Below are 144179 nucleotides of genomic sequence, written 5' to 3' on the forward strand. Positions count from 1 at the left end.
TTTACCCTTGAGATGGTTGTATGGGAGAAGGAAGTAAACACTTTGATGTTGTATGAAAAGTGTCTCTCATTCTGCTAATCAAAATCACGCTGAAATAATAAACAACCACGCTAGTGCGGCTCCAATAATTGGTAGTTATATTTCAGATTGGAATGTGGATTATTTTCTCAGGTCTCGAAGACAAAAATCATGCGAGGAATGAATGTCACTTAAAGCTTAATATATAATTGATATTCTTCAGAACCACAAAAGCAGGGAATAAGGAGTTCCACATGCCTGGAGTATAAACCGTGCAGAATCCTTTATATATGGTGTCTCTGTTAATCCTTAAACAGCTGGATAGGTTGGTGTTATCATCTACATTTTACGGATGAAAGAATTCTAAGGTTTAAAGACATTTGTCAGGGTCGAATCAGTGCTCGCCCAAGTCTGGTTTCTTTTCCCTATGTAAACGATAAACTTCATATAATCTGGATTTTCAATAAATCAACAGCTAAGCCACTAGTCGTGACCGTGAAGGGTCTTGATCTTCAGGACAAAGACAAGTCAATATGGCCCATAAACTAATGGGAAATCCAGAATTTGAAGAAACAAAAATAGTCGCATCATGTAAAGGAAGGCAATACAGTTTATATTAAATGGAAATGGGGCATCCGTCAATCACTCATGAGTTTGACTCGTCAGCAAGATGCAGAGCAGGCAATCCAAATTGTCATTTGAACATTTTACTAAGTACCTGTGCATGCTGGAAGCCAAGCTCTAGATCTGTATTCTAGAACTCTAAGATCTTATGCTCCCTGCTCACAATAAATATCTTGTAATGTTTTTCTGATTCCATAAAATGAAGTTCAGGGATAATAGAACTTTCAAAAACCGCTACCACACCCTTCTGGAACACAGGGAGAAAAATTTAAAAGAAGATAATGCATAACCAAACAACGTATTCAGTATATAAACCTCTAGGGAAGTCTAGTCTAAAAAACAAAAACACCGCCCTACACATCCATGGACACTGGAAGTAGCACCTCCTGTAGTCACTGAGTTCAACAGGTATAGACAATTAGGATAGATTTCCTTCTTCATTAGATCTGCTCTGACCTAATGAGAATACACATTAATTATCTAGTCACACCCTTCTGTCCGTCTTGTCTTTATCTCTCCAAGTAGGTCATAGGTATGGTTTGCAGTGAGAATCCTTCAGAAGTGCGACTTTTAAGGTGTGTGTCTCCCACAGAAGAGATATTCAGCTGAGAAATTCCTAGGAAAGGGATTAACTGACCCAAAGATACATTTCTACCTCCGATCAAGATATATATATATATATATATATATATATATATATATATATATATATATACAGTTTATATTTTGGGGTCATTGTCCTCATTTGCTGTACATCTGATTAAAAATTGTTCAATCTGGGCTGGAGAGATGGCTCAGAGGTTAAGAGCATTGTGGGCTCTTCCAAAGGTCCTGAGTTCAATTCCCAGCAACCACATGGTGGCTCACAACCATCTGTAATGAGGTCTGGTGCCCTCTTCTGGCCTCCAGGCAGAATATTGTATATATGATAAATAAATAAATAAATAAATAAATACTTTAAAAAATTTGTTCAATCTTAGAATGCGAAGCCTCGGTCTTTAATCTATATAGGTATTAAGAATTACAGGTCAATAGTCAGTCATGTTTGTCATACCTATATTTAGACAAATCAGGTTCTCTAGATGCACAGATATTGTATTTTGTATATATAATATAGGTAATCTTCAAACACTTCAAAGAGCTGTAGAATATTGCATTTAAATAACTCAGGATTCTGTTGATGCAAAACACAATTGCTCCTGGAAGCACCAATCTATTCCTCGGGGAATGCTGAACACTGAAGACATGCCACTTGGAGCTTGTTTTCTTCTTGGCAAAACTGGCCTTTGGGAAAACTGCTGTTGTCTTGACCACTGACAAAATGCACAGTGTCCAATCTGGACAAACAGGATAAAAGCAAAAACAGCTACCAAACCTTGTCAAAGCAGGGTAGGACAGTCTTTAGAAATTTACTGCCTCTGAAAATGGTCTCTTAGGTACTCTAGGCCTTAGCCAATGTTGGTTGCCCCAATGTTACCAATGAAACTTTGGATGATTGCCCATGTAGCTGGTTGTCTCTGTCATTTCTTGCACCTTTTGGAGTTTACTTGATTGCCCGACTTGCTTACTCAGGTAATATTATTTCCCTTCTCAAGTCTTTTATGGGGTTATAAACTAGATAGTCATAGCTACTTTCCTCTCATGACTTAGCCAAGACATTTTTATTATAAAATTTAGACTTTTTAGCATAGGATCAGTATTGAAATAATCTTTGCTATTTCCTAATTACTTTAGACCTAACATTTCACATGTTTCTTGCTTGATGTTGTTCATGCTGGTTGTAGTTCTAATTTTTATGTATGTTTTTGCTTTTCTTTTTTTCATGGAAAATACTTGATATCTGTTCTTACTGTGTATAGTTTTATATTAGACTTAGAACCCTTTTATTTAGACAAAAGGGGGAAGTGTTGTGGGGATTCCTTCAGCCAACAGCCTTTTAGATACTGGCTCACTATGGGTGTAGTCTACAGTACTATAAGTACATACTAAAAGTGTGTACAACCCCATTTTTTTATTCTTGGATTCAGTTCCCACCTTCCAGGATGCATAGAGGCATACATGAACCACAAGAAGGAGTCCAGGAGCGCTCAGCTACACATTTAATTTTGCTAAGTCAGTTTGCACAGCATTTCAGGATTAATGGGGGGAAGGCGGTCCATAAATGTCAGTTATAACTTTAATGTTCACCCTGTGTTGTAATTTAATTTCATGAAGCTAAAGGCTAGTAAATTTAGAACCAATAAAAAGAAATACTCCCTTCCATTGTATATTTCACCCCACTGAGACCACTGCCAAGAGGTCATTGACGCAGGGCCAGCTTTGAGGGGGAATTTGACAGTCCTCGGATATGTGTATATATATATATATATATCTGGCTAGTCAAAATTGAGGTGATTTAAGAGTGACACAATCTTGTGCTAAAGGTATTACTGCAGCTTGAACAGGGGTCAGGGAGGTCCTCTATCCTGTCTGCTACTTACAGTTCAAAGTGGATGAAGCACCACAGCTTTTTATAGGAAAGGAAGCAGGATTTGTCTCACCTGAGAAGAGGTGTGTGCCCATTAAAGAGTTCCACAATAGCCTGGAATGGGGTATAATGAAGGTTTATTATTTTAGGGACCAAGCACAGGAAGGATGAGGATGGGACTCCTATTTGTGTCCAGATATGTACACAAACAGGCTAGCTGTAGAGCTCTGCTTAGGATGGGACCATCACTGAATGCGAGGGCCAGGTCAGAGGGAGGAAGGGCAAGCGTTTGTCTTAAGATGGACACAGCATTGTTAAAAAAGCAAGTCATTTTTGCGATTGCTCTGGTGTAGGGCTGATTAACATTGCCATGGATACTTATTAAATACACAGAAGACATTAAAAACTTGAAAGCAAACAAGGCAGAAGATAGGTCCTGATGCCATTGCCTTGGGCTCAAGGACGAGGTGCACCATGGCTCAGGGTGAAACACTGGCAATCGGATGGTACTGCCATATTTACCAGAGGAGATACAGGTTGTCAAGGTCAAAACCTTTATTCTATTTCTTCTAGAGGTCATCTGTCCCATGCTTAGACCCAGATCACGAGAGGAACTTGAAGAGAGGCCATCTCTAAAGACTGACTTTTTAAGTGAAAAGCTGATCTCTCACTGGACGATCGAGAGCCTTCGCAGCCAACAAAACTTTAAGCCATATTTGAAGAGGCTTTTTTTTACTTTTTTCCCCCCCTGTTCATCAATGTGTAAGAATTTGGAAGGGGGGAGGGTTTGTTTGGCGGAGGACAACGAGATTAAATTTAGACAGAATTAGGCACTTCTTTCCTTCTTCAAATCCAAACCGAAGAGCGAGTTAAATTTTGTGATTCCATTAAAAATAAGTGGGAGAAGGGAAGATAATCCGAGGATAGTGATCTCATGGAACATTCTCAGATGTCAGAAAAGGGAAAAAAAGAGAACGGAGACAGAATTTTGGTGGGTGGAAATGTGCAAATACACCATTAATTTTAGTGTAGGCTGAGTCCTAAGATCTAGAATAACAACAATTATTATTTAAATTAATTCATTCATTTGGTTAATACAGTTTTTAATGGCTACCGTGTGCCAGGCACCAGGGTAGGCCCTGGGGATGCGATCATAAACAAAAGGGCATGCTCCTTGCCTTCATGCAAATTAGTTTTGTGGAGACACAGACCGTAGTCAATGATCACATAAATGAATTATTTCAACATTGATACGGTGCTTCAAAGAAACTGAGCAATGAGAATTTATAATGCAGGATGGCAATACTCAAATGCCAAGGGCTGAACTCTAAGACAAGGCCAGAAGCCAGAGGTGTAAGGTTGAGGCCAGGAAAGAATAGTACATGGGAAGTGTCTTAGCTGGAGAGTGACCACATGGCAGAGGTACGACATGCTCAGCAAATCAATGAAATCCGGCAGATGAGGGACACAGACTCTCGAGCCTGGCCCTGAACAGAGAAATCTGCCATTTAGAAGAGAACACAAACCTGACCAGTATAACCTGAAGAGAAGGCCCAGTATAACCTGAAGAGAAGGCCCCGTATAACCTGAAGAGAAGGCCCAGTATAACCTGAAGAGAAGGCCCCGTATAACCTGAAGAGAAGGCCCAGTATAACCTGAAGAGAAGGCCCAGTATAACCTGAAGAGAAGGCCCCATATAATATGAGATAAAAACATTACAAATTATACAAGCAAAATCTCAGGGACCTGGAACCATTTTCCCGTCTCGGGGTTACCAAATGAGATTTTCTAAGTGATTAATAGGTGTAAGCATGAAATTCCTAGTTAATTTTAAAATGTAACATAGCCGATAGCAAAAAGCCAAGTGTGTGTGTGTGTGTGTGTGTGTGAGAGAGAGAGAGAGAGAGAGAGAGAGAGAGAGAGAGAGTTTTAGAGCAGAAATTCTCTCTTTCTCTCTCTCTGTCAGTGGCCATTTAGAATGTACAGTAGAGTTATTATTATTATTATTCATGAAGATTTGTAATCTTAAAATCTTTTATTAAGTCTAATTCTTAACAATGATCTCAAAGAAAAAGAAGTTGTAGTAAAAACTAAAATTTCTCAGACTCTCCTATACAGCGTAAAGAGTTTGTGGGAAGCCACATGTTCTTCCTTTCCCAGCATGCTTTTCTAGGCAACAGCTCCCTGACATAAACGTTAGTCATGTTTGCCATAGCAACATGGATGGCAAAGTAATTAGCATACTCAGGACAAACCCCAGAAAAAATGGCCACACCGCAGCACGTCTTTCACACACTCAGATGACAGCCCCTCACAGCCTGTTTTCTGTTCACGTCGGAACGTTCTCTGTTCTCTTGCATGTATTGGGTACTCACAGAGAAATGCTGAGGTGGCCGTGATTGAATCTGCTTCATCATCTGTTCGTATCTAACTTAGTGACTGAAGACTAACAAATGCCATGGTTGCTTCTCTGTCCTTCAGGCTATACAGACCAAGTTGACCAAATCACTCATGATACAGATTTCTGCTGGAGGCCTAAGCAGACAGAATTGCTAATCCCCTTACTAACCAAAAAGAAATAAATACCTATCTAAAAATATACATACCATAAAAAGAAGTCCACACTGTGGTGACTGAATTGTTTTAAGGCAACACACACACAAAAAAAATCTGAAGGTATTATGAGAAAACTGGGGAAATTAAGATTTTGTGATGGAACTCAGGGTCATCCTCACGTTTGCAAGACTCCGAGTTCTCATCTCTCTTTGGTTCTGTGCTCCGTTCCAGAAGGCTAGAGAGGAGAATCTAAGCTCATTACATGAGTCTGCAAATTGCTTACATGCAAGCATGGGAATCTGATTATGGTCCCCAGAACCCACATAAAAATTTTTTAAAAAAAGCTGTGTGTGCTGACTCATGCCTTTAATCCAGTCACCAGGGAGATGGGAGACAAGCAGAACCCTAGGGCTTCTTGGCCAACTGGTCCAGCGTCATTGGTGAAGCCGGGGCTTGGTGAGAGAACTCTGTCTCAGAAAGAAAAGATGGATGATACTCTTGGAGAACAAGAGCCAAGTTGACCTCTGGTCTCCAGGCCCATTCATAAACACTCACTTAGAAGTGCACACACACACACACACACACACACACACACACACACACACAGGAACAAGCTCCAGTGAATCCTTCCCTCAAGCTCTTATAAGCATGGTGCTGTCACTCTTTCCCTCAAAGAGTAAAAGTTTCTACTTACGTTCTCTCTTGAGTCTAAACTGGCCTTGTGATATTGCTCTAAGCAACAGGAGTTAAGACATGCTAATGTCTTCCCTTTAATGCATTTTTCTTGAAACCCCACCGATGGCCATCTCCCATTTTCTCAGATGGAATTAAGTTACAGATGCTTAGAGCTGCCAGACCGGAGATGCCAAATATTTCAGAGCTGAAGAAAAGGAATGGGGAGGTGAGGATGGTTTTCCTGCTGATCAGGTCCAAGTTTCTTCCACGTGCTCAGTATTAGTGAAACTCTGTGATCAGCTGGAGCTAGGGCAGTGGGTCCCCGTGGCATAACCGTCCGGCAATCACTAGCAGGAGGGCCACTTGAAGACCTAAGGAGCTGGGCTGGTTAGTGTGTGGTCAACTTGACCCAAGTTAGAGTCATCTAGAAAGATGGAACCCCTACCAAGAAAACACCTCACCAGTGTAAAGATGTCTGTGAGGCCGTTTCTTGATTGATGATTGATATGAGAGGACCCACGGGGGGGCAGTGCCAACCCTAGGCATGTGGGCCAGGTTCCATAAGAAAGCAGGTTAAGCAAGCCAGTAGTAAACCATGTTCTTCTTGGGCAGTGATTCTCAACCTTCCTCATTCACTTCCTTGTGTTGTGGTGACCCCCACTCATGAAGTTATTTTTGCTGCAACTTCATAACTGTAATTTTGCGACTGTTGTGAGTCATAGTGTAAATATCTGTGCTTTCCGATGGTCACAGGCTACCCCTGGGAATGAGTTGTTCGACCTCCAAATGGGTCGACCCACAGGTTGAGAACCCCTGTTCCATGGCCCTGGTTTCAGCTTCTGCTTCCAGCTTCCAGCTTTGAGCTCCTTCCCTGATATACCTAAGTGATGGAGTGCGGATCACTTTCTGAAACTCTGCCTCATGGATTGCCTTTAGTCACGGTGTTGGGCACAAGGCTGGAAAGAGCCCTCCGACAGCTAACCACAGGGAGCTTGATCTCTACCCTAGCAGTTCCTCAGAACCGTCTCTCCAGACGCCGAACTCTAAAGCAACTTTGATTTCAGAGGGGTCCGAAAAATCCTTGGTGGCTCCCAAGACAGTGTGTCACTCACTCAAACTGAACTCAACATACCTTGCCAAGGGAAAAGCTGTGCATGAGCCCTTCTACTAAAGTTGAGTGTAGAGGGCACCATCAAAGAAGGATCTGATACCTTTTTCCTTATCAATGCTTTCTGAGTTTTAAAAACCCTGAGCCAGGTGTCTTTCTTACCAAGGGAGGAAAAAGAAAAAGAGGGTGAAGAGTTTGAGAAAGGCAGAGGCAGTGAAGACTCAACACAGATCTTCGGGGCTGGACTTTGAGTCAAACATGAGATTACAAGAGCCAAGGTCTAAATTTGCTAGGAATGAGTTTGTAACATGTGTAGACATGAGCGAGTCTGATACACCAAACAGGTGTTACTCTGTGTCCCAGTGCCTTTAAAGCTTTGGAATGGGTTCAAAGGAACTGCCACAGGTTAAGGGGAAATAATTATGGAAAATGTCAAATTGATTCATGCCAATATGGAAGTTGCACTGTGAGTTCATTCTTGGGACCATGATGGCCAGGGCAGATTGCTTGGATTCTGAGGCACCCCTGTACATTTTGAGTCTTTCCAGCTGGCTTCGTTACCAGCGCTGCAGTTTGAATGGGTTCTCTTTCCTTAAAGGTTTTGTTTCTCTTCGCATATGTTTTTATGAAGACCGAGGGGATGACATCACTGTTCTGACGCAGCAGCCGTCATGGACGGAGTGACCTGGGATGTGCTGTCATATCATGTCTTGCATTTCCACTGCCGTTATTAACTGTAGACTTCAACCTGTAGGCCTTCCAAGAGGAAGCAAGTTTGTCAACAACCGCCTTATTGTTCACTCTTAAACGAAGCACCAAGAAGACAAGGTTCAATGCTCAATTTGTAGTGAGTGGGTCTCACCGGCTGGGCAATTTCCTTAGCTATTTCAGTTCAGATCAAAATCTGACTGATTAGTATAGTTACTTTTATGCTCTTATTGTTATTCATGGGGCTGAAGATTGGGCCTTGTGCGTGCCTGCCAGGCAGGTACATACATTTCTAGCCTTCTGTTATGTTTGGTTTTGTCTTCTTAAGTTGTACAAATTCTAATCTTAGTTTTACACAATTATTAACTGATTTTTTTTAAAAATTAAATTGCATACTTTTTTGCCTCACCGAAAGAAAAATCTCTTGGAGGAAATGATAACCACCAGGTCCCTAACTCCTTCTCAAACCTTTCGAGAGAGGGAAAAGCAGCACAGAGGGAGCAAATGACTTTCAGCTTTGCGTTCAAACAAGAGTCTTGTCAAGAATTACCACCCGACACTGGAGCACCTCTTTATCATGGACTTTTCCCCTGCAACGCACGCATCACCAGGCCAGCCAGCAAAAGAGGCCTCATACTAGGAGCAGAGCCTGTGACATGCCGAGTCTAATTCTGTGTTGTTTTAAAGAGCCTTTCACTGGAATGATTGAATCACGTTTTCTGGGAAATGACAGGACGCCTCGTCTGTCATGGAAGGAAGCGTGTTTTGATTCCCACTTGGGAACTTCTGTTAAGACCATCCAAGGCATGTGTTCTGAGAGGAAGATGCTCTTCCTAGGTCACCCAGCATTTGCTGCTCAGCATATGCTCCTCCACAATGGCATACATCCACAGCCTTCTTCGTGGGGAGCTGAATATTTTATGAGTCTTCTGAATGGAGAGATAATTGATGATGGAGCACGGGAGAAGAGTGCCATTGGCTTTAGCATCTTTTTTTTTCTCGGTAGCATTTATCAGATTGTCAATTAAATGCTTGTCATGGGGTAAAGGAAAAATATTTATCGCTGCGGCAGATATCAAGACAGAACTGGAACCGTGAGCTTGGCGTGTGTGCAGAGGTGCAGAGACGTTCGGCCCTTGAGGTGATGGTCCTGCTCTTTGTTAGCTGAAAGGGCGGTCGCATTAGACAGAGAAGCAGAGACCCCGGCTCTCTTAACTTGTTTAGAGTTTGATTTGAAAGACAAACAGAGCATTAGTGTTTGTTTTGCAGATATGCAAGATTCACTTGCTAGCTGACATAATAGCTGTCTCGGATCACTGTGGAGAGAACGACAGCTTAAAGCCTCGAAACATTTTCCCGAAGAAAACTCTGCCCTAATCCAGCAATGCCGGTTCTAAGATGCTTCTCGCACACAGGGATGTGCTGGAAACCGGCCAATCCCCTTCCCGTGTAGGCTTGTGGGGCTTGGAACTCAACCTTTTTCTGAGTTTCTCAGCTTTCCTCTAACGGCTTATACTTTGTATGCCCTCTTAATAAACTGGGCTCCACGGAGAAGAAAGCCTGGCTGCTTCTGGCTCCGGTTTACAACGCCAGCCAGTAATGACACGGAGTGGGCGTCCGCAAATGTTGGATGATTTATTAATAGGAGCCTCGAAGGGACTTTTCCAAGATACAAAGGACGAAATGAGGAGCGGATACCTGCTGCTCACTTTTGCTCAAAGTCTTTTTCAAAGCCTTTCAACGGTGGAGGGAAATTATACGACTCGTGCAGTGTGTGCTGGGGGAGCTGATAGATTTTTGACTTTGGGTGCCGCCCTCCACCACCCTCCACTTCAATTTTCGAGGCAGGGTTTCTCACTGAACCTCTAGTTCACCACTAGCGAGATGGCTATACTAGCTAGCCACTAAACTCCGGGGTCCACCCGCTTCAACCTACCAAATACTGGGGTTTTAGATGGCCTGCTACATGTCTCGCTTTCTCAGCATCAGATCAATGAAAAGAGCTTAAAAATGACGTTTTGCTTGATGACCGCTGGGGGCGCTCTAGAAGAAAGCAACCTGACAAGAAAATGCTGACAACCACTACATAAGATAGCACAGACATTACAAGAAGGGAGTTCATTTTCTCTCATGTTACATACAGCAAAACCCTGAGTTTCATGAAGTAATATATTGAAATCTCAATACCTTGTACATATGAGATATCATAGCAAATAGATCTCACAAAACCATGAAGACACAAGATGGAAATTTAAGGACAGGATTATTTAAAATATCCATAAAGATATTTATCGATACCATCAAAATTCCTACTTAGTCCCTCACATGAGTCTATATGACCATATAGACACCAAAACTACTTAGTATAAGTATAAAAAGGAATTTCAGGATTAAAATATCAATATTACAAAAAAAAGGAGGAGTATCAAGAAATTTCAAGTTTAAAATATCAATATTACAAAAAAGGAAGAGTATCAAGAAATTTCAAGTTTAAAATATCAATATTACAAAAAAGGAAGAGTATCAAGAAATTTCAAGTTTAAAATATTAATATTACAAAAAAGGAAGACTATCGTTGGTGGGTGTTGAGGGTCCGGAGATAAAGAAAGCCATTCTCTAAGCCAATTAATGTGAAGTAATTATATTTGAAACATCCAAGTAAAGAAAGTTGCAATGGCTTGGATATGACGTGAGTGCCCCTCGGAATTTCATGTGTGAACATTGGATCCCCATGGTGAGGTATTAAGAAAGCAGAAACTTTAATTCGACCATGATGTTGAGAGGTAGGATCTTTACAAAGCAGATTAGAGTTAGATAAGGCATTCGGAATGAGAACTCAAAACAGAATCCTGGTGGTTATATGAGAAGAATATAGACCAGAGAGCTATCCCCTGCTATTTATCCTGCGATGCTCTGTAATGCTTTGGGACACTCAATAAGACAATCTCTGGATGAGGCCCGTAGACCTTGCACCTACAGACTTGTGAAATGAAGCAAACTCCCTTTCTTTACGAAACAGGCTGTCTCTGCTGTTTTGCTGTCATGCAAGAGATTCCACTCCCTGCTCTGCGTGAGCCTTCATTCTCTGCTCCGTTCCCTTCTGCAGTTATAACATCATCTTCTCTTCTACACTATTTTCCTTCCCCTTGCAGGACGTGTGAAAATGGGTGTTTCAGTCGCAGGCTCTCCTTGACTCTTGAGTGGCTGCTTCTTCATATGCCCCCACGTAGCAGGAATTTTTCCCACACACCACCCGTGTAAGACCGTGTAATGAGAGTATTGTCATGATCGCACGGAAGTTTCTAGTCAATGGACATTTCATTAGAATTAATGATGTTATATTTCTATGTTTCACATAACTTTCAACTGATTTGCCCATCCAGCCTCCACATGGCTTCTGGCCTATCCACTGGCTGCACCTAAAATCCTAGAGCCCACCACCATTAGTTGCTGCATTGTTTAATTGTTTTATTTTAACCGTTCATTACGTTGTTTATAATGTATGAACTAGAATTCCCTAGAGGACCTAGATGTAGCTGGTAACTACTGCCCTAGTTAGCCCCAGTTGCCCACCTTGGTGACTCCCTAGATATGAAAGGTGCCATCATTTTGCAGAGTTTCCGCAACACCGTTCATCATCACCTCCTGATCTTGCGTTCAGACCCGAAGAAAGGAAAGTCATAGAACCCCCGAGAACCATGTCCATGGGGCAATCCCACGCAGAGGCCACTAGTATGAGTGCAGCTTACCAAGACTGTCAGTTGGATCTCTTCTGATGACATTCTCCTGACAGCTTTATGATCCTTTCATTTCTCATTGACCTCTCTGATCATCATCCATCTATTTAGCAAACGGTTATTAAAGGCTTACATGATCAAACTCAGAGCTAAGACGGGCTGATAAAGAAATAAAGGCAGGACGCAAAGCTAGAACAATAGAAGAGGGTGGTGGGGCTCAGGATGTGAAAGAGAGGGATCCCTGATGTATCACAGACATGCTGGGGATGCTTAAATATGACTTCCCTCAGGCAGGGGGGTGCAGCGCCCTGCACCCCCGGCTGCGCTCTATGCGCTACAACTACAGTTCACGAGCTTCGGGCAAGGGGCTGGAGGCTGAAATACACAAACACACACAGAGACAGACAGACACACGGATGTCTAATCACTGGTAAGAAGCCCTTTATTCAATAGCACCATGGAGGCTTATATACCCAACAGTCAAGTGGGCCAACAGGTGAAAACCTTATCCTCTGATCCTCAAGGCAAGGCACAGCTTTTAGTAACTCTAATCAGAAGGCTCTAGCAGGGAAGAGCAGCTGAAGGCCAGGACTCCAAATGCTCCCAACAAAGGGGAAAAGGGATGATAGGTTATAGGCTTGGGCTAGGAGGGGCCAGCACTCCAGCACGGCCAGCATGAGGGCTGGCTGGGTGTCAGTCACAAGACACGGAGCTGGCAGGAGATGCAAGCAGAGCATTCTGTGGCAGTCTATAAAAGCTGGAAATTATCCTGACGCTATAAAGGGGTTTTTGGCCAGTCGAGTTGACACGATCGGTTTCGTGGCTCAGAAATATTACCCTGGCTTCCATATGAAGAATAAATTGGAGGAAGATGAGACTCCACTTAACTTCCTCCTTCTCAAAACCTAGTTCTCTATAAAGTTATTTTTCACTTTTCCCTGTATGAATGTATCTCCGTTTCTTCATCAATTATCCTAGTGTCTGGATGGCTCTCGACATTAAATCTTACATCTGCCTTTGCTCCTAAATAAGGTGAATCCTACCTGCTGTTGAGACATTTCCCCTCTGACACATCATTGGGCTTCCTAGCGTGGAGACAACGTACGGAGCCTCCCTTCTCCTATATCTGTTACTAAGGAGCCAGTAAGTTGGATTGATGCATATTTTATTTATGTTTTCTAGACTCTCCAGTCCCTTTCTTGTCAAACCTGGATCATTTGTCTTGATTAATTTTAAAGAATCTTAATTAAGTCTATGTGTTTTTATTTTCATTCAGGTGTTCATTTCATTACAAATTTTATCTAACAGTATTTTATAATAAAAATCAATGGATCACACCATATAAAGCATTTTGCAATTTAAAACTCAAAGTATGAGGGGCTAGGGAGATGGCTCAGTGGGCAGAAGCTCTTGTAGCACAAACACGAGGTCCTAAGTTTTAACCCTCAGAACCTATGTAAAATCTGGGTATGGTAGAAGGCGCCTGTAATTGCCGTGCTTCTAAGGGTAGAGCAGAAATAGAGACAAACTCCCCAGCAAGGCAGCGAGGCCGGCATGTGCAGCAGAGGACCAACGACAAAGAGATGTTCTGCCTCGTATGGGTACAAAGAGAAGACTGACAGGTGATGTCATCCTCTAACCTCCATACATGTTCCATAGCACACCCTACACACCCTACACACACACACACACACACACGCACACACACACGCACACGCACACACGGATGGGCACTCATGTATATACCGCTATTGTTAATATTTACAACACTATCAGCACATAAGGGATCTTCGGGATCTTCTTTGCACGTTTTCCAATCTCATCTTCACCGTCCATCACCCTTCTAGAAGTTTACCAGTATCCTAGATTTTGTATTCATCGATTCCTTCTGCTTCTCCACATTTTTAATCACCAATGCATATATATTGTTTGTTTGCCTGTTTCTTCATTTTTTTAAAAGATGAATCATACTATATATATATTCACTGTGATACTATACATATTCATTGGACTATATATAGACATTCTATACATATTCAGGCCATATATATATCAGATATATTCATTCACATATGAATATATTCATTCATACTATATATATTTATCATGTGTATGAATCATGTTATATATAATGAGTCATACCTCACTTATTTTTGCGTCTTGAGACTCATCTAAATGGATGTATATAGCTGCATCTTATTAATCTTCAGCTAGTAATATTCCATTATATGACTCTACATCAGGTTGTTCATTCTGTCTTTGCTCTTCCTCTTCCAATATCACAAGCAATTCTCTTCTGGAATTTTCCATACCTGCTTTCTAATGTACACATGGGCATGGCTTTGAGAAGTATGAAACGCTAGATTGTACACTATGTGTGTGTTCAATTTTACTGATTAATACCAGTTTTCATTGAGTATACTTGACAACTTACATATTGTGGTGCGTGCGTGTGTGTGTGTGTGTGTGTGTGTGTTAATAAGGTACATGTGAAATGAATTCTCATTGTTGTGATTTCTGTTTCTCTGATTACTGAATTGAGCACCCACATTTATCGGCCTTTTCACCATCTCTATCTTTTTGTCTGCTGTGTATCATTATATTTTTGTTTCTATAGGCTTCAGAACATTTTTACTTTTAAGCACACATTTACGACTGAGTTTATTCAAAGACAATACAATAATATACAGTATCCAGACTCTTTGTGTATTTTTCACCTTTATGTGGCTTTATTTTAAATTCTATTTTTTTATTTTTAATTTTTTTGAGACTAGGTTTCTCTGTGCATCTTTGGCTGTCCTGGTACTCACTATGTAGAGCAGCTTGTCCTTGAATTCAGAGATCCACCTGACTCTGCCTCCCAAGTGTTGGGATTAAAGGTGTGTGCCACCACACCCAACTATTCTCTTTCTTTTTTGTTTTAAGGACTTTATCCTTTTTCTTTTCTCTCCCAAGCACACTGTAAACCATTTAGAAGTTTTTTTTTAATGTGACTCTATCTTTACTGTATATCTCTCTTTTTTTTCTGACCACATGATTCTTTAATTTGCTAAGTGATATGGTTAGAATTAAAGCCGTGACTTTGACGGCTGGATTTACCCCATTCCTTAGCTTTCTGAGAGTCTAGCTTCATGGCGGAGGTACTGACCAGAGCCATGTTTATTACTACACTCTATGGAGTTTTGAGGCCCCTGCTGCTAACAAGAACCATGCTGTTGGCTATTCATAAATGCCATTTTTAGTGCCTGGAAAACAAATTAAAAATAATTTTTCAAATAGTGAGCTTATGCATCAGGAACAGATCCTGGTCCCACTGCTAGGAGATCCACAAAAGACCATGCTACACAATTGTCGCCCAGATGCACAGGGCCTAGGTCTGTCCATGTCAGCTTCCTAGCTGTCTGTATAGAGTCCTTGAGCTCCCACAAGCTCAGGTCAGTTTTCTCTGTGGGTTTCCCCATCTCGATCTTGACCCCTGCTCCTTGCTCATACAATCCTTTTATCCTTTCTTCAACTCTACTTCCAGCAGTTGGCCCGGTGCTTGGCTATGGATCTCTGCGTCTGCTTCCATCCGGTACAGGATGAAGACAACTAGGGAAGCTGTAACGGCATAAATGAATGCAGACAGATTGTAAAAATATATACAGATTTAATGGGGAAATAGACTTACAGAACCACCATTCCCGCAGAGACCAGGAAAGCAGAAGCGAGCAGAAGTGAGCGCTGTGAGCAAGCTCCCCGGATTTATAGGTAAACATTACCCAGAGGTGAACACGCCCCCTAAGGGGCGGGACTTATCCCTACAGGAAGCCACCAATCTGATTACAGAGGAAGACCAGTTCGGGTACCTTCTTCTCTATTGCTAAGAGTCTTAGCTGGGGTCATCCTTGTAGGTTCCAGGGAGCCTTCCTGATACCAGGTTTTTCCCTAACCCCACAATGGTCCCGTCTATCAAGATTTCTCCCCCGTCACTCTACTGCTCCGTCCTGTCCACAACTCTACCATCCTGATCCCTCATGTCCCCACCCCCTATCCCTTGCCTCTACTTCCTCCTGCCCCCATTTACCCAGGACATTCCATCTACTTCCTCTTCCCTGGGAAATCCATGCATCCCTCTTAAGGTCCTCCTCGTCACCTAGCTTCTCTGGGGCTGAGGATTGTAGCCTGCTTATCCTTTGCTTTACATCTTATATCCACGTATGAGTGAATACATACCGTGTTTGTCTTTCTGGGTCTGGGTTACCTCACTCAGAATGATTTTTTTCTAGTTTCATTCATTTGCCTGAAGATTTCATGGTGTCATTGTCAACCCCCCTGCGGACTAATACTCCATAGTGTAGGTACACTGCATTTTCTTTATATATTCCTCATTTTAGAGGCATCTAGGTTGTTTCCAGGTTCTGACTATTACAAATATTGCTTCTATAAACATAGTTGAGCAGATGTCCATGGAGTATGGCTAAGCATCCTTTGGGTATATGCCCATGAATGACATCACTGGGTCTTGGGATAGATTGATTCCCAGTTTTCTGAGAAACCACCATACTGATTTCCAAAGCAGCTGTACAAGTTTGTATTCCCACCGGCCGTGGAGGAGTGTTCCCCTTACTCCACATCCTCTCCAACATAGGCTGTCCTTAGCACTTTTGATCTTGGCCATTCTGACAGATGTAATATGGTATCTCAGAGTCATTTTGATTTTTTATTTCCTTGATAGACAAGGATGTTGAACACTTCTTTAGATGTATCTCAGTCATTTGAAATTCTTCTGTTGAGAATGCTCTGTTTAAATATGCACCCCATTTTAAAATGAGATTATTTGATATTTTTACATCTAGTTTTTTTTAAAGTTCTTTATGTATTTTGAAGATCAGTCCTCTGTCGGATATGGGGTTGGTGAAGATTGTTAGCCAAGATGCATCAGTAATAACAACTAACCAACGATAGCCCTGGTGCTGCTTTAAGCATTTAAAAGGCATTAACATATTTGATCTTCAAACAATCCCCCTTGGAGGAAGCTTGTTTGCAGATAAGGAAGCTGAAATGTGGGTGTCCTGTTCAAGGTCACACTGCTAAGTGGCAGAGTCTGGAACCAAGTCCAGGAGCCAAAAGTCTTAAATACGTTTCTCTAAAGAGATGGAGAGATGAGCCAAATGAACTAAAGCCTGACTCTTTATATTTAACATTTTATTTTTAACTGACAAAAGATATACATATCTATGTATGTATGTATGTATTATGCAATGCAATGCTTTAAAATATGTATATGTTGTAGAATGGCAAAATCAAGTAAACTAACACATATTCTTTCATCTGCTTGTTATTTTATATGTGGGAGTGAGGACATTAAAAATCTACCCAAAAAGAAAAAAATTCTACTTAAATTTACATTTTATATAAAAGACTTTGCATTTTTATAAACACATTTGCATTTATTTGTTTGAATAGAGCGTGTAAACATGTGTGGAGGTCACAAGACAAGTTGGAGGAGTCAGATAGTTTTTCCTTGTTCGAATTCTAAGACTGATCTCTTGACTGTCAACTCTTTTTTGGTCAGTTGATCTATTTTTGGAGGCACATTTGCCTGCTACTCAGTTCTTTGGCCCTAGAGAAATAATTTTAAAGGCAAATATTGAATATATTTCCAACACAATCTCAAATTTCTTAGCCATTACTTTATCGCATATATGTTTTTAAAGAATTATATTTCAAGATGTCTGAAATTCTTTTCCAGGCTGTTCTGTGCTTACTAGACTTCTCTTTGTGCAATGCACTGCCTGCCACGGATTCTATGTTCAGCAGTGCCTGAAATCAGCCATGAGAGAAGCGTTTGCACTATGGAAATTAAAAAAGTGGAATTTTTTTTTAATCATACTTTACATTCTCAATTCCCGCATCTTTTAAATCTTTCCTCATTTGGGTTCCAAGACTTTTCTCTTTGTTGTCAACTCTTGCTTTATGAATTAGATATTTAAGTGCGGTCTTCAAAACTCTTCCCTTTCCTGCTTATGCATATGCACTCGGCGATTTCACCCAGGACCATGTCTTAAAAAATATCTCCTATATTGATCACTATCAATTCCCCTCCTTTTACATCCAACTAGCTGGACATCTTTGCTGGCTGACAGGTTGACCTTTCCTCATGCAGGTGTGAAAGACAGCTCCAGGTTCAGTTAGAAAATGTTCAAATCTTTCTATTTCCCTCAAATGCTGTTTGTTGTCTTTCTTATCTGTGTATAACGCAATAGTATTTTGTCTCTTACTGTAAGAGAACTTTGGAGTCACTTTAAAAATGTATATGTATGGTTTGCATGCATGTGTATATGTGTGTGTGCACATGGGTGAAGGTCCAAGATTAGCATCAGAAGCCTTCCATGATCACTCTGCATCCTTATCATTGAAGCAGAGTCTCTTAGGGGAACATGGAACTCACTGGTACAGGCCTGTCCAGCAGGCCCACTGGTTCTGGGGACCCCACTTGTCTTCTGAGTGCCTGAGTCACAAGTGGCACCCCCATACCCACCGGCTTTTATCTGGGGTCTGAGGATCCAAACTCTGGCCTCATGCTTTATGGCAAGTCCTTTATCCGCTGCGTCCTCTCTTTAGCCCCCACAAGGCTTGTTATTTTTTGACTCCCTTCTCTCTGTTTTTCACCTGGATCCAATCCAAGTCCTGGGTCAGTGTCTCCTGTCACCCACACCCGTGCTAGAGTCTCTTCTCCACATGGTAGACAAAGAAACCCCTTCAAATCCCAGGTCAGATTCTCACACTGCTGCTAATTGCTTGCATCTGCCTCTGGTAATACCAAAGCCTCTCTTGCGACTGTAGCTGCCCACTGCGGGCTAAACATCATCCTCTCCACCTGGCCACCAGCTATGAACGTATAGCATCTCCTATACATCTCTTAGGTCACACTTCACACTTCAGTGACATGGGAACTTTTCACTGAAGCTGGCCTGAGCCCATTCCAGGCACAGGGTACTTGTCTGGCCAGACTCCACATACCAGAACATTCTTCCCTCCTGAAACTACAAAACTCATCCCCTCACATAACAACTGACCAGGAGGTTGTGCTGTTGTCTACTGATGTCTGCATACTTGCTTCTCAGGGCACACTCGCCGCTGGAAACATGGTTTTCCTCCTCCTCCTCCTCCTCCTCCTCCTCCTCCTCCTCCTCCTTCTCCTCCTCCTCCTCTTGCCTGTTCATTAGCATCTAAATATGCAAATACATAGATTTTTCTCTGTGCTTTATCAAAACGGCCAATGAAAATATTTGTGTCGTAGTAGGGCAATTGGTAAATATTGGTTACATTAAAAAAGTTCAAGTATATTAGTCTTTATATTTAGAGAGAGGTTGACTATCATGCCCTTTGGGGGACTCTTGAGTCTACTTCCTAAAGAATATATCTAGTAGGAGAAGGCAATTTTTGTGAAGTAAGTCATCATCTATCCAGCAAAGGAAATCAGTGTGAAGAGCACTGATGAATCCCAGATGAATCCCAAAGTATATCTGTAGCCTTCAACATGAGAACAGTACTAGCTAGCCAATTTTTAGCAGCACAGAAGAGCAGTCCGTGAGGCACTTGCTGGCTTTGATCTTTCTATTCATTCCGGCTACACACGCTTGCTCCTCACCAGAGAAAGTATTATACAGACATTCGCTCAATTCTGGGAATATATTTTTTTTTTCTGAAATCTTCTTGCTATCTTCCTGCCAATTTCCCGCTGGCTGCAAATGAGCACAAAATGTCAGCTTTTGTTATTTGAAGCGCTAATGATGGATTTGAAATATTATTCTAACTTTTGATTCCAGAATCCACTGTTCTGATCTAGCTGATGCAGTTCCCCAAGCCTTTCTATTAGCAGAAGAATTGGGCGACGGCCTGAAGCATAATCAAATCCAAATAGATCAAACTTGGGGGACTTTTTTGAGACTTATATTTTTCAGATTCTAATCAAAATGTCTACCCCAAATATGCTGAATTTCTAGGGGAACAAGAAGTGCTATTGCTGCAAAATAGTCTAATTTTTTTCTCATTCCTGGTTTGAATTTCGCAAACTCACTTGATCATAATCAAATATTTAATGACACAACACTTGAAGAGTTAAATTTTAGAATTTAAGAAAATCATTAATTATTCTTACTCTTTGGCAAAGGCTTTTGGTACTCATCAGAAAAAAACATAACCAGTAAAGCAGAACGGAAAATTCTAGGCTTTCCTCAAACCACTGTCTCTCTGTTACCCCAAACTAGGTTTTAAACTCATCAAGAGTTTGTGTCTTGTTAAATTACATGATGAATCGATATGAAAAACAAAGAAAACCGAACTGAGACACAAAGTGATGTCCCTGATATCAAAACAGCTGCCTCTTCTCTCCTTTGCCCCAGCCCAGTTTTGAGCATACCAAAATGTTCTTCTTGGAAGCCTTGAATAATCTGATATCATTTCCCAAAAGACAAGAGAAGACTGACAATCTGTGTAGTCCCTTTGCGGAAGGCAGTTGGACTGCGGTGACTATTACCTTCACTCTTAAGGCAATTATCCACTGAGTCAGTTGTCAGACAACTTTTTATCCTCCTAATATTGGCTAATTATTTCGGAAAATACTTCTGCTGGATTTTTAGACCAGTAACAGGAATGTTTTAAGTTGAAGGGGGTAGAAAAGATTCTCCGGGTCTCTCTGGTGAAAATCCACAGCAGAAAACTAAGGAGTCGTTTAAGCTGCAGTTCCAAGGGCAGCAGAAGGATTCCAGGCATCCAGGCTGAGGCAGTGTAAACATTTCACTTCATCACAATGAAAAAAGAAAAAGGAAATGTGTCCATTGTCTTTAAAATAGGTAGATTCTAAATTCTAGGAGGGGATGTTTTGATGTAGGTGTTAAAATGGAGGCTGAGAGGCAGGAAAACTGAACCCTGGTTACTGGGAACTATGACTCATATAACCCACAAGTTGACAGCTGTCCAGCAGATAGCAGTTGGCACTCCCAATTTCTTGCTGATGTCCTGTTTTTGCAGGTTATGGGCATGCTAGAACAAAAACATAAAGGGACGTGTCTGTGTCCTTCTACCGTATCAGCCAAATCCCAATTTATTGAATAACAATAAATTTACAAAGTACATAGTTCTTACTGGGTGCAATTTAACAAATTGTCCCGATTATTCTTGATAGTTGCCAATTGGCAAACACAAGTCTGTCTGTCTCCATCTCTGTCTTTATCTTTGTCTCTCTCTCTCTGTGCATGTGTGTGTGTGTGTGTGTGTGTGTGTGTGTATGCGCGCGCGCGCGCGTATGTGTGTTCTATGTATATAAGAAATCTAAGGGCACCTGAAGAAGAGGTAATTTACTTACTTAATAATTTGATAGGGCTGTGCCCTTTCTAATTTCTGTAATTGTTTATTTAGCATTCTGCGACTCATGGCTGGTGTCTGACAGAGGCAGTGGTATTCACACATACAATAAAGTGCAGAGCCTTCTGGCCTCCACATTTTCACCCAAAGAGGAGTCAAAAAAAAAAAAATACTTCTAAAACGGAGTCTCTTAGGCGAGTCCTAGGCTGGAAGCCAAAATTTTGCACAATAGAGAGCAACATAAGGCAGGGTACAACTTGATCTCAAGCAATTATATGTAAACTGATTTGCATAAGCACTACGATAACATCCCAAGTTCATGTGGTATTCTGAATGAGAATAGGCTCAGGAATCTGAGCATTTCATCTCCAGATACTGTTTGGGAAGGTTGGGGGGTGTGGTTTTGCCGAAGAAAGTGTGTCCCTGGGAGTAGACTTGGCGGGTATGCAACCTTAGCCTATTTCCAGTTTGCCCTATCTGTGTCCTGGCTGTAATTTGAATTCAAATTAAGAGCTCCCAGATTCCCACTTCACCCATTTGGCTGACTGTTGCTATGCATCTCTATATCCACAAAAGTCTCTAATCCCTTTGGAACCATGAGTCAAAATGAACCTTTCCTTCCATGGCTTTTGGTCCTCATGTTTCATCCCAGAAACTGTAAAGTAACGGATACGCCATGTACTCTCCATTGGGAGATTTCAGACAAGATAGGGATGCATAGCACATGGGATAGGAAGGGTTGTCCCAGGGCACAACAAAGTAGTCTGAAGGGGGAGACAGACCCTTGTGTCCACGTACTCTTAATGAGTCTTTATGCTGTTCATAAAACGTCCAGGACAGGGCCCCAGCCAAATATTTTGACTCAGATATTGGTCTTTTGAGAGACAATCACCACCACATTGCAATTTAGGCTCCTGGTTTCACAAGTTCCCGATGTTGAAGGAGGAGTTACCTCAATGACCTCCAAGCTGTTGCTAATCTAACAAGCTCTCTATCAGGTCCGGGTGTGGTGGGAGGTAACGACTAAACAGTAGCCATTTCCTAGGTCATGTTTGATCTAGAAACAACCATGACTCGCACTGTTTGGACTACGGCTCTACTTGACCCAAAGCCCTTTACCTCAGGGACTCCAAGTAAAGGATACCAGACCGAAAGCTTAGAGCGGTGTGGCCTTCTTACATGAATATGCCCATGGTTCTTAGGTGTCTGCACAGGATTGGCAGATAAAGCATAAGCTGTTTAGCTAAATGTAAATTTTGTATCAGTGAATATCAAGCCTAAGTATGTCTTATGCAATGTGTGGAGGATACGCTTTTACTTAAAATGCGATTTATCTGAAATTTAAGTGGTTCTATATGATAAGCACGGGGAGCATGGTTCAAGCTTCTCTTACCTCAGACCGAGTTCAGAAATCGAGACATGATAATCAGCCACCAAATATTACCGATTCTCAGATCAGAAGAAGCTACACCATGGCAAAATAAGAATGATCACAAAACAGGAGAACGAGGCGGGCATAGTTATAACCTGTTCGGCTGCTGAGAGGAGAAGAATCAGTGAACTGGGATGGAAGAAAATCAGTGGGGTGACAGGACTCTGACCCCAGCAAAGCAGCTCCAAAACACACGTCTGAAAACATACCTGTGTCTCTAGTGGCAAGAGGTAGCAGAGGGTGTTTAAGGGGCACATGGACCAGCTAGAGAAAGACTGAGCACAGGCTAGGTATTAGAGCCTCTTCCATGGCTGTCTTGCTAAAGACGTGGGGCTTCACCTTGGAGAGAAAAGGAAGTCATTAAAATTTCTGAGAGCAACGTGACTCCCTCAGAAACAGTGTGTTTCCAGGATATAGGTTGTGTGTCCATAAGAAAGTTGAATTCGGGAGGTGGGCGTGCGGGGCGAGGAGAGGGAGGTCGGGAGGAAGAACCCAGCGCAAAAGTGCCTGGGGAGGGCTGGGAGGGTGATGCCGCGGGTAAAGGTACTTATCGCCAAACTCAGAAACTTGAGTTCAGTCTCAGGAACCCAAATGGTAGGAGAAAACCAGCTCCAGTGTGCTGCCCTCTGACCTGTAAGCACACACCGTTGCATGCGTGTACGCCCCCCCTCCCACACACACACACACACACACACACACACACACACACACACTGCACGCATGCGCATGCCCTGAATAAACGTGAAAGAGTTGGAAGAGCGCATTGGGTAAACCGCTGCTATGGAGAGCTAGGGCGGGACTGAGCGGGAATCTCCAAATAATGAGTGATGGGTCAGATCCTTCGGAGGCATAGAACTAGAGTGTTGGTCAAACAGCTCCTGTTCCTGATTGGTTGATCAGGCAGAGAGGGTGTATAAATAAACCCATGGACCTCTCATTTTAGAATATAAACAACAAATCCCTGATGGGCATTAGTGACATTTCGGGGTTGGCTGGCAGGGAATTTGAGCTAGGGTATTGCCTCAGTTACATCAATTACGGCTACAATCGTAAATTATCTGAAGGATGAGATTCTGAACACTGATAATGTCCTCAACAACCAGAGACTCATCTACCATTCGTACAAGAAGTGTGATTCGCCAAATTATAATCTCGATCTCAGTCAGTAAGAAGGAATCTCTCTTAACCCCATCACCCAGAAGGCTCTATAAAGTGAGTTCGAGGACAGGCACCAAAGCTATACAGAGAAACTCTGTCTCAAAAAAAACAAAAAGAAAAAAAGAAAGAGAAAAAAGAATCACTCATGGAAAACAAAATGATGATAATATCAATTGACTTATAAATATGAATTATTCTGATATTTATACTTACAGTTTCTTACCTACTAGGGACTTATTATTTAAAGACATAAAACTTCTCTTCTTTTCAGAAGTGAGAAGAGTAACATGTTCTTTAGTATGGCTTATGTGTAGTGAAAATTGTGAATTAATTTTTTTGTTTTTTTGGGGGGGGGTTTGAGACAGGGTTTTTCAGTGTAGCTTTGGTACCTGCCCTGGAACTAGATCTTGTAGACCAGGCTGGTCTCGAACTCACGGAGATCCGCTTTGAGCTGGGGGGGGGGGGGGGGGAGTAGTACAGTAACAGTGAGTGTGTGCTCTGTGAGCGTCTTAATATGTGCTGATTCTGTGTGTTGCGTAACCACTCCGGGAAGTGGGTACCATTGTTCACAATAATGTAGAGAAGCTGGAGCTCAAGCCGCTGAAAGGGATGGCTGGAAGATGCACACAGAGGAGGGGCTAACATCAAGACTCAAGCCAGTCTCTCCTGGACTCCTCTTCCTGCCTCAGTTTACTGCCTTAGTGCTAATTGTTTTCCAGGTAAATAAATGCAATATTCTAAAATTCCTTTACAATGTCCCTGCATGCTAAAGCGTATACAGCAACATCATTTGCTTCTAAATGTTTACTTGGAAGGTCTGGAGAGATGGTTCAGCATTTAAATATGTCCTATTCTTGCAGAGAACACGAGTTCTGTTCCCAGCACCCATGACACAGTTAGAGCTTACAACTCTCAATATCTCCAGCTTCAGGGGACCCCATGCCAGTGTTCATGCCAGTGTTCTGGCCTCTAGAAACACTGTTATTAGGTGTTCAAACCCACACTCACTTATACACATATACATATAATTTTAAATAAATAAAATGCTAAAAACTTTGTACTTAGATGTTTTCATGACAATAATAGTCATCAAAGAATATATTCTGGTTATGTGACAGGGATCTCCATGAAGAAGGGCAAGAGTTTACAGAAAATAAAGTTCACCCATGTATCTAGAAAAGAAGATGGAAAAATGTTTTCTGTCATCGTGTATTCCAACTTGAAGTATATTTGCTTATCATTTTAATATAAACAGGGTGTATTTATATAGCCTAAAGCAATAGGAACCAGATTCCTTGTTTTTAAGATGCCAAAAAATACATCTTCAAGGATGATAAGAAATAGCAGAATAACAGAGAGGAGTAAATCAAAAATACCAAGTTTCAATTTGATTCCTGACCAAGATTTCTGACCAAGATTTCAATTTTAGTGCCTGGCATGCCATGCCGAAAGATCCTCACCATGGCACTGCCCAACCCTGATATGAAAAACAGCCTGTCAATATTCGTGGTGCCATCAAATTCTTTTAAGGCAAATAAGGTCGGCATTTAGGTATTCACAAAGAATTGTTTTTGTTAAAGACAGTAACAATGTTTTTATAGGCGGATCTAAATTGTATCATTTGGCTTCCGTTGGAAGGCGCACAGCCTGTGAATTCTGATGAGACGTTAGGACTCACGGTACAGATGGGCTCGTGGTACGGATGGACTCACGGTATGGATGGAGGGACGCACTCGTCTCTGTGGCGCTGAAGAGCACACAGAAGATAATGGCCAAGATGATTTTTCTTCGCAGCATCCAAAGTCTTCAGAAATGTCACATGTAGTAAATAATGACTGTGTGCTAACCGAACTCAGGTGCTGTTACTTTTACAAAGGGGAAGCATCATTAGTGAGACAGGATAGCATGAGGAACAGAGACCCTGAAGTGAGCTGCCTGCTGGCTGTGCAGCCGTGAACAAGGTACATCATCTCCTCAAGCTTCCACCGCCCTTTCTGCAAATGCAGAAAACAATCGTACCTAGTTCACAGTTTTGAGTAGTAACTGAATTAGCTCCATAGCTTACATAAACACCACACCCCAAGTGTTCACTGAGTGTTGAAAACTAAGCAACAACGAACCCTCTGGAAAGACAAATGGACTTTCACAGACTGTGTGAGGAAGAGCAGAATGTGATGTCTATGTGTATACGTGCAGAACGTGTCCTATGAAAAGTGACCTAACTGTGAATTAAATTATATTTACGAAGATAAATAACACATATAGTCTGTGGACCTTTTAATATTATAGTGACAGAAATTTGGAGCTAGCCAAGTTATTAGGCACATCCCTCTGTCTAGCAGTGTTGCCTGGTAGAAACAGAAAGGAAGTTACACATCGAATTCTTCTTAAACTTTTTGTCACACTATCTTAGGGTCCTTAATTTCTTGGTGAATAAAAAATAGTCATGAACACATGTATCCCAGATTGTTGTTATTGTGAAAAACCATCAAAAATTCTTAACAACGTTTACATTGTTGTTTACGTGTTTCATTATTAAAAACTATCTTAATTTTATTTATTACTATTAAATGCATATTCTTTAAAAGAAAGAGCATCCCGGTCATTTTTAAGACACACAGTCATGTAGCAGACTCCTGTTCCTCTGGTTCTTATGGTCTTTCCTCCCTGTCTTCTACAATGTTCCTGCAGGGTCTCTAGGGGTTTTAAAGTGCGGTTTGCTCTGTTTGCAAAGAATGTATCATGCGTGTTGAAATATCTTAAACTACATACGTTTACCTATTTTCTAAAGACACTTCAATATTTTTGTTAGCTTCAAGTCTGCCTGGTGAGTAATGATTATCAGTTGAACTTAAATAGAACTTCTTTTAAGAACTTTAACACTGAACATAAACTTAATAGGATTAAATTGAAAATCTTAAGTTTATATCAAATATTCTAGTACTTATTTCACACCAGACTGAATATAAAAAAAAAACTAACTTTACATGTGATAACTTGAAAGATTTCAAATGCATACATTATTTCTTAACAGTCCTGTTTTTCATCCCTTTAAAAGAGATATTTTGTTGCTATACGCAAGTCCTTAAAGAGTTTGTCTGTACTTGGTATAAGAAAACAGACTTCTCCTTCCCTTCATTGGAGTATTGAATATGCTGTAGCCGTATTCAATATTTTCATGAGATCCACAGAACTCTTTGTGGAAATGATCATACTGTGGTCCCAGAAACCACAAAAGACACAACCCTGTTACAACTACCTTGGCTTCAAATAGAACATGTCCCCTCTTTCTTCCATCAACTCAACCTTGAAGTGCTTACCCTGTGTGATCATTGCTTCGGGATAGTATTTTGAATCTTCATCTAGGCAAATTAATTTTCCTTTTCCTTTTATCTTTCACGAATACTCAAATAATTTGAATTTTGAGCTTAAAATAGTTCCCCACCAAAAAATGCCCTTGGGACTCTATCACTAATATGAATGTGGGGACATCTGATAAAATTTTAATTTAATAGCTTTACCTTGATGGTGATCACTGAACAGCTTATGGCTTACTTTAATGAATGACTCATCAGTCACAAATTTCTCAGTCAAAGCAGACTTGGCAGGCTCCAGTTTCTGTGTTGTGCACTGATAAACTGGGTGAGTCAAAAATCCCAACACGATTAATTAGGAAGATTCAGCAAGGATGTGCTTTATTCTTTTTCCCCCCTAAATCATAGTTTAAATGAGGTTTTCTCTCTTCATCCAACACTGCAATCCTACGATTTTCCAACCAACCAGGATTAGTACGATTTTCCTGCTTATGTTGTAGCAGGTTTTGCTGGGGGAACCCCTTTAAGGTTGGCGCGTGTGCCTGCTTGATCCAGCCCCAGTAATCTTTGGAAAATATTCTCCGTTCTTGTGCCGTTTTTATTTTTTCTCAGCGTAGTTTGTTCCTGTTCCAGACGTGAAGTTAGCCACTCCTTCAGATTAAGTCCACATTTCAGAAGAGAAAAAAAAATACCATCAGAGATGATAGTTAATGATAAAAGCATTAAGAGAAAGCTTGGTATGACATCACTTCTGGTCCATATTGCTAGGCCAACCACGGGTTTCGCATCCATCCATTTTGAAGTCTCCCAATTTGTTCTAGCAATGGCGCATTTCTAGGCTTTTGATTCTAAAGTTAAATAACCACTCTTCCCAAAGAAAACGTTAATTTCCCAGTGATGGAACAAAGATGTTTGTTCACCTGAAAATATTTAACAAAAATTCAACAATTCGGCAAAAGGTAACCGTCCTGAGAGAAGTTCAAGCTCCTCCAGGTGTCCCGCTAGCCAGCGCGGTGCGCGGTCTGGCCAATGGGCAGAAGGGGCGGTGAGAAGCATTTTCATCACACTTGTTAGAGCGCTGTGCACAGCAATGCCAGAGTGGGCCAGGACTTAGTGGTGTTGTTGTTGCTGCTGCTGCTGCTGGTGGTGTGTGTGCATGTCACACTCGCTTGCCTGAACCAACGTCATGTTCCGAAGCTCCTCCCGTTACCGTGTCCGGGACTACCACCAGGGATATAGCCGAGCCTCTGGAGTTACTCCAATTTTCTTTTATAGTTTGTGATCTACAGGCTTCTCTGGGTAGCTGTTTCAACGTAAAGCCTTAGCATCCTGCAGTGTTTCAAAGGTAAACTTTGAGCTGCTGAGGAGCTCACCTCATGACAGCGGGTGAAATCTCTTTCTCCTTCCACCTTGAGAGTATGGGGGGCAGGGGGGGGGCACAAGCGGTTTCGTCTCCAAAATTCGGTCTATGAGCCTCATTTCATGGCCATCTGGTTCAGCTACAATGAGATAATGTATATTTATAAGAGCAGGATTTATGTATTTCAGTTCTGGCTGGCACACAAAAGATGAAAATCTGCTTCCCACTATTTAATTTCTAGTGATATTAGAGCTGTCATATCTTCATGGATTCTAATACAAAGCAACATCTAAAAATCATATCCTGATAATAAAACTTTTAAATCTATATCTGTATCCCTTTCAAAAGCCTCCGAAGTTTTTTTTAATGGCATAGAATAAACTCTTATTGGCATAATATTTAAAGATATATTGCTATACATGCATGATGTATATGTGTGTATTATCTCTATGTGTATATGTGTGTACTCATGTAGTCTTCATGTACATATAGAACACACATGTATGCGTATATCCTCATGGTACATAAATATAATCCTAGGAGGAAGAGATCTCAGTGGATTTCCTGTCCTGGGTTTCTTCATTTGTACTTCTGAAATCTCATTGGTAAAGCGAGGCTCTGTGAAGATAAGGAAGCAAAGCCACGTATTAGCAGAACAGATCACTGCAGGAGAAGCTTCTGTCAGTGCTAATTAATAAGAAACGCGGCTCTCCGCTCATAAACACTGTGATCGCATGCACATCAATGTTTTGTAAAACTTCAGATATTCAGTTTTAAAATAGCAATTCAATTTTTTCCATGAAATCAAAATATGACATTTATAACACTCTCACTTCTGTTTTTCTGTAGTAATTGCCTTAAAGTCTGCGGAGAAAAACACAAAACAATATTCTTTAATTTAGAGAAAACCAACGTCTTTTTTTTTTTTTATCAATTCTAGCATACAATCGAGTCCTGACATTTAAACGGCACACGTGATTCACTGGGCCAGCCTAGAATGCTAAGCGAACGGACTTTGAGCTTTTGTGGATCGCGGTGTTGCTTGTCTGATGCCTCAGTTTCCTGTTTATCCCACAGCTTGAAGCCTGCTCTTTACATTGCAGAGTTACCTCCCCCTCCCTCCTCTTCTTCCGTAACTACTGAGGTCAGCCATGCACAGGGCGCAGGCACAGTGTCATCCTGTTTCCCTGGCTGGTGCACATGAGCAGCTGCTATCGAATGATCAGCAGAAACTCCCAACGCTAGGTAGCGTCAGCTGCGGGACTTCCTGGATCGTGATGCGGCGTTTTCAATTGCTTCATACAGGCGTTCTTAGGGAACCGCTTTAATTCCAGTGAAATTGTACTATCAGACTCAATTTTCCAAACTCTCTTATTTTCTCTTTCTGGTTTTTCAAGACAGGGTTTCTCTGTAGCTTCTGAGCCTGTCCTGGAAGTAGCCCTTATAGACCAGGCTGGCCTCTAACTCACAGAGATCGGCCTGTCTCTGCCTCCTGAGTGCTGGATTAAAGGCGTGAGCCACCACCACCTGGCCTATTTTTTTTTTCCTTCGGCCAAACTCTTTTTGGAGTTGTCTTTCATGTGCATATCTGAATTTTAATATATACCCAAGCCTTCTGGAATAAGAGCCCTCCCCAACCAGGATGGGTGTTCACACTTCTGTCCTTCAAAGCTAGGCTTAAGGCTTATTTATTCTCAGGGAGGGATCCTTCTGTTTTCGAACGATCTCATAATTATTAAAAATGTTAAGTTCAGTTTAGGGATAGAGATAAAGACAGTGAGGTGGGGTGGGGCACTCACACTGGGGTTATCTTGATGAGGGTCCTTAGCTTTTAAGTTCTTTAAGGAGATACTTTTCCTTAAAGTAGTAGGCTTGAAGTTTTGGTAGCTGCAACAAAAGGACTCGATTCCCCTGGGCTTTATCTGCACAGACTTTTTCTCTGAGGGTCGAAAGAAGTTCATATTCCTTCCCTTTTCTCTCTGGTGCCTTCATCCTTCCTCCCATCTCCCTCTTCTTTTCGCCCCCAAGTCCTTGACACACCTTTACTAACTTGGCCATGTCTTTCATAAGCTTCCGGTAGACACAGACAGTTCCAGAATTGAGGCTCTTAGGTCTCCAACAGAGTCAGTGTCTATGGCTGGGAATTCTGACTCCCCTCATGTTGCACTCCCAGGTGCTAGCGATGAGGAGCCACAAAAGCCAAGCAGATTTTAACTAGATAACGTGTCCCTGCTTGAATCCTGAACTGAGGGCAGCCCGTGACAATGACATCTAGACTAAGGAATAAAGCAAACCTCCAAGTTGTCACGGAATAGTAGGAAAACTTAAACTGTAAATATGGGCGGGACCGTGGCTAAACGCTATACATACAAGCAAAATGTTCCGATATTTTCCTAACTAGAATCTTGAAAACGTGTCTCTAAAATTACAACATGAATAAATCCTATTCACCGTTGAAAAGATATAAGAAATGGTGTCCTTACAAGGGTGAAGGATATAAGGGGGAAAATAAGACAGCAAAAACAAATCTTGCTTATGTATTCCATAAAAAAAAACAAACAAAAAACAAAAAAAAACATAGACTTCTTTGTTATAAAGGAGAGGGCTTAACACACCAAACAGACACACACAAGAGAGAGGGACCCGTCAAGCACAAAATTGAAAATATAACCCAAAATAACATTGCTAAAGTGTTATTAGATCCATCTCCCTGTAACACTTCTGATTCTAATTGTCCTTTTCCAGAATTAGAGAACAATCGCACCCATTAGCCTGTGGATCAAAGTTCACGTGACAAGAAACCTCCCAAGAATAGTGAACGCATTGCCGGCCTGCAGCTAGGTGCTAGATATGTCACAGAGGGTTCTGTGGAAGGAAATGGTGATGGGCACAGAGAGAAGGGCTTCTTGGGCGGTTGGACGCTAGTGCGCAGCCGTGGACTTAGTCGTTCAGGCGCATCCGGGAAAGGACCGCTTCTAAATGAGAAAGAGGCTTCCAAGATTGCTCTAAATGTGTGGCTTACACAGTCTTATTTCTTGGCCTCTGCCTGAACATCAACCATGATGGGGGATCTTCCTCGTAAGCTCCAGATTCTACACCAATCTGGCAACTGGCGATGATCTACGGTAAGGACATCCGGGTCGGAGCAAAGCCACGTGGAGGCCCAGAGCTAACAGCCCAACCCATCTTAAGCATGAAGGCGCCACAATTTCCGTCTTTAGGAAAAGCAGCCCTGCCTTTACCAGCCCTGAAGGTCTAAGGGTATCTGCGATGGCCAGGGTGCTCCACCCTCCCGCCATCTACCGCTGGGAGTCACCAGGACCAAAGACATGGGGCTGCCCTCAGCGAAGAAGAACGGCTGGGCTGTGTCTGCCCGCAGCAGCCCAGCGCCTCAGGAGGTATGCAGCTGGCGAAAGGCATGGATATCACTAAAGAGACGTTCAAGGAATTCTAGAATACTTCCGGTGAGAACCTAGACATCATGGGACTTCTGCCAGCTTGCATGTAAACCTGAAACCGTGAAACATGACCTGTTCCACCCGTGGATACACGTCTGTGGCATTGCAGTGTGAGCAAAAATTTTAGTGACCTCTTATTAGCGAGTTATAACTTAGTAACTTTGCTGCCCTCATTTGTAAGTATTAAAAAGTGATTTTGACTACAGTGTGGCAGTCTATCACAGGAACACACAGCACAGTTATTTCACCCACTGTTTTAGAACTGACACCGTTTCTACCATTATTACTGTTTTGAGAAAGTGCCCCATTGATGTATTTGCAAGTGTATACTTGTGAGTGTTCTTTTTTATAAATCGCCAGTGATCTAATAGTTGGAGTTTCTACACCATTTTTATCACTGCAGCAAATTGCTACAGCTCAGACATCACCACGTAGCGGTCGATTCTTTGTACGTATCATATCTAAAAATATGCTTTTGGTTCGTGGGTAGTGTGTTTTTAAAGACGTTCTTTAAAAAAGAAAAAGAAAAACAAGACAGTCTTTTCTTTCCCGACGCTGTCTTTACCCCATTCATACCGTACATATGGCACAAACATCAATTTTTGCGTAAGCGCTTGACACTGATAATTAAGCCAATTTTAACAAACATGAGGAATATTTTTTTTCCTTACAATCTCCTCATTTTCACTTGTGAAAGCATGCCATTCTCCAGAGATAGGTAAATATCAAATTGAATCACAAATGTCTCAACGCATTAACAGAGAACTGGGGCTGTCTTTTGATGACGGCGGACCGTCGGGACAGTTGAGATTTACATTCTGACTTCAGTCGATAGGGACAAACTTACTGTGTGACTTAGCAGTCGATACCCCAATAGGAATACAATTTTTCTTCCCTAAAAGTTGTTTTTTTTTTCTAAAGCATTTTTGGAGGTAAGTTAAATATTAAAATTCATAGCCAGATTTTTTTTTCCCCATAAAGCTGTCAAGTAAAGTTACCTTAAAAGTAAAGTTGGAGACAAAAAGAAAAAAAGAAAGAAAAAACCTATACAAAGAACTGCTGAGCAAGGAATTATGGACAGGAAGAAGGGTTCTTAGTTGTTTTCTATACCTGCAAATGTCTGATTGATAAGAACAGTACCAACTACAACATCAAGTTTTATACCTTAGTCATACGATAAATTAATTTTCATGAATACCTCGGGAGACAGGTTGTTATAATTACTTCAGGGAGGCAGAAGCTGAGTCTTGGGAATTCTCAGACCTTTGTCTGACGCCAGGCATTAAGTCCCCAGTGTGTCTGTAAGACACTGTGAGTTAAACAGTCATCAGCTCCCAGGAGCTTGGTACTTACAAGTTTGACCTGGGTAAGAACACTTACCCTTGGCTTGCCAGAGGACACCTTCTGAATATCCACAGCATTGCCTAAGCTTCAGAAAAGGTCTAGGAGGCTAGAGAAGAAAGTGTAAGGTCAATATCACAACTACTAAGAAACTTCTGAAAATGTGTACATCTAGTTTCTTTGTTTCCTCTGAAGAAAACTAATGCAACATAAGAAAGCTTCTTTTGGGAAAGGTCTTTTCTTCCCCGCCCACATGGGAGGGTGTCCTTTGTTTTACTCTCAGTTCCCAGACCCCCAGACCCCACCTTTCTGTCCAGCCAAAATCAGGACCTGCTTACCTCACCTCATGTGGTTATGGAGGATGGATGTCTAGTCTGAGAGTCTGAAATAAAATGAGAATTTAAAAGAACTGCGTAATGGTGGTGGTGCACCCTTTTAATCCCAGCACTCGGGATGCAGAGGCAGGTGGATCTCTGTGAGTTTGAGGCCAGCCTGGTCTACAAGAGCTAGTTCCAGGACAGGTTCCAGAACTGCAGAGAAACCCTGTCTTGAAAAAACAAACAAACAAATAAAAATTCAAAATCAGAACTTAGTGATTAATTTTGTTACTTTGTTTTGGGGCAGGTTTGCCTGGAGTTCCAATACTGCTGCCATAGCTAGCAGGTTTTACCTAGCTTACAAAGGAGCAACAGTGGTGTAGAGATGCTGTAATACAGACACGGCCAGATGTCTTCCCACAAAGACCTCAATCTTGTTCCTATAAACCTGTATTTATTATGAAATCAGTTTCCCCCTGAAACTGATCAAGCCTCTCCTTCTCCTGTATCAACCTGATTGACTTCCTGACTCACTGACCTTTATTAGATAAGGATCTAGGGATAGAGATAGGAGCGGGCTATTAGAAGAACACAGATGTATACAATATTAAAAATATTAATTAATCAATTATTCTAAAATGTTTAAAATTTACCAGATTAATAAATAAAATTGGTAAATATTGCTGTTTTGTTCCTCATTACTTGTAGTGGCTCCTCCATATACCTAATTTTGACATATTTGCTCCTTAGCTTCAGTCTAAAGGAAACAACTTATATTGGAAACAGAACGCACTACCTTTGCAAATATGATAGATCTGGCATTAGCTGGAAGACACAAATGGAATTAATTAAAGTATTAATATCAACAGAGTAAGGCAGGGTGTTAATATGTAATCCAATATGACTTCCCTGTCAATAAAATCCAGTGGTTTTCTTATTATAAGAAGATATAACTTTTTATTTCTTGGTACAGTATACTTCATAATGAAACTTATCTGTATCAAACAGCAGTGATTTATTTTATTTGTCATATTTGAGATTATAATATATTACATCTCTTTCTTCTGTTTCTTTCCTTCAAACCTTCCCAAATACCCCAATCACCTTCAAATTTAAGGCCTCCTTTTTCATTTATTGTTATTGCATGCATATATATATATATATACACACACACACACACAATACACACACACTTATATATTCCTAATCTACCTACTCTGTCCATATAATGTTACTTGTTTATGTGTATGTGTGTGTGTGTGTGTGTGTGTGTATATGCATGATAGTGTGAACATATCTCATCATGCAGTCAGAACGCAGGTATCCTAGGTCAGAAGACCAGAAGCTGGGGGTCTATATAGGCTACAGACTTGGAGCAATATTTTGTTTGGCCCATAGTGCTTCAGACACGGGTATATTTCAGTCAAATGTCTCTATTTCTTATTTTGTTTTGGAAAATCAGGCAAGAGTGGGCATTCCCACGTAGCAAGAGTTGGTTAGCTCTGAAGAGGAGCTCTCCTTTCCACACAGGACAATATACACATTTCTAGCCTTGTCACTCACCTGCTTGACCTGCTAGGACCCCACCTTTGGAGGTCCTTGAGTTTTCCGCCTTTCTTCTGTACATTCAAAGCACCTCACAGGGGACGAATGAATGGATGAAGGTCACGAGGACTGCAGGATTGAAAGGAGGTTTTACGTTTCAAGGCTTTAATCTGAAATTTTAAAGGTTGACTTATGTAAACGTTGTATATTAAAACAGGCAAAAATGTAAGGAATAAATGGGATTAAGGAAGACATCAAGGCATGATTGACCATGGTACCTAAGCATCGAGGATTTGGGTAAACACACAAGACCAACATGCCACGGGAAGGGGATAGAATGTGCTTGATTTTAGTTCAACTTGACAACTAAGGAGGCTCCATCATAGAGAAATAACGGAAAATTAGAACTGCTAAATAGTAACACGTAATGGATGCATTAAGAGATGCTGGGCTCAGAGAGTCAGGGCACAGCAGCGTATTGGGTAGGGGTAAACAAGGAGGAGCCCTGCCTGAAGGTTTATAGCAATGGGTTATGGAGGGTGCATGAAACATTTTGAACGACAAAGCAACTGGCCTTGAAGAACATGTTCCCACAATATATTTGTCCCAAGGTAAATGATTTTCCAGAGTCTGGAACAGTAGCTGGTATCGCGCCACAAATTAGACAGTATTTAGACGACTTAGAAATTAAATTAATTTTCCATTCTTCTAATTTTCATTCCGTTAAAACTTCATCTTCAGAAGATGCCTAGACCTTATTCAATCTCCTTCCCCAAACATTCAAAACATTTTTGTATGTGGGGTCCCTTAACAGCCCAGTCTTATCTCTGTACTGGCCACCTGTAATAGCTTCCTTCTGGTTCTAGAAGGTTGAGGAAATTGTCACCAGCCTGGTGTTCTGATGCTCTCCTTGCTCACGCATATAATAACTCCGCCATGGAAAGCTCACAGCTGGCGAAGTTACCACTCCTTTAGTCACAAGAACACAGGACCATCCCCAGAGAAGGGCGCAGGGCATCTTTATGTGCAGAGTAGCAGGGCTTGAGGCCAAAACTCTGGAGCCATTCTGGAAGCCACCCAACATTTTGGTATATTAGATGTCGTGGTACAAAGTCTCGATTCATGTATGGCCACACCATGCTAAGCACACCCAATGTCATCTACAGTTTTGGCTCCATGTATTAAATCGTATTTCACCTTGCTCAGGCTACTTTCCTGAAGGCCAGAAGCTAAGTTTAGCAAGCCTACGCTTCTGAGCAAATCCCAGGTAAATACTGCTCCTGACTCACAGTCTGGTTCAAGGACTGACTCCATTTACGTATGATTCAGACGCATCTAGCTAAGGAGGGATTGTATTTTCTTTAAGATTTATAGCTATTTTAACCTACATATTAATTAAAATGCCTCCCTCCTGAATTGAAATATTGCAGTATCAACACATTATCTAATAAAACAATTTATACACAAAGAAGGTTTTATTCTCTCATCTCAGAAGATCCGCCTCTAAATTTTAATGACTTGACTGGATATTGGCCAGTGTGACTCTCATTGCATGGATACCATAAATCCAAATCTTTGAAGGATGATTCACTCGATGTAGATGGTAGCTATCCCTACAGGCTTGGCTAAAGATGATGTTTCTGGGAGTGAAAACAATTCTTTATGGAAAGTATAACCATACAATGTGTGTGTGTGTGTGTGTGTGTGTGTGTGTGTGTGTGTAATCAACCATCCAATTAAAATTGAAATTATGATGAATTCTAGTTTTATTCTCTGTAGAAAGGTGCTGTGTTTCTCAATCAAAAGAGGCAACAGAGGGAGTAAGAGTGACACACAAAACTACATTTTTTTTTTGCCCTTTGTTTTGTTTTGTTTGTTTTTCGAGACAGGGTTTCTCTGTAGCTTTGGAACCTATCCTGGAACTAGCTCTTGTAGACCAGGCTGGCCTCGAACTCACAGAGATCCGCCTGCCTCTACAAAGCTACATCTTTAAACCAATACCAATAATCGTGTCATTAGACAAATATCTATTACTGATGACTTCTAGAAATAAAGATGAATTGTATAGTTCTGAGTGTTCTTCTGAAAACATCTTCAAAGTGAGTTGTCTTATTTTAAAATCTGATGCTCATTTTGAGAAACTGAGAGTATTTGCATTTCCATATGACCATGGAAGTTTTCTGGTGGAAAGGGGAGACCCTGGGGTGGATGTTCAGAGAGACGGCTGTAGGATGATGTGCTTCTTCCCACCGACAAAGACAGCCCTTGGTTTTCTGAGACAACATTCAAAATTCAGAATGAGGACTCCTTTAGATGCAGCATCTTAGTTCTGTGTTTGGAATTGCTTTTCTGGTACCCTTGTTTCTTATTTTTGCATTTTTGCTAAAATGCAAAAGAAAAAAAAACCCAGAATCTATGTGAGAACAAAGCTGGATGGTTTGCAGTCACATTCATATTAGAACTTTGGAGGGAGTTAGAGAGGAGAGTGACAAAATCAATGTACATGATTCAATTTAAATTACATGCCCCCAAAGCAAATTATACGCATAAGAGATAAGCTAATGGTTTCTTGGGGTTCGGGAGGTTGGGAAATGGGGAGTAATTACTAATAGGCATAGATTCCTTTCTGAAGTGATGGAAACATAAATCTGGTTAGGGTGATGGTTGCATCATTCTGTGATTGCACTAGAAACCGTAATAGAGGAGGCATTCCCTATATTATGATAAATATGAATTAGATCTCGATATAAGTGCTGTGTTAGAAATGAAACTCTTTAGAGTTTCTAATGGAATAAAACTTTACTTCCTCAGAAAGCATTCTTCTCACTTCCTTCACCTGATTAGTGTTGCAAATTAAATACCTCACCTCGCCATGTTGGAGACACCGAGAATCTTCTCTTACATCAGAGAGTGCTTGCCCTGACCTAACCTTGGCTTCAGCTAGTTAAGAAGCTGGTGTCTTTGACCAAACTGCAGGAGACGGCATTCTCCCCATTCATCCGTTCTCTTGGCACTGGTATTCTCTGAACATCAAGATAGCAGGAGCTGCCGGCATCTTCTGAATACATTTGCACTATCGTTTGGCTCATCAGTGCCTCGACTTGCAGGCACATTGAGCAAGGACCGGGTTGTGTTTGTTGGATCCCTAGTGACCACAGTGACTGGGACACAGTGCGCGCTAAATTAATGGACTTGCTTGATGGATTTCTGGTGTAAAACAATTGAGATTTACCTTTACATCTTCTCCCACATGAAGGAGTAGCGTGTATGTGGAAATAAAAAACTCAAACATTCTGCAAAACCATCTATCACATCATCCCCTTAGATTTATACTACTGAGTAGAGAGTTCTCCTGACAGGAGCTGAAGAGGATGCAGGGACAGAAGTCAATGTAGCTATAAAAAGATGAGACCAACTAACTCAAAGCATGAGGAATCATAATAACGGCCATAAATCACTTATGATATATTCAAACAACATTTACTTGTGGCAGATAACTTTGTGCCAAGAATTGATCTTGCATTCCCTTTATTTACGGTAAAACGAAAGTGACATTTTACTTTGTCATGAACGAGTGTCCTAAGTGATGCTCTAGAGAATGTATTCGCCGCTCACCGAACAGCTCCTTTCTGATTTATGTTTGTAAATGCCGCTATGAGCACGCGTGGGGGCAGATACATCAGAGTTGTGACCAGCAGCCGTGTGAGTTAGGATTAATTTATTCCTCATTAGATTCGAAATCTTAATAATGTTGTTCATCTTGTTTTCTCAATCAATACTATGATCTTATTTTTGGAAATGTCTGTGCTGACCGGATTGGAATAAAATCCAGGTGACTCGGGCTATGGGAGACAGGATCTGGAACACAACATATTGTATTTGCCCATCTTGTTCTGAGGCGACCCTGAAGAGTTGCTTTCAGGATCATATTGCTATTCAATACTTTAAAACCACATAATTTTAGGCTAACAATATCTTGACTTCAGTTTTATTACTCTCTTTTTTTGGCAAACATAAAAAGTCCACCATCACTACATGCACAGGACCAATGTGTGTGTGTGTGTGTGTGTGTGTGTGTGTGTGATAAGCTTTAGGTGATATTAAATTCATAGTAACTCCAGCTACAAATGAGTGTTATCGCTGCTGAAATGGCCTTATAGACCAGACCTCCCCAGTAGCTCGTGCACTGTGTCCCCACAACTGTGGATTTTGTATGAAGGTTGTGAGAAGAGTGGATGTAGTTTGCTGTCTTCAGGTCACATCTTGCACGAGACCAGCAAGATGCAGAAGGCCCCACGCTTTCGAGCTCTGAGCAGCCTTGATTCCATTTCTGTGGTACAGTCCATGCCCCAGTTTTGTCAATGACTGGTCTCCTGTACCATGTGTTCCGTGAGTGGGGCTTCCGCTATATTTCCAACCTTCAGGGGATACTTGATTCATATATATATATATATATATATTCATCTGTGTTTCCTTGAGTATCTATGGCAACGCTGTAAATAAATGTTGTCGCCTTTTAACAGAGTACGTGGTCTAAAGGTGACCTTCCTGTTCTTTCAGAAAACTGGAGAGCAAAGAAGGGAATCTGCGAACAGATAAGCTTGGGCCTCTGTCTCCCTAGGAAGACCCTTTTGGAGCTCCTACATAAATTGAGTTTTTGGTAAATAAAGTAATCTCAAAATTTATCCAGGCTTGGAACTCGGATGAGGTTGTTGAGGCTCTATCTGCTTCAGGACTTCTCATGATGAGTTGAGGCATGTTTCATCTGTAGACACAAACAGAAGAGAAAGAAAAAAAAGAGCTCTGGCTGGTAAGATTGCACAAGAGATTTATTGGTTCCCTTGTTTCAAAAAGAAAGAATTAAAATTAATAAACACATTTAACAGCTGTTAAGTAACTATGAGCTTTAAAAAATTTTGTCTTGAAACACAGATACTTGTGCATATATAGGAAATAGATAGAGGAAGGATAATAAAGAAAAGCAGGAAAATAGTACATAGGGAAAAGTCAATATAATTATGGATTTTTTCGAAGCACGAGATTTTAAACAATTTACGATTATAATATGAGTTATACTATATTTGCTATTAATGAAGCCAGTCCTCACTTATATTTGATTCAGGGGTTTTGTATTCTTATAAATTATTTAGTGTATGTATTTTATATTTTTTTAAATACTTACATTAAACACTAATATTTTAAAGACCAATTCATTTTTAGTGGTTGATCTTCAAAAACTGAATAAAGGAAATAATTCTATTTGGAATTAACTAATAAGTGAGAATTTTTATATACAGTTGAAATTTTTCTACGATTTATCAAGGAACACATCTCCTTAGTCCAGCCCAGCCCTGAAGGCACAGCAAGGAGTGCCCTTTTCACTGTGTGCTCAAGCTGAGCCCGCGTCTCAAAACCGTCTGATATGCCATGCTCTCAAGTGATTCGGGCTTTTGAAGTAATCTATTCAAGCTCCGATGAGCAGTGGAGCCAAAAAGCATTGTTTTCGTTTTTGCTGCTTTTAAAACCAGTTTGTTTTCCTGGAACCAGTCTGCCAAAGTCTTTTTGCAGTTCAGTAGTTAAGTGAGAAACAGATTTGCCATTAAAATGCACAGTCGTGCCGTCTGCATAAAGATGTATAGAGCAGGAATGACATTTCCGTATTAAATCATTAATAAAAGGAGAAAGGAGGAGCGGGCCTATGACTGACACCGTTGCCTAATAACCGCGAGGAGGAGGAGAGGAGGAGACAGCCTTGTGAACAGGAACAGACTGATGTCTGTCGGAGCCGTTTCTCATCTTTTGACAGCGTTTGGGCTGGAGCCCGTGTTCTCCACCTTCTGTAGTCAGCGCCACGGTTCACTAGGCCAAAGCGGTTTGAGAAATTAATAGTAAAAATAACGCCATCGCTTAATCCAGAAGTCTCCCTCAACGATGCCTTCATTCATTTGGGGTTGTCATAAAGCGACATGTGGAGCCTTGGCTAATTCCTTCAAGGCTTTTCTGATGTGGAATTCACACGTTTTCTCTACGTGGCATTTTTGAACCTACTAAAGACACACTCATACTCACAGATACAAACAGGCTGTACTGTCCAGCTTCTTATTTAATCTTGCGTTTCAGAGGTAGAGTTTCCAGGAAATGCTAAAGCAAGGCACAAACTAAATAATTGGGATGTAATATAACTTTCAAATTTCTGAAGCCTCCTTGAAAAGGAAATAGAATTCACACGTGTGAATTCTGCTCCTGAGGAAGGTCGTTCTGCTTATGGTCTCTTTGCTGGTTGTCAGTACCGTCGAGCAATATTTATTTCTGCATAGCGTTTGAATGCCAGATTGGATTGCAGATAGTAGCTTCTCAACCTGTGAACACTGACAGGTTAAAGGGAACGCTGAGCCTGATGGGAAAAGATGCAACTCTGGCACCAAATATATAGAAGGAAGTTGATGCATAATTTTTACCAAATCTCACTGGAAGTGGAAAGAGATGCAAATGAATAAATAAAGAAGAGTGATAGGAAGTGGATAATAAACAGACTCAAGTGGCATTGGTCTATAAAATTTTTAAAAAGACATACATTTTAAGGATTGCTAACATTTCATTTGGACAGTCTAAACTCACCCGTTTATTACAGTTAGCCACTCTCGGTCATTGGTGAGAAGTTCAACACCCGCTGAACACCAAAGCTGTATAAAATCATGTACTTTTGAGAATAAGGTGGGGAGTCTTCGTTTGGTCATTGCACGCGCTTTGGGGATGCTTGCCCATCTGTCCCAAAATAGCTCAAAGCTCACTGGGGGGGTCAGAGTGAACAGCCAGGCTTTCTGTCCCCAGTGGCTTACTCAGAGCAATCCCGTCATGCGCTTGCCCCTGGAGGCAGAGGGGATTGAAACAAGCCTCCTTCCTCCATCCCAACAAGCTTCCAGTAGAAACATTAAACTAGGGAGAACAAAATACAAGAGTGAGAACTACATGAAGTTAAGTGAAAAAATATAATGCATGAGGCTAAGAGCAATGTATTATGAGTTAGAGCTTCCTGAAAGCGCACTGCGAAAACTGATGTTTGAGACGAGATGCATGTTGGAAGCAGAAGTGAATGAACTGCGTGTTGAAATTCAGAGTCAGTCATGCCCAAAGGACCGCCTAAGAGAAACTGAAAAGGCCCTGCGCATCCGGAGTTGAATAAAATCACTTTCCTGGGGGAAATGCAGGAGACGTTAGAGCATTACACAAAGGCCACATCTCGAAGAAGCTTGTAGCGGTACTGGGAACACAATTTAGTGTTGTTGGGTTGCATAGAGATAATTCTAAGAAGCATTCCGAGGAATTCTCATAGCATACTTTTCTACCTGCATGATGAAAAGAAGCGGATATGACCTTTGAGATTGTGTTGGGTTCATCCCTTTCAGGAAGCACTCCGTATTGATGACTTCTATGGCTGTGAGGAAATACCAAACAGGAGGCCAGCAAGATATCTCAGTGGCTGAGGGTGCCTGGCAGCAAGCCCGATAATCTGCATTGCATCCCCAGAGCCCAGGGATGGAAGAAAAGGAACCACTTCTTCAGCTTCTCCGGCTTCCGTACAAGCATGCCTACGGATGCAAGGATGCACCCTAAAGAAATATGCACTGAAATTGTTTTAAATGTCTGATAGCATCAATAACGAATACAGTGTGGCCATCACGGTGCCAAAGGCAGGCTGGCAGGAACATAGACAGACTCACAGTAGTGTATCTATAGTCGGAAGGCATTGGCTGACACATGTTGGTACCCACTCACTTCCTCCAGCCCCCAGATGCTGCCCCCAGGTCCAGAGAGAATCGTCCCTCATCAGTTCCACCTCCTGGAAATCGTCCATTTGGTGACACTAAATCCAATCAGTGGACAATGAAGGCTCACCATCATGCCCTCTCATGAAGATGTTGCTGGTCCATAAGAGTCTCCATAGCACTCTGGGAGAGCATTTTCTGGACACTGTGGAGATGGGAAGTGACGAGGGTAACACATGACGGTCCAACCAATGCTTTAAGTCACGGACGAGACGCTGCTATTTCCAGAAGAGAAAAAGAAAACAGCTAAAAAGCCCAAATCTACAAAGTTTTCAAGTAAGGATGGTGCTAAGCTTTGAAATCTCATTTTGGCTATGGTTATTTGAGTTGACTGAAGGCATCATTCCCTTAGGGATTTTGTAAACTATGTGTAGGTTCCATGTTTTGGAAGACAGAGTCTCTGCTCTTCTGAAGGTGGCCTGAGAGCAGCAGGCAGCAGTACTGGGAAGACATAGTGAGGGCAGAAATTTAGGTCTTTCTCCCCTGTTTCAACTGCTTCAGCAGTCTGTCAAGATCTTCAAGGTGGGTTTATGCTCATTAAAGTTTGGGAAGTTCAGTCAGAGTCAGCCTTGCAATGGTGGCGGTGGCGCATACCTTTAATCCCAACACAATAGAGGCAGAGGCAGGGGCATCTGTGTGAGTTTGAGGCCAGCCATGATTTGTTGATAGTCATGGTATCTACTTTTCTAAAGAGAAATGGAGGAGGGGTGGGTGGGAGAGGGCAGGTGGTGGGGGTGGGGCAGAGGGGATATGGGGGCAGGGATTGGGAGAAGAGGCGGGAGGGGAAATTGCAGTCAGGGTGTAAAATAGATAAACAAATCAATCAAATAAAAGTTTGAAAAATGCCACTCCAGGTCCCATGAGAAAATGAATTCAAATAATTTATAAATTAGGCATTTAGACTCAGTTTAAAATTAGCTTTCCTGTAGTCAATTATCATTTTAATGTTAGAATGTCCTTAACACTTTCATAAATTCAAAGTTAATTATTGTTATGGAAAATGTTTCGCTAGGAAACAATTACTCTAGGCACGGCGCCAGAAGTTTCAAGGTTTAAATTTTACTCAAAACACAACAAAATATTTTGAGCATATACATATTTTCTTGTAGGGCAGAAATAACCACGCTAAATATCAATTATTGATTACTGGAATTTTCTGAGCAAACTCTATTCATAATAGTTAAAAGCAAGGCAGTCATTCAGTATTGTATTCTTTGTTCTAAAATTATTGTCAAATAATCATTTAGCCCTCGAGACCCTAGGACTATCTGTGGGACTTGTGCTTACAATACCCGAGAGCATTTAGGCTTCCTTGAAGCTCTTGTTTACGTAATAAAGACACATTCTTAACAATTTATTTAACTAAATTTGGAGTGAGAAGCTCTCAGTGGATGTGTGGACCATGGGAGCTTTACCAGATGTTTTGAAGTGTGGAATTCAGGACTCGTCAGTGTGGCGTGTCACGGGGTTTGATGCAGAACATGGCTTCGTCCTTCCAAATGCCTCGTTCGGTTTTGATTGTAAGTCAGGGACTATGGTGACAGTTCAGGGCCCCAGGGAAACATCTAAGAGCCATAAGTAGTATCTACCAGACAGGGGAATTATGAAGAAATTATCTGCAAAATCGATCCTACGTAAAAGACAGCCCACCCAGACATAGTCAGATAACCAAATCCAAAGTGGATGTTTAACCACAGGCTTCTTTCATTTTTCAGTGCCTGAAGTGTTACAGAAGGTTTTCTGTTCCTTTCTCCATGCCCACCCTCCGCAGGCTCCAAGACAAACATATTTGTCCTTCGTAAGAATAGGATCTATAGGAACGTGTTTGTGACACTTGTCCTGATTTCGCCCCACTTCTTTTGGGGTGCTACTAAGGAGCGTTTACCTTCATTCTCCTATTCTTTTCTTGGGAGTGATTTTCCCCTCCGTCCTCAGTTATCCCCCACGATCTAGCAGTGTCAGATTGGATACACATGGCGGCCCTCCAGAGAATTCCTCGGAGAAACACTCTTCTCCAGCATGGCTAAAAGCAAGCTGTACCTGACCATCTTGTCAGAGCTCCCCCTCCTGTTGAGGGGTGATCAGTCCTTCTTTACTTCTTCCTTTAGAATATTGTGCTTTCAGAAAGAGAAACCAGCTCTCCACAATCTGACTCCATTTCTGCCAGCCCTCCCAATCCATCCTCAGCAATCAGCGATAACATCACTGATTACCTCCTTACTGGGAACTTGTGGGCTCAGTTTTCATTCATCTTATATGATACTCAGCCCCTCTCCTGAATCTCAGTCTTCTGCCTTTGCTATAAAATTCTCTGCATCGTGACTAGGTACCACTCTTCCAAATGTCTCCACAAACCCTGTCTGCTTCCTCTTAAGTTCTAGCCAAATTTTCACAGCTGGACCCCTCCAATCTTTTCTCTGTTCCATGGATTAACTCCATCTCTGATGCGCCCATCTCCTCTTCTGTTTGTTTGTTTGTTTGCGGGGCACTAACTTAAGTATAATAAACCCTTTGCACACAGTTACAAACCGTAGCATCCTAAAGGCCAAGGTATGTTTTTTTAAGGGAGCACTCTGCTTCGCAATCACTTAGCCACAATGCTCCTTCTCTTCCTTCTTTGTCACGGGCCTGATATCCACTGGACTTACGTTGTAAGCTTTATGCTAATTGCTTTAAGTTTTATTCTAACTCTCGTAGTAATTCTGGTGTACGTTTTCACTTTCGCTCTCATTTATGGCCCACCAAACTCAGGGCGATGACTTGCTCGTAGTTACGCGGACTATTCAGCAGACTGAAGAGACGGCATGATATCGGGGTCTGTGCTAGTGAAATTGAGCCTGGTCTTCCTGTATGGTGTGTTTATAATGTCCCCAGTACCTGCCACTGTCAGCAAGATCACCTTTAGACTAAAGGAAGAAAAATCATCCTGGCCTTGATACCAAGCCCTGTTCTGACCCGTCCACCCTCCTCCCAAGGGCAAAGTGTCTATGTTACAAAAGGATCTCTCACACCAAGCACATGCTTTCTCTTCTAAGAACCCTCAGAGCACCCTGGACCGAAACTGACCTCATGAAATACATGCTCAGGACTTCCTAGCCTAGCCTAGGCCTCTCTTCCAGTTCTTTATGTAAGAAGATGGCCCAGTCAGAACCCAAACCTCCCTCTAAGCCAGTGGCTCTCAACCCGTGGGTCAGGACGCCTTCCAGAGTCGAATATCAGTTATTTGCATTACAGTTCACAATGCTAGCAAGATCACAGTTACGAAGTAGCAAAGAAGATGATTTGATGGTTTGAGGTCCCCACAACATGAGGAACCCCATCAGAGGATCACAGCGTTAGGACGGTTGAGAACCACCATCCTCAGCTTGAGTGTTGGCAAAGGGTAAGATGAAGGGCTCGCACCGGGCACTAGAGGCTTCGCGTAAGAGGCAGGACTGCGCTGAACAAGGAAATAAGTCAGGTGCCATCAGGAAAGGGGGCCTGCACCCTACGTTTCCCCCCAAGTCTATGTATAGAACAATACTTTCTAATTAAGGAAAAAAATTAAGTTATATATGAGAATCACACGGGGCAATGAGTTTCAGGCGTTAGTGTATGTGGAAACCGTTGTTAAAATTCAGGCACGGATTTGGAAGTCAGCAGCAGGGGCCGGCAGTCTGCATTTCCCTTCTCCCATTCTCCCTGGCCAGGGGCCACATTTTGAGCATCGAGGACCTTGTTGATGAGGCAGATTCTTGGGCCTCACCCACCGAAATCTTGGTTCTGGAGACTCAAGCAGGAGCCAGATGGTGAGCAAAACAGGGATTTGATGAAGCAGCCCAGGTGGTACTGGTAAGGTGTGCCCGTACCCACATATTGAGGACAAAATGCTCCGAAACGTGGTTCCCCAGCTCCGACGTATGTACGTACGTATGGATTCCTGGGGCTTGCGTTAAAATGCAGGCTGTGATTTTAGCTCCATGCGCTTTGATCATGGTCTCCAGGTGTAGCCGGCTTTGTAGACCTAGCAACACTGTGGGGTTTGAAAAGACTTCGGGGGAGTCCTGTTCCTGTTTGACTGTTCCGCAGTTGACACTGTGACTTGAATTGTTGAGGTACAACGCCTATTCAGGCTGTGGCGGTTTGAATAAAAATGACCCCAATCCCATATGTCAGTCACTTGGGCCCTGGTTAGAGGAACAGCGGAACTGCTTGGAAAGGATTAACAGGTGTGGCTTGTTGGGGAAATGGATTCCTGGGAACTGGCTCTGGGGTCTCAAAAATAAAAAAAACAAAAACCTGGTGCCATTTCTAGTTAGCTGGCTCTTTTCTTTCTGGGTGCAGTTTGAGACACGACCTCTCAGCTGTCCCTTGGACCATGCCTTTGCTCTACCACGGTATCGATAACCCTCTGGGCCATAAGGCTAATTAAATGCTTTCTCTTGTAAGTGCCCTTGGTATTTTATCAAAGTGGTAGAAAGCAACTAATACAAATGCATCCTCGATCCTTGGTGTGGCGAGCCTCCTAGATACAATCAGGGCTTTTGTGTGACCTTAGACTTCCCAGTGATTCCCCCACCCCCCCACCCCACCCCCGTATTTTATTACCCAGAAAGGAGGTAGGACCAGCGAATGACTTTGGGCGGCAAAATGTATTGATTTGAGGGTTTTAGATGGCCCTTCTTTAGACAAAGGAGTGGGTATACATTGCTGGGACAGAGAGGTTAGAGTCTAACCTTGATGGTCCTAACTATAGGGATGTCTTCAGAAGTACAGCACTCCCTGCCTTCACGACAGGGACATCAGTGAACGGAGGTGACCGTGTGGCTTCACAACCTCGAGCTTCTCAGTTGAACTGTCTCACGTTTATTCCTGGCACAATAGTACGCTAGTAGTCAATTGCATAGCACGCGCAGGAAAAGAACATTGGAACGGAATGGATTTCATGCAAGCTCAAAAGTTCAGACTGATTTAGATGTGCATAACGGCATCCGACTCAATGAGGCTTGATGAGGCAGAGCTGAGATAACTCCTCGTCAGGAGCCTGAAATATTATAGGTTGTTTGTTCATCTCTGAAATCCCATACTGTTATTTAAAGTCTTCTAAGTTCATTAATCTTGTTTAATAGCGGCTGATGCGGATCTGCTTGGACTTTAGGGAGGGGGAAGATAACCAGCCATAATGCCTTCATGCCACAGAAAAATAATGCAATTATTTTTTTGCTCTGCAAGAGGTCACAATTGAAGAGTTTGAGATTTGGAACCGCCTGGGTTCCAGTTTTAGCAAAAAGTAGGCATTTAATGACAGAGTTCACTTTGGTGGTTTAGGTTTTATTTTGAACGTTTGTTTTGTCTTAAAAAACACTAATGCTAAAATGTCTCAAATCTTTATTTTCAAATCGCTTATTATATTACCATAAATTATATGGTGCAGTAAAGGCCAGATTTAAAAGAAAGCACAATTTACTGTCTCATTTTTTTTTCTATAAATAACCTGACACTTTATAAAGCAAGAATCCTCATAGAAGTGGCTCTCCCTCTCTGTAACTCCACCCGCAGGGGCTGAGCGAGTGGCTCTTTTCCAAGTAACTTAGTGGACCAGTCCATATAGGCGGATAATGGGTAGAGGTTAACTGTAGGAAGTCTGAGAGAGACTGTAATCTGTAATTTTATCACAATTACAATGTTTTCCCTAAATAATAGTTCGAGGCACAGGGGCGTGCTAGCAAATGCCTTTTGGAGACCCGCTTAGTGCTTTCGTTGCTCTGAGCCTTTGGCGCTCCGCACACAGTAGAAGCAGTAAATGACCCAGGTGGTGACTCGCGGCGGTTAGGAGGTGGCGGGTAATAACCAAGAGGAGGAGGCCCTCAGCCCATCACCCAGGGTGGGAGCGCGTCGTTATCTAGAAGGCAGGGTGGTGCCCCATTTACAGGAAGCCGAGCTAGCCCGGTTAGGAGTCTGTCGAGATTAACCAGGCCTCCATCAAAGCCCCACAGAGGGTGAATAGTGCTTGTGTCAGCTGGGATGACTCAGACAAGACATTCCTTTCTCTCCAATAAAGAGGGCCGAGGACAAACAACGTTCCAACTTAGTGAGTGGAGGTGGAAATCCCGAGGTCTCTGTTTTATGGCCTGCCTTTGCCCAACGAAAATTTACAAATAAGCTCTCTCTTGAGCGTTCAAACGCAGGGGCCTTGTAGACCGCGCTGAGGAGGTGGCGTGGGTGGCGTGGGTGGCGTGGGTTTTAGGCCCCGAGAAATCAGAACCAGTGAAGAACAGTCTGAGTGTCATGAGCCATGAGCTGGCATAGAAAACGTGACGTACACTGCGCTCAAGCTTCTGATTCTCCATGTGTCTAAGAATCGGGGGGCAAAGATGTATGTGACTGAAGGAAACCCCCTCGTGGGATCCGCTGACAGAGGAGAAAGCACGACCCGCCATCCCCAGTAGGCTTACTGGTGTATTTCAAGAGTCCGTCTTCTGTCCCCATGGTCACATGCTGTACTATTGTGGATTGTGATTAGGGATGGGATCGTGCCTCGTGCCAAGTCCAAAACCCACACAAAATTGTAGGGTTAGGGTCTGGAACAAAACCCTGGCTTTTTTTTGGTGTGGAGTTTTTCTACTTATGGCGAAATGTGGCTTCCGGAAGGGTGACTTCAGACGCCTCAGAGGGAAAATATTCTTCCCGGGGAACATTTCGATAATTCTACTGTAAATAAATATAAATCCAGAACACATTTCTGATTAAATGGAAATTGTTTAGAAAAACACATTTCTGTCCGCCGCTCTTTTTCACGTGCTCCCTGCCCACAGCCCCTTCCAGAGAGAGGTCTCCTTTTCTCATGCACGTTGTCCTCTTTGGGGAGCATCTCAGAACCAGGCTCTCGGAGCACGCCTCAGATTTATTAAAGCAAGGCTGGAAGTATTGCACTAAACCGTATTAAATAAGAAAAGAAGGAATTGGGCATAAAGCACACGCTGCTACTTGTCCACTTGGAAAAAACTGGGGCTTCTGCACTTCCTTAACAACACAGGAAGTCATCTTCCCTCCCGGAAGCATCCCGCTTCCAAACAGGCTCTGTACTGAGGCAGACACAGCCTCTTGGGGTCCCACCTGCTCTCTTAGCGTTCCCTCGCACCCAAGTTGCTTGAGCTACTACAGATGAAGGAGGAAAACTTAGTTCAAGCGTTCTTTCTTTCTTTTTTTTTAAAGCTCTCTCTTCATGTGGCTCTTGTAGCATCTTCCAATTGTTTCATGAAATTCTTTCATGGCTGTCTTCTCCATATATAGCTGCATAAAAATGTGTATAATAAGCCGCCATTCAGAGGGAGAGAAGGCAGGGACAATGAGCAGGGGGATGTGAGAAAGGGAATTCAGCTTTCCTCAAACATTTGTAGTCATCCATTTATGGCCTAGTGTATTTTTTTTAAACCTGGCTTCAAAAGGAACCTCGGGGATATAGATACACAATCTCTTAGCGTGCTCTCGTCGGCCACCGGCAAGGACAAGCAAAATTGAATGTTTGTTTCCTTCTTTATATAAAAAGGTTATAGCAAGTTTGCTTTGTAGAAATGAATTCATTAAGAACACGTAAAATTGAACCTTGAGTTGTGTTTCTAAGGAAGATTCCTGCAGCTTGGTGTGACCTCACCGTGTGCGTCTCTTTCTCTCCCGCTCGAGGAAACAGGTGGACCACAACCCTTTCACTCACTGGTACCCACAGCGTGTGACCACCAGTTGATAATCACCTCCAGGATATTATTTTCTACAGTTCCTTTTCAATTCGCAAGGAATATCGCGTGTCTAAGGAAAGGGTGACTTAAGATCTGATTTTTTTTTTTGTCTTAGTCACTAACGGCTTAGGCCAGTAACAACCAATTCCTAAAATGTGCTCAAAACCACTTTCAATGGAGCCTGTATTTTTTAAAAATTATTTTTTTCGCGAAGCATATGCGATCCAAAAGTAAATTAAACAAATGTGTCTTTTTTTCCCCTCTTATCTTGACCTTGATGGCATTATTTTCATTTATAGAGGACTCATAAAAGAAGCCAGTAAAAACGTAGGTGGGGAGCCCCAAAACCGTCTTTACAGCCATTGAAAGAAGCATGAATGAGAAACCCAAGTGTTTGATAGTTCTACTACCATGGACATTTTACACGAGTTCTCCGATTCTACAAGAGCTTTGCAAGTTCTGCCTTCCATCTTCTATCACCTCTGCATCTTACTTGCAGAGAAACCTCCCCTCTGAGGAGCGAGAACTGCCCATCTTCCCTGGATATTTGAGGTTTTCCAGACGCCAACCCACAGGAAAGTTTAGCAAGAACAATGAAGACTTATGATTCCTTTATTCTTTAACGAATCTGCTCATTCCAGGTTAATGGTTAAACGCACTGAATGGCATAATTGGGGAAAAGAGCTTTCCCAGGCCATGAGCGGCTTTCTGTCGGGGGACAAATATATTCCGCACAGATAAGCTACTGTATTTTTAATTGAACAATCGACATATCATTTCACTTCAAAGAAAAAGGAGCAGTAATTGAATGCTTTTACAGATTCCATAATTACGGCTATTTTCTCATTGGGAAATAGAGTTGGACATAGTTTCACATTCGTGTGAACCGAGCAGATTTCTTTTACATGCAGAATTCACACATGAAGAGAGGTGGACAAAAACGAGGTATATCCACATCAGGTTAATGTCAATAAACCATTTAAGCTCAATGCTTAAGGCAGTAGCCTGGGGCAAGTCTAAAGATGCCAAAGAACGAAAGACAACCTATTGTTCAGCAAAAAAGAATTAAATTTGAAGATAATCTACAAATTCAGAACTCTATCATGAAATAAAATACAGCCACATTTGTTATATTGACTATTAAAGGTATCCGGGGGGGAGGTCTAAGGAAGTGACCGAAGCTGTAGTTCTAATCTTGGGAGCAAACCTTAATTCTAGTACCATGAAGGCTCACTGAGTGTGCTTGTGGAATGGTGGGAAGCACACTTTCATTTAGCACGAACTGTGTCTAATCACCCTGCTGTTGTTAGTACCCCACAAGTGCACGGAAGACTAGCGGTGGGAAGCGCGATGAGCAAAACATCAGCTGGTCTCGTTGAATGTCACGTGACTTTGTGGCAAAGGACCGTTCAGTTTCCTAATACTGGGATACACACTAGGTTGATGATTGCTCTTCAGATACAACACATGGGCCCCCTGTTTGCAGTTGCCCCTTGAGATAGGATCAATCAAGCCAGTTCTGCTCCAGGCAAAACTTTGAACAAGCATATATCCCAGGCTGGTCTTCAATGTATGCTTTTAAGAACTCGAGAAATTCCACTGTTGGCAACCTGTTGCTATTAATCCAAGGGATTAAAATTTAGAATTGAGATATTCTGTCTGGCATACAGAAGGCGTGGCCAAAACGTTCTAAGAACTGTAAGAATAGTGAATTCTTACAAACAGTGCGGTCTCTACATGATGGAGAAGATACTATGTGTGTCCCTAAAGACTCTCTGTCTAGTGGTAAACAGAGAGATTCACTGTCGCTTTGCAGGCTGGAAATGCGCCCTGGAGCATCATCAGCATGTTTGAGAGCTCAAAGCGGTGCTTCTAAAAAGGAGAAACGGGACTAAATCAAGCCATAGAAGCGCTGAAGACCGCCGGTTTTCAGGCAACCTGCCAGCACTGTGGCCTAACCAGGGCAAGCATGGTACTGCTACCCACGAGAGGAGTATTGAGGGCCATTCCAGAAGACCTGGCAGTGTGTTTTTGGATTTGAACTGACCGTGTGAAGACTATTTAAAGACTTCCAAATAGATGAGTGCCAAAGTAGGTTTTACTTTTAGAAAATTGTATTGTCGCTGCATAGAGAGGATTTCCCTAGCAGGTTAAAAGACTGGAGGAACGTTTGGTCTTTCCTTACTGTGAGACATCACCATGGTTGACTCTTTCAGGTCTAATTGCTAAGTAAACAAGCCTGTTTAAAAATGCAGGCTCCTTCCTATAGGCATGCTCACTCTCCCAGGAGCTCAACAGGATCCAGCTCCAAAGTACTCCGGGTTGTCTGTAGTGGACAGCCCTACCTCATGCGATTTGGCAAAATCACTTTGCTTCTAAAGTCATCATAAAAGTCATGGTTGCCACTGACTGTTAGTGTTTATTGAATTTATATCCCCTGATGCCATATACTGTCAATAACCATAATCCTTCAATAGTTTCGTTTGGGTAATAATTTATAATATCCATTTTATGCTTATGCCTTGTCACGAACTACAATAATTGTTTTACTGTCTCCAAACTTTTACTACGGCTCTGAGGCTAATATCTTCTTCTAAAGCCCACCCTGTATGGAGAATTCTGAGCCTTAGAAAGCCAAACTAGTCATGTACCTGTCATATCTGGAATCGTATCTATAAAACACCATCTCAGAGATGTCCTCTTCAATTTCTGACTCCTACATTTTTCCACCAGGATCCCTGAGCCCTGAGTGGAATGGGGGTGTTATTTAGATATCCCAGTTAAGGCTGAGTACTCCTTTGTCATGGATTCTCTTTACTTTGATCCACTGTGAGTCTCTGTGTTCACTGAGTTAGAAGCCTCTCTGGTCGACTTGGGGCAACGCTCCAGTAGGTGACCCGAAACTACACACATAGGCAACACCAATTGGAGTAATGGGGCCTGGGGTACAGGAAGTGAGGAGAGAAATATGGTAGGGTTATGGCCAGGGGAGGGGATGGTGAAGGAACAGGGCCGGATTTGATCAAAATACACTTTATACACGCCTAATTCTAAAACTACTCACTTATAATATATAGGCAACACCAAGAAGCATAGGCAGAGGCTGCACACTCAGGGCTGTTTTGCACCAAAGCTACCCAAACCCCACATCTCTAATCCTGACTTTTGGAGCCGCTTTCCACTAAAATCTTCAAATCATTGTTCCTAAAATGTTTCCCTTTAGTAGATGAAACACTGCGCTCCAAACGAAAACATCTCAGAGTGTGCAATAACCTTTTTTAAGTGCGTGCCTTGTCATTTAGTTGGGTTTTGTTTGTGTCAATTGGCCCTTCCAAAGTCTCTCTCTCTCTTGTTCTGTCGCAATTTTGGCTTTCTTGGGATTTCAAATCAACCCATTTATTTTTTTTTTTCTTCCTGTGAAGTCCGCACAGGACACCCTTGGGACATCCTTATGTTGCAGCGGAGGCTAAAAATGGGAAGTTTGCAGCCTTTAACTGGATGCTGGCTTTGTAATTGCTACCGTGGTGCCCTCACCATACGCCTCAGCGTACGAGAGACCAAGCGGATGGGGTGGAGAGAGAAGCGCAGGAAAGGCCACGCAAACTGTTTGCCCAGCAGATGTTAGCACCGTTCCTAAGTTAAAAGTCCCCGTTTTTGTTCAAACCTTAAACAATGACTGTTTTGATTTGTTTCGCTGAAAGCTGCCTATGACTTAAGATCTGAAAGCTTCAAGCCATTCGTGTTTCCCCTCTTTCTTTTTATTTGAATCTCATCATCATTATTAAGTTACACTAGAAAAGAGACAATTGGTTTAAACATGTCTTCTTAGCCGAAGTCGCTACGGAGATTCGTTTAGTCAAAACTGAATAACTTACTATCACAACAGATACCTCGAGAAAATGATGCTCACGGTTACCTTCACATAATTTTGGGCAGAAGAACCGAAATCAACCACAGCCAGTTTGCCACCCTTGGCAGTAACCTTAGTCTCTAGGTAGAATTTACAAGACATTAAAAAGTTAGGGAAACATACAGAATATATAAGTATTACTCCCCCAAGTATGGGGTATTAGTGGAACATTGATAGCTATTTGCAACGAAGAGATGAAAGAATATTTGCATCAACTTTAAAGCTTTATTTGGACAGATTTTTTCCTCTGGCACAGCTGAGTCTAAACATGTGAGCTTCTTCGTCTCTAGCCCCTTACTTAAACCAGAGGACCCGTGCACTGTTTGCTTCCCACATCTTAGGTCCCTCAACCACCCCCTCCACAGGCAGACACAAGCCCCATCAGCAATTCAGCCCAGGGGGCAGAAGTCAGCTGACACAGATAATCACAAGAATGTTGGTAAAGTAAACACGCATCAGAGGAGCAAATTAGAGTCTCATGTTAAAATCGACAGTTCAATAGAGAACAATTTCCAAAGAGAAGGAAGGGGGGAAATAAAAACCCCAAACAGCACAGAAGAGTGTGGTCCAGAATCAGGTGGACTCTCCGGTGAGAGACAGGACATCCCTTTGCAAGTGTGATGGTTTCCACCTGAGTTTCTTACTTTTGCGCTTCTTCTATTTCCTTAGAAGCAGCATCTCGCCTGCTTTTGAAAGGTGGAAACTGCGGGCTTAAGCAGTAACCAGCTTCCTATTTCTCGGAGGACTGGCACCAACTGGAATACTGCGGAGGGGCCGAGGAGCCTCTGTAGAATGATAGGCACGCATACTGAGGGACCAGAGCGAGGTCGTGCGGATGACGCGCTGCGATGGCTGTGACGTAATGATGGCGCATGAGTCATAGGTCTGCAGGCTGGACATCTCCTTGGAGACCGAATCCTCTGTGAACCTCTGTGTGTGTCGTAGATGAAACAGATAGCTGCTTCAGGGATGAGATACTTTAATTGAACGTTCTTACGTATTTCTGGTTTGGATTCTCTGCTCTCCTAATTATGTGAAGTTAAGTATGTTTGCGTTATTGAGGGTGTGTTTAAATAATTAACTCAGGCAGGCAATAAATTTGTTTGCATTAAATTTTAAAATGAAAAATTTTTAAATTTTAAAATTAAAAGTTAAAATTAAAAATTTTTAAATTTTAAAATTGAAAGTTATTTTTGTCTTCTTTTTGGAATAATTATTAAGTTTTAAGTCTGCCTCTTTATGACTATTGAGGATAGTGTATTAAAAGACTGAAAATCTGATGAGCTTTTTGTTACTTTGCTTTTCCTCTCCTTGGTAGATTTTCTTTTGAACTTTATGATATTTTTAAATGACAATGATAAAGAGAAATATAACATAATTCATATGGCACCAGCGGAAAGATGTTCCATACCAAACACTGCCTGTCCTCATCATTGAGATCTGAAGCCAAGAAAAAAAGGAGCTAGTTTGGGAAAAGCTTCTGAATGAGAAACAGGGCACACTACCTGTCCCGACAGAGGAACGACTTAGAAATAAAAATAAAAAAAAAATTTTAAAAAAAACTTTTTATTTTTTTTTTCAGTTTTTCGAGACAGGGTTTCTCGGGAGCTTTGGAGCCTGTCCTGGAACTAGCTCTTGTAGACCAGGCTGGTCTCGAACTCACAGAAATTCACCTGCCTCTGCTTCCCGAGAGCTGGGATAAAAGGCGTGTGCCTCGTTTTTTCTAAGCTGGGTTGCCCCTAAGCAACAGAAAAACTGGGAAGTTCAGAGCCACAAAGTGGCATGCATACTAGGCAAGCCATGCCGCGTGGTAGGGAGCCGGGATGCTAAAGAAAATTAGTTGAAAAAACAACTCTTCAACTGGATAATCGGGCGATGAGGATAAAGCCTGCTCCAGCAGTTCGTTTTTACGCTGCTATTAACTTATCAACTTAGACTTCAGACCACAAGCTCCATGGTCACCAAGAAAGTGAGATAATTACAAACAATCCAAAGGACATTAGCAAGAGCTCCTTTCTCCTTGGTTTGAGAGACAGTGCAGTTCACTAGATCCCCAGCCGCGGACCGACAAGGGGCCAGATGGAGAGCTGGCTCACCCGGCAGTGCCTTGCAGGGAGTCTGTTCCTCTCTGAACTAGATTCCCCGCCCAGGAAGCATTTTCTGCCTCCCCTGGATCTAAAAGCAAGCCATGAAGAAAATGTGGAAAAGTCGAAGTCAAATAAGCATCCTTGAACGCCTATGGGTGTGCACGAGCTGGGTGGCTGTGGAATGCTGCCTTTGGGACTGCCCAGGTAGGGAGCAGAAAGGCAATTGTGACCTCGGTCTCCGTGGCAGTCTTCCCAGAAAGCCAATAAAAGCCACGCTGGAAACGGCATCTCGGGAGAAGGAAAAGCTGTATTTTGAAGTAAGCTGCCATGTACTATTTCTGGCACTAGCCATTGAAGATTATCTTTCCATTTAAAGCTCGGAGTCCTTATGCAGATGCAAAACAATGCCGATCAGAGCTCAATGTGAGGACGAAGGGACCAATCAGAAGACAAAAGACAGGATGCCACCCCTCCTCCAGTCTCTGAGTGACGCTTCCAGGTGGGAACAGAAACTGGGGGAATTCATACTTCTGGATATTAAACCCAAGTTTGTTCCTTCCATTTAAATATATATATATATATATATATATATATATATATATATAGACAATAACACACATATTATATACATACACACACACACACACAGTCACAGAAAGTCATCCTCGGTGCTCATGTCCTGGGCAGTGATTATGTTCCCATTCTTGTTACTCTCTGTCTCCCCTGCCTCTTTACTGGTTGCCTTAATGTCCTCATTCTGCAACAGTGACTCAAGGAAGCTGATTTAAACTTCTGGGGAACGGTTCCTTTATCGTGCAAATCATGTGGAGAGCGAATGAGAAGACAGACAAAGTTATTCTACTCAGGAGGCAAAGCATTTATTATGCCAGTATGTAAGGGCAGGGGTTTGGAGATGCCATCTTGATTTCCCATGGTGCCGCTGGGGTGGCTGGCCAGGGCTGTTGCAGGAACCTGTGATTCAGAGACAGGGTCACTTTCTTCTGCTTTAACACACTCCACCAGCTCTGCAGTGTTGGCCTAAGAGCTGCCTTTTTCTAAAGAATGCCCTCCTCACGTTTTTTGTTTTTAGTTTGGGCTTCTTGCTTTCTCAAAGTGGAGGAGGAGAGAGTTGTTGCCTCTGACCCACCTTGAAGTGTCATTCTTTGAAAGGCTTGCGAGTCACTTCTCTTACTACTCCATCAACTTTATGCTCAAAGTAAAATAAGATAAAAATAGGGGCGATCTCAAGGATCCCAGACAACAGATCTGAGAGAACGGCGTTCATCGCTGTGCTTTCCAGAATCAAGCGGAGAAAGTTTGTTTTGTGTAACGAAAGGAGGGTTTAGTAAAAGAGACATTTAAAACTGAGTGGGGGGAACCGCTTCCTGTATGTGCGGTGTCTTACATCACTCTGGGAAGTGTGCCTCCTCTCCACTCTGCCTCATTTCTTAGCAAAATTGGTCCACTTCAAAGGAGTTGGGGCAATCACCAACACTCCTGTCATGGTCGCTGAGAACTGGGTACCCAGGATGCTTGTTTTTTTTCTGATTTCTCAGTCTCGAGCAAAGTCATCCACATGTTTTAGGGACTCCAAAAAATGGCTCGTTAGGAAGGGAAGGAAGGAAGATGCGCTCTGCTGATGAATTTGTTGGGATTGAAACAAACTCAGGCTAGAGACTGTGGATCATCAACCTTCTGTGCTCGTAATGCAAGATACACAACAATGTTCCCAGCTCTTCCCACCCTGAGCCATTACACACTGTCATTTCTATCCACTGACTTCTAAAAATTTGGTCACACCAACCTTAATAAGCTCCCTCGCTTCAAAATCATGATGACAACCCATTAAAACTAATTTACCGTAGCATTTAACCCAACCAGATACTGGACATGCCCTGGCTATTGGCAAACAGATTCTGATGTTTTCGCCAAAGAGTTGATAAAATATTTAATTGTGTCCTATGTTTAGTCTCCAGAAAATAAGCAGAGTTTGGTAGATGTGCAGCATTTTCTAGACTCACTGGGCTCACCGAGCTGTTGGCTAATTACAGGGAAGGCTTCCGGTTCATAAAACAAATTTCCACTGTGGTTCTCATGAGCTACAACAATGACTGATATCAGGATATGACTTAGGGCTGCCCTCTTGAATAAACACAGGAACAAAGAAACACACCTAAGCAAGCAGAAGATAATTAATGTCCCAGAGACACTTTTGGCAGCCTCTATCCACGTGGAGCGGATTTGGGATGAGCGATCCCAACTAGGCCTTCCGTCTAAACCGACAACATTTTGAGCTTTTGTGCTAGCTCAGTTAGGCGCCTTTTACAAAATACTCCAAAGTTTGATTCGTTCAATCTACTTGACCTTCCTGAGGCATCTTTAGAAGACATACATGCTTTTCTTAAACACCAACTACTATGTATAGTCCAGAGAGTAGCCCCCACTTCCCGCCCAGCTCTAGAAATACTGTTAGGGTTGTGGGACCAAGAAAAGTAGAGAATGCATTCCCTGTGTTGTGAAGAAGTAGCCCACACTGTTCCGTATTTGCCATGGGGGAGAAAAGTAAAGGTTAGAACAATAGTCTTCACCCCTTTCTAGCTTCTGAAGAGCTGTCATTCCAGCATATTTTAAAGGCGTTCCCACAAGCATACCTAGCGATTCGTATGATGGAATTGCAATTTTGTTCACAATAGTAACCCAAGAAGGAATAAAATAGGAGCCATTGCTCTGAGAATTGAGTGAAGAAGAGCATGAAACAAACACACGATGTCTCGAGGCTAGAAAATCAATCCAGGAAAGACGAAGTAAAATGACGACCAGAGAGACTTACTTTACGTTAGATGATACACCATTTCAGCATGTCATCGTGATGTTGTATTTTCTATTTATTGCTCTAGCAACACATATACTATTTATGGCCTGTGTGATCATGGAACGCTCAGTTTCCACTCTTGGAGATCTCAAAGAGAACTCAAGAAATAATACTACTGATTTCTTTCTGTCATTGCTTGCCCCGTTGTTTCTGTGGCTTGTGAGGCAAAACCAGGCAGGCTTTAAGTATGGACATTGTCTTTCGTTGGTATTTTAAAAAAAATCGACAGCTATCCTTCCATAATCTTCATTGTTTGGACAATAGCCATCCTATGCTGCTGCCATTGTGGACCCGAGGCTTCACAAACTGATCAAAGGACCGGCACAAACAGCTCCAGGGGTGGATCAGCAAAGCACGGAACAAAACAGTATGTTCCGTGGAGGACAGAGTTAATTAAACAATTCAGTCTCCACACTGTATCAATGCCTATTATGTGTGTGCAATATGTTGCCTTCATTGAAATGAACTATGCAAATACATTATGGAGATTACCCACTGGGAAGCCATAATTGACTCTTAACTCTCTTCTGCCTTTCTTTCTTTCTTTCTCTCTCTCTCTCTCTCTCTCTCTCTCTCTCTCAAGTGGCAAACTGACACAGCTTCACTTTCAAATGTGAAAGCAAACTCACTACTTAGTCTCTCTCTCTCTCTCTCTCTCTCTCTCTCTCTCTCTCTCAAGCGGCAAACTGACACAGCTTCACTTTCAAATGTGAAAGCAAACTCACTACTTAGTCTCAACATACAGCTTACGTACTAATAGCCTGGAGAGATCCTACAGTAGTTAAGAGCTCATACCGTTCTTGTAAAGAACCTGCGTTTGGTTCCCAGAACCTGTACAGGTAGTTCCCAACTGCGTGGAACAACTGGCTTAGGGTATCTAGCACCATCTTCTGGTATCTCCAAAAACTCAAGCCCTTACATACATGTGGCACACACACACACACATGTACACACAATTTAAAATAAAATTTTAAGAGGGAATATACACTAATCTTATATATAAACTTATAATAGCTATACATATAATTGATTATTGACTGTTAAGTTTTAATTCTAAGGAATTCCCACTCTGATAACATTGATTAAATGACAATTTCCTTAGAATCTTATTCTAATCCTTTGGTTATCTCAAAGCTTCTGTTGCAAATGTAACTATTAAAAATGATTGCTGAGAAGAATACTGGTGACTAGGACCTCATAACCCTCTAAGCACAAATAGAAGTCGGACATGGAGCATCAGGAAGGTTTCTCTACCAAATGCACCAGCAGTTTCCGTGCCTCGGGTATTCCAAAGCACAGATGAAGATGAAGGAACACCGTCAAGGTCCTTTGTAGTTATTTTTAGCCTTGCGATCCCTTTAAGATTCTGGCCTTAGCTTGGAGGACTTCCGCCCCTCCTGATGCTGGGACTATCCTGTTTCTAATCTCTTCCCTATCCGCTTTATTACCTTTCTTAAAAGAAAAGTTGACGATTAAAATTTTATGCACCTTTATTACCAAGTTTCCAGGACGTGGGACATCTTGTAAAATGTATCACTCGGTGCCCCACCTACGGCTCTTTGCCAACTCCAGATTATTCTCAACTATTGTTCTAAAGGCCTGGCCACCTCAGGGTGGACTGACATCCCATTACAGCTTCCTTCAGATGGAGAACGCCATGGCTGTCGCCTTGAAGGGGAAGAGATCCCAAGGGCTTGGTAGGCCACAGAATTCCATATCCATTTTAGTAATGACTTAGGAAAGCATCTCAGATTCTTTGTCATTGAACGAAAACTTCGGTTGGGTGTGTTCGCTGTGTTTCCGTTTCTAATGGTTACACACGCTAATCCCTTTCTCCTCCGATTTTCTACCTATTTAATTAAATGGAAAAGCTTTAGTTACTTCAATAAATTATAGAGAGTTTGTACCTTGGACCTTTTCAAAGTCTGACCTTATCTCCCATAATCTGCTCTCAAGACTTCTAGGGTTGGGGCCACCCACGGAATGTGTCACTCCTAAGAGCATTTGTTTTGTCTTATGAAACTTTATGTCCACACAATTCACTGGGATAGGCCACAGTGTCCTTATCTTGACAAACATTTATAATATAGTCAGATCTATTTAATCTAATTGGAAACAAGTAAAATCATTCTACCATTTACTCCCATACAGTAGATAAAATATTTAAAATATACTGTATTAATTTGATAATTTTACGTTATTAATAAATTTAGCCAATCAACAAACACAGGTTTCTTGAAGGTCAGAATTTGCCTGTCTTACTTTTCGCTGTAAGCTCAGAGCTTCATAATTCTGAGTTCTTATATTAAATGGAGTTTGATGAGTGACGGTCTTCCCAATATATATCAGATATTCTAATACAGTCCTTGGGCCAAGTGCGGAGTAGAGCTATATCCTTTACCATGAGGGTTGGATTGGGCAAACCTTCACTGTAGCTAAGAGAACCTCTCCTCTTAGATTAAGCCAACTTCTTTTGATCTTCATATTGATTTGAAAACATGATCTCACTTGTATCTTCCTTTCTCTTCATCGTTCTCGCTTTCTTTTCTGTAGAGAGAAGGTAATAAAGTTAGTGCCGTCAACCGGAATCATGGCTGAATCTCTTTGTGGGGAGGCGAAGTCTCCAGGGCAGGATCTCAAGAAGCCCATCTTATCAGCATTCCTATTTCAGGACCCAGAGCGGCCAGTCTGGGTTCAATTCCAAGCCACTCAGTGTGGTGGTCTATGACTCAGATCCATCGCTAGAAGATGGAGGCAGGATATTAGAAGTTCAAGGTCCGCAGGGTGGTGATGGCACATGCCTTTAATTCCAGCACTCAGGAGGCAGAGGCAGGTGGATCTCTTTGAGTTCGAGGCCAGCCTGGTCTATAAGAGCTAGTTCCAGGAAAGGCACCAAAGCTACAGAGAAACCCTGTCTCGAAAAAACAAACAAGCAAAAAGAAGTTCATAGTCTTCCTTGACTGCGTAATCTGGCACTCGTGAGATCTGGTGACAGGTGACTGCTTTCTGAAGTGGCTATACCAAGGAAAGGGGAAATATTTGGCAGAGAAGGAGCAATGCCCAGGACAGACCCAATAGTGTGTCACCTGTAGGCCTCATTGCCAACGGTGGAATGTTTGTCTTTCTCCTGGGATTGGGTTCCACATCACAGCAAAGTAAAGTAAGCTGTGGTTCCCAGGGGCTTCTCAGAAGAATCACCCTGGACCTCTGAACTTATTCCCTGTGCCAAAAGCTTCTCCTGAACTCAAAACACTGACTTCTCTGGCTCCTAGGATGAAAGTACCAACAGAACAGGGTGCTTAAGTATACATGATGCGTTCCATCTTTGGACCTATAGAAGGAAGAGGTCCTGTCAACAGCTAGAAGGTCCATTTACAAAGAAGGTGGAGGGTCAAACAGGCCCCTGGGTGACTGAGTGACAAGCCGGAATAGCAACCAAAGTTACAGTCTGCATCAAGTTGGAGGTGCACCCTGGAGGTCAACGGGGCAGGCAGGAGACCAAGCATCTCTATAAAACCTAAGGAGCCATATACAGGCTTGTAAATACCCAAGCTGGGAGCTCGAAGGAAAAAGTCAGAGTACATATTTCATGATAGATGACTCTCCTCCATGAACACGCACTTGGATGGAATATATGGGCATTTTTGGTCCCCTTTCATCATCCTAATACAGACGAGTAGCGATGAGAATTTTTCCTATGCCCCAAACCAAAAGTCTCCTCTAACAGATTGGTGCGGTAAATGCATTTATAGTGTTTTCTATTAAGACAACTTTGGCTTCACAACTATGTTATATCTTAGCTGTCAGAAAATGGGTGTTTTTTCTCTTTTTAATCTTATTTTGGACTATTCTGAAACATATTCCTTCTTTTCCTCTTATTCGCTTAGGAAGCGGAGGCCTCAGGTCAGGCTGAGAAAACTCACATATGGTTGGGCAAGAAGAAGAGAGAAACATTCATCAATGATAAACTATAAGCTATATCTCAGAAGCCACTGTCTTAGGAAAGAGAGACAACCATTTGGGGGAAAGGAAAAAAATTTCAGGGGAAGAAATCACCTATTCATTTTGTTTTGTTGCATATTTATTGCTAGACATGAGGTACCTGCTGAGTGCTGGACAGGTCAATATTAGAGTCCCACCAGCCTGGTTACAGCACTATGTGTTTTTGTGGGTGTCATAGGCTTAAACAAGGGAACATAAAAGAGGCTGTCCCTTTGGACTTACTAGGCACTACAAACTAAGCACGGGAGCAGGTTGAAAGATACACTCGGCCTCTTCGCCAGCCTCGCTTTTGTTTGCTTATGGCTGTTATATTGCCGCTGTTGTATTTTGCTACCGAACCCGTGCTGATGCTTAAGTGTAGCAAAAGCAGACCTACCTGGCTGCCTGTCTCCTAGATAGTCTCACCCCTGACCGTCCCAGGCCCCCATAATTTACGGTTACCCGTTTGGTCCTACAAGATTCTGAGCCAACTGAGGACTCTACCAACGACTCCTTTTCGCGGACTCATTTGGTGACAAATGTTGACGCTCCTTCATTTCCCTGAAAGTCAGCAATCACGACCGTCGCTGAGAACAACCAGAAACTCCCTGACTATGCCGGCGAATATAGAATTTGCTCATGAGAACACTATAGTTTATTCATTTTAGCTGCCTCCCACGGGGTAATCGCCCTCTACTTAAGCAAATCGAGTTGTGACTCAGGAGCTGACTAAAAGGACTGGCGGGCTGTAGAACACTTGCCCCCTGAGTCACCAGTTCAAATGTGACCCCAAATTACAAACATCTGAGCAGCGTTTGCGAGTCTCAGCCTGTTCGGTGCAGGAAGAACAGCCGCCTCGTCTGCCATCAGACACCATCATGATTGGCCCCTGTTTCCAGAGGCAAAACAGAGACAAAGCACACAGCAGGCTTACCTTCTCCCTCTTAGTGCTTCAAGGGCACTGCACTGCCACCACAGACCAAATGTTCCAGATTCATTTTCTGGAGGCATCAAGTGTGTCAGAAAGTGTAGATAGTTTTTAAATGTGTCTCAAGCGGCATTGAAGAGAAATATTTGTGTTTCACCGAAATGTTCTTGGAAATGCTTGGATAAAGCTCAACTTGTAAAGTGTTTGTCCTGCAAACATGAAGACCTGAGTGTTCATTCTCTCTCTCTCTCTCTCTCTCTCTCTCTCTCTCTCTCTTTCTCTGTCTGTCTGTCTCTGTCTGTCTCTCTGTCTCTCTGTCTCTCTGTCTCTTTGTCTCTGTCTTTATTTGTCTCCATCTCTCTCTGTCTCTGTCTCTCACTCTCTCTGTCTCTCTCGTCTCTGTCTCTCTCTATCTCTCTTTCTCTCTATCTCTCTTTCTCTCTCTCTCTCTCCGAAAGATAGCTCTCAGTGGTTAAGAGCACTCATCGCCCTTACAGAAGTCCCAGTATGCACACAGCAGCCCGCAGCTCCCTATATTCCAGTGCTAGGGGCTCCTATGCCCTTTCTCGACCTCCTCTGTCACGCATGAACACGGCGTATGTACACACACTCAGGAACACACACAGATGTAAAGTAAAGCAAATGAAGAGATTTTTTTTAAAAAAAAAAAAACACCCGCCACGATCTTGCAATCACAGTTCTGGAGAAAGACTGGTGGATCCTCGGTGCTCTCTGGCTAGTGGGCCTCACCCACCAAGGAAGTTCAGAAAAGCCAGAGAGTAGTGCCTGTGGAGGGAAGGGCACTAACCAGAGGGTGACCTTTGACCTTGACAGAGCACAGGCCTGTGCAGGCACACACACATGCCTCCTTGCCGTGGGCCACTGAGAGTTGTGTATTATGAATGCTATTTGTCCGATGTCGTGAATATAACTAATAACAATAATCAGCATTTGCTGACTATTCATGATATCAGAATTGGTGACCCTGTCTCCCACCAGTTCCATGACTTCAACAGTAAAGGTATTGGGAAAATTAGCTACTATGATTCTTATCTTGAAGACATAGATGTACAAGAACCTCAGCTCACCCAGGACCCCGCCAGAGCGTCGCTATCCAGTGATGACACAGCACTTCCGCCTCGGTTTTCTTACTGGAAGAACCACTTCCATCTCTGACCTGCCTACAGTTTCCACAGCCCACGCCACTGCCTGTTTCCTGCTTAACTCTTTCCTGTGCTTTTTTGCATGGAGCATGCCTGTCCACAGATTGACTCTCAGAACACATCGGTCAAGTTAACGAGAGTAATATTGTACCCGGAGTTAATTTAATAGGTTGAAATTGCCTCAAAAGCAAGTCCCAAGCTTTACCTGTAACTTATACATTCCAAACATTTTCAAAATTATTCATGGTAAGGATTAATTAGTGGGCTAGCAAAATGGCTCAGAGAGTAAAGGTGCTTGCCGCCAAGCCCCAGATCTTGAGTTTTAGCCCCAGGACCCAGATGTTAGAAGAAGAGAACCAACACCTTCAAGATAATCTGACTTCCAGCTGTGCATTGTGGCACCCCCTCCACACATACACCACGCACACACACACATACACATATACACACACATACACACATCAAATAAAATAAAATAAATGCAATTTTAAAATAGAAAGATTATTTTTATGTGGTAAGTCAGACAAACAGAGCCTGAACTGTGTGTTTAGAAGGACCCATTAGAAAATTAAGATTAGAAACAAGTCTCTTGTCAATCACGCACATTTGTCTGAATGATCAAAGGATAACAATCGCTCCTTCAATCCTTTTCCATTGTTTTTGAGCTTCATCTTACTATGCATCCTTGGCTGTCCTGGAACTTGCTTTGTAGACTCGGCTGGCCTCGAACTCATAGAGTTCACCTAACTCGGGCAACTCTTTCTCAATCCAAGTGGCCTTAACTTGTTCCCTTGTCTGTGAGAATAAATCTCCTTTAACAATATTGAGTATAAATTGTCCTCCTTGGAGGAACAGGTATGTAATGTCAAGCAAAACGCACTTTCTCTGAACTTTATGGAGTCACGGAGGCATGCAAACCAGGGAGCTAGCGTTCCACCAACTCCGTTTCTAACTGATTCCATCAAGAAGCCATTACCTCCTGCCGATGAAAACCTTAGGAGAAGGGGAAAAGAGGGGGATTCAAGAGTTTTCCCATGGGGACCACGTTTTTCTTATGGCTAGAGTCAGGGTCACCAGTGTCTCCGGTGGAGCGACTGTGATTGATTTCGTGGTTGTCGCTAACAAGTCTCAGGAATGAAGACAGCAACTGAAGACGTTAGCTAACGGGTCTCCTGAAGCGAGTGAAGGCTACGTGTCACCGAGATGGAGTCGTTTATGTATTCAACCGCAAAGACCGAAAGCCTTTTAGATTAAACCCTACCCAGGCGCAAGTCGACGCGACCAGTAATGACATTTAGATAGGTGGTCATTTTAACAGCGTGGGGAGGCCAGCGCGCTGTACTGAACACGCACTTAGACCAAAAGCAACAGCCATTGCAGAAAGGCATCACACGGGTTATGAGGCATGGAGCATTAAATTTAATAGGTTATAAAGCAGGATTAAATAACAAACACATTTCATCACCCAGTCACAGGGAAGAGCCATACCTGGCAGGGTTAACTCAAGAGCAACATTTATAACTATGCCGTGGGGTCCATAAGGTCCCCGTGTTGGGGACAACCCAAATACAAGCAGCTTAAGCAGCCTTGACAGGTGAGGCCCAGGGTTCCTACTGGGCCAGCTTTGTTCCATCCTCAGAAGTCTCTAGATACTGCTGCAACCCACAGCAGGTGACCAGCAAGTGCACTTTCCTCTCCTTTCTAGCTGCCTTTGCAAAATCACTCCCTTTTATAATTTAACACAGGGAAACTATCTAATAGATCTTGATGGATGTATCTTCTCAGCCATCTGTATCAGCTAGAACGTGGGGAATTCCGTTTGCAGGGTTAGAACCGAAACCGTACTTGGGTGCTTGCAACCCCGAAGTCTGGATATGACTCACAGTTAAGTTACAGCGTTTTAATAATGTTGTCTTGGTTTCAGCAGAATGTCTTAAGTATACAACGTTGATATGGCAACAATCCCCTTACACCAACTCGCCACTATTAACTGCACGTCGACCAGCAGCTCCCTCCAGTCCCTTTCTGGGGCCTCCTCTCCTGCATGTTTTCTGCCTGGAGACAGATCTTCAGGCTGAATAGCGCAGGTGGTTCACCAAGGAATGCCTAGTCTGTCGTCCAACAACTTTCCATGCACCATCCTCCCAAACTCCTTCTTACAACTCTTGCCACGCTGTCTTCCTCCCCCCACCCCCAAGAATTTGAGCATTCATTAAAGTCATGTGGAATTAACAGCCTGCCAATGTCTCTGGGGAAATGTGAAGTAAGACCTCCATAGACAAAGCGGGAAGAGAGATCCCTTAGATTCAGGGACTTAAAATTACTGTGGAAATATCTTACCAGCAAGCTGGGACTTTTTTTTAAAAAAACACATTTCTGATGCATGATTAGTCAGACTCTTACTAGTGCCAAAGAGTTAGAAAAGAATTCATTTATTACTTAAAATAGTTATATTGAAACAATATTTTGTAATAAAGTAGCCACTTACACGAGGGCCTTATTTGGTTGTGTTGGGAAGGATGTCCCTTCCTGCTATCAAGGGGAGTACCATAATATACTGATTGTGAATCTTCAGACGAAAGACAGTTAGGATTTGTCGGATCTTAGGCATAGATTTCTGTGAGTTTTCATGTGTCTTTTCCTATATATTTAGCTAGCTCAAGCTTTACCTCATTTTTTAAAAATAATTTAAATATTTATTGATTTTAAAATAATCCACCCCCTTTGTAGAATATATATACATAAAAGAATATAAATTCACCTGAAATAGTCCCAGCAAAAATCTATTATTGGCAAGCAGACATCAATATCCTTCTGTTTTTTTCTATAAATACACTCATATGTACCACCGCGTAGTATATACAAACACATAAGCTTTAAATTTTCTCTATTACCTTTTTCACATTTATTTACTTTTAAATATAACAAAACAGATCAACGGAAGGAAAGTAGCCCAAGAAAGGGCATTCTATATCATTTTTAGTGAAAGAAGTGACTGAGATCAAAAGAAGGTAGGGTGTTTTCCCGGGTCCCAAGGTCAATGATGCGCTTAGCTTGTCCCTCAAACTACGTAATTCTTAATAGTTTAATAGCACACTCGGCCTGTCTGTCACCAGGCATTCTCGCCCTCTACCATAATCTCTGTGTTCTTCCAAATGATGAGCCCTGGATCTGAGAAGCCAGTATAGCGTGGTGCATGTTAATTGCTGGCCTACTGCCAGGGCTCTGATAGATCCCAGTAAGTCAAATGCAAGGATAAATGATAACCAGACCTCAGCGTCTGATTGCTTACTCTCAACTCAGTATCAATTTTATCCCAAAAGGTCACATTCCCAGATTCACATTTTCATATTTTTAGGTAGATTTTTGTCAGTGAACTTGATCCAGGTAAGATTTTGAAATGAAGAACAGACTTTATTCTCAAGAGTCTATGGCATATCTCTTGGGTAGACATAAGGTCACTGAGGTTTCCAGAATTCTCCCAAGCATCCACGTGGCCATTTTGACCAAAGTGTTTAGTAGAAGCTTTCAGACTTTTAGAATCTCTAATTGAGAACTACTCAATATGGGTCTTCATGGCAAACCTTCAGGAATTGGTCCCCAGACTTCAGAGGCATGACTCCTGACATTTGATGTGTGTGCCCTTCCCATGTTCTTGCTAGCTTGGATCTTCAGATTAACCCTTTCCTTCTCAAGTAGAGCAGGACAGTCCTCTGTTTCTGTCCCTGACCTCTTATCTCTTGTAGACATGGGGTCTGTTTTATAAGTCTGGAGCAACCAGATTATGAGTCCATTAAGACACATACTGTTCTCAATCTCTTTCACTCTTCTTACTTGATCAAAGAAGTAACTTCCAGTGAAAGAGGTCCCATGTGCTTGATCTCTAGTCAAGGGTGTGTAGGTAGAACTGGCAGTCTGGACAAATTTAGGAATTACCAGTAGAGGAAGGGATGCTCTCTTCTTCATACTTCTTCCTTTATTCTGTCTAGAAAATAACAATTGAGTTTCAATTATTAAAGGCTTAGACATTAGATAGCTGAAGTGGCCAATCCCCTAATGCTGTAAAGCCGGCCTCTAGAGTGAGAGGTCTAGATTTAAGCATTCACTTGAGAAACAATGCAAGTTCCATCCTGCTTGCGTCATTGCAGTTCTGAGATTGCTGGCATAATTAATACCAATCTGACAAGATATTTTTCAGGCTAATAATGATGATGGGGGAAGGGAATAAAAGTTGGAATTTCTTGGGAATGAACCTAGAACCACAAGGGCCAGGGCTATGGCGAGACTATGAATTATTGGTTATTTGTCTACGTGAATAAACGAAGCTACTTAACAACTCATTTCCAATATGTAAGGAAGCCAAAATGATCTTAAAATGCACAGAACAGAACTAAAATGACGGATACGACTTGATTTTCCTCCTGGGGTTGATACTTGTTTCAATGTATGCTGACTTATTGTGCGTCTATGTCCCTGATTTCTAGAAAGTTTTAGGCAACTAGCTGACAGACTCACAATGAAAACTACAACAAAGACCTGACAAATGTGTGCACCAGGCATAGTGGCTGGCGCCTGCCATCCAGGACTTAGGAGGATCAAGTGGGCCAAATGCTACGAGTTCAAGGCTCTCCTAGTACTGCTCTGGCTAGGGCTAAGTAACAAGAGTCTCTGTCAGAAGAAAGAGGGTGCCTGCAAGTGTGAGCTAGGATTTGTTTGCTTACCACGGAGTTTCTAGAACCTACTTGATGAATAAATGCCTGCAATCTGAGAAACTATTTGCTTGTTTTTCTAACCTGGCGTCTTTCTGTTTTCTCCTCTCCTCTCCTGTAGTGGGCACCCTATTTGCCTCGGGTGAATCCCTCAGTACCCAGATTATCACAGCTGGCGTGGAGTTGCTGAGCGGGTGGAGTATAAGCCTGCCTGAGCTGTCTTTTGCTTGATTGTGAAGGTTTTCTTGTTTGCTGCTGCTTCAATACAGGGATTTATCAGTTACCTCAAGCAACCATTTTGCTTCTGAGGGACATTTGGTCTCTTCTGAGCCATCGTCAATAATCACAGTTAAAAGCGAGGTCCTTTTGGCATCTGCTCAGAAGAGTCCCGCTAACACCCGCAGGGCAGCGCTCAGTCTCATTACAAAGAATCGGCAACCCACAATGCCAGTAGTGTTGCAGCTGACAACCTTTCTGCCCCAATCCATCCCCCAGCTGCTTCAACTTGCTTTCAATTCCCTTTTTGTTGCTTGTACCCAACAGTCCTGGCTACCATGGGGTGGAACTAAAATCTTGTTCTCACTTCGTGACAGCCCAAGTAAGCACAAAACAGAATTAGGCAATTTTTCTTTTTTCTTTTTCTTTTTCATTTTTTTTTTTTGAGGAGACTCACAGTCAGCTGTCCTAGCCAGCAATATCCAAAATGAAGGCCACCTATGAATCCTCTTGAGGGAAATAGAAACCTACTTTGAGTAATTCCATTCTGACTCATGATAGTCCCTAAATAAATATACCCTGCCAGCCACCTTATTTAAGTATGTCACAGGCCTCTGTGTGCTGCTGTAGCTCATGCGTGCTGGGCAAAGGTTCAGTGCCAGACATCTCTGCTTTTAGCGTCGGTCCAGAAAAAAACGCCTTGGCAACTTTGCATCAAGAGCCCTGGTAAGCGACTGGTGGCTCTCCATATTCACGGGCAGGGTCCCAAAGAAGCAGAAAGTACTTCTGATCTGCAGTCCTAAGGAGGCTATCCCCACTCTGCTTGTTCAGATGAGCCTCTTGGAATAGGCTCGCTCCATCCCACAAGAGTCACTTCTGTGAGATTAATGAGTGTAGACCTCCATGGTCACATGGTAGCCAGCACAATATGTTGCTCAGAGCAACTGATGACTTTGGGGGATTTTTCCATAACACTCCAAATGCAAATCTTCCTCTGTTTTCTGTTAATATAGTAAATAAGGGCCCTTGTGTACGAGAGTCTTTTCATGTCCAAAGAACTGCCAGTCTCCCGGCAGGGATGTCTCAAGATTCTTCCCTGAGATATCCTGAAGTTGACATAATTATAGAATATGGACTATCACAGGTCAGACGAAGCATGTCGGGTCGAGTCGGGCATACATCCGGCAATTGTCTAAGGATGTGTTGAAGAGGCAAAAATGAGGTCATGCCAAGGTATGCTTACCAGTTCCTTCAGCAAACGCTACATTCTGTCACATAAGGAAGCACGTATGGATCCAAGTGTGGGTTGCAGAACCTGGTCCCAGCGTGCCATTGCTTCAGCTCCTTTAGAAACGCAATCCAGCCTATCACAAAGTCAGTATCGCGTCTCTGTGAATCAAAAAATACCGACTCGTTGATTTTGTAGTACTTTAAGAGTTCAAGGCCAACCTGGTCTTCAACAGCTAGTTCAAGGAAAGGCTCCAAAGCTACAGAGAAAACCTGTCTCAAAAAACCAAAGAAGAAGAAGAAGAAGAAGAAGAAGAAGAAGAAGAAGAAGAAGAAGAGGAAGAGGAAGAGGAAGAGGAAGAGGAAGAGGAAGAAGAAGAAGAAGAGAAGAAGAAGAAGAAGAAGAAGAAGAAGAAGAAGAAGAAGAAGAAGAGGAAGAGGCTTATTATTTCTAAGAATTCTAAGAATTCAGAAATAGACTTCAATTCAGAAATGGACTTCTTAGAAGTACCAGCACATTCTATAGGGTAATAATAAATTAAAAATGTAGAACTAGCCATTTCAGCTTTGTTTCTTCATTTATGTCAATGACATAAATATCTTGCTCCAATTTCATAAATTATTATAAAGAGAAAAGCCAGTTAGTGAAAGGGCACCACTCTCTGTTTCAACTACATTGCTTGCTAGATAAGCAAACATACAGACTACAGAAGGATCCATATTTGTCAGGGATTGGGGGTTGGAATGAAAGACAGGCAAGATGAGTTTTACGGCAGCAGCTTGGCTATGATATAATGATGATGAATATATTCCACTACACATTTTGTCCAAAATAGAGGCTACTTGCAATGGGGGAGGAGCCTTCAGGTAAACAGTACATTGTGTTAGAATAGTTGTCGGGGAGTCCTGTCATGGAGGAGGGCCATAGTGGAAGGGAAGGCTGCGCTCTCAGGAAAAGCATCCTGTATCTCTCTCTGTATCACACATCCGGTGTTGCTGTCAATGTGTAGCGACTCTAAACAATAAGGCATATTTTGTAAATTTATATTTGTTTTCAGGAGGACAAATGGCAAGAAGTCAATCATTTGTAAAATATTTACTTATTTAAACATTATTTAGTATCATTCATTGTTGCTTTATTACAGATTTATGTATGAGCTTATACATGCTTTCATTTTGAAAACAATGTTTATAATAAGACCTACAATGATCACACACACATGATACACACACACACACACACACACACACACACACATGAACTGAAAGCCAAGTTTGGTGTTTTCCTTGACACCAACTATGAGAAATTATGGAATAAGGGATAGCAACTGAAAGCAATCATAAAACTGAAAATGACGGCATGTCACAATCCATATATAAAATATTAATATGAGAAACAGCATGGTCAAGACTACGATGTTAGAGGTGAAATGGACGGCAATCGAATGGGTGATACCACCAAAGTGACATCAGGATCGTTATTGTGATATCAGCCACAAAGATTAGGTGGAAAGTGTTGCGAACCTTAGTTGGTTTCAAATATGCCTCTCCTTCACTCCAGAGCTGTCATTTACTACAGCTACCAGGCAAGCCTAGTGTATTGATATCTTCTTTGTTCCTAAAAGCATATTAATAAGTCTGATAGCATTCAAGCACAGATTAACATGAAACTCTAGCTGTAAATGTTACTATAGAACCAAAAAATGATCCAATATTGGGGAGAAAAGAATACCAGTAGAACCAGTATCTAAATCAAAGAAGAAAGGAATTGGTAATGGTAAAATAAAGATAATGGAACAGAGAGGCAAATATTTTTTTTTGTTGCAGAAGAGGAAGAAGTCATAAAAGCAATGAGACACCCATAAGTTTTGGAAGTAAGGAGAGAAAAAAACTCAAAATAGTATTAACCAAGAAGAGCAGTCAGTGCTCTTGAATGGGACATTAAAATGATCTGTTGAACAAATAGACCTGAAACCACTCCCCACAGCAAAACTGAACATAGGCAAGGAGTCTTTGCGAGTTAAGCTTTGAAGACAAATGGTCTTGACCCAGAAGTCAATCTGCGGTCATGTAAATCCTAGTCGGTTCAGCTTCTCAATGGGAAGCTTAGGTGGGGCTGTACAAAGAGAGGAGGGAAATAAAAGCATGATACATTTACTATTTTGTTTAGGAAAATGATATTTAAGACACAAATTAGAGGTACTGCCAAGAAAAATAAATTTAATTGAAAGTTTTAAACCTTTAATTGTGGGGGGATGGGGAAGAGTCAGTTAATAAAATATGGAATGAGAGAAGACAAGGAGTTACGAAGTTCCAACACTTCATTTTTTGTTTGTTTGTTTTTTAATTTGAATGACATATTTAACTGGCATGTAAAATTGTACAAGCTCATGGGTACACAATGTCTTTCTGTCTCTCTCTCTCCGGTTCTGCGCACTCAGAATGTGGCTTAGCATCTTAAAGCTCCAAGTCCATAGTCTCACCATCTCTGGGTACCATCGCAGCCCTGAAATTCTTCCTCATCCTGCCATTTTTTTTCTGACCCTTCCTGTTCTACTTTTATTCTTTGCCTTGTCTACTTCACAAAGGTAAATCCCAGTTTCCTTTGCCGGAGTCTGGTAGCACAGGCAACTCAGGGAATTTCTGCTTCTATTTCTTCCAATGTTGGTGAATACTAGTATCCCATAATCACTCTTCCTTGAACTTGAATAAAAAGACATCTCTTAAAAGCCACCTGGGGTAATGGCATGTCCTTATTCAGAAGTGACTTACAAATGTTGGTGTTATACGCTTGATAAACTAACTATAAAATCTTATTAAGGTTATCAGGGAAATGACAATAAAATTATATAATTTTAGGCAGCAGTATTTCACAACCCATTAGGAATATAAACGATATAAAGAGCCAAATGCCTTCAGGAAAGGAGTTTAAAGGAAAAGCTAGCTGGTTTCCAGACAGCCCTGATGTCCACTTCTTCACATTGCGCCTCCATCACCTGCTCAGGCAACAGTCACTCTGCTTTGCAGTGAGTGATCTCACTTTTAATTCTTCATTCACAATTTGAATGCGACCGAAAAATTCAGTTTAAATGTGACCAGCCATACGGGGTGCATCGATGAGTCCTGAGCAGTTTCTAGGACCGTATTGGCTTTTCTGAATGGCCTGTGAAGACCATTCTGCATTGCCAGATGTGTGAGAGAGGAAAGCAGTGCTCTGTGTTTTGGGAAAGTTGCACATCTGGTCCCCGCTGTTGGTTCATGTAAACTCCATCCTGAAGTTCTATGCAACTGTCTGCATTACCAAGGAATGGGATGAAAATGATAGTGGAAGCCAACTAGACAGTATGAAGTTCAAAGGAATAATATAAATAAGTTTTAAAACTATCAAATATAAAGGAATGATGTGGGGTATCTATAAAGGACCCAGACCTGCCTAAGATGGGAAATAGAAGGTCTATAAAATTGTTTCGGCATAAGGGTCTTTAGTCTGACAACCTTAGTTGGATTTCTGGAGCCTACATGATGGTAGCAAGAACTAACTCTTGCAGATTGTCCTCTGTCTACCTGGACCACCCAGGTTCCCATTAAAATCTATGTTATTAAGCCTTTTATAGATTAATTATGCTGCTGACAAAAGTCATGGATGTTTCTTATAAATGGTTTTGTCAATAATTGGGGATATACAGATTTGGCTCCTAATTTATTACTGAAACAGGTTTTAAAATTTTAATTGAGCTGGCGTGATAGCTCAGCATATAAAAGCCCTTGCCACGCAGACCTGATGGCAGGGACTCATCGATGAAAGAAGAGAATCGACTCCTTAAAGTCGTCCTCTGATGGCCACCAAATTCTTAGCTTGATGTTGTTTTCTTCCACATAGAAGGACAGAACCATTGGTGTGCTTCATAGAATCAGGAGAAGCTTGTTTAATCCCACAAAACCTGGAGACCCACTTAACTGCCATGCACCGACACCCCCCACCCCACCTCCCTGTCTGTGCTCTATGCACTAGAATCCAGTTTGCAAGCTTCAGGCAAGGGGCTGGAGGTTGAGAATACAGACGCAGAGACAGACCAACACACGGACCTCCAATCACTGGTACAAAAGCCCCTCTTTAATAGTACCTTGGAGGCTTAAATACCCTGCAGTCAATGGCCAACAGGTGAAAATCCCATCCTCTGATCCTCTAGGCAAAACACAGCTTTTAGTAACTTCAATTAGAAGGCTCTAGACAGGGAAGAGCAGCCAAAGGCCAGGACTCAATTGGTCCCAACACTTAACAACCACACACAACCACTTCATCTGCTATAAATCTCATCGTATGTTCATTCTCTGGTCTTATCGTGTGAGCAAATCATCGTACCAAATCATGCAGGTTGGAAATTCTGATGTAGTAACGAAGGATGCGCATAAATCTGGGTCCATTCTAAGACTGCAGTCAGAGAAATAGGTATGAGGGAAGAATATTGTCATATAAAATGACAACAAGTATAATTTGCCAAACTTTATCTTCAAGAAGGCTGTACACATTTTCACCTCTACTCAAAACCCTAAAGCAAAAACTTTTTAAATGCTTTCTAATTTCCAATTTCCATATACACACAATAGATTTTTAGTGTCTGATTTCACCTAGATCTTTGGTATTTCCACTTTCAATATTTCACCATGAAGTGTGTAGCCCACACCCCAGTCTGTGGCTTTTCCCCTTCTTCCTACCTAGCCATTTTGAGTTGGGTGGTTGTAGTCTTGTGAGGGGGCCAAAGAAGGGCACTCCTGCTAATCTCAGAACCAAGTCTTCAACCAAGAGGCTATCAGTTGCGGACTGCCAGACAAGAGGAATGTCTGGTTTGGTGGAAACTGAGGAGAAGGTGGCGCCTACGGACGTTACAGATGAAACATCAAGCAGTATGACGGTCTCAGCAGCATGACTTCAGTAACCTTGCAACATTCTATCATGAGTGCATACACGTGTGTGCATGCGTGTTACATTGTTGCTAGCAGCTCATTGGCCAACTCCAATGTCTCTAATCACTAAACAGGATATCTCACATCTAACTGAAAAGGTCAAGAGCAAACGAAGAGGACCTGCTTTCCTTGACTCTTTCAAGCTGGAAGGGGCTGTGTCATCATGAAAACCCATGATGATTCAGTCGGTTTCTATATTCTGCATCACTGGCATGACAGGAACTCCTCCATTTTTGTTTTCAAGTTTATAAAAGAAAAATCTAGTGTGCTTGGATGTGACCTGATTCCTTCTGTGTCCTCAGAGGAAGCTGAGCAGAATTTGCACAGAACTGAGTAAGAGGAGCATGAAAATCAGATGTTCTTATGATTGTCCCCTTATGCCTCAATTTCTTATTAAACGATACTATTTTTTATTACTACATTTTTTCAATGAGAGAGGAAAAATTATTTATCATAGGGATTATAATGCTCGAATATTTTATTTAATTAGGAAATTGCTAGAATGATAAAATAAAAGATATTTACTTAACTCCCACTAGAGCTGTGAGTATATCTAATTCTCTATGACCTCATTTTGCAGTACATGAACCAGCGGAATAAGTCACCATCTTATAGGACAGCAACTCTGATGAACTTCTCAACACAACATCCTCCTCAAGAATGTGTGTGTGTGTGTGTGTGTGTGTGTATTTCTCACCCTAGACACATTTATACAATAACATTATATTGACTGAAGAGATTGTGCTGATGTATTTATGAGAGAGACAGAAGCAGAGAGAGAGGGGAGAGACAGAGAAAGAGGGGAAGAATAAATAATAAAAAAGAGATTATGAATTTGCAAAGGAGCAAGGAGGGGTATATTGGAGGATTTGGAGGGAAAGTAGAAATGTTGTCATTATATTATAATCTCAAAAAGTAAAAGAAATAATTAAAACCAACTCTCACTATCATCTAATAAAATCATAAACACAAGGAGTTTCGTAGCATGGGGGAGTCATGTGGGACTTTGGCCTTACAGAACACTGACCAGGATGAAAAAGTTGAGTCAACATGAGACATTGCTAAAGCTGCCCAACTGGACCCTTTTTATCTCCTCTGTACAGATATGAAGTCTCCCGGGGAGGGCAGGCTTTCTGATTTCTGTGTCTGCCCTGTAGGTTCAGTTGAATCAAGTGAGTGAACCCCTGGCCTTGCTAACTCCTGTGCCCTTCCCACTTCAGGTACTTTCCTGCCTGTGGCATTTAGCGAAGGTTAACAGCATCACAAACCTCTGGAGAAACAAAACCCCCGTACTACCCCATATTCAGTGAAACCGTTGCTGAGTCTTGTTTGGTGTAAGGGTATTCTCTTTCATGTTTTCCTTTCAGAAGGTAAGTTCTGCTCACAAGAGATTCTGGGTTTTGTCATCTGATAACGCCACAGACAGCTTGCAGAACCTCTGAAAGTGGAATTTTGTTTGTTTTGATAAAAGAAAAAAATCCCGAATGTTCTTCTTACCAAATCAACAGCGATGTCAAGGATGAAACAACAGCTGTGAGTTTGGTGCATAAAATCAGGACTTGAAAGTCGCGCATTCAAAGGCAGAGTCATTATTTAAGTGCCATGGAGATTATATGCCAGGGCTGAAGTAAATAAGCCGTCATCAGTAAGTTGAGGAGTAAAGATTGTTTTCTCTGGGGAGAAAGCTTGCCTGCCGCCTCAGTCCTCCAAGCAGTTTAGAAGAAAAAGTGGTTGAAACAAAAAGGCCACAAAGTGGTGTGCACGGCAGAAATAGATGGGAAATAAAAACAGTGTGGTGTTCACTGCAGAAAGAGATGGGAAATGAAGACAGTGTGGTGTGCACTGCAGAAATAGATGGGAAATGAAGACAGTGTGGTGTTCACTGCATAAATAGATGGAAATGAAGACAGTGTGGTGTGCACTGCAGAAATAGATGGGAAATGAAGACAGTGTGGTGTTCACTGCAGAAATAGATGGGAAATGAAGACAGTGTGGTGTGCACTGCAGAAATAGATGGGAAATGAAGACAGTGTGGTGTGCACTGCAGAAATAGATGGGAAATAAAGACAGTGTGGTGTTCACTGCAGAAATAGATGGGAAATAAAAACAGTGTGGTGTGCATTGCAGAAATAGACGGGAAATAAAGTGATTTTAGCCTTCACTTAGAAACAAGATCTATGTACATATCGTTGTGCTAATGCATATAAAATTATGCTTCTGCTTGGATTACACTTGCCACCCTGTAGAAACTGTCTAAGCCTATAGCTGATCAGATTTCCTGTAAATGGAACAGAGTAGACTCGTACAGACACCTCCTGCTACAATTGAAGTGGCAAAGAGTCTGAGAACTCTGTAAGGCAAACCCCAAGGACTGGACGGGAAGCTATGCTCCTTGAAGGAAGAGTCAAATAACCAATGATAGCCTAATGGACTGAAATATTGATGCAATATTTCCCTTGCTATTGTAGATCCGTTTTGAGTGGGAGGAATCTCTTCCCTTCTCTCCTCCAGGTAGGGACTTTCATCCACAGACTAAATCCAACATTTGGGAGAAAGGCTGTCTGTTAGAATCCCCCGTGTCATCCTGGTGGTCAAGCCTGTTTGAAGTCCGGGAGCTCAGAGACCACTCCACGGTGCTAGGTGACTGCTGTGTACTCACAAACGTGAGTTCTGTGGACCGATGCTGGTCCTCTGCTGCAGGTGGCAATGATCCCGTGGACAGTGACCGTCAGACGTTGTCTGTTAGGGAGCTTTCAGACACATGACAACAGGGGGAAGTGTTCATCACACAGCTGTTTGCTCGGTCGTTTCCTCTTTCCCTTCCCTCCTAGAAGGTATGCTGTAAAAAAAAAAAAAAGTGGCATAGTTTTTAGATCAATTCCTCAGGGAAGAATCATCCTCAGGCAAAGGTGCCTTCCTTTGGGAAAAGGATAACGGAAACATAGCAACCAGGGAAACAAGGGATTTTGAAATTCACCATACAGAAAAATAAAATCTGCACAAGTCAAATGGATCATTGCTGGTACTTTTCTGTTAGTTTTTAGTAAAATAATAATAATTTTTTTAAAAAAGTCCAATTGAGAAAAAGCACACAGTTCTGTAGTGTAGATAACTATCTAGTCCAGATTAACACCCATATTTCAGAGTATCACTGTAATTTCCATTTCAAATGTTGAGAATATATGCATTTTAATTTTTATTTTTTAAAGATATGTTCATTCGTTGTTCTCTTCACATTGTCCAAGGCACGATGTCTCTAAATTCTAAAGCCCAAGCCATTAAAGAAAACTTGAGCATCCGTAAGGCTAATTTAAACATGGGAGAGACGCTAGTAACGGAGGGATCTATCTGAGTGGTTATATTTGATTTATAAATAGGTTGTCCTAGATAAAAAGAAGCCAGGAATCAATGTGCCAGATAAAAGGGACCAGATGCTAAGGAAAGTAGCCTTGTTTTCTAGAAAAACTTCAGTAGAGACACTGTCAGGGAAATAGAGTTGAGCCTTGAGGGCCTATTTCAATTAACTTCCTGAAAACTGGTAAGAAATCAAATGTCCTGCATACCTGCATTGGTGTTGGTCAAGGTTTCCATAATTGAGGCTTAAGATCATTCATGAATAAATATAAACGTTCTCTATGTTTCCAATAATGCTCTAAATTCCTGCATACATTTGGATTGTGTTCTTTCTTTTTTAAGAAAAAGTGGTTCCAAAAAGGTGCAGAAAGGCAAAGCCAGTGAGTCGAAACATTTGCAAGAATGGAGCTCTGTGCATATCTTAGAGAAAATCCCTTCAAAAGTCTAGCTCAAGTTACACCTTACAAATCACTTTGAAAGACTGTTTTCCTTGCCCTTATGGTATTCAGTCTCTTGATTATTAGGGATGATGAGCCCTAGCTTGAAAGCAGAAACTTAAATCAGTGACTCTCTCTTTATTGCCAAGCGGAGATCTGAATTCATATAATAAGAGAGCAGTGGAGATGGGATATGACAGAATTCATTAATGAGCCAAGGATGTGGCCAACTTGTCTACAACTAGTTAAAAGGCAAATACACAGATTGATCATTTTTCTTTCCAGGACTGTACGTCACAATACACATGGCCTGTTTCCTAAAACCTTCTGTCTAATGTTTAATAGATTGATGGAGCTTCAAAAACTGCGCTCGCGACGAGCCTGCTAGACAAGAGGGGCCATGAAGACACATTAGGGTAGAGCAGGGATTGTTTGCAGTCTGAGCTCAGAGGAAGGCAAAGTCTGTTCACATTTACCCCTTTAGACGAAGACTTAACTTCGGGTTCAATAGGAGCTACGACTTGAACCTGAGATTCTATACTTAAAATAAAGACTGACATAAACCATATTTTAAAATGCTTTTTCAGCTTTCTGTGCACTAGAAGTTGCTAGATTTATCAAGCAAAGTGTGCACGACAGCTTTATACACTCCTCTTCTTCAAGAAGCAGCGTGGCTTGGCAGTTAGGAGCAAAGTCCCCACTCTCTAGCATGCTTTGTCTATAGGATTAGTCGGAACGTGCAAGCCTGGGAGTCAGATATTAAAAGAGACAGCCTTCCTTACCAGAAGTCCCCTGCAGAGACAAACAATACCAAACATAGGTGAACTTTGGAAGTAAGAATTATTCTAAAGCATCATGTTGCCTTGCAAGTTCAAATGGGATTTTTTTTTTAGGGACTACATAAAACGCCCCAGGATTCTCCAAAAGAAATATGCCATGTCATTTAAATGGAAAACCGATAGATTGCGTGTTAGCCTGTGATTGTCCCTCTTCTGTTTGGTGTGCGCCTCTCCCCGTTTTTCCTATCCATTCCCAGCCACTTAATTTGACCTGTTCTGTGCTTGTGAGTTTCATTCCTGTTCTCGGGCTTCTCCCCGAGAGAAACAAACGCTTCAGGAGCTCCAGAATAAGACCTGTTTCACTCCCAGCTCATGAACTTCCCCCAATCCCACTTTCCTAAACAAATTCACAGAAATTGATAGAAGAGAGAATCCACACTTTTCTCTACAACGTCAGCTTTTAATCTTATAATATTAAGTAAAAATGAATCTTTCCAACAGGACCGCCTATCCTAACTTCAGGAGATGCCCTGAGCCACCCAGAAAGTAATTCCTTAGCTTCTATTGTGTGGGGACCAAAGTTGACTGGAGTTTACTAGCTAGCTGGTTTTTCTCTGCCCAGGAAAACTGAATGTCGTGTCATCTCTCACATCCCCGAAGGGCGAGCGTCATACAGCTCAACTTCTGGGCTCTGTTGGCTTTGCACAGTGTGTGTCTCCATTCACACTATCCCGGGGTTTAAATCACCTACCGTATATCATGTCCCATCCTTTGCGTGTGTTTACGTGGATGAGCCCATTTGATTTTGCAGCAACTCTGTGTCCGGAAGTTTACTAAGACTTGCGTTTTAAGCATGGAGAATTGGTTTTTCACAATCCAAACAACTCACACCGGTCGTCAAAGACAGAAGAGGGGCCCCTGACCTCCTGACTGCTGACTTGACTCTTGACCAGCTGCGAGCATCCCATCTTGATTTTCCCTCCCACCGTTCATTCACTTATGTAAGCCTGACATCGGCCCAAGGTTATCCAACAACAGCGCAGTGGGAAAAGCCCAGATTCTTGCTCCGGAATGAGTCACAGTAACTTCCCTGCCTCAGTTGCCCTGTGTCTAAATATGGAAGAACTAGATGAGATTTCTCCAAAGTGTAAAAGAAGGAGGCAGATACAAAAACGATACAGATCTTAAGTGTCGACCCTCCTTTCTGGCTGTAGAAATTATGAGTGATTATATAAATGTTAATTTGGGGGTCCTGGGGACTGAACCCAGGACCTGTTTCAGGTGGGCAAGAGATCTGTCTTCAAGGTGTCCCGTCCCCTCTCCCTTTACCTTGTGTTTGAAGATGGCGTCTCCCAGAGTTGTCCCAGCTGTCCCTCAACTCACTCTCCAACTCTGATTGGACTTGAATTTTCAGAATTCCTTCCCCACTCCGAGGGTAGCTGGGCCTGTGGGCCTGGGCCCTGGGCCTGCCCGAATTCCTTAGTCTTTACGGTTACCAGCTTTCTCTTATGTAAAGCCAAAGACGTGAGCATTAATTCTGAAGCAATCTTGTAAAAAGTCGGTAAAAGAATATATGTAAAAACAGTTTGCCAAATGGCAAGCACTCAATAAATGTCAATTATTTCTTTCAGTGTTAACACTTGTCACATTCTAAAGACACTATTTTAATAGTAGTTTTATCATTATATTATCTATAAATGAATTTTAGTGCTACTACTCCTAACGTCAAAGGCAAAGCATTAAATATATTAAGCATGTGAATGCTCAGAGTGGGTCTATGAAACACAGTATTTTATTGTTTATTTGATAGCATTGGTTCGGGCCCTCAGAATTTCACCCAGTAGAAGACTTGAGCTTTTTTTATTTTTCCTCAGTAGTGAAAAAGGGACGCACGCTAAACAGGCCAATCAACCTAAGATGGAGCTTCAACCCCAGCTGGAGCCTGAGTTTGGATATTAAGAAAGTGAGCACGTCTTAATACATTCATCTTCTCTCTCTAATATTAATATGAGAATTAAATAGGAGAATTCTACCACTCGGAGAAGATGGAGCCTTCCCGCACAGGCTTAGCCTTTACTCAGCAAGTAGCAAGTCCATGGAAGAGAGAAACAGCCATGATCTTCAAAGGGGAAGAGTGCAATAGTGGGGTTACAGGCGTCTGTCTGTACAAACATCTCATGAATGTGGGAGAGAAAATGATGTAATTTACTTGTATAATGATTTATTAAACTCTAGCATTTATGGGGGAACTGAACTACAATTCTCATCAAAGAAAGAGGGAAGAAAGCATACAGCTCTAGCCCCACAAACCAAACACGCTGCTCAGAACGTGTGGTGAGCGGTAAGGCTTTAATGGCTTTCTGGCAGGGCTAAGTTGGGTGGCAGAGAGAAATCACTCAGGGAAAGAAAAAAAGAATACATAAAAAGCTTTCCCTTTTCGTCTCCCTTGTTATAAACCAAGAAACATTTGGGGAGCTTTTTTAAATTTTAAATTTTTATTTTTAACATATATTAATTTGAAGCCTCGTTTCAGGTCCAGGTGCCATGTGGAAAATGATTGATGTTCCAGGAATGGGAGAAGGATGAAAACTGGGAACCATCCAAGTCGTAAGCATCCCCAAATTGAGAGAAAATACCTCCTTCCTCTCAGGGTGGGTCCACACCGGGAGTCTAATCCTATTTTTGTTTGTTTGTTGCTTCATACACTCAAAGTAATAATATAAGCAGTTTTCAAGTAAACATAATTAATCTCTGACCCTATCAAAATAACTACCCAATTAGCTTATCTATATTTTGTTTACTGAAGGAATAAAAGCCATGTTTAATGTATGTGGTTCAATACTGTTTATATTTGAAACATGTCCTGATTCAATACAAAAGGAAGTTTGAATGTATTTTTTTATATTTTGCTCTATCTTATGAAAAGTAAAGAAAAATGCTGTACCTTAGAAAATATTACAAACTACGCTTTAAAGCAGGCAATAAATTTTTATACAATTCATTTTCATTCTCAAAAGTCAGTACACGGTTCTGAGTATGGTTATTTAAACATGCATGAATCCAATAAATTAAATTTCCAACCCAATAAATTAAATTGAGTTAAGTAATAAATATAATTGCAGGTATTAAAATAACTATTAAATTTTCACATATTTAAAAAGCCAAAATTTTGATAGCAAATTTGGATGTCCAAATAATTGTCAGATTCATGAGAAAATAAGTTAGCCACAAAATAATTTTAATATCCACCCACTATATTTTTTATACTTAATGTTTGCTCTAGGAAAAGGGAATCAACTTTTTAAAAATCGACTATAAAGTCACACTTGTCAGACACTGCAATTTTCAAAGTTTCTATCTGCCCACTTACCAACAAGCGTCCTTGGTCAGGTTCTACTTTAGTTCAGGACAGAAATGGCCCTGATTTGGATCTAAAGCTGCTACATTATATAACAGTAGTAACAAACTCTTACTTAGCAATGCACAGTCCTTGTGGGCAGTCATGTTCTAGACTCTAGTTCTTCCTGACCAAATTCTTTCAAGAAATAATCTTCCAGAACATGCTGAGATGCATGCTCAGGGTACTGTTTCCAGGCAACTTAAAAATCAGATACTCAAAACACAAATTGCAAGACTCTCAATGAGCTTGAAGGTCTTTACTTAGAATTATTTAAATTGTATCAGCGATAAGGGGAAGCAGGGGAGAAGAGGGTTGTTGGTCTAACCCTTGAGATGGTCCAAGAATAATCTCAACCTTGGTTATGTTCATCCAGATGAACAATATGACCATGTTGCCACTTAGGATAGCATGTGAGCACAAACTTACTGCTCATGCTTATTTCTGTTGAGCACTGATTCAAATCAGGGTCCATGAAGTTTGGTTAATTCAGAAATAGAGTCATTTCAATCTTTGCTGATGCAGATTAGCTGTGTTCTGAGCACTGATGTAGAGCAGGAGAGAGGCACTTTTTGGAGAATTTCTGCAAGGACATGTCATTTGCTTCAGAAAAGAAGCTGAAAGAACCCAAGTCTCTCATTACTAACGGTCAGCACTGGGAAATAATGCCCATGCTTTCAAAGTCATGAGCCGATGGTATCATTTTTGGCATCATTGAATATATACTAGGTCATTTTTAGGAGATGGGCAATTAGATCTAAATTGAAAATAGAGCTATGTATTAAGTTTACATGCCTCTTTGATGGCATGTGTTTTAGGCTTCTATGCATTTTAACAAATTTGACTGGAAAATACACCATTATATGTGAACTGCCCCTTGTCTTCCCACAGTGTCGTATAGAGACATTTTCATTCTTATTGCTCAGTTCAGACTCGGAAGGATTCCATGAAACTCACGGCTTACACTCTCAAATAACTCAAAAGCATGTTAGAAAAGGTTTACTATCCAAATCATTTCCAATTTTGTTCAATCATTTATTGAATGCTTACTATGTGCCTGGAATTTTCTATTTGTTTCTAAAAAGGCTGTATTCATACCAGGGAAATGTATATCTATCCCTACCTGCCTTAAACACATGCAGTGCTATTTGATTCTGCATGAGAAAGGAAAGGAAAGTTTCCTTGAGTCCAACTGTCTCTAGGAACCTACATCATATTCTTTGGAGACGGAGACTGAACCTTACTCACCGCACTCCCGAGCTGACAATGGCTGTTAAGAAGAAAAAGTCTCCAGTTACCCAGCTCTGGCTCCTGTTCGTTTTGTGATTGTTATTATAAGTCAAAAGTCTATAGCCATAAAAATGACATCAACAGGAACAACAATAACCATAACGCACACCAAATATTGTCTGCAACCACATTAACAGCGCATATTCATCGTAGCAGGCTGGGTGGGAAGACATGGGGAAGAGCTGACTCAATAAAAGACCAATGAGGAACAAATCATGCTAGGTGTCCGACGTCCATGAGGTCACATGGCCTATAGAAGAGGAATTCAAATCTGCTTTATGGCCTAAGTATACAAGCTCGAAGTCATGTCTAAGAAGATTAGTCAACATCACGTTGTTGGAAAATTAAAAAATAAAATAAAATAAAAGGACTTGGGTCATAAGGAGATCATGGTATTTTACAATCCGAACAACAAAAGAAGTATTTTTGTTCAGCTAGTCAGCAGGTTAGGCCAATAAAGGAACGGGACAAGATAAGGAGTGTCTCTGAGCAATGAACACTCTGTTGTCTTCGGGGGGGGGGGGAGGGAGGAGGAAATGACACCCAAAGAAAAATAGCAACATGGAAATTTGAATGCTGTTTATGAAAAAAATCTTTAGTTTACCTTTACAGCTATGAGCTTCCTGTGGAAGCATCAAATATCACTAAACACATGATTTTCTTGTTTTATCTGCTACCATTAAAACTTTCTAAACAGCTGTAAAAAGGCTAAGCTTGAACATCACAGTACTTTTATGATACATACATCTACTCCACCCATCTTCAAAGTCACAGTTATTATATTACACATCAACATATATATATATATGAAACATGAATATATAATAGTATATATAATATCATAAGCATATAATGAATATCTTATTGTTTTGGCATTCTTTAAAGCTCTGGCAGTTGAACATAAGTATCTACATAAAGTAATACTCTTCCTTTTCTGGGAGAGGTGATGTTTCTCTTGCCCTGGATTCTAGACACCTCACTTCAGAAGCCATTTTGCAGAATAGCAATTGGCTGAAAACAAAGCCATGGTCAAAAGGAAGAGCAAATATTGGTCTGAAGAAGACTGGATTAATGTGCTTGAAAACAATAAATGGAAGGCATTGTTGCAAATAGATAAGTGGAAAGAACCCAGTGTGTTTGTCCATCCATGCTAACATTGTTGATAAAATGCAGCATGAAGAACAAGAAAGGCTTCACATCTGCGCTCAAGCAATAGTGAATGATAGGTTGGCAATGCAAGATATCGGAAGGTAGATTCCTTGGCACTCGTGTGTCATCTCTCGTTAAGGACAGTAGAACCTTGCGGTATAAATTCTTAAAATTCTTAGAATTAGGAATCGGGTCCATCCACATTCACCTTCCTTGTGCTGCGTTGTTAGACAACATAGATATAAGTATTCAGAAGGCTGTGCTCAAAAATCAAGTAAACACCTATCAATAGATTTCAGAAATACTTGGTCACCTAGCAAGCATGTGTAGCTGAAGCAGTGGTTTCTAGGGATGAAAACAAAAGCTCATCTTTTCTAGATGAGTTAGATCTATTATGTTCTCTGACAGAAGACATGCAGTGATTTAATTGATTCCTGATTACCAACTAAATCCTTGCTTCATACTTTTTTTTGAGTTCGTGGCATGTCCCCTGTTAAAGTACTGTCAACATGTGTATCAAGATGACTCTGCATGTTTCAACCACTGATGATCTATTTCACAAAGTCTTTGGTTTACGAGCACAACAGGGTAAAAGGATTCAAAGGCACGTTTTAAATATCGACCCATTATTGGCAATGAAGTATCACCTAGAGTCCGTCCCCCCAAAACAAATGGCTTTTTCTTCTCAGGATTCCGCCAAGAGATGAAACGAAAGCAAGATTATCACGTCTCTCACGACACTAAGTCCACTTGAAGTTAGACGAAACTCTGTGGAAGAAATGCATGAGAGAGAAATTGTACATCCTATAATGACAAGTATTTGATCTTTAAAAACACACACACACACACACACCCAATTGTCGTATGGCCTGAGATTAATGCAAAAATATTATGGACTGAGATTTTAAACCAAATTGGTTGTGTATGCATTTACTTATCACCCAGTAGGCATGGCAGAGCTCCATCTTATTATGTTTTAAAGTATAAATCTCAAATTTGTACGTCATATGGATGGAACATAGCCAGCAATAAATATGCAGTTGAGAGGAACCTTTGCGATGCCGGAGAACAATTTGGACAGCTGGTGTTATTGGTTGATCTACAAGGTTTTTGGTGTTCTTATCAATCTGCTCTTTTACACTTAATTTAAATTTAGTATAAATATTCACTGTCAAAAACATTAAATTGGGGGAGAATAAGCCCAGATTTTTAGAGTCAGGATACAAAGCCAGACTATTAGTAGGTGCACATGAAGGTGCGTTTCCCTGGCTGCCATCTGCACAGAGACAAAGAGAGTGGTCAGTCGCTTCTGTTTCAACAGACCTAGGTGACAATCTGGAACGATAAAGGGGAACCTTCCAGTTCTCAGTGCTGCGGCGCCCGTGCTCATATTATTAGACAAGCATTAAATTACTAATAACATATAACATTTGTTGGGTGTGCTCGACTTTCCAAGGCATTTACATATCTGTTATCTCATAACAGCTTTGGGAGATTAGAAATAAATGCAGCAAGAGGCAATTATGGCAGATGATTCGGCGCGTGACAAACTGGCCCTGGATGGCGGAGAGGTACCAGAGAGAATCTTTCATCCTTATCGCTCGCGTTCTCCTGCACAGGCACACCGTGGCGGGGTAACATATGCACTTAGAGAACGAACGAGAGGAGAATGGCTCCTCTTTGTGTTCCCCTGGAGTTTATAGTCGCCACAGTGGTGTGGTTTCTGAAGATCAGAGGGACTGTTTTCATGAGGATGAATCAAGCCAATTCTCTTTGTTCTGCCCCTCGAAGCAGTGCCCATTGGCATGACTCTAAACATTTCAGATTTAACCTCCATCCCTAACTTAACTGCACTGAGACAGAAAATCTAAAGCCCTCATCAAGGGGCCAGGCATCTACATTCCGATGAGAACAAAGGATCAAGGCAGAAGCATTTTGCATTCTCTCCTTCTGTGGAGGTCAGAGAAGTATCACATTTGACCACTCGGAACACAGAAACAACTACATCAATGTGTCAAGTGGACAGCTCACACGGAGCACCCCACCTGAGGCAGGTGGAAGCCGGGAGGTCAGTTCCTGTCCCAGGTCGCCAGGTAGTAATGTCAAAAATGTTAAGCTTTCTTCAAAGATAATATAAATTTTGTATTGACTTTCAAATCTAAAATAGGTAAAAAAAAAAAAAAATCCCCTTCAGTCACGAGACTGTAGAAAGAGAATACTAGGATCTGCTCATCCTCTGGCACAAATATCTTGGTCGTTCTCTCCCAAACTTTGATAATGCCAGTCACGAGCACAGAGGTTTAATGGGAATGAAAATTCCCCTGGGGTATGGAGGACGGCATGCACGGTTTGTGCAGAGGAGTCATGAGGCCAACACACGACAGATGACTCAAACAGGAGCTGAAAAGTTGAGTGTTGACAAAAGGATACTCAAGAACATGAAAGCTCCAAGAAACAACAGGATGGCAGCTTAGTCTTGTTCAAGCATACAGAGCTGATGTTTTCTATATAATTTTTTTTAAAGGTGTTTACATTTGGAGTTGCTTCTGTTTTCAATTCTCATGAAATTAAGCGACACCGATCTGAACTGCAAGTGATGAAGATTGGAAAAGGAATTGAAGCAAGGCCATGGCGTGGAAGGCTTGGCACAGGAAAGTGTGCAATATAACCTTGCAGGGCATCTCAGTGGGTGACGGCACCTACTGCCAAGCTTGGTGACCTGACTCCAATCCCCAGAACATAATAAATAAATAGATGATAGATAGATAGATACATAGATAGATAGATAGATAGATAGATAGATAGATAGATAGATAGATGATAGACAGAAAGATGATAGATAGATGATAGATAGATAGATAGATAGATAGATAGATAGATAGATAGATAGAGGATAGATAGATGATAGATAGAGATAGATGATAGATAGATAGATAGATAGATAATAAAAAAATTAAATAGCAAATAATCCATAGTACCATTACGAAGGAATTAGGCATTCTGGGAAAGGAAAATTATTTGAAGCATAATTAACTGTTCAACGTTCTGCTGGGAAACACTATTTATATTTTACATAAATATAGCAAAAGGCATCTTAATATACACCTCCACTGGTATAACTCTGTTTTAGCTTGTTTTTAATTTAAAGACCTTCCTTTATGTAACATTTTTCTCCCATCATCTAATTCTCCTCGATTTTAACTCCGTATAATGTGTCTCTTGCCTGACCAGATGGCAGTGAATCAGGCAATACTCATGGAAGGCACATCGTAATACATTAACATCCTAATGACTTATTGCGGATCTGGTTCCAAAAATTACAGTCAATAATCTGGAAGCAAGATTGCAAGACCAGGGAAGTACCGATAAGGCGTCCTCGCTGCCCATCTCTAGGGGCCACTCTACCTCTCTACCTCTCAGTGCGCATGCCTCTCTTATATATCTCCAGAAGAACTTCAGATGGTCTTCAAAGATCAGCTCTCTACTGTAGGGCACAAGTGTCCTGAAGGAAGCTGCTTCAGCCTCCACTGGAGACCTATGTTGAGACCAAATGAGTCCTGGCCTTCAGCTGCTCTTCCCTGTCTAGAGCCTTCTAATTGAAGTTACTAGAAGCTGTGCCTAGCCTAGAGGATCAGAGGATGGGATTTTCACCTGTTGGCCATTGACTGCAGGGTATTTAAGCCTCCATGGTGCTATAAAAAAAGGCTTTTGTAGCAGCAATTGGAGGTCTGTGTGTTGGTCTGTCTCTGTGTGGGTTTCCTCAACCTCCAGCCTCTTGCCTGAAGCTTGTGAACTGGATTCTAGCGCATAAAGCACAGATGGGGGGGGGGGGGTCGGTACGCTGCAGACGTATGGCTGCTTTCTGTAAAGGCAGTCACCTAGACAGCAATGGGTACAGGAAAGGTCAGATAACCCAGTATGATCACCAAGACTACTGACTGGTTCAGGAAGAGTCGCGTCTTCCACACACCCTCTGTGTGTGTGTGTGTGTGTGTGTGTGTGTGTGTGTGTGCCTGTGTGTTTCCCTTCCTCCTCTCTATCCTTCCTTCACTACCTCTTTCTTCTCTTTTCCTCGACCCTGAATCCAGAGTAAACAATCCTGAAGAGACTGTGGTTGTTCTTGGTAGCTATCTAGTCTCTAGGATCTTAGGATGAAGACAAAGTCAGGAACACAGATAGAACTGTGGTGTGCAGGGGTAGAGATAGTTGTCATGAGGTGCATGTGTTTGTGTGTGTGTGTGTGCACATGTGTGTGTAAACAGATGAACTGACTTACAGCCTTCCCACAACCTGAACATCCCTTTCCATGTGTGTATGTGTTGGTGATTTCTTCTAAGACACTCTTAATGGAATTTTCTGATATGATCAGAATTAAATTCTACTTCCACCTCCTCGAACAATGAAAGCTTCCAAGTTCAAAATAATAGCAAGAAACAGCTCTTGATGGCTGTGTAGTAGCCATGCTTGTATTGGCCTGTCTCATTTACCATGCAATGAGAACAGTGAACAGCAGCCTCCCCGTTCTTAAACTCTTGCCCACGTGGGCAAACCTATTAGACAACTCTATGATTTTAGAAATGTTCCTTCCCTCACCCCATGTCCTGCTTGCTTCCTGTGCCTGGCACCCCACTTCCCTGAGATTCCCTGCACCCGATCCTGGGAAGTGGCTTTCCCGTCTGGGCCTGAAGTTTCTCTGGATCCTAGGATGTTCATCTGCTCCTTTGTCCTGGTGGAGCACCTCCTCCGGCAGTCAGCAAGGAAGAGCGCAAGGGTCCCGCAGCCTATCTGGCAACTATCTTTATCCTGCTGGAACTTGCCGAAGTGATTCTGTAACCACCGTTTGGGGACGTCCTTTGCAAGGTCACAGGTCCTGAGTCATTCCGTACTGGCTTTCAGCGTGCGTGTGGAAAAGTACAAAGACGTATTGACTGCTGTTGTTGGCATGGGATATACTTTTCCTTTCCTGGAAACTGTAAGGGTTTGGGAAAATGTTTGTATCTTGAAAATTAGAATGCATTCGAAGAGTCATACCAATAATTTTTTCTAAGAATTTCACAAATATTCCAGTATGGTTTGTGAATAAATAGCATGAGATAATATGTGCCCAATAAAAACTATGGCCACCTCACTGTATACCCAAAAGTGTGTGTGTGTGTGTATATATATATCTATATCTATATAGATATATAGATATAGATATAGATATAAATATACATTGTGGTAGGAAAAATCAGAAACCCTCAGAGGAGCTGACAAGAGTGTTTTTAGTTGTTTTTATTCAGCGATAAGAGGGAAGGATTAAAGAAATAACCACAGCCATCTGAAATTTGCAAAGGGCAAGCAATGTTTTTGCTTGACTGCAAGAAACACGAATAGCTTAAAAGCAATGGGAATGGGTTCCTATCAGAGAAAAGCAAAACTACCTATATTCCTACATTTGGTAATACATTCATATTTAAATTTTACCGAAAATAAAGTAATATTAAAGTAACATATGGCCGGCAGCAGACAGTCCAAGTGGTCACAGTGCTATTGTGAAACCCACATTCTTCGCTAATGGGCTTTCCTATGACTCACAGACTGTAATTTATATCCTAGAAGGTTAATAGTATATTAAAATATTTAAAAATTAGCAGTGTTAGAAAGGCATAATGAGATTCTGCTCCTTGTTTTGATAAACAATACAATCTGCATTCGTTCCTACAGGGCCTCCTCATTCTCCAGAATTGCAGCCTGGCACTCCACTGCATTAACCCCGGATTAGCAAACGATGCTTAGAGGGATATCGAAGGCACTGCTGATTCTCATGCATTAGAGCTGTTGTTAAAAATCACTGAGAAAATGAAAAGCAAACTGAGGTTTGTGTAACATAAGAAACAGGCAAAAGTCAGGTCTCAAAGCTGAGGATGTAGCTCCATGGGAAAGAGGCTGTTGGCTTCGCCCTCAGCACTGAGCAAAATCTAATTTCAGTCTTCCTACCCAGGGTCTTCTTAGAGCACGGTCAGGTGCTTTCTTTTGTGTGATGGCTACCACTGCTCTTGCCCTAAGTGAGCAGGAAGAGATGGGCCAGAAGTGTATGACCTGCAAAGCCTACGTACATACGAAATGGTCTGTTCGACCAACTTTTGATACAGGCTATATAATAAAGTTACGTTGAAATCAGAAGACAGTGACTTTTCAGTTTGTTATAAGTGGTGGATGATGCAATGTGATCTTGGTTAGGAGAATGGGAAGAAGATTCCCTGCAAGAGAGACAGGCTGTAGCCATGTGGGCCACCATCTGCAAACAGGCGAGCATTCAGCCTTCAGGCTGGAAGGAGACCGGGAATTGCTGAGGGCTATGACCCCAGGACAGAGGCATTCCCATGGCGGCTGGTCTGTTTGTTCAGCATGGAATCATTGCTAACCAATAGGGAAACAGTGGGAGATAATTTTAGTAACCTCTAAGATGGACTATGGGTTCCGGTGAAGATGCACATGCCATACGATAAACACAACGTTGAAGTAGTAGCTACAGTTCTAACGCTCAAAGAAAGGCTGTGACGTGTTGCTTAAATCTTTTAGAGTTGCTTGTTTTTATACACTATTATAAAAGGGCTACCTTATCTATGCTATCATGGAATGATTGGCTTACTTCTAGTCCACCCCACAACTACCAAGATGTAAGAAACAACGGAAGACACTGACCGTCTCATCCACTAGCCACTGAGTTCTGCCGGGATACCATCGGGTCACTTGGTCATGTCTTAATGTCCGACTTGTAAACTTAAGGTTCAAGATGCTCCAATGGAAGATGTGCAGGGTTGTCTGTTATTTCAAAGGAACAATGGGAAGCGCTCATCATAATCCGGTTAAAAATCCTAAATAACAAGAATGCTGGTGTCCCAGACGGAGTAATTCTAATTAACCTTATAAAAATGAGATTTGTACCGTATGTAGAAAATTAAGGACAAAACAACCATTAAAAGAAAAGCCTAATCGCATTATAATAATTACGTTCAAGGCGCACAATAGGCCACAGTCACATCACAGCGCCATATTTTAAATGACATCATAAATAATAGGAAATGGAAATGTTTATACCCTGCTATTATTTCAAATAATATTTTAAATGGCCTCTTTGCATGGTCCAGCAAGTTGTTCTATTAATATGGGGATCCGGTGTGAATTCTGTAGATGCAGAAGGAAAAGGACAGCTTGGACATTAAGTCAAGTTGTATTCAGATATGAAGATATAAAGTAAAAATAAGTGAACATTTGGAGAGGGGTTTTGCATAAATATCAATACATCTTAGATTTGGAGTAAGGACAGGAACAAGAAAGATTTTCAGTTCAGTTCCGCACAGCAGAAGTTTCCCTTCCCTTCCCCCGCCCCCTCCTGCTCCTCTTCACAGTTCATAACTGGCCGTTCCGGTGCGGAAGCATGTGGGGTGTATAGAATTTAGGCCCTGGAGACAGAAAGATTTGTGCTCCTGTGTGGCTCCCCTCCTTTCTGTCTCACACCCATCAGACGGTAAAATGGTACTCCCTACTTGGAACTCAAAGGTCTCTTGATAGTGGATTGAGTGAGCAAAATACAATTGTTGGCATTGTAAGTATTACTGCCTGTCTTAAGCTATATCCTCAGATATATCACGTGGTTACTGAAGAATAAGAATGATGGAAGAGAAATAATTGAAGATGAAAAGTAAAATTACGGAATTAGCAGTTCATGTCCCTTCCCACATACATACTCCAAGGTTGCTTAGAACAATACTAACACGTGCCACTGTGGGCCCTGGACTCTAATGGACACATAGCAAGTGTTTGCAGGGCGTTGCTGGGATACAAACCGAAAACTGTCAGAAGCCCCATGCCTACGATACTCTTACGAGCACCCATAGAAATCTGGCTTTGGCATCCCAAAGAAAGCCTTCTGCTCACTAAAATCCTCTCCGAGGGTGGCATCTTCAGACGTGTCTAGCATCACGTCCTTCTGTCCGGCTGTGCTGCTACACAAAGAGGCCTGTTGATAAGCACAAGGAGTCAGTTTCCAAAACACCGTGGTTCCCTACATACAAAATGAGAACCGAAGCAATTCTGCACACCTGAGACATGGTCTTGACAACACTAGCCCTAACTTCCTAGTTTCAAATGATTGCTTTCCCCGGATATAATTTTAAAATCATATTATGGCATTATGGGAATTGTACTCGTATATGTTTTAATCTCACCTGGAAAGGGAGTGGTTGCTAAAAAATGTTACAAGTCATAGTTATCCAAGACAAATGAATGCATGAAATTTAAAATGAACGCCTCGGTTCTTGACATATTTGTTGTGTGGTCTCAGAACTATACACTTCATCTTCTTTGCCCTGAGTGATGTTAAGCGTGTTGCACAGACTTGTAGACCACGTTGTGTCTCTAACTACTGAGCGAACCTACCCCTGCCCAGCTGCCTGTACTCTTACCTCAACATGGCTCTTATGTCTCTGCTCTGACATAAAGTGTGGTAGAAATTGTCATCCTCTGATTTTAAAAAAAAAGCCATATATCCCTTTAAATAAGTTAACTGATTTCTCAAGTCAAGTTTTGCTAGAGATATAAGTAAAGAGAAAGTTAAAAATTATCATATAAATTAGTCAGAGTAGATTGTTAAATTCCATGAAAAACTTTCTATTCGTCTATATAATGCGCAAACAAAAAGAAAAAATTTGAATGAAGAATTGACTTTAATTGGCACAAATGCACTGTCAAACATGGGAGAGTAATTTAGGTAGGAGAAACTTCGTTGAATGTGGCTTGCATATGTGCACGGAATAACTACAGCCCTGCATGAGTACGTGATAGAAAGAAGAAATCAGGGTCCTGGTGAGATGGCTCTGTTGATGAAGCACTTAACATATAAGTTTGATGACCGTATAGACCCATAGGGCTTACATTTAGAAACTGAAAACAAAAAGCCAGCAACGTGACCATTATGAGCATGAGGAAGGCAAAGGCAGAAGGTCTCTCAAGTCTGCTGGCCAGCCAGTCGTGCTAAATCTATGAGTTCCAGACTGAGTGAGAAACCTTGTCTCGAAAATACAGCGGGCTGCAACTGAGGAGGACGGCTGACATCAACTGCTGGCCTCTGCACATGCAGGCATGGGTAGGTGAGGCCTCCTGCACACACTACACACACGGTGCACGGGGATGAGGTGCCTATAAAGTAAAGCATGAGAAATCAACCTAATACTTTTCAAATTAATCTTTACCACAAGGGAAGGACGCATAGGAACACTCTGAGCACACGATGGAATTCGTCTGTAGTTTTTTGAACAAATGTGATGTTGATTGTAGCTGGTCCAGTAGTTGTTCCTATTGTTCTAGAAAGATCTCTGCCAGAAGCTAAAACTTGGGGAAAGGTAACATATCTCAACTGCAGATGAAGATGGACTAAAACACCAAAACGCATTCAAGAATGTTCACAGGTGACAACGAGAAGCCTAGGTCCCATTCAGGTAATCCTGAGGACATCACTAGGACCTTGACAACAGCATAACAAACTTTCAGATCAAGTTGTATATATTCTGTTGTAAGAATTTCAGAACACTGAGGTACAAGGAAATATTTCATTGGTTCTGTAGAATCAAAAAGATACAAGCAGGATGGGGGCAAGGGATGCTCCATTGCTTTGAATGAAGTTGGTGCCTGACCGTATTCAGAAATTCCCTGTACGTCGAAGCCACAACCTATAGGCTTTGCCAAAGTCAAGAGTCTCTTGTGTTTGCCTTCCCATGTATTTGCCGTAGTTCACTGAAATATCGAGAGCTGCTCTCAGATGACGAATCGCTGATATTTAATTGATCCCACCCTTCCTCTCTAAATACATGTAGTAAAAGCTCCTTGCCACTCTCCATCAACCCAGATGAGCCAAGCGTAACTCTCCTCAGAAGATGCCCATCATGTTCGGGCAAGTCAAAACGTCTTGTGAAGACATACATTGCGGTCATTGATCTTGTGATTTCAGTCACTGCTAATAGGTAAACCATACCAGAGAAACGCACACTAGAGGCTCCTCTTATTTCTTTCTTCACGGCGGAGTACAAAGCTGTTGGATGTGTCCCTGGTCTCCGCTTACAGGTCCCTTAATTGCTAGACTTCAATAGCATAAAATGTAGTCTGTTGTTGCGGTTGACAGCTGCAGGAGTATGAGATCTACAGATTCAATTGCATAATGCACATTTGTTACAGAAAGTGTGTTGCTAAGGCTGGGCATGAATAAAAAACAGTCCTATGGAGTGGGATATATGCCTTGAGGATCTTGAGTAAACGTATTTTATATTTTCCAAAAATTTGCATCTCACCATAGATCTCGCTAGCTACTAATGTTATTCGTTCAGTTATTTGCTTCTGTGCGGTCTTCCCCAAAAAGTATCTATGTAACGGTAACTAAGCTGACTTCTGTTTTAAAAGATTCTTCCTAAATGGCACAAATGACCTAGTCATAAACATTTTAATGCAAAAAAAAACTTTGTTTCCATAGTAACATACTAAGATGTCCTTCTCTGCAGTGTATAGAATATAAAGGGGCAGGATGGAAGGCTATGGGAGATCTAGCAGTTAGAAATGAAGAGGGAAAATGGAGATGTGTAAAGGATTGATCAGAAGCTGATCTTGAGAAAATGCCTCCTAATCCTCCTCCGATGCTCTATTGCTTGCAAGAGTTCAGTTCAGAAGCTTTCTGGGCATTGCTGCGATGGGAGTGAGGAGGCTGGACTCCCTTCATAGTAACCAATGGAGATCTTTTGATGCTGTCTTCTCTGGAACTCATTGGGTGCTGGGGAGTGCGTGGTGATGTAGTCAGAAGGGCTGCAAATGAATCCAGCCCGCATGTTGTTTCGCGAGTGCATCCATCTAAACATCATTAGACAGGTAGTAGTTTCAACTGGGGGTAGAGAAGAGCTGATTCCCTGCTTTTGTGACTGCCCCTTCTCGAGCCCCTATCTCTGAGCATCCGCCACACACCATAGTAACATACTGTCCATCTCTCTTTTAACCAGAGGTGAAGTCAAGGGTGGGATAGAGAGAAGCGGTTCTTGTTCCAGTCTCTAGCATTACTCTCGTTCATGCAGAAAATAAATTCCCTTTTTGTTTACCATCAAGAAACAACTGTGAGATGAAATAGCCTTCATTGGAATCCTGTAAAATAAACTTACAGGCATGTATTTGAAACTTTAAACACTCAAACCTGCAAAGTATTATTGATATGTGATTTAAGCTTTCATAATGTTTCCTTTAAAAATGTTGGTTCACTTGTATTTGGGGCATAGATGTTCAAAATTGAGAATTCATCCTGATCTATTTTTCCATTGATGAATATGAAATATCCTTCTCCATCTTTTTTTTTGACTAATTTTGGTTTGAAAGCTAAAGCTAAACCCCTTACTTGTTAGGTGCATTTGATTGGAATGTATTTTCTCACCCTTTACTCTGAGGTGATGACTAATTTTGATGTTGAGGTTAGCTTTCTTCTATGTAGTCACAGGGTGGTTCATGTTTTCCTATCCATTGTGTTAGTCTGTGTCTTTTTATTGGCAAATCGAGTTTATTGATATTGGCAAATATTAGTGAGCACTGATTGCTTGTTTCTGTTATGTTGGTGATGGTAGTGGCGGTAGTGTTTTGTGTGTGTGTGTGTGTGTGTGTGTGTGTGTTTGTGTGCATGTGTGGCATTTGTGTTTCTTTTCTTTGGATTTTCTTGGTGTGTGATTATATATGCCTGTATCTACGAGGCTATAGTTAACTACCTCGGGTTGGAGTTTCCCTTCTAGTACCTTCTGTTTTGCTGGATTTGTTGATAGACATTGTTTAAATTTGATTTTCTCATGAAATATCTTGTTTTCTCCATCTGTGGTACTTGACAGTTTTGCTGGGCATAGTAGTGACTAGCATCTGTGATCTCGTAGAGTCTGCAAGATGTCTGCCCAGGGTCTTCTGGACTTTTGAGTCTCCATTGAGAATTCAAGGGTATTCTAATAGGCCTGCCTGCTTTTATATGTTGCTTGGGCTTTTTCCGTTCTTGAACAGTTTCCTTCACCTGCTTGCTTCTTTCTTTCTTTCTTTCTTTCTTTCTTTCTTTCTTTTTTGGCGTTCTTTTAGGGATTTCTTGGTTTCATTCAATATTCACCTCAATTTTTTTTTAAAGATTTATTTATTTATGTATATAACATTCTGCCTCCATGTATGCTGCAGGCCAGAAGAGGGTGCCAGGTCTTATTACAGATGGGTGTGAGCCACCATGTGGTTGCTGGGAATAGAACTCAGGACCTCTGGAAGAGCAATCAGTGCTCTTAATCACTGAGCCATCTCTCCAGCCCCCTTTCACCTCAATTTTTAAAGGAATTTTTAAATTTTCTTCTTTAAGGATTTCTTTCATCATTGTAAAGTCATTTTAAGGTTGTTTTCTTGTGTTTCAGCTGGGTTAGATTGTTCAGGTCTTGGCGTCATAAAATAGCTGGGCGCTGCCTGTGCCATATTGCTCTTTATGTTATTGGTTGTGCTCTGACACTGGTATTTGGGCATCTGGATTTAGAGAGATTATAGGTCTAGGTGTAGATTCCTGCATTTGTCTTTGTTGGATGGATGTTTTTTTCCTTGGTTTTCTTTCTGATCTTCTAGTCTAAATGGCCAAAGGTTCTGGTGACTAGTGAGTATTCAAGTCTGTAGGGTATCCCCTCTGAGGTTTTGGAGACCTGGGGTCCCTAGATCTGACCTGGCCTCCAGTACAGTAGAAGTCTTTTTTTGAATTTATAGGCCAGAACATGGATCCCAGAGGAGGGGATGTGGTTTGGAGCTATTGGGCAGTCTTAAAAGGGTTTAATGTGTGGTGGACGTCATCTTCTGTGGTGTTGCTAGTACCACTTTGGCCTCGGGTAAAGTCGCTGGGCGGTGGGCCTTAGTGTGAAGCCCAGGAAAGAGGGTACAATCTGGGGTTGTTGGACAGGCTTTAAGGAATTTTAGCAGGGAGTAAGTACTTTCTTACTTGGAGCACCTGGATCCAGTTTCACCTCTGGTAAAGCTGAAGTCTTCAGAAGTTGTTAGAGCCCAGAGGAGGGGTTGCAGTTTGGTGTTGTGGCTCAGGTTTAAAGGGGTTTAGCTGGTGATTGGCATGTCTTCTCTGGAGTCCCTAGGACCACTCTGGCCTCCGGTAAAGCTGTTGGGTCTGTGGGCCCTGCTGTGGAGCCCAGGAAAGAAGTGCAGCCTCGGCAGTGTTAATTTATTGATGATGATGCTTGCTTTCAGAAATAGAACACAAGGCAAACGCATAAAGTTTCATCATTCACAGTGTGCTGGTGTGTCCAGAGTCAGACTGCAGATTCAAAATTACATAACAAAGAGCATGACTCAAACCAAAAAGCTTCTGCCTTCCAAGAGAAACAAATGACATGAAAGAGGGAAAAAAAAATTGGACGGCAGATCTAATGAGAGGCTCATCTCCAGAATTTACTATCAAATACATACAACTTAGTAAAGAAAATAACCCAATTATTTATAAATAAATAAATTGTTATAAATAAATAAAAAAGACACAGATGAACATTCCTCGAAGGATAGCAAATAAGTAAACTGTAATACAAAGGTGGTTTCTGACGACAGGAGAGAATAAAAACTGTCGACAGAACAGAAGGACCCAATGGGGGGAGGGGGAAAGAGCCGGGCTGAAGTACCCAAAGTGTGCTATACTTCTGCATCACACTGGTCTTGTGTAACTCCATACAATGTTCAAAATCCATCTAATGGATTTTGGCTTGGGATTAAAACAGAATTTCCAACAGTTTCCGAAATGACCCTGGGTAAACTTCTACCACCTTGTACTACGTTTCTATGGGTAGCTTCAGCATTGATGAGGATAAGATCAAATATCAATCAACTCTGAAAAATGTTAAAGCTTTTGTAATTCCTAAGAACATTTAGGTCAAAGTTTATTCTCTTCTGTAGTAATAAGGGCGGCGGCAGGGCTGCGTCCCCAACACCCCGGCCACCTGCCCAGCTAGCTTATGCCCCGAAATAATTACACGGACACTGTATTCTTTTAAACACTGCTTGGCCCTTTAGCCCTAGCCCTTACTGGCTAATTCTGTTATCCCGATCAACCCATCTCTAATAATCGGTGAGCACCGGTCTTACTGGGAAAGGTTCAGCATGTCTAACCTGGCGGCTTGCTTCATGGCGTGTGTCTGCCCAGGAGCCGGGAGCATGGCGTCTCTCTCAGGTGTCTGCTCCCAGGAGGAGAGCAGAGCTGTGGAGTCTGACCTCACTTCCTCTTCCTCCCGGCATTTTGTTCTGTTTACTCCACCCACAGGGCCAAGCAGTTTCTTTATTGGCCAATGACCTTCCTCCATCACTCTTCTACCCTCTTTTCTGCATCTGTCTCCATCTCTATCTCTCTGCCTTACTCTCGATCTCACTCCCTAGCTGTCTGTCTATCTATCTATCTATCTATCTATCTATCTATCTATCTATCATCTATCCTTGAGCCATGGTCTCATTTCCTCAACCTTGGTCTTGATTTCATTATGTACCTGAGGATGACCTTGAACTTTTGATCTTCCTGCCTATACCTCAGGACTGATGGGATAATAAGATTTTGAGTATCAAACCCAGGGCTTTGTGTTTATTAAGCCAGTGCTCTACCTATCAAGCTGCCTCTCAATAAAGATTTAATTCCTTATATAAAATTAAACAGTCATGTCCATTTTAATAGCACATAATTTTTCTTTCATCTTTAAAAAAAAGGTAAAAGCATGTATACTAAATAATTGCTTTGAAATAAATTGTTAATGATTTATTGTCAGTAAAAATGTGCACAGCAGCTGTATAAAATGGTACTTAGCAGCACTAACCCTCAGGGAATGTCATATCCAGCATCACAAGATACCGCACACCTGGTAGCATGGCTAGCAACAAATACCTAAATATAACAATTGGGGAAGAGGATGTAGAGAAAGGCATTTCTGTATGCCGTTGGCAGGAATGTAGACTGGATGCAGGCAGACAGAAAACAGCAAATGAATTAAGAACAGAACTACTGTGCTGCTTATTAATTCCGTGCCTAAATGGTGATAGAAATGAAATTGTCACTTTAGAGAAAATACCTCATGCACTCTCATGCCCCTTGCAGAATTATCTACAGAACACCTGCTCAAATAGAAAAGAAACTCTTTAAATTTATAGACTTACATATGGGCCCGGCTAGCTCGGTAGGTAGAGTTTGAGACTCTGAATCTCAGGGTTGTGGGTGCATGCCCCACGTTGGGTGCCAATTTGCTGGGGGAGAGTACTTGTTTGTTCCTGGCTTCCCAGGCTTGAAATAACCACACGGAAACTGTATTAATTGAATCACTGTTTGACCTATTAGCTCTAGCTTCTTATTGGCTAGTTCTTAAATCTTAATTTAACCCATTTCGATTAATCTGTATGTCATCACATGACTGTGATCTGCATCCAGCATCTGTCCCTGGCAGTGCTGCATGGCTTTTCTTGACTCTGCCTTCTTTATCCCAGCATTCAGTTTAGCTTTCCTTACCTAGCTCTATTCTGCTAAGCCACTGGCTGAAACAGATTCTTTATTCATTACCAATAAAAACAACACATATATAGAAGGACTTCCCATACCACCTATTATATTTGGAATGTTGTGAATATTAATCAGAATATTGTTACTTAGAATTTTATTCTTATGAATATGACGTAAAGAGGTTTTACACTTGCCACAACATGGGTGAATCTGGGAGAACATTGCAGTAAGTAACATGAGCAACAGAGAGAAAGATAAAAACTTCATAATTACAATAACACAGGAAATATTTAAAAGCATAGTCAAAGAGGAGCAAACAATGGTTACTAGGGCTGGTTAGTTTTGGTAAGCCTGGCACAAACCTAGTTATATATGAGAAGAAGAAATCTCAGTTGAAGAATTGTCCCATCTAATTGGTCTGTAAGCAATGTCTGTATGTGTTTTCTTAATTAATGGATGATGTTGAAGGGTTCAGTTCCATATGTGTGTGGAGGGGGAGCACCACCCCAAGAATGTGATCTTCAGTTCTATAAGGAAGCAGGCTGGGCAAGCCATGGAAAACAAGCCTGCAAGTAATGATCCTCCATGGTCTCCACTTCATTCCTGCCTTGAGTTCCTGTCTTAACTTCCCTCAGTGATGGAGTGTGACCTTTGAGTTGTAAGACAAAATAAACTCAAGTTTTTCAAGTGGCTTGTGGTCATGGTATTCATCATAGCAAAAGAAACAAAATTAGGAGACGAGGAAAGGGGGACAGGGATTAGATGATTCAAAGTTACAGATAGGTAGTACCATAAGTCTAGAGGTACAATGTGAATATTAGGAAGTTAAATTCCATTATATTTCAAATTCTCATCTAATGACTAACTGCTCTTACCACAAAATTCAGACCCAAAATAGGTAAACGTGGAAGTAATAGATGAGCTAATATTCTGTTTAACAGGAACCCTTTATCTATGTTTTCAATTGCCTCAGGCTGTTGACGCTAAGTATTAACTTAATGATAATGTCATTTAAAAAGAATAGGATATGAGGCTTCCCAAAGCTAGAAGAATCTCCTGGCTTTCTCTTGTTGTCCATTTAAGTACCCAAATCTGCTTTTTTAATAGACTAAAACTTTTTTTCTAAATCTATGCACATTACTATCAAATTAAGTGCCCGCCTAGAGGTATTTGTCATAATTCAAATCTATGGTAAAGAATATTTATATTTGAGGAGGCACTTTGTGCTTATAATGAAATTGCACATTTCTTGTGACCAGTTCGGTTTATAGAAAAGGTAAGGATTGAAGGAGGTGTAATGAAAATGTTTAAATTAGCCTTGATCTCTGGAGCACCAGGGACCCAGGTCTCTTCCTGGGAGAGCAAGAACTGTATGTGAAAGTTCAATATAGGGAAAAGGGTTTCCTGGAAATTTGAATTCGTGAATGGTCATAATAAATAAAGTAATGTTGATGGTCTTATTGGAATAAGGCAAGGAGAAACGTAATAAAATGCCCTGTGCATTGTAACATGAGCAACTATCAGTGTGGTTATATAGCAAGACCATGACCGGTAGTATCACCAACACATAGCAAAACATGGACATAATCCTTTGTTCTCTGCCCAAATTATTTCCTCTAAGTATAGTGAATTTGTTTAATATAATGACCAATCTATATCTAATTTAATAACTTACTTTAGGTAACAGGCCCTTCTACTCTCTTTGAAATCTGACCTTAAGCCAGGTGTGGTGTGTGAGTAGGTGACCTCTCTGAGTTCAAGGCCAGTATAGTCTTGTATGGGCAGTTTCAGGACATCCATGGATAACAAAATTATGTCTAAAAGCAAGCAAACAAACAAAAACAGAACAAAACAAAAATTAAAATAAAACAAGTTGGCAAATGAAACATCTGAAGTTTACCTATACGGAATAAAGATTACATCAGGCGTCAGTGTCTTGGTACTTGGGAACAATATTGGATCAAGATATGTTCCACAAATGTAAGGATCACATGACAGCTGTTAATACTTGATGCAGCTGTAGTTAAGGGAGGCTCGGTGGTCAACCAGCATATCCACCCTTTCAAGCCTTTATATCAGCATCTTTATAAGTATGTGAGTTACTTAAGAAGTTGAACAAGGCATGAAGTATGTATTCTTTAGAAGTTGGTGATTTAATTAAATAATAATTGAAGGTATATTTAACCAAAGATTTTATTGTTAATTAGGTATAGTGTTAGTATGTGTATGGATATGCATGCATGAATGTGGGTGCCTGTTTGAGTATGTACACATGAATTTGGGTGCTTGTGGAGGCCAGAAGAAGCTATCAGATTCTCAGGGCTATAATTACTGGATGCTAGGTGCCACCCAGCACGGATGCTGGGAACCTAACTTTTGTGATTGGTAAGAAGAACTCTTAAGCACTGACCCAATCTCTCCAGCGCCTATGATGCAGCTTTAACTAGCTGAAATACAAGCAAGGGAGAAAGCTTGCCTTTCATCCATGTTAGAATTTCATTCTGTTTTCCACTCTGTCTTAAACTTGCCGTGTTCGACTGATTTATGGAACCCAATCTTCCTTAGGGTGAAGAAACAAAACAAAACATCACAAAAGGATATGTGCCTGGGATTACGGAACTTCCTTTTCCTCCAAAAAAAAAGAGTTCTTGCTGAAGTCTTGGATAATGTGATGATTAATTTGACAGAGTTGTTCTTGACCGATGTCACTATAGCAATGGAAATAAACCACGACGAGAATTCAGCCAGAGGGGGAAAGTTCATTAAGAAATAACAGTGGGGACGAAATTGCTCATTAAATGGCTAACCAGGATTGTTTTATGAGATGAATTCAAAAAATAGTAGAGGGTTGCCATGTATTTTAAAGAGGTGGATTCAAATGTGACTCATAGATTCCGGTTCCAATAAAATCTTGTGGAATATAAAAGTTTGGTTCCATGGAAAAAAGGATAGTTGGTAGGCCCTATTATAACATTTGAAGGACGCTAACATGAAACTTGACTTGGCCGCAAGCTTCAAGATGTGTACTATTAACTTCAGAATTGTGAAGAAAAGAAAAGAATAAAGTTATTTCCTTTGCCTCAAGTCCAGTCAGAGGCAAAGTAAATCCCACTCAATATTCTTTTTGTTTTATACGGGGCTAGGAAGATGGCTCAGTAGGTAAAGGGCTTGCTGAGCAGGAATGAGGAAGCAGAGTTGAGATCCCAAGTATCCCTAGAAAAGTGGAGGATGATGGCTATCCTCTATAACCCCAGATGTGGAGTGACGGCTAGTCAGTTGGTGAGCTCCAGCATGAGATGAGACCCAGTGTCAAAACATGAGGCGGAGCACAAGTGAAGAAGACACCCAATGTTCTCTTCAGCTCCCACATGTGCACCCCATGATGTTGTAAAGAGGTCGCTAGTGTGTTCCCGGCCACCCTCCACTTTTCGTTTCCTGGATGCCCAAACTCCCGAAATAATCACACAGAAACTATATCATTTAAATCAGTGCTTGGCTGTCCAGGCAGCAAGATGTCTCTGTCATTTCTAGAGTTTTGGAAGTTGCTTACAATGCACTTCCTGTTTACTTCGGTAATATTATATCCTTCTGGAGTCTTTGATAGAGTTGAGGAGTTTATAGTTTTAGTTATAGTTTTCCTTAGCTATGATAAAAGATAAAGTAGATATAATTATTATAACTGTAATTCTTGATGATGCCTGTTTTGTTATATGTAATTTGACTATGTTAAAGTTAAGACTTTCCTTTTTTATTTAAACAGAAAAGGGGAAGTGATGTGGGATTCTCCTCTGTAAGCCATGAATACCATTGGCTAATAAAGAAACTGATTTGAGCCTATAGCAGAGCATGGCAGAAAACTAAACTGAATGCTGGGAGAAAGAAGGGTGGGGGTCAGAGAGAAGCCATGCAGCCCTGCCAGAGACAGACACCAGAACTTTACCCCATCAGCCACAGCCTCGTGACGATACACAAATTAATAGAAATGGGTTAAATCAACATGTTAGAGTTAGCCAATAAGAAGTTAGAGCTAATAGGACAAGAAGTGATTTAAATAATATGGTTTCTATGTGATTATCATGGTACCAGGCAGGACGAAAACCTCCCTACAACACCGTGCATTTGTGTTACACACATGAGCAAGCACATAGTTTCTGCACATATGTACACAAAAAATAAATTTTAAAAATTATAAATCAAAGTTATTTGAATGCATAATTATGAATACTCTTTATTTTAGAAAATATAGTAATCATTTTTAGAGGTTGCAGTATTGTGTCAAGCATTTGAAAGATTTGTGTTGACAATGATTTGCTATGTTAGAAGCTAGTCAGCACATGTAAGAGTTGAATGCTTTCTTTAGCTACAATAAAGTAACTCCTAAATTTGACCCTTAAAATCATGGCACTTTAAAATGACTATTTTAGTAGACAATAGATAGACAGAAGATATATGCATGCATACATGCATAAGTAGATACTTAGATGATAGATAAATATACACATACATGAATAGACAGATGATAGATGGTAGACAGATGGATAGATTGATGGTGACTAGATGATAGATAGATAGATAGATAGATAGATAGATAGATAGATGATAACTAGATAGATAGATAAATAGATATAGATAGATAGATATAGGTAGAGAGAGAGAGAGAGATAAAAGAGAGAGAGAGAGAGGGGATGGATGATGGATGGATATGGATAGATAGTAAAGAGGTAGATAGGTAGGTAGGAAGATAGGTATCTTTGCTTTGGAGAGTTAAATAAATGTTCAAGGCATATCTGTTATGCTATATTCTGTTTTAAAAAATGGAAAGCATGCCCCTTATTTTTTTTAACAGAAAACTGCTTAGTTCATTTCAAAATGTGAACCAAAGCTTTGGATCCCGTTGCATCTTTTAAAGAGGATCCTCCATCTGAGTAGTGTGGCTACCCCACTGCCTTCCATTTGCCCCAATTGCCATTTGATATTTGAAATTTTTGTGTGGTCAACTCAGGAGTCTGAGAAATTAGGCCTATGAAATCTGATCCAAACTAGTTACACTGGCTAGCTTGTAAATACGTCCCGTGTTCTTGATGCTTGACTTTTGCCCACCCCATCCCTGCATTGTGGTCAGGTGGCAGGAAGCTGATGGTGTAGTGTTCACAATCTAGCGAAGATCGGTGGAGGAGGAGCCTCAGCTTTCTTTCTAGTGCATGGACACTGGGTTTAGCGTAGAGGATTGGTGTTCCTTGGAATCTCTGGGAAGGCGTCATGGATAAAGGAAGATGGAGCTGTCATTTCAACTCTAGGGGGGCTAACAGCGGCTACAGGAATCTGGAAAGCTAGGGTCTAAGGCCAGTCCTAGTCCATTGTAATATATGTGTTTGCTGAATAATGTTAGTGAGGAAATTGAACAGAGGTGAAAAGCAGGCTGGAGAAAACCATGGAAATGACTTTGACATGCGACCTTTGGGAGAAATCAATGTCATCACAGCAAAAGTGCCATTAGCTTTTCATTACCTCCCGTGAGATCCCCTTGATGTGGAATGACTGAAAATTTTAGGGGTGCCGATATAGGAAATTACAAACCGGGGTGGCTTGCCCAAGAACACCAGGGCAAAGCAGTCAAGCTCTAAGTGGAGAACAGGGAGGCGTAGACGTGGCTGACATCTGGCTGTGTTGTACCATATGGGAGAGACCAGGTCAGGGTGAGACATCGGGAAGGAAGACACACATGGTTTAAGGTCTAAAGCAACACATTGTGCTGCTTTGGAGACCATGAAGATGAGCAATAAGACGCAGATGCAATTCCATCCATCATGAGCCGATCCAAGGGAAGCGTGCGGTCAGCTGGACCATACTACCTCACTAACTTCTATTTTTTTGAGCATTCCCCATGCTTATTATAAGTTTTATTGCTCAATTTTGGGTTATTTATCCTGCAAATTAATTATATTTCTTTTATTTCTTTTTCTCGGTTGGGCGGTGCGGTGGAAGAGAAGCTGGATGGAAATCAGAGACCCTGGCTTTGCGAGTTCCAGTGGCTTGTCTGGGTTTATCTTGGGCATGGTTCCTTTCTTCAAGGCTCCCTAGGTTGTGATTATGCTCTAGGCCAAGCGCAGTTGCCTAATATTAACTGATTGTGCCACTTCTGGACGGTTGTTTGAGAAATAGGACCTGGCGCTTTTATTTCCTTTATTATCTCTGACCCCCGAGGAAAGCAGATTGGTGAGAGAAACTAAATACAGTGTGAGCTCGTGAGCGCCTTGTACCCCGACTCTTTCTCTCCCTTCTCTTTGTCCATCGCAATGCCCATCTATTTTGGTTGCAGCTGATTATATTGTTCTTTTATTTAATTTTTCCCTTGCATTTTCCATTCACTTAGGACAGAATCCCACACTAAATGAGGCTCCGGGCTCACTTAAGGATGCATTTGGCAAGCCAAATAAAGTAAAATCATCAGTAAATTCCAAATGTTTTATTATGCTCCTCTACACATGTAGGGATTCCAGTAAGGCTCGGCTTAAGAAAACAATCCCAAGACAAGGATTCCAGGGGCAATTAATAATTTTTTAACAGTGCCATGAAAGTACATAAGCAAAATCAACTCTATTCAACTTGGAAGATTAAAAAAAAATGTGTTCAGAGACAATTTGCATCAACAGAATCCAAAATAAAACTGTCATAAATTACTTAGCATTCATGACGATTCTGAGTTAAAGACAAAGTTAGGTTTTTTTCAAGGAAAAATAGCAGGGAGGCAAAGGAGATAGTTTCGTAATCACCAAGGTCTACTTCCGTGTTCTCGCATCATTTGTACTGAAAGGGAGGTGGCAACAAGAACACCATCACGTGTCTTAGAGCCGAGAAAACCCAGCTTATGGGCATCAAGGAGCTGATGAGAAACAGCAGGTAAGTTATAGTTAAGATCTCGAGACTTTTGACAGAGACAGAGTGGCCCTCTCGCTCCAAGTTACCACTCGAGTTGAGAGCCAACCAACAGCTGAGCGCATCTTCCTCGCTCTACTTGACATGCCTGACTTCCATCATTTTGGTTTCGTTGCCTTCCTTCCATCTTTTCTAAACTAATACTATTTCTTATTAATAGAGGAACACGTCCGTGCTTGATCGGAGCGATGAGGAGGGCTGCGTGCTACCGGGAAGTGAAGTCCTCGCTGTAAACCTTGCCGTCTGGAGCCGGCTTCCTTGCAACCCTCAAGGAGATACTCTTTTGTCTGAGCATGATGGCCAGGGTGGCAAGAGACGCTGGGACATTTTGTAGGTTGTGAACTCATCTTCTTGCTCTGACAGAACACCCGACAAGGAATAAAGTTAAGAAAAGAAGTAGGGGGTTATATCCAAATTCCGGGGTGTAATCCACCATGGTGGCGTGGCAGGAGCTGGGGGCAGCTTTTTATATTACATTGGAAGTCGAGAACCAGTCAGAAGTGAATCTCAGGGCTCAGCTTGCTTTCGCCTCTTCCGTTAGTCCAGCTCCATGGCCCATGGTGCTGCTAACTGCTGAAATAAGAACTCAGTTAACCTCATGTAAAAATCCCTCACAGGCGCCACCAAAGCCTGACTCCTAGGTGATTCTCTCAGGATGGCATGATTAGCCATTGGATTGCTTCTGCCACTCTTTGAAGTAATTACTAGGGATTCAAATTTAATTCAAGCTCATATGTGGCTACCAATGCTGTAAATATTATAATACAACATTTGAAGAGAGATGTGTCTATGTACAGCTAAACTTTCATGTAACCGAACATTATAATACAAGATGTAACATTCTTAGCATCAACAAGTTCTTTTTTGTTTTCTTTTTTTTTTTTTTTTTTTGGATTTTCGAGACAGGGTTTCTCTGTGGCTTTGGAGCCTGTCCTGGAACTAGCTCTGTAGACCAGGCTGGTCTCGAACTCACAGAGATCCGCCTGCCTCTGCCTCTCAAGTGCTGGCATTAAAGGTGTGCGCCACCACCGCCCGGCTAACAAGTTCTTTTGATACCAAATGTGTGTTTCAGTACAAAGCCTTCCAGTGAAACACAGCACAGATAACCATTTTTCCTCCGTTTTTACAGAGTTAATTATTCACAGGCTTTTTACCTTCCATTGGTGTTGGCTTTTCTGTGCCCTTCACCTCAGCTTTTCCTGCTGGCTCCTGTCAATCTCATATCTCTACGGGTTTGCATATAATCCCTTCGATAGCTCTCCACAGTCAATGACTCTGTTGATGCTCAGTGCTGCCTTAGTGTTATTAAATATAGCTTCATAATGTCATTATTAGTATTTGGAAAGGACTCTCCCTGTTACACTCCTGGCTATCCATTGGCTATTCAAGTCCTGGCACTCTGGTTTCATTAGTTAAAAGAAAACCCTCTTTTTTAGGCCACAAAAAATTTCCTCTTCTTTCCTCCTTTCCTCCTTCCTTTCTTTTCTTCTCTTTTTAAAGATTTGTTTATTTTTATGTGTATGAGTGTTTTCCTGCAGGCATGTATGTGTACCAAGGTGCACCATGCACCTAAGGAGGGCAGAAGCCAGCATCGGATCCCCTGAAGCAGAGTTGCCTAACGGTTTTGAGCTGTCGTGTGGGTGCTGAAAACTGAACCTGGGTCCTCTGCACGAGCAGAAAATGTTGTAGACCACTGAACTGTCTCTCCAGCCCTGGTGATGAATACCTTATTAGCAAAATTTACCACCAGGTTTTTTTTTTTTCTCTCAAGGAAAATACTACGAAGTACAAGAATAGATAAGGACGGTCAGAGAAGGACTACAATAATAATAAACATAACAATTATAATAAACACGATTGCGCTAAATGAAGAAGCTTCTGCCCAGCAACGGAGCCAGGCTAACCATGGAGACATCATTCCCAGCTGTCTCACAGAGAGTTAGTATGCAAACAGCAGAAGAACAGGTTACCCAATCAATCAATGCCCCAATGAACTAGACAGACAATTCACTGGAGAGCAAGAGGTGGTGTATGAGAGGGTTTGGAGGGAAGAAAAGAGAAAGAGTAATTATAAATAATTAAAATAAAAAAAATAGAATACAAATGGATTCTATTTCAAATGACACACATAAAGATCCTGTATAGTGACTGTTAAGGAGAAGGGGGGAGGGGGAAAACTGGGGTAATGGGGGCTTGACTATAACCAAAGTATATTCTATGAGTATATGAAAATACATTGAGAATTATGATTTGCACAATTAGTACATGTTTTCAACAGAAGGCCCTGGTCACCACTTCGTCTCTACTGAACTTTCTCCTTGTTTGTTTCTGGTTCCCACTAATCTATCCACTTGTTTCTTTTGAATTCTTATCTGCCTTTGTATCTCTCCATAATCATTTATGTTCTCCGTGTTGATTTTTCATGTTCTGGCTACTGAATCTCATCTTCCTTCACAGCCCCGACTTTCATCTTTTGGCTTATGGGTTTGCTGCATTGCAGCTATAAACCCACTTGCCGTAATTAATTACCAACCAGTATCTTTAACTGAGATTCACACACACACACACACACACACACACACACACACACACACACACAAAATCCATTTTATTTTTTAATTCACATCATGCCTTCACTAACTGGGCATTTTTTGTTCTCTTCACCAAAACGTTACCTGAACCAGCAACATTCAATGTTACCTAATCCATATACATAGGACTCTATAAACTTAATAGTCTATCAACTCAAGTTTACCAGAATTACTCGATAGCCTCATGATTAGTCCCTATTTCTTTCATTCTTTATCTCGCACCATCATATTTCGATTGCACAATTTCTTAATACGTAGTTCTTAGCATGTAAATGCATCTCTTGCAAGTTTGTATGGGTCCCTCATTGCCTTCAAAATAGAGCCTCTTAAGTCTAGCTCTTGAGTGATCCCTAAAATCTCATGTATTGAAGTCTTGGTCTTTAACCCAATTCACTATTACAGGTGTGGGCACTTTAAGAGTTGGAATCTACTGGGAAGTCTTAGCTTGTAAGAGCATCCCTCAAAGAAGCTTTCATGGACCGAGACTCTTTGGCATACCTGCCGAGATGTGAACAGGGGGTTCGGTTACATCTTCTCCACTGTGACGAACTATGCTGTAACACAAACAAAAGCAAAGGAGACAAATGACCATGGAACGAAGCCTGTGTAATGTCTTAAGTCAAAATACATGTGTTTAAGTTGATCATCCCGAGTGGTTTGATACAAGAGGCTCTCAGAGCCGCGCCTGTCTGACTTCAGATCTCCTATTGCTGTGCACTCTTACTGAGATAAGGTGGCGTCCAGCCTCAGAGTCCACAAACTCGGAAGAGGGTGGAGAAGGTGGAAACACGTGTCTGACCAGCTAGACCTATCTCTCCTTGCTCCTTGGCCCTTCTCATTTAGCTGTAGAACACTTAAAAATATAATCAGTTGTTGTGATGATAGCATGTACGCAACTCACTAGGTTTGAAAGAATTTTCCTACTCCATGCTTGATATCTTCATTATCCTCTATGATGTACACACATAGCTATTTTACTGCGAAGAAGATTGCAGCTCAGTGCAAAGTTCCCAAGATCACTAAACAACCACTGTCTAGAAATGCCCATGCTTTGCTCTTAGATTTAGTGATATTTGTTATTTTATATACAGAATTTCTCAGTCTACCTCAATAATCGAGATCTAGACGCTGGGAAAGTCCAGGAAATAATGATGCCTGTGTTCTACCCACAGAAATTCCCACTCCGTCAGGGAAAGCATCTGGCATTCTGTGTCCTCTAGAAGTTTCTCAGGAACTTTTAAGGACTACCCACAGTAGGTTTAGATAAGCGTACATTTTCTAACATCGGGGCCGTCTCAGACCTCTGTCTGTGCACACATGCCTCATTATACCTGGGGCAAAGCACACAAAAGCTTTGGAATCATTACACAGCACCTCTGCTAAATGTCATGTTCAGAATAATGATAATTTAAAAAAATCAGAACTTTGTTTTATAGGGAGCAGAGTTAAAGTAAAAATTCAGGAAAGTTGGCTTTAACAACACTAAAAGCAAACGTCAAAACAAACCCAAACCAAAAAGCTAAGAATGATAAATGTTTGTTTGCAGAGTGTGGAATTTGAGAGGATGGAAAATAAACATTTTTTTTGTGTGTGTGTGTGACATGTATACAGGGCTTTCTTTTAGCTCATTCTGTGAACAAGATCTACCGGTCACCCACCACAGCAGTGCTGGCCTCTTTAACAGCCCACGCCATCTCTCCTCTCCGATATTCCTCCTCTCCATGTAAATGTTCTTGGCAGATACTGACAGCGCTGGGCCGGAGGATGACATGATTGGTTTTTATCTCCTTCAACTGAGCTGGCAAAGCAGCTCTTGCACATCCTCAATTTTCAACGACGTGAACGTAGGATTTTTAAAAAGAACAAAACGAGAGGAAATTGGTTTACTAAAGTAGAACTTGGTTAACTTCTGCCCTGGGGTGCTTAAGAAATACTAGGACCACGGCATCCCTGAGCCACCTCAACTTTTGAGAAATAAAGTAAAAAGCATGTGCCATCCAGATCAGTGATTATCCTCTGCCCTTACCCACCCTTGAGCGTTTTCCAGAAAAGGGAAATGTAGGTTGATGCTCTGAACTCCTCTGAGTAAGACAGACCGTCTCATCAATAATATGTGCAGAAAGCCTGTAATTCCCCAAAAGAAAGTTCTCGCCCCAGGCTACAGATGGCCTTGCGGACAGGGTTCCAGTAGTTTTCAACAATGGGTGAATCAGACATTTCCTGGCAGGAGGAACTTATTCACTGCTGAGTTAGAAAACACTTTCCCAGCGCGCCTTCTGTTTGTCCGTCTTTGTTTGGTCCCTTGTGTCTACTGACTCACCGGCTGTAGAAATTGTGAGTATGTGTGAGTCTTGGAAACCAAATTCATAACAAAGAGTTTTTCAATCCAATAATGAATGTTAAAAATCAGGGTTTTTTTTTTCCAGGTGTGAACCAACATTTTTTAAAGAGCATGAGGTTTTTTTTTTTATGTTAAAGGTAAGTATTATAACTTCAGTTACATACATTAATCAGTAAAGAGCCGGGCAGTGGTGGCGTATGCCTTTAATCCCAGCACTCGGGAGGCAGAGTCAGGTGGATCTCTGGGGAGTTCGAGGCCAGCCTGGTCTACAAGAGCTAGTTCCAGGACAGGAACCAAAGCTACAGAGAAACCCTGTCTCGAAAACAAAAAACAAAAAAACAACAACAAAAAAAAACATTAATTAGTAAAGGCTTCCCGTCATCTGCCAAATCTAAAAGAGAGAGAGAGAGAGAGAGAGAGAGAGAGAGAGAGAGAGACAGAGAAAGAAAGAGAGAGAGAGAGGGAGAGAGATGGAGGAAGGGAGGGAGGGAGAAAGAGAGGAGAGAGGAAGGAAGGAAGGAAGGAAGGAAGGAAGGAAGGAAGGGGGCAGCTGAGGTTGGATAATCAGCCAATTCTAGGAAGCTGTGATCATTCCACCATTTAGCCAGCAAATGCGCATGAGCAAAACCTGTGATCTCAGCAAAGAAGACAGCGCTTGGCTCTCAAACTTCTCTCAGTGCCAGTGCATCAAAGAGCTCTCGGTACCCCATCCGTGCCAGTCTTCGCTTAGCTATTTAAAGGGACAGATATAGAAGACAGAAGAATGAGCAGAGGTTTGGGAAAGGTAACCATGGCAGGAAAGACACAGAAGGTACCATCTCTGAACAACCTGTTCAGTTTCCAGATCATGGCATCAAAAGCCAGTGTGCTCATCGTGAAGCTCCATTGATTGGAGATTGGAATACAGTGCCCAACAAAACCCGGGACCCTTGACCCTCTTCTACCTGATCGAAATGTACCGGCTGAGTCTGTCATTATATGGGTCTTGGAAAGTAGAGGTTCCAGTGAGGCACTCCTGGGAAAAGTATCTGTATAGGTCATCATCCTGAGAGCATGATCGTTCTGTCAGTGTTATCCTAAGAGCATCAGTACTGTAAGTTCTGCAAGCTAAGTCATTTCAGCACTTCTATTTGAAGCGATACTGAGGAGAGCTAGATACGTAGTCTCCCACCCTAAGACAGACTTCAGTCTAAAGGAGAGATAGACCTTGATGGATAAGCCCAATATAAAGCTGGTATTTAATGGGGTAAAGAGAGAAGCAACGGGAATTTAACCAAGATCATTTAACCAAAGTTATTGAGTCAGCCTAGACTGGGGGCGATGGGATTTAAATCAAGGCTTCTGGATAGATGAGAAATATCTAAGGGAAGGAAAAGAGCCAGAGGATGGGTCATTGTAAACAGACAGACTATCTCCTATTTTTAAATTTTTTAGTGTGTGTGTGTGTGCACATACACATTGTCTTTTTGTTAGTTGTGTGTCTTTGTGGGTGAATGAAATTCTTTTAAGCCTCAATTAGTGTGTGTACAAAATAAAGGACACAAGCCATCCTCCTAAGTGTACAAGATAAACTTAGCACAGAGTAAGTACATAATGCATGTGGGACCATCAGTAATCACAGTGATTGAGAGGGTTCCAGCGGGAGTGGCGTGACTGATGAAAAAACGGAATACTAATTTCAGAGAAAGGGAAGAACTTCTATGGATCTTGACAGGTAAGAATTGAGAGGAGAGTTGTATAAGCCATACCGTTCATCGTCTAAATGGAAGCTGTTTGAGCAAGAAAAGCGCTGGCCAGGCAGTGGACACAGTCACGCTGTCCTCAAAATATCGGCAGCCGGTGAGGAGACTGTTCCTTGAAAGTCTGGTGCTCAGCTACAGCAACTGAATATCCACACAGCATTAGAGGCGGAGACATGCCATGACTGGAGAAGGAGCTGGAATACCAGACTGCTGTTTAATTAACTCATTGTCTTCTGTATGACTCTTGACAAGACTTCCTTTCTCTTCCCCCAGAGAGCCTAGAGACTTTTGAATGTTTTCATTGGAGTTCAGGAGCCTGAGGGGAAAACTAAACCAATGCTCTTTTTATTAGAGTGTTGTCAAGTCATAGTCTTGGTATTGACCACACAATGGGATTAGAAACCTTTTCTTCTTTTTCTTCTTCTTCTTCTTCTTCTTCTTCTTCTTCTTCTTCTTCTTCTTCTTCTTCTTCTCCTTCTCCTTCTCCTCCTTCTCCTTCTCCTCTTTCTCCTCCTTCTCCTTCTCCTCTTCCTCCTCCTCTTCTTTTCCTCTTCACTACTTCTATTTCTTTCTCTTACTCTACTTCTTTCTTCTCCTAACTCTTACTCTTCTTCTTCCTCTTCTCTTCATCTCCTTCACTTTATTTTTCCCCTTGCACAAAAAATAAAGATGATGCAGAGGTTAAAAGAAAATAAACACTCTGAGAAATTCTAGCAATTCTTCCATAGTATTGATCCATTGATAAGTGAGAAGTGACTTTGCAATCCAAAGTTTCCCAAGCACCAGTGGAAACCAACACTTCAAAGACCATCCATCCTTTTTACAGAGAAAGGAAATTATAGTTTTGATCATTATTTCCTAACAATGATAATAAACAGGCCATTGTAAACTCTTTCCACTTCAAGTGGCCTGGAATTAAACAAACTCTGCCCAGCGTCTGAAGAATGCACCAAAACAAAAGAGTCCAGTTATTTCAAATATACAAAAATATTTCAATGCCTCCATAGCTCTAAGTCTTAAATAACCCTTTAGCCTGGGTTATTGACTTCTGATTACACAATATAGTACCAATTTCATTTATATACGATTCCTAGATATCCCACTGAACTAGATTGCTTTGGCTTTCTTATACTAACAAGGTTTCCACCCACAAAATCAACCTCATGGGTACCAGAAGCTTCCATTCTACTTACGTGGCAGCGTCAGAAGATGTTTGAAGATGAGCAGCCATTCAGTGAAAGCCGAGTAGCATTTCCTTTACAATTGGCTATGCAGGGAGGGGGAAACAGGAAGTAACTCCAGAGGTGTGTAGAATTCTGTGACTGCGTACTTTTCACAGTCCCCAAACAGCTATGTAAAGAGCACTCATGTTCACGTTATAATTAGGTATTATACATGTGAACCAGAAAGAGAAAAGCCCACCCCCTGTTAAGGCTCTCCCGTCACTCTGTGTGTGGTGTGTGGGAGTACTCAAACAGCTTGCCTATTTATACTCAATCACATATGGATGCTATATATGAATTAGGTATCTATAATGCAGATATTTTAGATATTTGTTTACCGCCAACTGTTTAACTGGGATTTCCATGAATAGAATAAAAGATGTATGCGCTAAATATACAATGTAGTTGTGCGTGAGAATCTGGTACAATTTACTATTATTTCTTTTTATGGTCCAAATGGGAAAAAAAAGCCCCCAAATTTCTTAAATAATGATGTTTTTGCCATTTTTATCTCAGACAGTAGACATCACACATTGTTTTCAAAAAGATGGAGAGGAAATTGTCTAGAGAAGGGTGGAACCCCAAAATAAGACAAATTGTCAAGACAGAAAATTAACTGTCCCTTCTTGGTGGGAAATATTTGTAAGTTTAAGTTCAGAAAAAAATGTAAATATTTTAAACAAACAAAAACATGTCAGGGATAACAATAAACCATTTCTGACTTGGGGAGGGAAAGAGCTTACCGGGTATAGGCATGTATATTTTTAACCACGCTGCTTCAAGAGGCGGGATGCGGCGTTGTTACATCTTTAATTTTTTTGTTAATTATGGATGGAGCATTGTTGTGAATCGTGTCCTCAAAACCAAGCTCAGAAAACAAGAGCAGATGCTCATCCCCAGGTCTGGCTCATGTGGGAATTGAATGGAACATATTGGTTTATAATTAATGTAATTTGTTGGATTATCTTTTGTGAAGGAGCGAAGGTAAACAGCCTCACTGCATTGTGCTAGCATCGTTGGAGCTTCTGTAGATAGACGGGAGGAAATAAAGGGTGGAGAAGAAAAGGGGGGACAAGGCTCCTGCTGGCGGATTACGGGGAATTTGAAGATGGCTGGCACATTTAGACATACTTTAATGAATTCAACGGGAGAAATCAGGTGTGAGGAGGCCCTGAGGAGATTTATATGTGCGAACTGGGAGCCATGGGTTCTTCCATGGAGGATTTTCAGATGAATTCGCTTCTCCATGTGGTCCAGTTTTATTGTGAAGGAAACCAGGAAATCCAAAGGAAATATTGCCTTTCTCTCTGAACAGAAAATTGTGCTCAATGCGAAGCTCATGTATTTGACTGTTTACCGTTTTTCAAGACATTCTGTTGTGAGTATGAAATTCATAGTGCTTGTCCTCAAGAAAGAGCTTTGCACATTTACCATACCCTCAGAGGCAGAGATGTTATCTTCATTTTGCATAAACTTTCATGAAAAAAAACTTAATTCTAACTTTTTTCTGCATTCAGCCTAGCCATAAGAAATGTCCTTGAGGTGACCTTTTATAGCCAGAAAAGAAAATGTCCCTGCTTCAGGTTATCATGAGCAGATAGGTATAGCTTCAGGTTTTTAGCAATCTTTCAATGTTAATTGGGATATTGTGTTTATTAACTTTTCATTGGTTGCTTGGCTTTCAAAACAGAATTGAATTTGAAACTTGGAGCTAAAACTTTCAAAGTTTTAATTCACCATTTTTCATGTGTTTTTGTATTTGATAACTAAGAGTAAATTGCTGTTCTCAGAATCCTTTTTCCAATTATTTTATGTTTTAGTGATACATATGTGTATGTATCCATATGTGGGTATGTGATTGAGAGTGCAGATGCCACAGAGAGAGGGGCAGTGGATCCCCAGGAGCTGGCTTTGGGAGCTTCCCCTACCTGGGTGCTGAGAACTAAACTTAGCTCCTCTACAAGTACAATATACACTCTCAACCTCAGCCACGTCTCTCCAGCCACATCTTTTCCAAAGAATTGTAGCTGGTGTAAGACTTCATAGATGTATACTCCAGCAGTAAATTCAAAGGATAGGCACTCAGGTGACTGAAGGCTAAAAATTTTAAGACAAATGGCATGTATATGTCTTGAAAAAGTCATTGCATAAATGATAATCCTATCGTATTGTCTATAATTAATTGTTTCATTTTAAACAATGATTTCAAGGACATCAAAAAAGACAAGATTGAAGTATCTTTTCTTTATACACTTGTTACCAGTTCTTACCTGTGTGCCATTGTTTACAACACATTAGTTGAATTGCAGGTCTCTCTCTTTCCTCTACTAAACTGTGATTTTTTTCCCCCTTGCTTGTTTTGAGCACTAATCATTGAACCCATGGCTTTGCACATACTATATAAGCATTCTACATCCAAGTTACACTGCGAGTCAAAACATGAATTCTTGATAAAAAGTATAGCTCATTTTAATAACTGCTATTGCTAGTGTCTAACTCTTTATTACACTGTCATTTCTTTGAAATCATGAAAGTATAGACCCTGGGAACATAGTGAAACAAAGTAGCTGTTCATTTTCATGTCACACTATAGACAGAAGTTTCTGCCCTTCCCGGACCCACAGCCATTCAGTCCCAAAGAAACACATAGAGGCTTATATTAATTATAAACTGTTTGGCCTATTGCTCAGGCTTATTACTAACTAGCTCTTACAACTTGAATTAACCTGTAATTCTTATCTATGTTTAGCCATGTGGCTTGGCACCTTTCCTTTGTGAGGCATTCTCATCTTGTGTCCTCTGGGTCTGGATGGTGACTTCAGACTGAGCTTTTCTTCTTCCCAGAATTCTCCTAGTGTGGTCACCCCACCTACACTTCCTGCCTGGCTTCTGGCCAATTAGCATTTTATTAAAACAGTACGAGTGACAGATCTTCACAGTGTACAAGAGCATGATCCCACAGCATGGCACTTCCCAGTTTTGTCCTGGCACCCTGTTTGGGGAAGACCAGAGAAGCCAGAGAGATGCCTGAGGAGGTGATTGCATCCCTCACAAGCACATAATCTTCTGGACCATTTGCTGCAAGCGTGACCACTCAGGAGAAAGAGTTCCTAGCACCTGACACTCCGGGATCTTTCATGTATTGAAAGCTGGGTGACTTTCCAGGTATACAGGAGAGATGCTGATTATGAGGCCTGATTTGTTATTACAATGACATGCAGCTGATCCCAAATTTAAGCACCAGCAAAAGTAAGCACATAACTAAATACCAATCTCTCGGCACGGGATCTCACAAGTACAGTGTCCAAATGGAGGAAAGATATTGGAGCAGAATTAGCCTAGAAAAGACCATGGAGATAAAACCAAGTCTAAACAAGAAGTCATATACCTAGGTAAGCCCTGGGCAGATTCCATGATGAGCACCTTTATTCAAATTCTTATCTACTCTGTAGTGGATTTATTCAAGTCAGACATGAAACCTCACCTTGCATAAGAAACAATAAATTAAGTAGCTTTCCTACAGTCATACCTCGAGTCCACTGCAGGTCTGGATCTAAGTCATGATTCAGTGAGAGAATAAGATGCTAATGTCACCTAGTTGCGCAGGTAAAGCAGAGATGATGGGGTCCTGCCGAGCCAGAGGCATGGAGTTTCAGGGGCAACTACTCTAACAGTGTCGAAGGGGATTGCGGTCACTGCACTCACTCCGCACTGTCTTGGACAACAACGACAGCGATTTGTTTCCCCAAGAGCCAGTGACGGGGATGAAAACTGTGTTTCAGAGCTAAACACAGAAGTCAGCGAGCAGGTGGAGTTACTGGTAGAGATCTACCATAAAAATAAAGCAGGTAAAACGGGCTGGAATGGAATGGAACTAAGGTCATGCGAAGGATTTCCTTGAGGTGGAGAAAGGCTTAGCGTTTTAAGCGTGGGCGGGAAAGGCTGACTGGAGCCGATCAAATGTCTTAGGGGAGGGTGAGCACTTACGAGGCTCATGTAAGGCTGCCGGAATGTGAAGTGAGGCCTGCAGAGGCTGAGGAAGGAGGGTGAAGTGAAGGAGTAAATCAACGAGGGACAGCCTTGATCCCTTTATTTTAAGAACCAGGTGAGCTCACCAGACGAGCGAAGGAGCAGGGAGGGGAGCCTTGAAAGCTGGAGGAGAAACAAAGTCTGCAGCAGCCAGAATGGCAAGGAGGAAAATCTTTCCACGCTTCCTCTAACTGCATCTACGGTACCTTCCTTCCTGATCAAATAGCATTAGCATTGTCTGGCTCTCACCCATCCCCAAAGGACTTCAGGACAATCTGGAGGCTTGAAAGGACAGAGTCTTCAGAGAGAGGAGAGGAAAGGAAGAAGAAAGAGAAGAAAGAAGAAGATGTGGACAGATTGACCGATATAGAAATCCTGGCCCTTCTCCAAAATTACAGCGTGTCGTTGGCAAAACTGCAAGCATGGGCCAGATCTCTATTCTACTCTATGTCTGCCACACTCCGTGGCTTCTCATGGAACGTAGGTATTTATGTGCTATTTTGAGAAACTCTGTTACACGCATGCAATACTGCATGAAGCATGGCTAGGACTCCTTTACGGAAGTCTGACCGGCCTCTTTATTTATTTTTTAATTTCTTTTATTTTTTAAAAACAGAAAACAATCTTTTTTTTTTTCATAATACATACCAATCCAAGTTCCCACTTCTTTCCTCTTCTCCCATTCTCTCCACCTTACCGCCCACCCCACCCCCTCCGCTCCTCAGAGAGGGTAAGGCACACTGCTTTGGGGAAGGTCCAAGGCCCGCCCTACTGTATCGAGGCCGAGCAAGGTACTCATCCAAAGAGAATAGGTTCTCAAAGACCAAATCCTATAGATTGCTTCCATAGGTTATTAAAGATGACTATTTTAGTTCTGATATTCCAGCAAAGACAAGCAGGACCAAAAACGCGTTATAGACGATGTCAATGCAACAATGAAAATCTTAGGGGAAGTATTTGTAGGAGAGTTATCCAAACCCGAGGGCTCTCACACGTTACTCTAAATAAAGATCCAAACACCAATGGCGGAAATGAAGAGCAGAGCACACGAAGAGGCCACGTAGAAGAGGGGGCTAGCCCAAATCAGCGTGTACGAGGAGACGCGTGATTCACTAATAAAAAGAAAGGACAAGCGAAATATGGAGTTAAATGGCAAATCCTTGCGTATCAATAAAATGCTAACTGCTACTACAACGTTTCAAGGCACTGACACTAGAAAAACTTTTTACTAAAACTTACACCTGGGTACTTGGGAATATATATATATATATATATATATATATATATGAAATGTATGCATAGTCTTTGACCAACCAACTTCTCATTTAAATATCTCAAAGAATGAATGACTTGCAGATAAACATATGGGAAGTATAGACACAAAAATGTGTTATAGAAAGATATATTGGAAGCTCAACAGTGTCTAAGAAACACAAGCTTTAAGCAAACTATAAGACGTGCACTCTGGCCCTGCCTGTGTCCCTTTACAAGGATGATGTGTATGTGTGTTCACACACTCGGAAGTTATTCTAGACCATTTTAAAGTGTGCCAAATGATAAATGCATCAAATGTATGTTTAGAGCCCAAAGATGAGAGAGTAATGTCTTTTGGGAGGTGTACTCTACTGAGAAGCGAGCTATATGTCCTGTTTTGAAAAATGGTCTTGAATACTCTAGAAAATGCTTACCGAGCTTCTGCCGCACGTACTGGCTTTGGGGGAGCCTAGGCAGTTTGGATGCTCGCCTTACAAGACCTGGATAGAGGTGGGCGGTCCTTGGGCTTCCCACAGGTCAGGGAACCCTGATTGCTCTTCGAGCAGATGAGGGAGGGGGACTTGATCGGGGGAGGGGGAGGGAAATGGGAGGCGGTTGCAGGAAGGAGGCAGAAATCCTTAATAAATAAATAAAAAAAAAAGAAAGAAAAAGGCAGAGTTTAAAGCCGTTTGATTAAAATCTTCTGTATAATTTCTGTATGGCTAAAACTCTTAATGAATTAAGGCCTCACATAGAACCTTAATATTTAGATCTTGAAGGAAACCGCCGTATCACCATTTCTGTGTTTTTTCCTAAGACAGATCTGGAGGTTGGAGTGCTTTGGATAGGAGAGCTAGAAGCCTCCATGTTTGCGTAGGCTCTTTTTCATGCCTAACTATGAGTATGTTAAAGAAATCCAGAGGGGAAAAGACTAATGTAGACATCTGTGAGTAATGGAAGAGGGTTTGTATTTGGTTTGTGCTTCTTATGGTTTTAGCGTATCAACCCTCTTTTCAAAAGAGAGTGGCCCAAAAGCTAACTCAAGTAAGATGTGTTTGGAAGAGTAAAACCACGAAAGCCAGCGACGATCCCCAGAAGATTTACTTTTGCTGTTTTCAGGAAATCTTTTGAGACCCTCTGAAACATATAATTCACAGAATCTTGAATGAAGCCACAGAAACGGCAATAGATTTCGTGACCCAAATACTAGGCTTCATGTCATAGATGGACTGAGTTTTCAGTTCGGATACGTGTATTTCAAATGAGTCCCAAATGTAACTCTTCTAATTGTCCCACGCCACATTCACAGGAAAACAGTTCAAAGAGAATGGGAGTCTTACTGAGCACTGATGGCTCTTTGAGATGGGCTGTTCAATTTTCAAATCCTTATGAATTAAGAAACACTAGAACAAAGTGACCAGATGCTCGGCTTCCTTTCTGGGATTCCAAATGCATGCATACACGGAAACCATCCTTCTGATGAGTAGAAATTTCTCGTCAGAAAACGTGCGTCGTCTTATGCTGTCATCGACCAACATTTGTTATCCATAAAGCTTACATTTCAGCACTTGGCACTTTATGGTTTTATACACACACACACACACACACAGCCACACAGATTTCAGAAACCATTCAAAAAGAAAGACGACCGTGTTTTCCCCACTAAAGTTTAGGGAATTCTAATTAAACTTTTGTGAAGTCACTCATGAAGCTCAAGGGGCTTTTATTTTTTTTTAATATTTATTTATTTATTATGTGTACAATATCCTGTCTGTGTGTATGTCTGCAGGCCAGAAGAGGGCACCAGACCTCATTACAGATGGTTGTGAGCCACCATGTGGTTGCCGGGAATTGAACTCAGGACCTCTGGAAGAGCAGGCAATGCTCTTAACCCCTGAGCCATCTCTCCAGCCCCCTCAAGGGGCTTTTAATTAAGATATTGAATTTCCCATTTGGGTGCTAGCATCAGAAGACTCTGCGAGGCGGATAAAACAGAAGCTGGAGGCAAGTGGGTCGGTCCCCATCATTCCCTTCCATGATCATCAATTTTTACCGTCAGTATGACACACCCTCTACTAACGAGCGAAGAGGCAGTCTTGATTAAGGAATTGTCTTGATCACATTAGGCCGTGGTCGTATGTGTGACAGGTTGTCTTGACGGTATGGGAGGGCGCAGTGCATCGTGGATAGCACCATTCCTAAACAGGTGAGCCCAGCTTGTCCAAGAAAGCTAAATGAGTGAGCCTCCGGTCCTGACTTCCCTCAGTGATAGATTACGAACCAGAAGTGCTGCCTTGTGGGCATGAGACAGCTCTAGCATTCAGGCACTCACAGCAGCTATGGGTACCTGAAGGATGCTGAGTCAGCCAAAAGTCTGGCATGGCGCAGGTGAAGAAGAAGCTCCTGAAGTCCCATCCCCTCCTGAGGAGCTACTGGCAGTTGGCCATTGTTGAGGCAGGAAGATTTATTATATTTTGGATGTGTGGCCACTGATAGGGTTTCCCACACTCCAGCGGATGTTCCTACATTCATATACGTAAGGGAAATATGAGCTGGACATAGTGGATTATCCCAATGGGGTGAGCATGAAAATTTGACAGTGTCAAGTTTTGGGAGAAGTTTGGGGTAAGTAGAGGAGGAAATGGCATGCATGTGATCATATTTCATTACATATGAGTCTGAAATTCTCAAAAATAAAGAAAACAACATAAAAAAAGAATTGTAATAGATAGTAGTTGGGTTCACTTGTGAAACACTTCTGTGTCTGCATGGCTGTGTCTGCCTATGACTGTATTAGGAAATGTTTGGAAGGACAGTTTTGTCATAAGCTTCCAATCCCCTTTTTTAAGTTTAGCAATTGGCTTTTTTTAAATCTTAAAAAATAGCACATATTATTAAGTAATAGTCATGGCAAAAATCCTCCCCCAAGCCCATCCTATAATAGTCACTGCTGCTTTCTCCCCAGCCCTCTTCTGATCCACAACTAAACCTTTATTTGTCAAATTTTTGTCAGAAAGAAAATGAAAAACAAACTCTTTCTTGGCTGAGACAATGAGTTCTTAGCAGTTAGCATAATAAAAATAAATTTACCTTTTATTGATTTATACACACTACCATAACAGGGCAACAGATGACTTTTCTAATAGTGTCATTCTTTTTGGAGAAGTAGCTCCAGTAAGAGGTGAATCACATGATTTATGTGATTCTAGCATGTCTGCACTTCCTGCCCCCGTAAGGCTGCATTCCAGGGGTAGAAATCTAGTCTTTATTGGCCTCCCTTTTAGGTTAACTGACTTGAGAAGCAGAGCTATCTCCTCTGTGATAACCACCCTAACGAGTACCTATTCAAAGCTGAAAGTCACCTCCTACAATGGTTTCTTGTTAAATCTGAAGAACAGTTGCCTGGCTGTGAAGTCACTGACCAGATATGTGAAAGGGTAGGGAAGTTGTAGAGGAGGTGACAATTGTCAACACATGCTGTTTTTAAGGTGGAAGGAAGAAGACCTGGCGTTTGCATGAGGACGGACATGGTTGGTGTCTCTAGGTGTCCAAGAAGGCTGGGTCTTTGGTTATTAAGTTAAACAGATATTGGATGTGAACACAGCCATGGAAAGGGGCTGCCATGGTGAAGCGGGATGTGGGTTGTACTACAAGGGCAAGTCAGAAGTGTCCAAGAATGGGATGTGATGAGAACATAAGTCTTATGGTGGGCTCAGGAAGGGATGCGCTATCCATCCACTGTGGAGGGTCCTCTGGGGGTCGAACAAAACAGAATCCGCAGGATTAGCAGAGTCCCCACATCACAGCCCTGAAACAGTGAGGAGGTAAATAACAATAATATACAAACTGGCACACAACAAAAAATAGCTTTCCAATTGCTTGTTACTCCTAAAAAATCAGAAAATAGGACTTTAAAAATATCTTTAAATCCTTTTAAACAAACCAACATTTTTAAATCCTAGATTTTTTTTTTTAAATAAGAACAATAATCTTTTGAGTTACAGAAACTGGTGAGATTTCTCCTACTTAAAGCCCCCTTTTCCACTCTTCTTCAGCAGATCCTTATCCGTGGCTGGCCAGGCATGACAAAGCATTCTCAGGTGCTCACAATGTGCCTGAGGGAGGTGATCGTCCTACGGTCTTAAACTATTCCTGTACGCATGCGTGAGGTTACCATCGACAGTCAGAAATGATCCGCAGTTGATGTTATGAATGTATTTTTTTTTTTTTTTTTTTTTTTGGTTTTTCGAGACAGGGTTTTTCTGTGGCTTTGGAGCCTGTCCTGGAACTAGCTCTTGTAGACCAGGCTGGCCTCGAACTCACAGAGATCCGCCTACCTCTGCCTCCCGAGTGCTGGGATTAAAGGCGTGCGCCACCATCGCCCGCCTTAGAGACAGTTTTGAACGGTGGGGCTGGGGATCGAATTGAGAGATTTACCTGTGCGAGACAAGTACACCGCAACTGAGTTACAACTCCAGCCCCTATGTCGGTGTGACCTAGGACAAGAAGAGGAAATACAGAATGCACTGAAGACCATTTAACAGTTGTGGGAGTAAAACCAGTTCAACTCAAACATGAGCCTGTGTCGGCAATTGCTCCAGCATTTTACATAACAGTTATTTCTATTATGACTTGATACTCATGCTACTGTTTTTTCATCATTAACCATAAATGTACGAAAACTTTTCGGGACTCTTCACGATGCTCCTGTTTCAGTGTTCGCATGATTGAAACGGCCTTGCTGTGCCTAAAACCTAAAACTAGCCTCTCACCTTTGTATGCCCCGCCCCCGTACAGGCGCCAGAACTGTGCGCTGATTCTTCCTGCTGTTCGCCAAGACACAAAACCCGAATTGTCTGTTGGGGCATAAATCAAAGGCTGGCCACTGGCCATGAGACATCCTGCCCTGTGTCTCTCAAGAAGAGGGGGTTCATGTTTTTATTTGTAGCGCATAGCTACCCAGCCTTCTGTGTGATCACACAGTCCTGGAGGACTTCTTCTCGCTTCAGGCTGCGATTTGGCTCGAATCTCAGTTCACCTGTCTGCATCTGCTGAATGTCCCTCCAGAACCACCATAGCCCAGCTTCCACCCATTTCCCTCTGGGTGGCAATGTCATTTCAAGATTGGTTGGACTGAAGGGCACAAATGATGCTCTTAGATTCAGCGCTGGGTACGTCGCCTCCTTCGGCGCCACTGGAGCTCTGATGGAGGTCACGGCTTTTGTTTTGGAAAATTCCATTTCAGAAGCTGTGAATCTCCCTGCTGATGCCTCTTTCTTCTGGCTACCAAGGCAGTCAGTCATAGACTAGCGAATGCAACCCATTTTGAACTAGAGTCTGTTCCCTGACATAAGACGACATCTAAGTCTCTAAGAGACGCCTTAGTTTTGACTGTGGCCCTTGGATCACTTTGGATAGTCACGAGTGAAGGAATACTGGCCAGCTATTGTCTTTTCCAAACATCTAACTGACCATTGGTTTATCCTTCATTCTAGGGCTAGGCTAGAAAGTCTTTCTAGAATAATATTGTCATTTAATACAACAAAAAAAAAAATACAAACGGTACTCTCTGGGGCAATGGAGACAATGGAAATAGGGTGTGTCCACGGAGGAGGGGATCTGATCAGAGCGCGTGATACACTTGTCTGAAATACTTTCATAGAGCATATAACTATGTACAATGAATGTACGCCAATCTTTCTTTTAAGAAAGAAAAGACATTCTTGTCATAAGCGGGCCTTGCCAATATGGGGTTTAGTTTTCTGGTCGCCAGGGTAGACCGCGTGCTGCAGCAGAGGCGGAGAAGCGGGAAGCAGGGGAACTTGGAAGAAAAACAGATGCAGCGTCTTGTTTAGCGGGCTGAATTATTAAAAATGAAATCCCTTTGTAGCCTGTCGTCTCGGGGTTATGAAACCCAGTAGCATGTTTTTCTTTTCCTCCTTTCAAATGATTTTTGTTTTTAATAAGTTTGGCTAGAAGTATAAATGCTTTTGGCGAGGTCAGCTTGAACTTGTGGCTTCTCTCAGCCATTGGGGTCTATACCTCAGAGGGTTCTCTGTTTTGACTGGAAGTCTCTGTTTTGTTGACTGAACTGGCAGCTGCCGTGTGTGAGCACTGGAGTCTTTAATGATTCTTTTTTTTTTTTTTTGGTTTCTTTTGCTGTTTAAAAGACTGACTTGAGGATAAATTTGGTGTCTTGGATAGATAAATAAATCTGACAAAATTATAAATGGCTGAGTTAACTGAAGCAGGAAGAGGAAAATAATAGGGAATTAATTCTAAAAAGAAAACACACCCCTTAGTAAAATGCATGAAACCCTAACAAAGACAAAGACATTAAAAAAAAAAGTCAGTATTTTAAAGAAAGGAAAACAGTCAATTCCTCCCCATTCCAAAACTAAAAATAACAAAGGAACCACTGCAAAGTGCATAATAGTTCCATGTGTCTGACACACAACGGTTAACTTCTACTTTCGGAAACGTTTCATGAACCTTTATGTAGCGGATGGATATAGTATCCTAATTTAAAGCAAGATTATATATTATTATTAGAAACCCATAAGAGACAGTCAAGCTCTTTGTCATTGACAAAACAGTGGGTCATGGAGACTCTAATTTGCGATAAAAAGAAAAGTTGACCTTACCAATTTAGGGGGGCTAAAAAAATATGGTGACCGAGCTGGGTCAAATGAGAATATTCATGTGTTGCCAGTAACATGTAGTGTTTGTGTGTTCCCAGGGCGGCTGTTTCGGCTGACCGACAAGGAATGATGTTGAACATATATGTTCTTCTTAGGCCTCCTACCATCAAGAGAGGAGAATCACTTAAAAGAATTGAGTGATGTTAGTTATTTTCATTTAACGCCACAATTATTTTCAAATTTATTCTTTCTCTTTTTCCTTTTATCTCTTGGCAACTCCTTAGAGATTCGAAACACCCAGATTATCCAGCATTTAGCAGTTCTGCACCTGGGCCAAGAAGAAGTCACCATATATAGCATTCGTATAGTGTTGACTTGTAAAGAATATTTAAATGATACAGTTAAAAAATTATATGCTATAAATATTATGTTGTAAAGAAAATTAAATAATATTTGAATAAGGAGCATTTTCTTTATCTTCTCAATAGACATTGAAATAGTTTAAGATACAGCATAGCTCAAACAATATTTTCAAAGTTATGTATCTAGTCTGTGTGTATGTATGTGGTGGTTACCTGTCACCATACGTATGCAGAAGTCAGAGAATAAGAAACAGGAGTTAGTCATCTTGTTCCACATGGATCCCAAGGCCTGAACCTGCATACTAACTCTTGGCATTGGGGCCCTTTCCTACTGAGCTATTTTAATACTCCAACACTGACAGTTTTTAAAACATGTATTAATGACCCACATATTTCTGTCTATTCATATATACGCATGTATGCATGTATATACACATACAAAATGAAGCTGAACACAATTAAAATTTTGAGTCAATTCTCAATATTTCGGCATGCATAAACAAGGGTTAGATCGATATTGGTGGTATTTTCTGATATCTAAGGTGACAATAATAATTTTCTCACGTAGACCTCCGGAGATTAAATTATAATGGGTTGGAAGGTTAGAAAACACGAGGTACACAGTAGGTCTTCAGGCGGTATGACAGAGTCACTGCCTGTGTGTTCCTTTAACAGACAGCACATGGACCTTGGAGGGCTTTATAGTAATTAGATTACTTTCGATGCCTGCAACTCTTGAACTTAACCAAGAGACTCCCTGAAGACTGACTCCCTAATCTGCAAAGGAAGCAGTCACTACCTCCTAAGGTGCTTGTGAGTGCCGTGACGACAGACGTGACAACCGAGACATGGCAGGGATCTCTAATCTCTCTGGGTTCCGCCTTTTCACAAGAACCACAAGGCCAACTCAAATTACTATTATACAGCATGAGCTTTCTGAGGCCATTTGTAACTATTAATAGTTATTCAGGTATTAAATTTACTGTTTTAAGGTATCTTTAACAAACATTAGTGGATTGGCTTGGGGCTTTCTGTACGTGGCTCTATTACGTAAACAATGTAATATTAAGTCATCAATCAGGAGTCCAAAACCCTCTTCTGACATTTATTACTTATCTTTGATTCTTGAAATTTTATATAGTATTTCAAATGCTCTATAAAAATTAGCATCTGAAGTGCATGCTAGAGATGAAAAACTAACAACATATCAAAAGGCTAAATGCCATGCTGTCACCAGCCCTAAGTGACTTCTTTAGAGAGGCAAACAGAATCCAGTTGAGAACATTGCAATCTCATCAGGGCTGCCGTGGAGTCATGATAAGCCAGGAAAAGGGTGAGTTCAAAGCCGGCATGGTCTACATACAGACTTCTGGGCCTGTTATTGATAAATACTGAGATCCTTTATGCTGTATCATGTTTTTTAGAACATGATGTTTATCATACAGCATGCTTGCTGCTCTGCTAAGCTGGTCCCAGTGTCTAGTTGCTTGATTTGTCTTGCTCTAGGGATGTGCACTCATCTTCAGTGTGTGGCCTCCATTTCTAATATGGCAATGCTTCAAAGAACAGACAGAACTTCTGAGATCAAGCTGTAAATGGTGTCACACTGTCTGGAGAGAGTCTTCACTTGCCTTGTTTTTCCACATCTGTTGAGCTGCTAAAACGAGCTCTCTGCCACGACTTACACCTCGACGCTCCTTGTGAGCAAATAGAAATCAGCCAGGAATGCAGATAAACCCAGACAAACTGAAGATGATAAATCGGCTTCTTTAAGCCACTGGATGTGGGGATATCTTGCTATGAAGCATTACATCACGCTTTAGATGGCCATTTATAGAAAATGACAAAAATGATAGCGGTTTGAGTTATCAGTTTCCCCATAGGCTGAGTGACGTGAACACTTGGTCTCCAGTGGGTGGCGCTGTCCTGCAAGGTCATGGAAACTTCCTACGCCCAGGCTGTCCCTGCCATAATGAGCCCTAGCCCCCTGGAACCAGGTACCGAAATAAACGTTCTTCCTTAAGCTGCTTCTTGTCTTGGTATCTCATTACAGAAACGTAACTAATACGATGTGTGCCGTAGACAACTAAGACTACCATGAAACTGTGGAGGTTAAAACGAAAGCAGAACTACTTAGCATAAAACACACAACAACACTGTTTATTACTTGTTTATTTAATTATTTATTGTTGTCTTATGGCAACTCCTGATCATCTTTTTAAATGGGGGAAAAAATGACTCACAATATCACGTCTTGCAGTGAAGATTTTTCAAATCCTATCCAGTCCGTCCTATCAACAATGGGTGGAATATAATTGAGTCCCACAGCTCAAGTCTGTCCAGACAGACAGATGTGCTTTGACAATAAAGCAATGCATCTTTCTTATTAGTCAAAACATCTCATGAGAGATCAATAATTCGAATGCTGATATTATTGGCAAGGTGTTTTAATAAAGTGTCAGATAAAAACCTCTAAGAGTTGTCCAAAGCTGATTCAAAAGTTTAGCCCAGGGCCGCACAGTAGAGCCAACCCCATTAGCTAGTGCAGGTGTGGATGGGTCAGCCCCGGAAGTTGTGAGCATGGGAGAGCTGTCCTTATTACCACCATCTGGCTGGTGGTGGCGTGGGTGGAGGAGAGTGTCCTTCCCCTCAGTCAACACCTGGGACAGATGGATGGGAGACCTGGCCCTGTGGTCATAAGAGTGGGAGAGTTGTCCCTGACTCCATTAGCTGCAACACTTGGGAGAACAGGCCCTGCACCTCACCAGGGCAGCCCAATAGAGCCAACTCTGTTAACACAGCTACAGGTGAGTCAGCTCTGAAATTATGAGCGTGAGAGAACTGTCCCCATTACCCATTTGTCTTGTGGTAACATGGGTGGGTGAGAGTTGCCCTCCCCCCGCACCCATCAACGCCTGAGGCAGGTGGGAGAGCTGGCCTTGTGGCCATAAAAGCAGGAGAGCTGTCTCTGACCCCTACCAGTTATAACACTCTGGGGAGCAGGCTCTGCAGCTCACCAAGGGCAGCACAATAGAGCCAACCCTGTTAGTACAGGTGTGGGTGAATCCGACCTGAAGTTGTAAGCATGAAGTAACAACTGTTTCCATTTCTCATCTGGTGGACCAACCATACAGCTGCCCAACATTCATCCCACTATGATCTGCTGGCACATGGGAAAGTACCTGATCTGCAGACCCAAAGCTGCAAGACCACCACAACACAGAGCAACAACAGGAGACCCAGGAAGAGTCCTAGTGAGGGTCCAGCATCAATATGTAGTAGAAACCAGAGGCCTTGAACCAGACCAATGACTGTTCTCAACAAACAAGTGCAGGTAAAGATACATGGACAAAGGGGCTTATGGCATGACTCACTGTGCCGCTAGGCAACTTTCATGAAGAGACTTTTATTTTTTTTCTCTTCAATTTTGTTTTATTTGGGGGGAAGGTGCAGGGGTGGAGGACAGATGTGAAGGAATGGGGAAATGAAGGGCATCAACCTATATGATGTAAAAGACATATAGAATAAATTTTAAAGAGTGTATATGTGTGTGTGTGTGTGTATATATATATATATATATATATATATATATATATATATATATGGACAGATAGATAGATAGATCAGTAAAAAAATTTAAGAAAAAAAAAGATTAGCCATGGCATACTTCCTTCAATATAGTTTTACTAATTCACACCACAAACAAACCTAAAACCAATCAAATTCCCCAGTCTTCAATGTTACAACAAAACAGTATGGTCCAAGCCTTTATTTCAATGTAGTTGGCACTAGGGATGTTCTCTGCTCCAAAGGATTGATGCACCTCCCTCCAGAACGTTCCCTGCTTTGCAAACGACAGAGCCCGAGTAGAGCTCATCTTGCTCCAGAGTGGCCCTCGTCTCCATCACACAGTGGAGACTCAGCCCTCATGAGTTGTCCCACCCACACACTTCCTGGTGCTGCCAGAATGGGCTCAGTCTGAGAAGCCCTCACTCACTTACAAGCCTGTGGAAATAAATCTGCAAGAATAAAACACAGTTTTGGTTTGCCCTGGAGTCATGAGGGAGGAGCGTACCAAGATCTAAAATTCTAATTATTATATCTTTTGAGAAGTAGATGCCTTCCAAGCACCAGACTAAGCCATAGCCAAAACAAAATAATGTAAAGTTGTCTTCCTCTAGTAAGTGTTATCAATAGAGAACTCCAAAGAATGCATCAACTAAGATGGAATGTTGGGCCGAAGGTTCAATGTGAAAAAATGTAAAGAATGGTCACTGATTGATTTCACAAGCCTTCTGTTGGCCAGAGCGTGGCATTAATTGACAGCCAACTGCTGGATTGAGTACATCTAAAGGCTCAAGGATTCCTTCGGTTTGGTGGCCACAAACTCAATCCCTAACTCTAGCCAGATGTTTTATGAGTGAGCAAGACCACAACTCTATCACTTAATACTAGAATAACAACCCAAATGCCATATATACCAAGGATAGTTTGTATATACTGTTTCAAATGGAGAAAGAAAACCTTTCGCCAAGTCTTCTTGATGCCTTGATTTCATCTTTCTGTCATACTGATCGCTTTACGGTTATAAATGATCAGGGGTTTTGATTCATGTCAACACGCCCCTTTCTCCAACAGCCCAGCATCTTTATATAAATTCTTTATGCATTGCCAATATGCAAAATAATGGATTTTGGTATGAGAGATGTCAAATTAGTTTTTGCTTATCTCTTTAACGGTGTACATTTATTCCCATTGGGTCTATTTATTATATTGAAAATATTAAATATTGACATTCTTCATGCTCAGTTAATCTTTATTAGACCTCTATGCTATACTCAGAATGTGCTTTGAGGCAATTAATATTCTGAGATGCCAATATAATACCTTCAAATTATCTTTTCACTCAAGAATGTGTCATTTCTATAGCTTCAGATTTTAAGTACTAAATCTTAGTTCCTATAATGCACATATGAGTAAAAGAAACAAATATATTAGAAAAATTTAGAGTAGCTTTGCCATTTATTTTTAGGATTTGCAATCATTAGAAGTATCTAATAATATCATCCGTGGTATTTACAGAAATTTCAGAAAGAATTATAATGCAGACAGAACGGAAGGAAAGGAAAGCCGCAAGAGTTCCTAATGGTTTTTAATATTTTGTGCACCTACCAAGAGCATCAACACATCTGTATCATTCTATAAATACAGATGTTTATATAGATCTATGTCAAAAAGGAGTCCAATGGGGGGAAAAAAAAGGAATCCAATGGACAAGTGTTCTTATTGCCCGGACAAAGCACCATGACCAGGCAACTCAAAGAAAAAACCACTGATGGGATTCCAGGGGATTTGAGTCCATGACTGTTTAACAGGACACATGACGTCAGCAGGCAGGTAGGCTTGGTGCCTGAGCAATAGCTGAGATATTACATCTGACCTAAAAGTGTGGGGCAGTGGGAAAGCTAACCGGTTCTGAGGTTTCAAAATCCCACCCCCAGTGATACACGTCATTGAACAAGGCCACTCAATCCTAATCCTTCCCAAACAGTTTCACTAACTGAGAACCATATATTCAAATACATGCACCTATGAGGGCCATTCTTCCTCACACTACCACAAATGGAAAAATGGTGAAAGGTAATGAATCCTAAAATAATCTTTATGCTTAGTAGTTGGCTAATTCTCATTCACAAAATCCAGGTATCGTGACGACCTCTGGGATGCACAAGTGAGCAAAGCTAATTCATAAAACATAAAAAATGTTTCCATCAATTCATGTTTAAACGTGTAACATAAATGGTGCTTTCCCACGAAAGCATGTGTCTGTATGCAAAAACTACGGGTTCAGCATATAAAAAGTTTATTTATATGATATGTTTAGCACTAAGAACAAATTGGTATAAAATGTTTTAAAAGATAAAGTGTTTACTATCATTTTCTTCAGTGGATAGATTATTTTTTAATATTATATTTATGTTATTATAACTTTATGTATTTTCCAAAAGTTGCTTTTAAACTTTTCTGTTGGGGAAAATAGAATAATCTTAGTGTGATTTATAAAAGAAAAAAAGAAAAAGAAAATAGAAAACCAAAACAAATTTTTTTTAAAAAAAAAGACAAAATAATCCTGACTTTCTGACTTTTAGGAATTCCTATATTCCCATCTTTCTACTGAAAGACTGATGGCAAATTCCTACGAGCCAAGGCATCTTATAAGACAATAAATCACAAGGAAGGATGGGTATATGCACCTTCTTCTAAAGCAAAAAATGCTGGGGTAGAAGTGTGAAGGTTCTACCTATTTTTGCCCACATCCATCAAGCTTGGAGACTTGGGCCTCCACAATACACAAAGAGAAAAGGAAGACCGCCTCCCATAGCCTGAGGTCTCAGTCTGTCTCCTCCCTTAGCCTGAGGTCTCAGTCTGTCTCCTCCCTTAGCCTGAGGTCTCAGTCTGTCTCCTCCCATAGCCTGAGGTCTCAGTCTGTCTCCTCCCATAGCCTGAGGTCTCAGTTTGTCTCACCTTCTGTCTTTGGCCTTGGCTCTCTTTACAATCACATTCCAGACACTTGTTGGCACGTGCTGGATCGTCTCATCCAGGGAAATAAACCCACTCCTCTGACAGAGAGACTCAGTGGATTATAAGGTTACAAATGGAGAACTCCCTTTCCACAATCTCTTATCTTCTGAGGACAGGTTCTTGGGAGCAAAGCCTTCTGAGACTTGGCCAGACATCTTCTCAGTCAGGAAGAGCCATGCCCAATCAATGAGGCCTATGGAGTGGAGAATTGAGTATTAGTTGATTCCAGGTGTAGTCCCGTTGACAGCTAAGATTATCCATCACAGGCATCGTTCATGAAGATGAGATACTATGCAATAAGACATAAAAATTGGATCAAATAACAGCAATTTTGAAAAGGAATTTAAAGGCAGGAAGAATTTTAATAGAATTGTAATTGATCTAATACAATCAACATGCACATTACAAAAAGCATAGAGTAAAAACTTTTTTTTTTACAGGAAACTTAATACAGACATGGGACCAAAGGTGAGCAGCTTCTCAAGAAGTGAGGAGACAATGGAAAGAGACACACTCGTCAAAAGGAAGACAGGGAGGTCAAATCTGATAGCAACATGATGACAGCAGAGTAGGGAAACTGGAAATCAGCAAGAAGTAGAACATTGTCGCTAAGTTCATGGCTGGCAGAGGTCTACCAAGTGTCACACACAATTATTTGGGTTTGATCATGTTTATTCCTTAATCTTTGTTATAAATCGTAGGCTTATATATTAGGAGTTGAACGCTCACTGCCTCTTGAATTGTTCATTCTCTTCCAACAATAAGGTTATGGAAACGTTTCTAATCCTATCCCATAAAGTACTATCAATATTTTTTGAATGAGTGAAAATAATTAAAGTTAATAAAACTTTTGTGCCAAGTCTGTGATCATCAATGATTTTATCAAAACTAATTTATGTCAAAATTTAACTCTCAGAATAATGCTGCAAGTCAAATTTTCACTTCTATATTGTGTATATTGTCAAATACGGTGATTCATCTAGTTATGAATAAAAGGAGAATTTTAATCAATGAAATCAGACCCTTATGCCAGCATTCTTAAGCCACATGATAGAACTTATCATATATACAATGAGTTGCTATTGAGTGAACTCAGTCCATACTTCTGTATAAACTGGTCATCTCAACCTCACCTCTGTCTCTGTTGTTGATGGCGATTCAATGCCTACCAGGCCAAGCCTCATTTACTTCTCATTGAGCAAATATTTTGTCTATTGTGATACATTTTCTTCCCTAGGTTAGTTTTCAAAGCAGCTCACCAACTCTTACGGGTGCTTAATAGGAATTACTTGGAATCAGAACGTAATTAACAGATGAACCTGGGGAGAAAAGCCATGTCTTAGGGATTTCTCTCCTAATTATCTCACTTACTGACTGCCTAAGAGGCTAGAATGTTAACACATAAATAAAAGCCCTTTCCTAGTTTTACTTTCTTGATTTGCAATGATGTTCTAATAACATTGCTAATGATGCCCATCACAATGAGATTAGGAGTTAGTAGATGAGCCACGAGATAATTGCTAGAATAGTAACATCTCTGCTTAGTATCGTCCTGTGTATCAGCAATAGTGGCTCTCACCTTAACTTGTGCTTCTATGTAACAAAAACCCTTTTAATTCTCATCATGTTAGTAAAATCTTTCAAAGGTATTATTTATCCAGTTAAGAGCTTGCTGTTATAACACTGGTCTCAGTTAGAATGTGTCAACGGTCTTCCAAGTTTACACAGGATAGTTTCCTACTATGGGTTAAGGTGGCTAGTTACATTCCACATCCGTTAAACTTAAATGTCTGTAACTGGATCCTGTCTTATTATTAGATAATAGATGATATATAAATACAAGCATACATATAAGTACATAGTTACATAGATAACAGATAGATGGAATGATAAATAGACAGATAGTAGATAGATGATTGATAGATAGATAGATAGATAGATAGATAGATAGACAGATAGATAAATGGTAGTTAGGTACATTTTTAAGCTTTTAATTTTTACTCTTTCAGAGTTTTATTACTATATTCCTAAGACAGCTCTATTGTTTACTATATTTCTAATATAACTTAAATATCATAAAAACCATGATACGCAGACGTACAAACACAGTGTGGTTGTAACCTGTGTTGAGTTTCCACCCTAGTAGACCTTAGCAAAACCTTACAGCCATGTCTCAGGTGCTGCATGAAAATTCCAACTCTTAAGACCTTCTGAATTTCTGGAGGATCATTGAGCTACCCTAGACTTGGTGTTGGGAGACCAGTATTAATTTTTATTTTCTTGAGAAATGAACTTTCTTTAAAAATGTATTTTCTATCTGTATTCCTGCTCTTTTATACAACTTTGATTGCTTTTAAAGTCCACTTTTTGTAATTCCAACTTGGCAAAGACTGGTTTATTTTATTACATTAAAGGAGCCAGCTTTTCGTCTTATTGATCAAGCCTGTTTTTGAGTCTAGTTGTTTGTGTTCTGTTTTATTAATTTGTGCTTTTATCTTTATTAACCACCCTCTGTTTCCATTTTGTTTACTTTTATTCTTTTTCCAGCTCCCTGACTTTAAGCCTTGATTCATCCAGTTTTCATGTTTCTTGCTTCCTAATAAACAAGTTCCAGGCCGTAATTTTCTTCTCCTGGCAGCCATCTTGGCCCACTCACGGGGGTTTTTACTCACAACACTCGCATCACGCCTCATTTCAAAACACTTTATTTGAATTTTTATTTCCTCCTTAACCTAATAATTATTTATTGGGTGTTTTAAAACATTTCAGTTGATTGATATTTTTTTTATTTGTCTTTGTTCCTAATCCCTAATTTTATTGCACTGTGGTTAGAATTCATACTTGGTATTATGTCTGCTTTGAAGAATTTCGCATTTGTTTGAGGCCTAGCCGAGTGGGTGAGAGAGCGCTAACTGGCCCAGAGGAGTGACACCTGACACAGAAAAACACCACGTACTCAAGGATAATGGCTTTGTATGTTGTACACATACAAAAAAAATGTGCATAGGTTTATTGAGTTATATTTGTTTATACTTGTTACTTAAATTCTAAATCTTTGTACATGTGAACTTGACCTTGGAAACAGTTATAGTTCTATACCAAGCCCTTATTTTCTTTAAAACATTACATTTCTGTAATTCCTTGCATTTCTGACATTTTTCTCCCTATGATATTTTCAGTAGAAAAAATTACTATTATGCCTGATTTTTGGCTGATTGTAAAATTTATGAGCTTATTCACATAGTCATATCTATGTTCATCAGAATTTCTCCATTTATGTTCAAACATTTTACTTCATTTATCATTCTATCTTTAAGTAAACTGGAAATTGACACAGAGCATCATTTTCTTTTTTTCATGTTTCTCTTCCAAATTGAATGTGCCTGTATTGGTTTTATTTCTCAACATAAATGTGTAGTAACTGCTGAATTTGTTCTATTTACAAGTGCCAGGATCTTGACATGTTAAATTTCTTCTTAACAGCATACAACCTTTGTGTTAAGCCCTTTTTCCCCCTTGTTTCTCTTCTGTTAACACACCACCCACCTGTCCTTGACCCTCTTCTGCTCCCGTCTAACTCAAGCCCGCTAACACCTCCTGTCTAACACCTGCTGCACAGCCACGTGCTACAGGAAAGGCAGATCCCACTGGGATCTTTTCTTGCTGTCGGAAGTCAGCTACTTGTCTCACTTCCTTTCCTTGCAATTGCCTTGGTCGCATCCTTTCTCTTTACTGAGACTAATTCTACTTTGACCGTATTCGGAAACATGTTCTTTACTGGTTGAAACACAGAGCTGGGGAGGGAAGAAGAGAGGGATAAGGAAAGAGAGAGAGAGAGAGAGAGGGAGGGAGGGAGGGAGGGAGAGAGAGAGAGAGAGAGAAGTGGAGAGAGGGAGGATAGAGAGAGACTCTTTTCCCAATCTGTGTTTGACTTAGGAGATAACAGAGGAAAGCCTAAGCTATCTTCCTATTGTCGTCTAACCTCAGAAGACGGCACAATGGAAAACAGGGCAGCGCTGTGTTTCAGCTGTGTGTAAGTCAATAGCGAAACTACACTACTAGTTGACAAGAGAATATCACTGAGTAATTATTTTTGGATTAGTATGATTTATTTTTGCTAGGGACAGTCATGACTTTTATCAGCATTCTCCGTCACTGTCCTGAAGATCTCCTCTACAGTCTTTTACCATTGCATGCAGAAAGGAAGAAAGAAAACAAAAAACAGAAAACTAGTAGTTTTTGTTCTGTTTCTTCTTTTTCCTCCACTGAAAATGTTTGTATCATCATTTTTCTTTTTAAAAAAATTTAGTCCTCTTGGTTCTTGAAATGACTTCGATGTTTTGTTTGTTTTTCAGTGTCTGCTATTGTTTTAGTTTTTGGTGCAATCTCTGCTCTCCTCACAAATACACATTTTCTTCCTTGTCAGTTTTCTTCTGTTACTTCCTTAATCGTTGCGTTTCTTCCACTTTCTTGGATTTCTCTTGGTCAGAGCCAGTTTGGACGGACTGCCTCTGGCTCTTTTCAGTACTTGTTTGTCAATTATGCCCTCTCCCTGAAGGGGAATTCCCATTCAGGCTTGGCGTTCTTCCATCTTTTGCAAGGTTCCTTTAAGTTGTATTCCATAAACACATTTTTAGGGGGAAAGGCAAGTTATCATGTTGTCTACCTTGAACAAGAGCAGGCTATGTCAACATTAATCTGAAGAGTGAATGAACCTAATAAATAGTAGGCAAGGTTTCCAACAAAAATATAAGTAGATATTGATATATTTTAAGTCTTGGAACATGACATTGAAATGTCTTCCAGGCAGAAGAGAGAGACCACTTACAAAGGACTCGTATCAGGTCGATGTCAAATGTTTCTACTGCAAATTATAGGACGAAAAATATGAAGAAGAATAAATGTAAAATAATGACACAAAATAATGCTATCCACATATCCCATGCTTCAGTGCGGGATGAATTCTTAAATTCAACAGGGAGCAAAGTGTATGTGAAAGAGCCCATATTAATAACACATGCAGGCTTTTTCTAAATAGTTCATTTTAAGATGGATATTTTTTAAAATATTTACTTATTTATTATGTATACAATATTCTGTCTGTGTGTCTGCCTGCAGCCAGAAGAGGGCACCAGATCTCATTACAGATGGTTGTGAGCCACCATGTGGTTGCTGGAAATTGAACTCAGAACCTTTGGAAGAGCAGGCAATGCTCTTAACCTCTGAGCCATCTCTCCAGCCCTTAAGATGGATATTTTAAAAGTGACTTCAGTTAATAGAAAAAAAATGTATATTATAGACTTTTGTCTCTTATTGCTTTGCTTGGGTTTTACTTTAATGCCTTCTGCTTATGCATTATAGTTTCCAATTTTGTGTTGTGATGGGCTTTGGTTGTGTGTGTGTGTGTGTGCGTGCGCGCGCACACACCTGTGTATCTTGGTCTGTGTATTTCTTGTTTTTTCCTTTTAAAAATTTTAAAGTTTTCTGGTTGGTTTGTTTGGTTAGTTTGTCTGTTTGTTTTCCAGAGAGAAAAAGAAGATGTGGAATTGTATGGGCAGGGATGTGGAGATGATCTGGAGGGAAACTGGGGAGGGGAAGCCATGATCAAAATATAGGAATCTTCAATGAAAATAAAACAAAGAAAAATAGTGTGAGCATAAGATGTGGAATATTTCAGAATATGCATCCCTACCTCAAACTTCAGCCTGGAAACTACCTGTGGATGAATAAAAGAACAAATGAGTTCTGAGGAAATTCACCTGTCTACCTCGTTGAAAATAACAATACCAAAATTAGAAAATAGTTTCCATTATTGGATTCATCTCGGCCTTCAATGCCTTACAATGCCACAGACTATTCACAGAAAGGGTTTCGGAGGCTACGTTGCCTGTTAGGACTATGCGACACCCTCATAGATGTCACAGGGGCAAGATTTGTTACTTGTATCCAGGCAGGGAAGAATTAAGCGAAGGAATCCAGGAAGCTGATAAAATAACAGTCGCTTTACAAATTCTTTAGAAGTAGTATTTGTTGTAAATATTATTATGGAAAGTTTCTTACTCTTAAGAAACATGGTCTCGGGAACACCGGGCCGGGCGGCGGAAGGCGGCCGGAACACCGGGCCGGGCGGCGGAAGGCGGCCGGAGGACGCCCAGCACAGCCGGCGGGGACCAACTGGGACAGGCTGGAACTGGCGGGGACCAGAGCGGCAGCAGAGGACACAGGCTGCTGGTGGCGGGAACCATCCCAGCAGCAGAAGCAGGCTGCAGGGACCGCGCGAAACACCGAGAACAGATCGCCCCACTACAATTAAACCAAAGAGGTAAGCATTCGGTTGGGGAGGTCCCTGGCAGAGGAGGAGCCCGGTCCTATTCTTGAAGACCCTTCTGAGGGGTGAGAGGGATCTTGGCCCCCACGGCAGGAACCAGGAAACAGAGCAAGGGCATTTTGTAAGAGGAGCCCCTGGACAGCAGGGAAACCTGAACCAGTTTTAACAGACCCCTAGGATAGCATCGATAGGAGGAGATGGGCAGGCGTCAAGGAAAGAATTCACCCAATAATCTGAAAATCAGCATGAAAACACCAGAACCCAATGATCTTACAACAGAAGGTCTCCAACACCCTAACACAGAAGAAGTGGAAAAAATTGACTTTTTGAAAGCAGTAGAGTCCCTTAAACAACATGTGAAAAATGCCCTTATAGAAATGGATGAGAAGTATAACCAAAAATTTGAAGAAATGAGTAAATATGTACATAATACCCTGGGAAACCAAGAAAGAATGATCAAACAGGTAATGGAAACAGTTCAAGAATTGAAAACTGAAATGGAAGCAAGGAAGAAAACACAAACTGAGGACCAGCTGGATATGGAAAATCTAGGTCAACGAGCACAGCCTACAGAAACAAGCATAATCAATAGAATACAAGAAATAGAAGAAAGAATCTCAGATTCTGAGGACACCATAGAGAAAATAAACGCTCTGATCAAAGAAAACTGCAAAGCCAACAAATTCTCATCACAAAACATTCAGGAATTATGGGACACAATAAAAAGACCAAATATAAGAATAATAGGAATAGAAGAAGGAGAAGAGTCACAGCTCAAAGGCCCAGAAAATATTTTGAACAAAATTATGGAAGAAAACTTTCCCAACATAAAGAAAGATATTCCTTTGAATATTCAAGAAGCATACAGAACACCAAACAGACTGGATCAAAGGAAAACATCCCCTCGCCATATAATAATCAAAACACAAAATATACAGGTTAAAAAAAGAATACTAAGAGCTGCAAAGGAAAAAGGCCAAGTAACTTATAAAGGTAAACCGATCAGACTTACACCTGATTTCTCTATGGAAACAATGAAAGCCAGAAGGTCCTGGATAGAAGTACTGCAGAAGCTAAGAGACCATGGATGCAAGCCCAGACTACTATACCCAGCCAAGCTTTCGTTCACTATAAATGGAGAAACCAAGACATTCCAGGATAAGAACAAATTTAAGCAATACGTAGCCACGAATCCAGCCCTACAGAAAGTAATAGAAGGAAAACCGCAACCCAAGGAATCCAACATTGCCAACACTGCCTACAATAACTCAGGCATCTAGCGACCCTTCACTAGCACAACTCAAAGAAGGGAGACACACAAATTCTACTTCCAAAAACAACAAGAATATCCGGCATGAACAACCACTGGTCATTAATATCACTTAATATTAATGGTCTCAACTCACCTATAAAAAGGCACAGGCTAAGAGATTGG

Source organism: Microtus oregoni, unplaced genomic scaffold (genome assembly GCF_018167655.1).
Source record: "Microtus oregoni isolate MIOR12 unplaced genomic scaffold, Mior012 000154F_ref0000087, whole genome shotgun sequence".
In the NCBI taxonomy this organism is placed as follows: Eukaryota; Metazoa; Chordata; class Mammalia; order Rodentia; family Cricetidae; genus Microtus; species Microtus oregoni.